The 121,896-nt window shown below is 37.4% G+C and overlaps 1 protein-coding gene across 1 annotated transcript; it reads left to right on the top strand.

Moving 5' to 3' along the window:
- Positions 1 to 17,738: 17,738 nt before the first annotated feature.
- On the top strand, positions 17,739 to 88,245 carry si:dkey-215k6.1 (transmembrane protein 132C). Its single transcript, XM_039620351.1, has 12 exons — positions 17,739 to 17,930; positions 43,876 to 44,019; positions 70,270 to 70,475; positions 72,413 to 72,476; positions 72,687 to 72,818; positions 73,472 to 73,549; positions 76,294 to 76,356; positions 76,960 to 77,088; positions 81,978 to 82,106; positions 82,327 to 82,626; positions 83,624 to 83,898; positions 85,152 to 88,245. The coding sequence occupies exons 1-12, from the start codon at positions 17,760 to 17,762 to the stop codon at positions 85,762 to 85,764; spliced, it is 2,304 nt and encodes a 767-aa protein (XP_039476285.1). The 5' UTR covers positions 17,739 to 17,759; the 3' UTR covers positions 85,765 to 88,245.
- The last annotated feature ends 33,651 nt before the right edge of the window (positions 88,246 to 121,896 follow it).

Genomic DNA, 121,896 nt, shown 5'->3' with positions numbered 1-121,896 from the left:
GGAAAATTTGGGGAATCTGTAAGGCTTATTGTCATTATACAACTGTATAATGAAGTTTGTCCTCTGCATTTGACCCATTCTTCAATGTTGATAAGGCAGCAACCCGTCAAGAGAATGGGTTTTTGTAGATTGGCTGCAGGAGCCTGTACAGCAGGTTGCGACCTAGGCTTAACCTGGAAGGAGGATTAACCTGTTGTGCATATTTTGTAATTTTTCTTTCATAAAGATGATGAGCTTCATCTAACACCGTCCACTGGTTCACTCTTCTACTCTGGTCCTCCTCCTCTGACCGGGGCCGGAGTCCGGACCCGGGCTAACCCTGAACACGGTTTGGATGTGCTCACATCACACAATGGAACCGCGCGGTTTGGATGGACGAGGAAGATGCTAGAACCATTACGCATGAGCAGGGGTTAAGGCTGTGAGGGTTACAGCCTTAAAACATTTATAATAAATACTTTTCACTACTTTGCGGATTTCACTTATTGCGGGTTGTTTTTGGGACGTAACCCCCGCGGTAAACGAGGGTTCACTGTAGATTGAATTAGCGTGCACATTTGCGTAATGTAACATGCAACTATTTTTGCTTAAAGTTGAAATACAAAGATTTAACTCACCAGTTTGCGTGGAGGTTTGAGGAAAAGTACTCCCTATCGACTGTAGACTGAAACAAACATGTCCAATCCCAGGCAAAACCACCAAAAACGACTTGTCTTAATTTTTTCTGACAAACAAGTCCAGACGTGTCTTCGGTTCCAGTGCCGGGAAAAATATGGGAGGGGCAACAAAACTTAAAAATAGTGAAAGTGCTTTCAACTAAACATAATCAGTAAACATCAAATTTACTTTTATTATTTGAGTGTTGAGTTTAAAACTTATTCTCTTATAAAAAATTGAACTTAAACTATTTATTAGAATAAACTTAAAATAGAAAGGACCATGTTAAATGTATTCATTTTAGTGCATCACATGCAAAACAATATAGGTTAAGTGCAAAAAGCTTCCACCGATGAGTTCTGTCTGACACAGTTATATGATTTTAGTTTTACAAAGAAAATTAATTACCATCAGTGATTATAGCTAAACCATTTGAATGCAAATAACTTTTGGGATTACAGTGTGGGATATTGTTTTTTTATAACACGTGCCACTGTGTTAAAAACATAATCTTTTTTCTTGTTTGTTTCTACAAAAAATAGCAGGTACATGATGTGCTTTTCTGTCGAGCGAGCAAGAAGGAGTCCCTAAAGAGTTTTAAACAAGTAAATGCTATCTTATTGACATTTAATATTTTTTGTTGATCACCCAGGTGTCAAACAAAAATGCAAAACTGCCACAATGTGCACACAACCCATGTCCTCTTAATGTGGGTTAAATAAAAAGAAAGAGGTGTCATATCAAAGCGCAATACACTGAATCAGTAATATCAGGTTAAAAGTCTGCGGGTGCAGCAGTCTGGATCCTCTCTCATCCTGACTTGCATTAACTTTTTTCTCCAAAACAAATAAATTAAACAAAGACATTTTTATCTGTTTCTTGGTTGGGTCAAGAAGGCCTTATCTCAAAAGGCGTGTCTCCATTACACTGGACAGATATCACGAAAGCACAAAAATATCAGAGAAAATAGAGAAAGGCAGAGATGGATGTGATATCTGGTGCTGCATTAAATCAATATCTGATTACGGACACAGAGGAAAAGTTAGAGCGTGTATCTATGTGTGTAATGGCAAGAAAGAGAGAGGTTATCGGGTTGGGATGGAGGTTAGGTTGACAGCATTTAATACTACATCTGTGACTGTGCTTGCACACGTTTTTGATTTTAAAATGTGTGCTTTTGTTTGTTGCTAGCTGTCACTCTTCTTTTGCACCGGATTTTTCACTCACATAGCCCACAGATCGATAGTTTGTGATTGTGTATGTCTGTGTAAGTGTGGGATTGGGGAAAGGGGGTTTAAGTGCAATGGGAACCAATAAAGTGTAAATCAGAGCAGACACAGTGTACAGTCAGCTGAGCTGGTTTCTGTCTGCCTTTTTATAAGTGAGCTTGTTGGAAAAAAAATAAAATATTTGTTATAATAATAAAAAGTTGATGTATGCACTTAAAAAGTTTGCTACACATTTTGTTTTAAAAGACTTTATTGTTTAGCTGTTTTAGATGATTCGGGATGTGTTTTTTTTTGTCTACTTTACTTTGACAACTCAAGATAAATAACCAATATTTAATTACACAAACAAAGACACCTTCTCTGCATTTGTTCTTTCTTAAGCACTTACAGAATATTAGTGGTCACTCTCACAAGCCTATGATTACATGCTGGAAGAACACTGTAATTATCAACTTAAAATTAAAAAGCTATTAGAGTAGAGTAGTTGGGTAGTAGAATAGGTTTTATTCTGTTGCATGTTGCATCCATGAAAACGCATTGTTTTTTGCTATCTCCCTGCCTTAGCAAACCTCTCATTGCCATACATGTAGATGACTTTGGCCAATATTTTCAGGCTTTACATTTGCATAAGTCAAGAAAAATGAAACATAAACCATAATACTGAGTAGCCTCACTGAAAACTCAACAAGATTGCTTTGGATACAAATTTTTTGTTGTGTAAGGATGACCCATCTATCCATTTTCTTAACTATTTAACTAAACCTGGCCCAGTTTATCCCCAGGTATAGGGCAAAGGGCAGAGAATATCCTGGACAGGTCTCCAGTGAAAGGTTTTTTTCTTTTTTTTTAAAGATACTGAGTGACTACCTGTACTTTTATCACAGTTTAGGCTTAACTCACTTCATGAAAAAGGGTTATGTGAGGTAATTCTAAGCACAATGGGGTGCGTGATCTGAGATATTTAAAGAAATGTGAAAATTAATACAGAAAATTGACTTGTTAATGGCATCTGTATTTCCATCCATCCATTTTCTTCCACTTATCCGGGACAGGGTCACGGGGGGGAGTGGCCTAAGCAGAGAAGCCCGGACCTCCTCCTCCCCAGCCACCTCCTCCTTTCATCCAGATAATAATAAATATATTGCTATTTTGCAGTAATTAGACAACCAGAACAGTCAGAAATTCAGCATCTCAATCTGCTTATGTTTCCTTCACTACTTTTGGATCTGGATCGTGGTTGTTTTGTCTGTGTATGTTTCTAAGTCTGCCTTGCATCCCTCTGTCTTCCCCATGCCGTTGTATCTCTTGCTGTTTTTCATCTCTTTATGTTTCTCTCATTTTCCTCTTGTCTTCTCTGACTCACCAATTTTCTTCTATTTTTCCTCTTTCTCTCAGAGGCTTTCATGTATTTGAAAGTTTAAAATGCAACAAAGTGCAAAGTAGTGGTAGACACTGTAAATTATTCAGTATTGCCATCGCACAATCGCAGAAACAGCCACGGTACTTTTTATATTGTGATGGGCCTGCAATCACTCATTGCCATCTTGTAGTAGCAAAGGTAGATAAAGTACACTGTTTATTTACCAAAATAAAAATTTGGAAACCATTAGTGTGATTAAAAAGACTGCGTATTTAGGGAGTTGTCTTGTGATTCTTGTTCTTTTATTCAATGCACAATGATGTATTTCATCGCATATAATTAATTACACAGGCGAGTAAACCAAATACCAAGACTGATCTGACTAATTTGGCAAAAGAAACATTTGATCCGAAAATGTGAGTAATTAAAAGTAGAAGCTAACATCATTTAGAACGCTCTCTCTGTTATGTGCCCGAAAGAAAAGCATTAAATCCATTTAAAAAAGCAGAAAAAGTAAAAAAGACAAAACAATATGCCTCAGAGGCGATTTAAGTATGCAAACACATTCATACACAGGTGTAGACACACACTGTTGTCCCTTTGCTGGGCTTCTCTTAAAAGCATTTGCATGTTGCACATTGGTGTAGATCTGGGTTGGGGGTCTGTGTTTGTCCTGTATGTGATGGAAAGAGAGAGTGTGTTACTGTGGTTAAAATAAGGAAAGAGGGAGGTAGTATGAATGGCTTAAAAAATAGGTAAATGATAAAAGCAGACAATATTCAAGCAAACGTGTTCATCTGTGTATGTTAGAAAAACAGGGCACTATTTGCTTGTCCTGATAGGGGGTAGCTATGAGTAAGAAAGGGCAAACAAGAATAAGACGTGGCATAGGTCTGTATGTATGGGTCCAAGTGCTTGACAGGGGGTCTGTATATGTCAGAAAAGGGCCTATGTGCAATCAGAAAAGGATATAGCTGGCATAGCGGCTGTGAGAGGAAGACGGAGAGAGAGGAAATTTGTAGAAGATAGAAATAATACTGAGAAACAACTTCATCAGGGATAAAATCATGGAGGTATCTGCAGTACCACAAATTGGTAAGGATGGAAATATATAGAAATATATAGAAATGTTTACAATGAATACTGTAAGACAAAAAACTGGAATAGTCAGTCAAACTCTCTTCATTTTGCTTTCTCTATCTAGTGAGTGTTTAAAAAGAGCGAGTGGGATGAGTGTAAGTACAAAACATCCTTTAAAAAAAGGTTAAATTACCTATTATGTGCGAATGTTTGTATTTTATGGTTAGTGTACAACAATAATGCCTTAACAGCTGTTGCAAACATCAGACACCACAGACAAGGTTTGCATAATTGTATCTTATTTTAAAGACAATGTAGATTATTATACATTATTATTTTTAATGTTATGAAATTTTATGAAAAATTACCTTCCTATAAAATAAGTGTTAATGCAAATAAGGTGTGTATGATCGTATTTTTCAGAACTCTTATCGTCTTAACTTTTACTTGTGAACATCTGTTAGTAGCACAAATTTCAATAAGGAGCTTAGAAACATGGCATTTTTATCAAAATACAGTTTTCACTACAGCGTGATCTAGCAGACTGTATGTATTTACTTGTATGTGTATAGTATGCTTCAGTATGTACACTGGTTTGTGATGTGTTTTTGAGTCTGTGCATGTCCTTTGTTTCTGCAAGCTCATTCCCCCAGAGTCCCCTCTGTCCTCTCATTGACAACCTCACCGTATTCTGGACAGCTTGGACACTCACTCTCTTTGTCTTCCACACAGACACAAGCACTATAGATCTGCTTATCTTCTCTGTGTTTTATAGTCAGTGTTGACAAAAAAGCTCGAAGAGGAAAATTAGGCATGCTCTCTGAGGTTTGCTATTTACATTAACTTTATTTGTGGAACAGTGTCAAGTTTGAAATTATCAGTAAATAGAATAACCTTTTGTTAATATTTTTAAATTTTGTTTGAGCATATTTCTATGTGTAAGAATAAATTAGTCAGTGTGAAGGGAGAGAGGTTAAAAGAGGTCTGTTTGTCACTGATATGTCTGCTTTTTGGCTCCATTCATGCATTTTCTTAAATACTTACTTAACTCGGGGTCACGAAATGAGCTGGTGGCTTTCCTACTCCTTTCTAGAGGTGGCGTACACCGTAGACAGCTCAGTCTATCCCCGGGCTAACACGGAGAGAAAGACAACCATAGGAAACCATAGTAGGCAAACTTTATTTGCAATGTCTTACATGCAATAAAATTGGCCTCTCTATGTTTTAAGAAATTATTTACAATTTACAGTTGATTTAGGGGAAACAACATCATGTCTTTGTAAAAAATTGTTTTATCTGTTCAGAAATTAAATAAATAGATTTCTGTTCTGAGCAAACTTTAATCAAACGTAATGACAGCAAATGTCATATAGAACATAACAAACTTGGGGAACAGTGAAATTACACCACAGCTCACTAATCTGCACTAATGTAAATGAGGTAACATTCAAGTCATAAAATGGTAATGTTGTTTCATATTTTGCATTGCATGCAACGTTCTGTGTCTTTATTTAGTATTTTTGTCTCTTTCTTACTCGTAACCACCCTGTACCAGTGCAACCAAACAGTCCTCTCTTTTTCTGTGGGCAACTCCAAGGGTTGTCCTGCTGTAGATTTTAAAATAGCACCATATCCTGCTTTCTCTCTTTCTAACATTTCCCTTGACATTATAGGGTTTGATATCTGATGGCAACCCAGATCTGACAGCTGGTCAGTGGAGGCTAAAACATTTTAAAAAGACCCAGCATGTGTCTGTGTGTGTGGATGCATGGTTGCATGTGTGCATCCAAGTGCACAGTGAGGTGTTGAAATTAAGACTGAATGGATGATGGACTGCCAGGCTGGAATGAAATAAACTCACTAAAATGCACAAAATTATATGCACCTTTACCCACAAACACACTCACACACATGGTTTTGGTGTGTTTTAAACCAAACTGACAGGGGGTTGTCTGCGACAGTGCGCTGCATCTATGTGTCCAAACACTCACACACAAACAATAAAGGTGAAGGTGGTTGATGGCTATGACAGCGTGATATCATCCTGTGGTTCCGCCTGGCATCGCCTCCCCTATATTTCAGTTTTTGTCCGTCTTCCTTTAGCAAAAAATGTCTCTGACAGCTCCCTGTCAATGTGTGTGGATCTATCTGTCTGTCTATCTGTCTGTCTGTCTATCTGTCTATCTGTCTGTCTATCTGTCTGTCTGTCTTTACCTACCTACCTACAGTATCTGTTTCTTTTTGCATTAGTCTCATATCTCCCTCTGTTTCTCTCTGTGTAACAAATACACACACCTGCTGTCAGCCACTGGCTGTGCAGGTGCTGAGGGGAAATGCTGTAAGTGACAACTTCCTCTGAGCAAAAAGAGAAAAATTGTTCCTTCACCTTTTTTTTCTTGTTCTCCTCCAGTTTCCATCCTTTCTGTCCTGCCTTGTATTCTTCCAGGGGATGTTGCCTCTCTTCTTGCCAGCGGTGCATGTCTATTGGTGTGTGTGTGTGTGTGTGTGTGTGTGTGTTTGTTCTCTATTGTCCTTTGAATTTCCCCTGATACCACCACTTTCCTGTAGCACACTTTGATAAGACAACCTGTCCTCCCTGCACTTACTACATGGTGTGCATCAGTGTGTGTGTGTGCTTATGCGGATGTATATATATATAATTTTTTTTTTGCAACTTTGAGGGTGACTTAAAGGGAAAGATTTTTCTACAGCTACCTTCTGCTTCTCTTAAGGAGGACAGGCTAGCAAGGGGTCAGCAACAGGGTTGAATTACAGCAGAGCCACAAGGTACTGAACTCCTCTAACAAAAACAATGTAAGATTTCGGGGGGTACAGTTCTCAATAATCATCATGATCAAACACTACACTAACATTTAATTTAGTTGTAATTTATATTCGCTGATAAATATTTAAACATTTAATACATGAGTCACATACCTCGATTGAGGAATAAAACTCATCAGTTTCAAATCACATGCTGTGGTTCTAAAGTGGAATATATTGTATGCAACTGAAAACCTAGTGAACTTTCAAATCTAACTTCCTAACTCAATCACACTTGCTGTCTTTATTTTTTTATTTTTTTTAAAGCTGAGACTAAGAGATGTGTGGATCACCCTGAACAGTGTTTCTACTTCTATTGCAAGGCTAATGGAGGGTCCCCAAAATTGGTGTATTTGTATTTGCTTTCCTTCTTGGGTCAGTGTGCCAGATCTCCTCTTTTCACATTCAACAGCCCATTGCCACACACAGACACACACTCATGCTACGGGGCAGACTAAATAATATAATATGAATGCATATATAACACACAAACACAAAACGGGACGGTAAACAAACAGGTTCTCCAGGTGCTAAAGAATGAGGGATTAACAGAATCAATGAGACTGCAAACAAGATTTTTATCTCAACCATTCTAGAAGCTAAATTGCTTAATTGATAGCTAAATAGATAAACAGGGGGAAAAATGTCAATCATCTCCCCTAATCAGCTCTGAGACTCCAGATGTGCCAAACAAGTTACACACTAGTGTGAGTCCAGCAAGTGCGTCTCACAAGACACTGACTGCTGCCAAAGGAGTATCTTTATATCTGGGTTTATAGGCTAAGCTAGTCCAGTCTATACTACTGGCTACGCAGATAGATGTTCGGCTCTATGAAGTATTTAAAGGGTTGTTTTATAAGAGATTGTTATTGTTTCTGGGGTTTTTTTCTAAACATCTTTCCTCTTGTTATCAGGTTTACTTTTTTTATAGTACATTTAAAATATAATTAATTGGTTACATAAAAAACAATACGAAGTAGTATTACCTATAAACTCTGTATACAGTATAAGAATGCTGTGGCTGGATAATTGAAAGGAATGGGGTTTCAACATATTAATCAACCACCACTGACTAAGAACTGTGTATTACTAAGTGCAAGAAAATAACAGTTAGTTGAATAAATACATGAATTAATTAAGTTGTATTATTATTGTTATAGTTATTGTTGTAATAATGATATAATACAAGACACCACAGCAGTTTGCTAGTCAGTCATCTAATTAGATGAATATTCCGATGGATTTTAATGAGCACTGTCAATGAAATTGTAAAATTACGTATTTCTCATACAAATTAACCAACAGCCTTATTAAACCACAACTGAAGTAGTGACATTATGTAATGGCTAGCTTTTCAAGGGTGTTACATCAAAGGACTAACAGTCAGTGATGGTTTGATGGTTTGATGATTAATTACCCACTGAAGAAAGTAATTCATCATTTTACTTGTTAGCTTACTTTTTTGTTACTCCATAAAATGACCTGAAACACATTGTCACATAATTACCAGTTAACTACATAAACCTGAAGCTACAGTTCATTACACCAAAACATATTTCTATCACAATGACTGCACGCATACAATGTCTGTTTTAGTGTTTACATATGAACGAAAAGCCAACAACACAAAACGAAGATGAAAACCAGCCGATTTTGTGGCACAACTATCTCTAGGATTGTTGTCAGAGGTCAGAAGAGAATGGTGAGAAAGCTTCAAGCTAAGTTGGCAGCAATAACTCAGATGGCCATTTTTCTATCCTGGATAAGCAGAAGGGCATTCTGAACTTGTTGATCCTTGGAGAAGACCAGACCAGTTGCCGTTTCTGTAAGATAAAAACAGGAAACTGAGGCTATTTCCAAAGCCTCATCAAAATTGGACATTAGTAGATTCAGAAATTGTTGCCTGGTCTGACAATTCCCAATTGCTGTTGCAACATTCCAAAAGTCAGATCAGAATTTGGCATAAACTACCATTCTACCTTGTGTCAATGCTTAAGGTTGCTGATGGTGGTGTTGTGGGTGATATTTTCTTTCACATTTTGGACCTTTAATACCAGTGGAGCATCATTTAAATCAGCGGTCCCCAACCTTTTTTGCACCATGGACCGGTTTATGTCTGACAATATTTTCATGGACCGGCCTTTAAGGTGTCACAGATTAATACAGCAAAATACAACCAGTACCGGTACCAAAAAAGAAGATTTATTCATAACACATTGGAAAAGACCCATGGAAACAAAGTTAACGATAAAAACGATTAAAACAAACTAACGATAAAACCCCTGAAAACTATACATCTCACACCTGAGCCTCACCTCTCGTGCCCCAGTACCAAACAACTCCCGGACCAGCCCAGGGGTTGGGGACCGCTGATTTAAATGCAACAGACTACCTATGTATTGCTGTTGACCATGTCCTTCCCTTTATGACCACAGTATATCCTTTTTAAACTGCTACATTGTCATGAACTTTGTGGAAGACACCATGTTACCCCATCATCTTGAATACAGTGTCCAAGATGGCCATTTTGCCTAATTGTGTTTTATGTATGGCTAGAGACTGGCAACGTATGTCATGGGCAGAGGAGAAGACAACTTATATATAATGTTTGTCTGCTGTGGAGGTGAAATTTAATTTACATCTGCACCTTCAGACTTAAGATATAAAGGATTAGCCCTATGTTTTATCATCGGAAAAGGGGTCCGCTGCACTGAAAAGGTGAAAACACAAAGAAAAGAGAATAGTGTTGGAATAAAATATCATCCTCTTCATCCTTATTTCAAGCCTCATCGGAAGTCAGGGCAGTAAAAACAAGAAAATGTGCAAAAACATGCTTATTTATTCCAGATATTATTGCAAATATTTATTGTCATTAGATGAGATATGCAACTCTTCCATGTCTGGATAGCTGACAAGGAGGCAGCTAAACAAGAACTGCTCAGATACCCTCTGAGAAACAGTTTACATTCCCACATCAGGTGAGAGTTTATTTGCTAAGGGTCTGAGTCCAACAATATTAGATTAACTTCAAAGAAAGTTGTACTACCCAACACTAACAACAGCTAACAGAGGCTAACAGCAGCACCTGCTGACAGATAAGTTCAGGATATCCTCAACAACTCACCTGAGTATCATTGTCATTTGACAGAACTGAGTTTCACTGACTCATCTACTCATATCAGACTCATTTGACAATGTTTTACAGCCTCCTCCAGAGTAAAAAGACGTGGACACATATTGACAGCTGATGTAAACAGCGAACTGACAGCCTGCAATCGCAGTCAGAGTTGTTTGTCCTACAGTGGCCAGGGATGTGTACTTGAGTATGGAGGGGTAGGAAAACAGTCGAATGACTAATGATTATTACTATTATTATTGTAATTAAAGTTCAATTGCATTTTTTTAAACAAAAGTATTTTTTTGTCTTTTTTTCATACAACTTACACCTCCATCTATTCATCCATCCATCCAAGAAACTAATTCCCAACGCTTGTATCAATGAATCATTCTTCTGGTCACTACCCAGAGCTTATGACCATAGGTGAGGGTAGGAACCCGATGGGTAAATTATAAGCTTAGCTTTAATACTTGGCTTTTTACATGGCTCTTTTTGCCACAACAGGTTGGTACTATGGATTGTATACCAGTGAGCCCCTTGATACAATATGATACTTTAATTTAGGGCCCATGGCAAACAGTAAATGAATAAATAGTTCACTTTATGAAAAGTGTATAGGCAAAATTGAGTACTTTTTCATTTTCCTTTAGGGCAAGTTTGTATGTTTGAAAAGCAATACTAAAAGCGATGATGTGGCATCATTAGGAACAAACTGATTGAAAATGTCATAAAACTGCAATGATTAAAAAATGTGAGATATGACAAAAAAATCAATTAAATTAAAATCAGTTTTATTTATACAGCACCAAATCACAAGAACAGTTGCCTCATGGCACTATATTGCAAGGTAAAGACCCTACATAATACAGTGAAAACAGAGAAAACCCCCAAAAGTATATGACCACCTATAAGCAAGCACTTTGGCAACAGTGAGAAGGAAGAACTCCCTTTCGACAAAAACCTCCAGTAGAACCAGGCTCAGGGAGGGACAGCCATCTGTCATGACCGGTTGGAGTGAGGAAAGGAAGACAGGACAAAGACAAGAACCAGAACCAGAACCAGAGATTAAAAATAACTAATAATTTAATGCAAAGAGGTGTATAAACACATAGTTATTGAAAAAGGTGATTGAAGAAGAAACACTAAGTGCATCATGGGAATCTTGAACCTGCATATTTGTTTAACATGCACATTGAAGGACATATCCTGGTCAAAAATGACTCCAAGATTATCCTCACAGTGTTACTGGAGGCCAGAGTAGTCCCATCTAGAATAAGCATCTAGTTAGATACCATGTAACTAAGATTTTTAGACAGAGCGTCAAAAACCTCAGTTTTATCTGAATTTAGAAGCAGGAAATTAGAGGTCAACCACATCCTTATGTCTTTAACACATTCCTGTAGTTTAACTAATTTGTGTGTGTTATCTGGCTTCATGGATAGATAAAGTTGGGTGTCATCTGCAGAGCAGATGATACTATGTAAAGTATAGTATATTGGTAACACATGTATAATGTAAACAGAATTGGTCTTAGCACAGAACCCTGTGGAACGCCATAATTAGCCTTATTGTGTGAAGAGGACTCTAATCGCTGGAATAAGATATCGTCCACAATATGGAACGCTGCACTGAGGTCACGCAGGACAAGTCCACTGTCAGAGGTCATAAGAAGATCATTTACAACCTTCACTAAAGCTGTTTCTGTACTGTGATGGGCTCTGAAACCTGACTGATTAGCTCAAGAACAGTGCATAGACAGCTTCATGGAATGGGTTTCCTTGGCCGAGTAGCTGCATCCAAGCCTTATATCACCAAGCGCAACACAAAGTGTCAGATGCATTGGTGTATAGCATGCCGCCAATGGACTCTAGAGCAGCGCAGACATTCTCTGAAATGAAAAATCATGCTTCTCTATCTAGCAATCCAATGGAAAAGTCTCTGTTTGGCAGTTGCCAGGAGAATGGCACTGTTCAACTGCATTTTCCAAATGTAAAGTTTAGTGGAGGGGGAATAAATGCATTGGATTCTTTTTAAAGAGTTCAGCTCAGCCCTTTAGTTCCAGTGAAAGTAAGCATACCAAGACATTTTGGATATTTTCAGACTTTATGGGAACAGTTTGGGGATGCCCCCTTCCTGTTCTAATATAAGTGTGCATCAGTCCACAAAGCTCTCAAATGGACTTCTGAAAGAAAGGTCAAAGATTCCCATAAACACACTCCTAAACCTTGTGGAAGGCCTTACCAGAAGAACCGAAACTACTACCCCACCCCACTAGGGTAGGGTGACATTATATTAAACCCTGTGGATTAGGAATGGGATATCATTTGAGTTCACGTGTGTGAAATCAGATGAGCAAATACGTCTGGCAACACAGTGTACCTCTATAAACCAGCTACTGAAGCTATCTGTAGGATGGGAGCTAAAGCTGGCAAAATGAGCAAAAGCCCGTTTGTGGGGCTTTCATCTTGTGTAAATGCCACACTTAATTACATGTCTTTTAATTTCTGTTTTGCACAGAAGTACAGGTTCACCAAAGTCAAGCAGTTTGTAACCTGCGTGTGACCATGGTTGTAAGGCAGTTTGCAAATGAAGGTCAGATGACATATGTTGACCCATTCAGACCAACACTATAACCTTGACCCATTGTATCAGTAACAGGAATAACACCTGAAGGTCAGTACTGCCTGCAGGAAAGTGTGAACTCCTGCAGTGGTTTTTGTTTGGTTAGTTTTGAGTGTTGGAGAACAATGTACTGGTGTGTGTATGTGTGAAAGTGTCTGCGTATGCGTATGCACTAGAGGACAGTGTTATATTGTTTTGGAGCCTTGTGGTTGGGACGGAGCTAACACCTGAATGAACCTGTCACTGCAGACACATTGCTTTTTCAGCTCCAGCGATTACACTGCACCCAAACACACTGAACAATTTTTGGGTGGTGCTTTGTACATGTGTGTATGTGTAAGCGTGTGTGTGAAACAGGGAGAGGAGTGTGTTACTTGTGCACTGCCTGTGTGCAAGTGTCTGTGAGTGTGAGAGAGACAGGAACAGATAGCAAGAGTGACAGAGCGTTGTGTCTCAGAGTGTACATGTCTAAACTACTGCTGTGTTTTGGGTTTCACCCAGGAAAATATGAAATAGGGCTACTACTGTGTCCTTCGGGGTTTAATAATGAGTCATTTTGAGGAATATACACATGAACATGCATACATAGGGGATGGCAGTATTCAAAAAATTCAAAGATATCAAAACCTTAATTCAAGTGAAAAACAGAGGATTGCTCCTGAATTTTTCATATGCAGAGAACACTAATGGAATTGGACTTGATAGTTAAGAGGATGTTTCAAGTCCAAAGATATTGATACCATTACCTCATGCTGCATTTATATCATATTGGAGGAACAGTATTAGATTTACACATCAACATCTACCCATGCATCAGTCACTTCCTCAATGCTTGTCCAGGGTTGTAGGGATCAGTTCTCATAAGGTGAGAGGTGAGCTACACCAAGAAAGGTCTGTTGTATAAATCTAGTCAGTTAGTATTAATTTTTAGAAAGTATGTGGCATGGTGGTTAGCACTGGTATCTTACAGCAAAAAGGTTTTGGGAGGTTTTCTGTTCTTTGCTGTGTCTGCATGGGTTTTCTCCAGTACTCCAGCTTCCTCCTGTAGTCCAAAGACATGCAGTTGGTGGAATTGGTTAACTGGTGATTGTAAAGTGTCTGTAGTCTGGTTGTCTTTTTCTGCGTTAGCCATGCGACAAACTGGTGACCTGTCTAGTGTATACCCCACCTCTCCCATTATGTAAGCTTGGATAGGCTCCCTCAACAGTGAGTTGTATAAGTGGAAGATGATGCATAGACGGACTGTGGAAAACACCGACATCAATTTAGAGGAAAAGCATATAGCACTGTGCAAAAGTCTTTAGCCACTCCTCACTTCTTTATATATGCTAGGAAAATGAGAAATAGGTGCAGCAAGCTATTACAACTTCTGCAAAAATAAATAGGCTTCTGATGAGGCTTCAGTGAACAGTAGACAGATCAACTGAGGGGCCAGATGCATCTCTTAAATCCTGTGTCAGGTATAGCCTTGGACTGAAAATCAGTGAAAAAACAGCTAGTTTCCAGAAAAAGCCTTCAGAACACCTGAAGAACTAATACTCAAGACCATTTTAAACAATTACAAGAATGTCAGGCTTCTTGGAAGGAAAACACATGTAATGGGTTATAGTAGTACAGCATCGAAGGCTAAAAAAAAGTTTTAAAGTCAATATTTCAAATGAACGCTAGGCTTCTTGAAGGACATCCGGAGCTCTTCTTTGGATGTTCACTGCATTTTGTGCCGAGATAATCTGACACCGCTCCAGTAATGTTGAGGTCTAGACTGTGAGAATTATAATCCATGTTGGATAGTGTTCCATTTTGTGTTTTTTTGTTTTTTCTATCCAGGTATGCTTTCAGTGCATTGGTAATATATTTAGGATTATTGTCATGCTGAAAAATGAAACCATTACCAACCAGACGTTTTCCAGATGAAATCCCATGGTGGATTAAAATCTGACAGTACTTTTCTGCTTTCATAATTCCATCAGTTTTTACAAAATCCCCAACACCACTGGCTGAAATGCAACCTCAAACCATGCGGTTACATAAATACTAATATATACAAAAAAGGTGAGTAAAAGTAAATCAGAAATTCCAATTTTCATTCAACATTCCATATGGCCTGTTGTCACTGATTTTCTGTTCAGCTCTTCTGTAACTGGGCATACCTCAGCTTTTTCTCCGTGTTTCTCTTAATGGTTTAATTGAGAACTTTACTGATGAGGCTTCAGCAAGCAGTAGACAGATTAAGTGAAGGGATAGATGCATCTCTCAAGTCCTTGTGAGGCATAGCATTGGACTGAAAATCAGTGAAAAAGCAGCCAGTCTCCAGTGAAAGACCCTACAGAATGCCTAAAAGACTACTGCTCAAGACCATCAAGTCAGGCTTCTTGGAGGCAAATTTCATGTAATGACTTACACGTGGTTTGCATGCAGGATAAGTTTAAAGCAGGATGAGTAATAAATAAAATCATCCTGTTTCTAGACTATATTGTTCACTATATAACAACTGTACTGTACTGTACTGTACAGACTACTAAGAAAGAAACCATTTTAGCTGTACTGTGATGTTGTGTTAGGCTTGTTAAGAGACAAAGTAAAGCAGACAGATTTGCAGAGATAGATGAAACAAAAGCAGGTCAAGGGGAGCTGACACCCATCAGCTTTCTCTCCTTAATCTATCAGTGTAACACATCTCTTGCCCCATCTCCCTAGACACAATGACATGCCAGATATCACAGGCCCTCAGCAATTGGCTTTGTCATGGCCTTTAACCCATGCGGATCTGTGTGTGTGTGTGTGTGTGTGTGTGTGTGTGTGTGTGTGTGTGTGTGTGTGTGTGTGTGTGTGTGTGTGTGTGTGTGTGTGTGTGTGTGTGTGTGTGTGTGTGTAAATGTAGTAGATGGTGCTTTAAAACATAAGCTCAAAAATTACAGCTGCTCTTTCTTTGTGATGTTCCACTAGCCACTGAACACATGTAAATCTGTGCTTGTGTTTGTGTGTTTGGTGAGGCTGGGTGTTAATAAGGACGAGAAACAGAGAATCCTTAAAATAGAATCAGACATATAGCCACACAAAGATTTTTCAGTTACTAAAATGTAGATGAAATCTCAATTATTATCCTGTGAAATCGTTGGCTGTGGTGTGTTGAAAATGTTATCTCCAAAAAAATGCAACCCAGGAAACCTTTTCTGTTTGACTTGCTATGAACTGTAAAGTGGGTATCTGTGACTTCTATCTCGATGCAGAAATTTACACACATATTACAGGTAGCTTTTCTATTTAATACAGGATATGTTTTTTTTGCTCTGTGTGTGACAACTTAAAGTGGCAAAAACACAGCATTTCATGACACTTTTCAGACAATTTTGTTGTAGATTTTTTTGTCGTTCATTTTTCTCAACTCTGACCACAGTGTTCACTACTGACACTGACTTTCAGACACCACACTGTAACTATGTCAAAGCTGGCTGAAGTCTAGAAGAAGGAGATGCAAAGAATTTGTGTGGTGACAAATGATAGAATGGTCTGTAATTCACAGTAGCAGCAGGTAGAATCAGGATGTCTGACAGGCAAGGAAGCAAAGCAGGTAATGACAGTCTGAAAAGTTATAAGGGCATGATGTGCTGCAGGAATCCAAGTTGTCAAAATGACAGACACATTTCTGTGGATACAAATGAGGACATGAATCGGGATGTATGTGAAGAGAAGGTTTCTTTTAAGTTGCAGTAGTTTCCCAGGTAGAAAGTTTGAAGTGAATCAGTTACTGACGCGGGCAATACCAAAAGTTCATTAATGTTTAGGTTAATCCGGTAAACTTTTTACGTCAGTTTGTTCTCATCTCAATGAGCAACTTAATACTGCATTCTCAGATACCTAATGCTACACATTATTATGCAGTTGGGGCCCTGTGGCATTGGTACTGACATGCCTTCTATGGCAATATCAGCCACCAGGAGCCAAGGTATCTCTATTAGAGAGCCACAAATCTGTATTAGGAGGTTGAAGGAGTGTTAGTGGCATATACTGGGAGTACATTTTCTTGCTTCTTTTTTTTAAGCACTGCAAACTACTTGATGAGGTTTAGCACAACAACATATTTTAGGTTAAAACACACACTCCTCCGCAGCAATAACTGTGATGATTGACAAATAATGATTTAGGGGTTACAGACCCCTCCCTTAGCTCTGGGGCACATAAACCAAAGGACACCTTGTACATAAATGAGCCACACCAGCAGCTGTGATAAACAGTGCTAGGCGATATTGTGGGAATGAGAAAAGGCTTGTCCAGCAAGGCAGTTATCCAAAGGGTGTACATTAAATATGCAGTTTTACTTTAAACAGTAGGATCTCGAGCCAGCTTGTAAGACTTAATACCTGCTTAGCTAAGATATGTACCCCATAATGAGGTTCTGTTCTGTTATGATATGTAGTTTCTGATAATGACATTGCTTTGTATTAAACACTGTTTTTCTTTATTCCTTAAAACATTTGGTCTCTGTATTAGGGCTACAGTAGCATTAAATATTAGAGGAACTGAAATACCTCATTTGCTATAAACTGGTTCATCCACAGTACTAGTAGCATTTTACTTTCAACCTCCAATTATCTTTTTCATAAGTAGTGGTAGTAGTGTTTGGTCAGTGTCAGGAATTGTGACTGGCTCAAGGGTACCATTTCTGAATATTTTAAAGAACAAATAAATTATTCTACCATATAAAAATGATAACTGTAATCTATTATTGCTCTCCACTGCCTTTGTGTTAGTATGTTAGTGATGTCTAAATCCATAGAGCATCCTATAAAGACAGCAAATATTTCTAATATGTCTAACATCTCTAACCACTGTTTGTCTTTGTAGATTAGAAATTCCTTCCTACGAGGTGATGCAGCTCGACTTTGAGGTGGATAACGTGATTAACCTGGTGCCAACCCAGACTCTACACTGGAGCGTTGAATACCCAGCTGGCACACAGACAACTTCCAGGCAAACAGAGAAAGTTTCACACCTCTACATCAGCAGTGCCGACATACAGGGCATCGTACCACTGGCTGAGGTAAGGGATGATTTGATAGATGAGTACAGACATAGATATCTATGAGCATACATATTGACATGCCCAGCAGCACACACTTGTTACATTTGCTGGAATAGACTTAATTTTTCCCTCCATTTCCCTCCTCCTTCTAACCTTCTTGCTGACACCCCCAGCCACCTCCTTCCTCTAGGGTGATCAAAGCTGTAAAGGTCAACTTGTTTACCCCCTCCTGTTGCTACAAGCCTCCCGGTCTCTCTCTCTCTCTCTCCTTCTTAGACAGACACACAGCAGGTTTTTTCCTCACAGGTTTCAAAATAATAAGCAGCCTCACAAGCAGTCATGCAGATTGACAGGCTGACATAGACTCACTCACATAGACTTTGTAATAACAGTCATTGCCTAAAATTCACAGACGCCCTTACTTTCACTTCTCTATTGTATCCTGTAGGTGTCCTTCCTGGTAATAATCAAATACAAAGACTGCCCTTTATACATATGTAAATTCAGTTCATTTCAATTTTGTTTATATAACGCCAAATCACAACAACATTCACCTCAAGGCACTTTCTATTCTAAGGTGAAGACCCAATAATACAGAGAAAACTCTAAAAAATCTAACAGTCCTCTATGAGCAAGCACATGGCGACAGTGGGAAGGAAAAACTTCCCTTTAAAAGAAAAAAAAATATCTGGCAGAACCAGCGTTAGGGAGGGACAGGCATCTGCCATGACCGGTTGGAGTTGAGGGGAAAACCCTCCATGTTGTTAGACTTTGAAAAGCACTGACATTACCAACAAGTCTTCAGAACAAAACCAAAGGAATAAAAATAGGCATTTAGTTATTTATTATACACTTGGAAAATGAGAGGAAATAATCTAATGCTAATAACATATTGGCAATATAAATTAGCTGTAGTGGGCAGCAGGCCATACTAGGCAGCAAATGTGAAAGATCATGGCAAATGTTACACAAATACTTTAATTAAACCCTTAATTAAACCTTTTATGGGGTCCAGTCAAAAATGGACAAGCACTATTCCATCCATCCATCTTCTTTTGCTTATTTGCATATCTTTTGATATGCAAGCCTATCCCAGCTTGCATAGGGTGAGATGCAGGGTACAGCCTGGAGAGGTCGCCAGTTAATCTCAGGGCCAGCACTAATTCATGCATCCAGCCATTTTATTTTGCTAATCCAAATCAGGGTCGCGGGCCATGGAGCCTGTCCCAGCTGCTATGCAAGAGCCAGTGTGGGTCCAGCACTAACTCAAATTCTGTTAAATAATATGATACGTTTCATTTGCATTTGATTATATTTTTTAACCTTTCTTTTTTTTTTTGCATTATTTATTTGAGTCTTTGTTGAGTTCTTTGAGATTTATAAGTACAAGGAAATGAACAAAAATAGTTACAGTGTATAAAACTTACATATCTATTTGGTGAAGTAAAACAAATTTCACCTTGAATGAATAAAATGATCATTTACTGTTTATTACTGTAGATTTGGTGCATACAGAGAGAGAAAGAAAAAAAACTCATAAAGTTAAATTTAAAACTGTCTGCCTGCAACATTTCTATTAAGACAAAATATCCCTATTACAACATACATTGGAAAGCCCAAACAGCTCTGGCTAAAGCAACCAAGAACCCTTAGGCTAAAAAGCGAGGCGGGGAATGCTTTTCAAAATGCTCCTAGTTCCATTACCACTGAGGTAGAGCTAATCTGCCCTGATAGCCCTCCTTCAAACAGCAAAGCCCTAGTGACAAAACCCAATTTTGTTCAGGTCTCTGCACCCCCTGTCTTTTTCACACACTGCAAAAAGCAAGCTTGAAACCATCATTTCGAATAGCAGGGCTGTTGGGATTTTGCTTTGCTCAGTGTGAATGGAACGTCAGGATGAGCTACAGCTTCTGACACTCTACACTTTATAACATAACCGAAGATTTTTTATCACTGTTATTATTAGAGTGATGGGTAGTACTTATATTTAATTTACATTAAACATAAATTACATTACTTCATGTTTTATTACAAAAAGAGAGATGATGTACACCCGTCAATATTTCTACAAGGTACTGTGGATAATACGAGTCTTCCTTTTTGGGTTGGGATTTTTTGCCCCCGATTGTATCATAATAAATATATATAATTCATAATTCATTAATATATATATATAATTCATATATAATTCAGCTTTTGTGAACATATTGTGGGAATGAAAAGCAAAACTATTTTATGCCTTTATAAGGTGTTATAAGTGTATAACTGCACAAAAGTTGGTCATTTTAGTTGATTTCTGGGTGGTTGCTAGGCAACATAATGATGGCAAATGACTGACATGGATGTACAAATGTTTGGTTGAGTTCATTTAAAAAAAAACATCATTTGTATTTATAGCCATATTTTTTATGGTCAGCCTATTATTATTGTGAATATAAAAACTATACTGTATACTGCAGCCAAAAATGTAACATTTTTTAACTCCGGTAAATAAATGCTTTAAATGACTAAATTATTAGAGAATTCTGGGCTAAAGTTCAGCAGCTACATTAAAAAAAATCCTTGGAAGGTTATAAAATGGAAACACACAATTGTCTGGTGTTTAGTTAGGGTCATTTAATCTCAAATCAGCCAACTGAGCTCCGAACATTGAGCTCCTGAAAACAACCCGTTCTTTTACAAATGTTTGTACTACCAGTCTGCATGCCAAGGTTCTTGGTGCGTTTATACATCTGTGGTCATGGACGTGATTGGAACATCTGACTTTTGGCAAGATAGTGTATATTAAAATGGTTGTTAAATTCCAGCATCATACATTTAGCTCTTTGAGATATTCATGTTCAAAAACTGCCTCAGATTTCAATGTGCAAAAAAAAAAATCCCTTAAAGTGGACTGACCATTTTTGAAAAATATATATCTTTGTTTTGATACATGAAACTAAAATTTGACAACTTTGAAACATAAAAATGTTATGCAAATTGAAGATGGTCAAGTAGACGGCCTGTTTTGATTTGAGACACAACGACCTGTTGTTGTGATTAGAAGTTATCAACATGAGTAAGAATGATTATATGTAACTGAAGCAGTTTTCTAATTGCCTCCAGCATGACATGGATAGAAAAAATACATCTGTTGTCTCTGTCATTCCTAACTCCTAGTAACACACACAAAGAAATAAAAACACATGTATTTGTATCCACACATGGACATAGACATTTTTTCTCTCCCTCCCTCTATTTCTCTTTCGCCCCTCTCCTTAGGTAAAAGCATCAAAATGGCTGCTATTACGAGCCATTTGGGCCTCCAAATTTGTTTACCAGAACTCCTGACCAGGTCTTGATTGCTGGTTGGTTATTTAAGGTGACTTTCACTGAGAGGGGTCTTTGTGATAGATTACCAAGATGAAAGCTCCAACTTTTCTGGGTTTTCTTGGAGAGAAGGAATGATAAAAGAATAAAATTATGAGCAGCTAGTGAATCTTCAAAAAGAGCTGGATGAAAATGCTTTCACACTATCATCTATCCTTTTTTCTATACAATTCCACATCTGGGAAATATGAAATCCTTCTCACAGCTGTTTAAACAGCCTAAAAGCTAAATATGACGTAACATTTCATCACAAGCACTCTAGACTGACCTTAAAGCATAATTTCCTAGCCATCTGTTTGGTTGATTTAACTCCACTTTATCCATCCTCTACCAGCCTCCAAATCAAAAGTCAGCTTATCAACAGGTCTGATGTGATAGTGCACTGTATTCTATTTTACAAGGTAGCAATGAAAAACAGAGCCCTGGCTGTCATTACCAAAGCCCTCTCCGACATTTTCTTCCTAATTCCATATATCCATTACGGTTCTGGTCTGTTGCCTGAGCTGGAAAGAAAGAGGTCCTCTTCAGGAAACGATGGATTATTAGGAGTAATTTATCTCCTGTAGGGGTGGAAAAATTGGTTTCATCTTTTACAGAGAAGAGGTGAGTGGGGCAGAAACAGTTGTTAGGGAAAGAAGAGAGACAAAAGAGAGCTATATAGAAATAGAGACAGAATGGCAGAAATTAGCACCAAAAATTGGGATTCAATTTAAGACAGTTGGCATTTGTCTAGCAAAAGATTGGCATTGATTTCTGCCAACGGTTAGATCAAGAACAAAACACAGATTAATATTAACTAAGCAATTTACAATACCTTGTAACCCAATGCCAAAAAACGGGAACAAATCCAATTCCTGTCACTGACTTCTCAAACAAACCGTCCATCATAAAATTCACAGAGCATTTGCTGAATAGGAGAAAAGAGGACTTTGAATTCATTGCCTAAGGAGAACAGCAGGGTGGAGGAGAAGAACTGCAAAGAACCCTGAAAACTCTGAATAGTGAATATGTGAATTTCCTATTTTGAAAAGTGGGTTGTCATAGTTGAATGGACCCACAGTGACGGCCGATGGTGGCCTTTATTTGTCCCAGACAGTCCTCTCAAATCGGACTGTGAAAATGTTTCTAAAGAATATGGGCAATAAACCCGTTAAAGCTTAGATTAGGATGTAGTAACACACACAGCGTTCACATTTTAAGTCAGTCAATTCACCGCCTATTGCCTCATACAAGTAACTTTGGCAATTGTGCTGTTTGCATTTTTTGTTTTGTCCAACTATATGAATTTCAGACAATATTCACTTTAGGTGGTAATATCAAAGTGTGATAAGAACCATTGACGATGTCTGTATGTCATGACGTGGGTTTTAAGAAAAAAGCAAAAAATACGTTGTATCTGCTGTTTTATCTACAGTGTATTGGATGCATAACTTAACATACATAAATAAATAAATTACATAAACATAAATAAATTAAAAGATGGCACTGAAGACTTCAGTTATAAAATGTCCAAATGAAATAAGCCTTAAATACCTTTTTGAAACTTTTTGAAGTGTAAGTGAACATAAGTCTTAGTTTCTGCACTTGTTTTCTTGAGGATCACAGAGAAAGCATATCTGAAATGGCTGCAAAGTTTGACTGCACATTGTTATTGTTCCAACCAAAATGTCCTGGTCAAGGTGAAGAAAGGATATAAAATCACGGGAGAGATTTGAAACGGAGAAGTATTGTTTAAATTCTAACATACATAATGTATAAGGTGTAGCATGTTTATTATAGTCCATATAATGTCCATATATTATACAGATGTTCAGTACTTTTGTCCATATAGTGTATACGGATAAAACATTGTGATTATACACCATATGGGAAAAAGTACTGAACTATATACACATTATAGCATGGGTTGCCATAGCATGGAAACCCACGCCATGATGCTCCCACTGGACAGTCGTTATGCTGATGTTAATACCAGAGGAGGTTTGGGGCTCTGCAGTTATCGAGTTACTAGAGCATTGTGAACTTTTACGCATTATGCACTTCACAGGATTCAACGACTCCAATCTGTAACTTTGGACTGGTGACACCTCAATTAGATTAAGAAGTGTGAGCCAAAACATTTTGCCCATATTGTGTACAAACAGTGCAAATTAAAAACAGGGTGTAGCTGAGAGTGATGGGATGCCATTTATCTTGCAAGTGACTGGTCAAAAAGTACAGGGATATAACCACTGAACTGATGGTGCCACGAGTAAAAACCTCAGAGGATACTTATAGCAATTCTAATTCATTTTAAGAAGTGCACCAATACAAAAACCAAATATCATGGAAATACCTCCAATAGTTTTCAATATTTCTGTCAAAACCACGTCACTAAAACACAAATGTCACTAACAGGATAAACTGTCTCATGACATGAATGTCTTTACCATAGTGTTTGAAATGGCCAAGTTTCATTAACAATGACTGCATCGCATTGTATGGTTTTTGGATGAACTACTGTAAAAACATAGAGGTAAAGAGAAAAAAGGGGACAAAGAACCCTATTGCGTTACTTAGGAGAAAACAAAATGAAAAGGAATGTCAGAGTGGGCCTACTATACCTTCCTATAGAGTTATTTTATAAGCTAAAAATAATTGAACCATAATAATGTTGTTTTATGCTCTCTGCAGGTGTCATTACACACTTCAGCAGGGTGTTTTCAGAGGGAAAGAAATCTGCACATGCACCCTTTCGCAATAATGCTTTTATATCTGATGCTTTGTGCATACATTTATTTCTTTCTTATGTGAAGAAAAGGGTAGTGAATAAATGTTTTTTGTTCCCATTGTCTTCTTTTGGGATTAAGTAGTTTAAATTTCATCCACCCCTCTTTTCCCCTCTTTTTTCTCCTCCACCTCACCTCATTCCTTCATTTTATTCCCACCCTTCCTTCTGTTTCTGTGTCCCCCTATCTGGTCTTCATTGCTATCCTCTTTCTATTTCTCCACTGAGTTTCACTTCTCTCTGAGGCTTTGCTATGTAATTAATTCTTAATTAGAACACTTGTTTATCTTTGTTGCTTAAAGATGCATGCGTGTGTGTATGTGTGCATGTGCAGACCTCTTAGCAGAGCAGTTATGCTAAGTGGCTTCTTAATTTGCCTCCTCTTATTGGTTCTCTGTAAGAGGAAGTTAGTAAGTGGGAAGAAGACACTGAAAAGTCAATCTTTTGATGACATCTCGCACACACCACCACCACATAGTTTTCAAACTCAGTTTTACTATTTTCATGGTGTGGATGTTTATTAACAGCTGCATTTTCATGCCTATTTTCCAATTCCAGTGCTCTATATATTATATACAGTTTTTTGTCTGTTTATACTAATAGCAACACACAGTATAAGCACTCACATAGAGTAAGAGAAATAAAGATTTGATCCCTGCTGTAGTTCTACTGAACAGTCCCTGATTTTATATTAGTTTTGTTTTAATGAAGAAATGCAGAAACATATAACATGCACTTTACATAAAATGTATACGTTGATTTGCATGTCATTGCGTGAAACAAGTATTTGATCCCCTAAAGTATGACTTAATACTTGGTGGAGAAACCGTTGTTGATAAACATAGCAATGAGGTATTTTCTCATAGGTTTGCACACATCTCGGTAGGGATTTTGGTTCATTTCTCTTTACAGAAACTCTTGAAATACATTAGGTTTCATGGCTGCTACTTAGTAACTCGAAGCTTCGGCTCCCTCTAGAGATTTTCTATAGGATTGAGGTCTGGAAATTGACATGGCCATTCCATTACCTTAATGTGCTTCTTCTTTAGCCATTCCTTTGTTGTCTTGGCGGTATGTTTTGGACCGTTGGATGGTGGACGACCCATCTTCAGTGTATTAGCTTAGGGAATGAGGTTCTTATCCAAGATTTTTATAGTATATCACGGTGAAGTCGCTCTGTACCCTTAGCAAAAAAGAAAAAAGCCCCCAAGGATAATGTGTCCAGCTCCACTTGACTGTGCGGATGGTGTTCTTTGGGTCATACTCAGGATTTCTTTTCCTCTAAACATGATGGGTTGAGTTAATGCCAAAGAGCTCAATTTTGGTTTCATCTTACCACAGCACTTTCTCCCAAGCCTTCTCTGAATTATTTAGGTCCTCACTGGCAAACATAAAACGGGCCTGTACATGTGCTTGCTTGAACAGGGGGACTTTCCTCATTCCTGCATTATGACAGTGTGATACCAATTGTGTGCTTGGTGACTGTGGTCTAACCTGCCTTCAGATCATTTACAAGCTCCTCTCATGTAGTTTGCGGGTTGACCCACCACCTTTGTCATGTTCATCTTCACACATCATGAGATAAGATTATGTATGGAGCTCCAGGCCATAGGCAACTGGCGGTCATTTTATAATTCTTCGATTTTTGAATAACCACCTCAACAGTTGTCACTTTCTCACCAAGCTCCTTGCTGACAGTGTTGTAGCCCATTCCAGCATTGTACAGGTTTACAATCTAAAGTCTTTTGACATCTCTTTGGTTTGTGGAGTTGAGATCGGGAGTATCTATAATTGACTGACTGATCGATACATTTTTTTAAGAAAACTCTACTAATGGATAATTTAAATAAAAAAAATCTAATCTAAGAGATAAGGAGAGATAGATTCCCTCATTTTCATAAAATAATTTAATATGATTCGAAAATAGATATTTTAACTAATTAACCCAAATATTCTTGTTCTTAATCTCTTGTGTTGCTGTCTCTCAAGGTTGCAGAGAATCTAGCAAATCTTCATCGCCAACCCCAACACACCCTCACAAACTTGTCTTCAGTCACAGTATTTGCTTGTTAGCAGCCTTCAAACTCCCAATTAATCAACACATATGACACATTTTATGTGCGTGTGTGAATGTGTATGTATTTGGGTCACTGAGAACTTGCGTGTCCTGGGCTGCAGGTTCATTTCCATACCGAGCGGCTGTGGTTCAGTCCAATCAGTCAACAAGAAAAGCAGGAAGAGGGAGGTTGGGGAGACGGTGCGGACGTATGTGTGTGGGTGGTTTTGGTGTGTTTAAAGAGAGAAAAATAAGCAAGTTAGGAAATGACAAAAACTATAAGGCTTGAGGAGGGCCCACCCTTACTTTCTCACAAAATGTAAAAAGAAAAAGGAAGTAGATGCATGCAATGTCAATGAAACAAGCTTCGTGCAGACACTTTTGCTCCAGGCAGTATGTATTAAGAAGAAGAAGCATTTGCTCTTCTTTAAATTTTTTAGTTTACAAGACATTCACTTGATATAATGCAGCTACAAGAGAAACCCTTTCCACGCATTGTATGCTTTTGCAGTTATGTTGCAGAAAATTCTTTATAATCCTAAGAATGGTCTTTTCACAGACCTACAAAAAAGGACACTGGTGATAGTCATACTGGCATTTTTGGACAAGGTTAGTATGCCCGTACACAGACTTTAATTCTTTTGATGAATTACGACATCTTCAACCCTAATGAGTATGTAAGCAGTTGTTTGTACATGCAGCATTTCATTTCACATGAATACTCAGTCGTGTCCTTTTTGTTCTGGTTAAGAACATGAAAGGGCTCACTAGTTCAAAGTAAGCTGCTGGGCCAAACAGGAGTCATTCAAGTTCAAAAGAAGAAGCAAGGAAAGCAAAAGAATAATTTCACTATAGTTTCATCAAGTATTCCCGTAACACTTTTGTATTTTTCCTTCCTTATGGTGTATGTCACACATAATCTTAAGAGAGGAAAAAGTAGCATCATCCAGTGTAATCTGTGGATGGAATGAACACCTGGATGAAATCCACTGAAATGCACAAGGGTTGATATAATAATGAGCCTACTCCTGTTAGAGCAGGGAGACAAATTGGAGTAGACAAAAAGCTTTCAGTTTCTAACAAGATGTGATGATTTGACTTCTGCTTTCCGTTTTTTATGAACCAAATCAAAAGCTGAAGAACAACCTCCTTCATGCTCAGTTACATATAATCCCACCCGTGAGTTGCTCAGCCCAACCACATTATCCTAATGGGCCACTAAACCAGCTATACCAGAGCAATATGGGATGGGACGCTGTGCTCAAGTATACACGAGGACATCTGATGCCTAGCCAATTATTAAAGTTATAATAAATTGGGAATGAAACAACTTTGCAGGAGAGAAAACAATAAAAATGAGCTACATAAGAAATATCATTGCAATGGAGTAGTTATGTGGAAATCTCCCTCACATAAAATGAGCCTAGTTAGGTTTAAGCACAATTGATGGAAAGATGCAGTGGTAGGACTGCACAGACAGAGGAACAGAAGAAGAAGAAGTAGGAGGAGAGCTGTAAAATGGGTGGGGGAAAAAAAGGTGAGAGAGTGGTGACATAAACATGAAAGAGAATACGGGAAAATGGTTGAGGGTTTAAGTAATTGAAAGAAACAAAAAAGAAGTAGACAAAGAGAGAGAAGGAAAGGGGAGGAAAGAAGGATGTAGCAGGAGAGGAAATTACACACACTAATGGCAAAAACGAACACCAGAAGGAGTGAAAGTGAGAGTGTTGTGGCGGGGAAAAGATGGAGAAAAAGAAGAGGGCCCAGCGGAGGTGCAGAGCACCATGTAAGAGTCCCTTGGAAGTTATGGGTAGTACAAGAGGAAGAGAAGAATGAGTGAGAGGCACAGAGAAAGAAAGATAGAGAGAGAGGAGATGAGAGCAGGGCAGTTCTAATGCAATTAGGGGTCTGGAAATTGAAAGTACAATTCTCTCTGGGATCTTTGCAAGAGTGGTGTGTGTGTGTGTGTGTGTGTGTGTGTGTGTGTGTGTGTGTGTGTGTGTGTGTGTGTGTGTGTGTGTGTGTGTGTGTGTGTGTGTGTGTGTGTGTGTGTGTGAGAGAGGGAGAGGTTGAATGGGCTGTTAGCTTTCATATCTACCAAATGTCTTCATCCCTCCCCCCTCCTGCTCGATCTCTTCATCTCTCCCTCTCTTCCTCTGACTCCTCAAAATCACTCTTTTATTTTACAGTCCCCTCCCTCCATTTAATTTCTTTCGTTCCTTATCCCCCTCTTCTTTCCTGCTTCCACTCTCTCTGCCTCCATCCCTGGCTCCAACCATCTATTTCTGTACCTCTCTCTTTTCCTCTTCATCTCTCTCTCTGCGTTTTCATTTCATTAATTTGTGAAGAGGAAACGAAAATGTCAGCTGCTTTTTACATTTATATTTTGTATCTCAGACATTAAGCTGATGCGCTCCTCCATAACAACCTATCCTAAGCGCCAGAGTTGTAGAGCTTTAAATCTCAAGATCACAAAAACTTAAACTTCAAATTTAAGGAGCATTATGTTTTATGTTATTAAAACACACCAAAATATAATAATTGAATGATATAATACTATAAATTTTTTTATTGATTAGGCCTTTTTGAAAAAAATAAACTGTACAGTACATAGACACCTATATAGGGCTTTACAAAGTCTTAATGATACTCACCTGTGAAAAGGAAGAAACTGGCCATCTTTTGGGTTGATTTAATTCTATTATTCTTCACAGTTACTGTTTTGGGAAAGGCATAAACACAAACACCAATGTCTCCAGCTAATTACCTGGTCTAATTACCTGTGTGCATAATTACCACTGGCAAATATAAACACTATCCCCAAGAAGACTATTCGCCCCATTACCACTTGAGTCCTCCGCATAGGTGAACTCACTTTGGAGTGAGCGTTTTTGTAAGTGTTTGCCCATAGATTCAATTTTTGCTTACTATGCTTGCAGTGGGACAGGAAGAAAGTAGTTTAGGTGTGTGCTAATTGCCCCAGAAACAGAATGATTGACTCTCAGATAGTCTCATAGGCTTGTTAGTATCCAATTAGTAGCTGCAATTAGTGTCAGGTTGGTGAGACAGCCTGACACTGGCCACAGAGGTGAATAGGTTAAGATTCAGCTTGATTCACCAGAGAGAGGCATTATAAAACAGGGAACATGCAGTAATGAGTTACCAAGTACCTTGAATCTAATTGTCATAGCAGATTATCACCTGATGTTCTTGATTAGGCTGGCCCAAAGATAATCTTTTATACAACTTGGTCTAAATAGTAAAAGAAATAAACATCCGTGCACCAAACAACAAATATCTTACTATAATAACAGCATAGTATAGTAGCATGTGCACGTACAGTGGCTTGCAAAAGTATTCGGCTCCCTTGAACTTTCCCACATTTTGTCACTTTACAGCTACAAGCATGAATCAATTTTATTGGAATTCCAGGTGAAAGACCAATACAAAGTGGTGTACACGTGAGAAGTGGAATGAAAATCATACGTGATTCCAAACATTTTTTACAAATAAATAACTGAAAAGTGGGCTGTGTGTAATTATTCAGCCCCCTGAGTCAATACTTTGTAGAACCACCTTTTGCTGCAGTTACAGCTGCTAGTCTTTTAGGGTATGTCTCTACCAGCTTTGCACATCTACAGACTGAAATCCTTGCCCATTCTTCTTTGCAAAACAGCTCCAGCTCAGTCAGATTAGATGGACAGCGTTTGTGAACAGCAGTTTTCAGATCTTGCCACAGATTCTCGATTGGATTTAGATCTGGACTTTGACTGGGCCATTCTAACACATGGATATGTTTTGTTTTAAACCATTCCATTGTTGCCCTGGCTTTATGTTTAGGGTCGTTGTCCTGCTGGAAGGTGAACCTCTGCCCCAGTCTCAAGTCTTTTGCAGACTCCAAGAGGTTTTCTTCCAAGATTGCCCTGTATTTGGCTCCATCCATCTTCCCATCAACTCTGACCAGCTTCCCTGTCCCTGCTGAAGAGAAGCACCCCCAGAGCATGATGCTGCCACCACCATATTTGACAGTGGGGATGGTGTGTTCAGAGTGATGTGCAGTGTTAGTTTTCCGCCACACATAGCGTTTTGCATTTAGGCCAAAAAGTTCCATTTTGGTCTCATCTGACCAGAGCACCTTCTTCCACATGTTTGCTGTGTCCCCCACATGACTTGTGGCAAACTGCAAACGGGACTTCTTATGGTTTTCTGTTAACAATGGCTTTCTTCTTGCCACTCTTCCATAAAGGACAACTTTGTGCACTGCACGACTAATAGTTGTCCTATGGACAGATTCCCCCACCTGAGCTGTAGATCTCTGCAGCTTGTCCAGAGTCACCATGGGCCTCTTGGCTGCATTTCTGATCAGCGCTCTCCTTGTTCAGCCTGTGAGTTTAGGTGGACGGCCTTGTCTCGGTAGGTTTACAGTTGTGCCATACTCCTTCCATTTCTGAATGATCGCCTGAACAGTGCTCTGTGGGATGTTCAAGGCTTGGGAAATCTTTTTGTAGCCTAAGCCTGCTTTAAATTTCTCAATAACTTTATCCCTGACCTGTCTGGTGTGTTCTTTGGACTTCATGGTGTTGTTGCTCCCAATATTCTCTTAGACAACCTCTGAGGCCGTCACAGACTAGCTGTATTTGTACTGACATTAGATTACACACAGGTGCACTCTATTTAGTCATTAGCACTCATCAGGCAATGTCTATGGGCAACTGACTGCACTCAGACCAAAGGGGCTGAATAATTACGCACACCCCCTTTACTTGCAGTTATTTATTTGTAAAAATGTTTGGAATCATGTATGATTTTCATTCCACTTCTCACGTGTACACCACTTTGTGTTGGTCTTTCACGTGGAATTCCAATAAAATTGATTCATGTTTGTGGCTGTAATGTGACAAAATGTGGGAAAGTTCAAGGGGGCCGAATACTTTTGCAAGCCACTGTATGTCTGTTCCCCAACTTCTCCTAGACCTGGGAATCAATGTGGATGAGAGTTACTCTATAAACCTACTCGGGTACCAGGGTTATCATCTATACATCTTTTGGGAATTATTTTAAAGCACTCAATTCCTTGCAAATTATAAATGTTATACATATGGCTGATCTCAAAACAAACGGTGACATTAGATCTATGTTAATGTACATTGTTGACATTACATGTATGTTGTTTCTAAATACACTTCTCTAAACCAATTATATTGTCGTGGCACTTTGGGGGTCACTGGAATATGTTGTTATGCATAAGTGTTCATCACACACTGATGCTAATAGTGCCTGTAATTGATTACTTTGTCCTATTGTCACAAATCGGGCTGCAGGGTCATGACAAAAGAGGAAATGCACACAAATATCAATTAAAAGGGACTATTTATTTTAAATGAAAGAAGCAAAGAGAAAATTTGAACTAATCATGGTGTGTGCAGTCAGTACAATCAGTGGTGTAAATGGGTGAAGAAATGATGTATGCATTGTTGTTTGGTGCTGTCTGCAGATGAGATCTGCCACGCAAACAGGCCAAAAGGAAGGCAAGGTGGAGTGGGTCATCACACTATACAATGAACATGTAGCTCACAAAGAAGGAGAACAGTAAAAAATGTTTGTATTGCACATTTGTTGTTTATAAACAGCTGCTTTTATTCATCTCACCATATAAAGTGATATCAGCAAGCTGAAAAGTTAACATGTGTTTCTGTGTTTTCATATATTAGCAAAACAAATAAGTGCCACAGGCTGGTTTATTAAATGGAGGAAAAGAAAATTACAGATCATCATCAATGGACCTTCAGTTCAATCAGTTTTTAGCAGACTGTTGTTACGGTCTGTGATCTATAACCTGACACTATTTATTTGCTTATAAATCTAGTTTTCAACCAGTTTAAGGTCAATAATTTACTGTTTATTCTATAGTGTATCTAGAAATGTCTAGCATTGTTTTAATTATACAGGGTGGGCCATTTATATGGATACACCGTAATAAAATGGGAATGGTTGGTGATATGAAAGTCCTGTTTGTGGCACATTAGTATATGTGAGGGGGCAAACTCCTCAAGATGGGTGGTGACCATGGTGGCCATTTAGAAGTCGGCCATCTTGGATACAACTTTTGTTTTTTCAATATGTAACCCTCTTCTCCCACTCTTCACACACTGATAGCAACACCGCAGGAGAAATGCCAGCACAGGCATCCAGTATCCGTAGTTTCAGGTGCTGCACATCTCCTATCTTCACACCATAGACAATTGCCTTCAGATGACCCCAAAGATAAAAGTCTAAGGGGTCAGATCGAGACCTTGGGGCCATTCAACTGGCCCACGACAACCAATCCACTTTCCAAGAAACTGTTCATCTAGGAATGCTCGGACCTGGCACCCATAATGTGGTGGTGCACCATCTTGCTGGAAAAACTCAGGGAACGTGCCAGCTTCAGTGCATAAAGAGGGAAACACATCATCATGTAGCAATTTCAAATATCCAGTTGCCTTGAGGTTTCCATTGATGAAGAATGGACCCACTATCGTTGTACCCCATATACCACACCAAACCATCACTTTTGTTGTTCCAACAGTCTTGGAGGGATCCATCCAATGTGGGTTAGTGTCAGACCAATAGCGGTGGTTTTGTTTGTTAACTTCACCATTCACATAAAAGTTTGCCTCATCACTGAACAAAATCTTCTGCGTGAACTGAGGGTCCTGTTCCAATTTTTGTTTTGCCCATTCTGCAAATTCTGTGCGCTGATCTGGGTCATCCTCGTTGAGATGCTGCAGTAGCTGGAGTTTGTAAGGGTGCCATTTGTGAGTAGCTAATATCCGCCGAAGCGATGTTCGACTAATGCCACTCTCCAGTGACAGCGAGTACTACGCTGTGGGCTCTTGCTGAATGAGTGGGTGGTCTTGTAGGGTGTCTTGCATTGAAATCTGCTGTAATGACCCGGTTACTGCGTTCACCAGATATCAACACAATTTCGATCCGCTCCTCACGTGTTAACCTCTTCAACATGTCAATGGCTGTGAACAAAGAGAAACTTGTAAATAACTCATGAAAGAATAAAGTTACGTTGAAACTAAGCACACCATTGTTTTTCTTGTGACATTACCAATAAGTTTGATGTGTCACATGGCCCTCTTCCTATTGAAAAAACAAAAGTTGTATCCAAGATGGCCGACTTCTAAATGGCCACCATGGTCACCACCCATCTTGAGGAGTTTGCCCCCTCACATATACTAATGTCCCACAAAAAGGACTTTAATATCACGACCATTCCCATTTTATTACGGTGTATCCATATAAATGGCCCACCCTGTATATTAAAATGCTTATATTTTCTTTTTTTTGCAAAATATTGTCTCCTCAAATCTGAGGTGACTTCACTAACTGAATGTGATTTGATGATTAGCAGTGCCTGACCAATTACATAAACCCAAATTTGTCCTGTAAATAATAAAATAGGGATGTTAAGGCACAGAGATGAATAGCTTATATTCATGTTGTGCGCAATACCCGTTTTCTCATGTTTATGCCTTTATTTTTATTTTCAGCTGCTTTTAGGGAGACCAGAACTTCTGTGTACTTTTTAAATCATCATTTATACAGCAGCTTTCAACACACATTCCCACTTGGGAGCTACTTGATACAATCACAGCCTCATGCTGTTATCCACCCACCAGCTGGGCATTTATTACCTTGAAGTTATCAATTCGACATGTTTCATCATGCAGTGTGTGGTTGAATCAGTCACACAAGGATCAGCAGTACCTTCAAGAATGCTTTATCCACCTATTCTCCTACACAAATTAAAATGTAAATAGGGTTATGTTCAGCAAAACTGATGTACCAACTAGTTAGCTTAAGGGCTGGGAACTTAATGAATTGTTGTATTGGATAAAAAAAACTGGTGTTCAGAAAAAAAATGAGGGGAAAAAAGCTGTAGAATCCTGCTTCTTGTGACAGCACAGTCAACAAATCATCAAAAAACACATTTATTTCATGGTCACATTTCATTTTAAAATGACTGTTAGCTGTGTCTTTCATCAAATCCCCAAACGATTTAAGCATCCTATCCAGCAGTCATGACTTCCTATCATAGGTAGTTGTAAGTGCGACATCAAAATTCATGTTCGTAAAATGTATCTAATTTAAATTTAATCTAATTTTATAATTTCTAAATCTTTCAGACAAAGTAGTAATCTTCTTGTTCTTCTTTTGTATTATCTTGTGTTTCATATGTCTCTAATTCAACCCTACGAGCGCTGTCAGTTTTATCGGGGGTTTCGCTGTTGCTATATTATTATAAACATCCTAAAATAACTCCCAATGAAAGAGTAGAAATCTGGCTCATGCTCAGTTACTAATGATTAGCCTGACGTCTTACAGATCACAAGAAACATTTCAGCGTTTGGCCAGAGCTTGCCCTAAAGTAATTACTCTGTCTAACAAATAGATTTGATTTGCTATTGCACCCATATGCACACACAGTTGCACACACATACTTATACACATGTACAGAAAAGTGGCACAGACACACACTTGAACATGCACACATACACACACACACAACTGTGTTGCCGTCAAATAAATGTGGCGGCACTCCTCGGGCCTAATAGTCTGGCTGTAATTAACATTGTCATAGTGATAATAGCCATTTATCCCTGATGCACACATACACACACACACACACAGTCCAAACCTCTATCTTGTCTAGGCAGTTCGCCCAGCTGTCATCTTCCTCATCTGTTTTTCTCCCTCCCACCTTTCCTCCCCCTTCCCAACAGTATTTAGACCCCATGATCTTTCTTTTCCTGTTTTCACATTTCCTTTTTACTGAGCTATTCTCTTTCATTCTTCCCTTCTTCCAATTTCCTCTTCATTTTACTCCACATAGTTTTTCATTTCACATGTTTTGTTGTCTTTTATTACCTTAACACAGTCTAGCCAAATTACTTATGGATTTATGTTCATGCTGAAGTATAATATAGTCAGCCTTTCACTGAAGTTTATTTGCATGCTATTTTATTTTGAAAGTCACTCAAACTCATGCTTCCCATTTTGTTTTGCTCCCTGATTTCATTGGTTCTCCTGCCAGTTTGCCCACCACCTGTTACTTATTATCTGATCAGTTTTCCCAAAATACAATATATACTTCCTGCTGTTCCAACTTCGGTTGCCAGGTTGTTAATGCTCTGCTTTGTAGTCAACCATTCTTCATTGGTTTAAAGTCTTCTTGTTTTTTTCATATATGTGTGTGGTTCTTACACCTATAAAGCAAGCTATATATATACTTCTATACTTCTGGAATTGAGTTTAAATTAAAAAACAAACAAACAAAAAACAATGTGATAAATGAGGAAGACCGTATTACCTCTTGGGAGAAGCCATAGTTTTAAAGAAAAGAAATGATGGCATTACATCATGTTTGTTTACCTTGCAAATGCTTTTTAGCTTTCAGCTGTAAAAGGGTGATGGGATATTGTTGTCACCCTGCTGGGAGGGTGAGCTGGAGGTGATGTGGACACCCAGGCGACATAAGATTTATGTTAGACGCATCTACTAAAATTCCGGGATGTGTTTGAATTTCAGTGGTCACGTTTTCTGAAAATCTTATAAATGCAATAACTGGAGAACAATGTGATGCAAGGATTTAGAAATTCATAACTTCTACTAAAAATCTGGGATGTGTTTGAATCTCATTAACCGTAAGGTCTAGGCTAGAGGTCAAGTTTTACTGAAAATCTTGTTAATCCAATAACTCAAGAAGGAAGTCTCCTAGGATTTTCCAATTGATGCCATATGTGTATCTACTAAAAATCTCAGACAAGTGACAAGGTTCAGTGACCTTGAACCCAATGTCAAGGTGGCCATTTTTGAAATAACAAATTTTACAATTATAAAATCAGAGTCATCTCAGGCGATCGTGGCTCAAGAGTTGGTAGTTCGCCTTGTAATAGGAAGGTTACCGGTTCGAGCCCCGGCTCGGACAGTCTCGGTCGTTGTGTCCTTGGGCAAGACACTTCACCCGTTGCCTACTGGTGGTGGTCAGAGGGCCTGGTGGCGCCAGTGTCCGGCAGCCTCGCCTCTGTCAGTGCGCCCCAGGGTGGCTGTGGCTACAACGTAGCTTGCCATCACCAGTGTGTGAATGTGTGTGTGAATGGGTGAATGACTGGATATGTAAAGCGCTTTGGGGTCCTTAGGGACTAGAAAAGCGCTATATAAATACAGGCCATTTACCATTTACCATTTTACCTTCTGTTATTGTTTGATCACAGTTTTAAAAAAAATTAACTTCATGATGGGAAGTGGGACTTGCACTCTCCTCAATTTGCAGAGGAAGTCGAGGTGAGTTTGAGCCTTTTTAGCTGGTGATGAGGTATTTTTGGACCAGGAGAGGTCCTCATAGATGTGCGCCCCCTGGAACTTGGGGCTGCTCACTCTCGCCACAACAGCATTGTTTGTGGTCAGTGGGGGTGCTGTGAATGAAGTTTACCACAATATCTTTGGTCTTTTCTACCTTCAGCAAGAGATTGCTTTTTACATTAGTTTGCTTGCTGTAGTTTGCTTCATGATGAGTGATGAGGCACCCTACAGTTGTTGCCCACAAACTATATTATGTGATTGATGTGACTGGTGGAGTTTGATGGTTTTGGAGGTGTTACTGCCAACCAGAACAGTGTGTGGCCTCCCTATGAGAAAGTCTTGTACCCAATTACAGAGAGAGATCTTGAGTCCCAAGTGGCTGAGTCTATGTATTAGCTGCTTGGGAATGATTGTGTTGAATGTTGAACTGAAATCTAAGTACAGCATCCATGCATATTCATTCTCTGAGTCCAGGTGGGTGAGGGCAGGATGGAAAGCAGTGGAAATGGTGTCATCTTTTGACCTATAGGCAAACTGAAGCTGGTCCTGGGAGGGAGGCTGGATTTGATGTACTGCATAACCAGCCACTCGAAATACTTTGTGATGAAGGAAGTAAGTGTTACGGTCCAATAGTCATTTTAAATAGATGGGAAGGGCTTCTTTGGTTCTGGTATTATGGTTGTGGCGTTGAGACATGTGGGGACAACAGCTTGGCTTAGAGATATACTGAAGATGTCAGTGAAGACACCCTTGAGCTTCCCAGCACAGTCCTTCAAAACACAACCAGGTACATCATTTGGCCTGCCTCCCTTGCAGGAGTTGAAACTGGAGAGGGTCTTGTTAACAGACATTTTACATATAGCCTCATAAACCAAAATTGCCAGATCCACCACTGGCACCCTGCGCTTATCACGGATAAGAGCAGGTTCAACTTCAACACATGTGATTGTTGTGAAAGGGTCTGGAGAACATTATGTTGCAACAACGTTCACCATTGTCGTTCCTCCTAGTGCAAACAATGCTGGCCTTATGTGGCACGAGCATGCAAAGAGTTCCTGGAGCATGGATTGATACCATTGACTGGCCACTACGCTTGCCTGATCTAAATCCAATAAAGGACCTCTGGGATATTATGTTTCGGTCCATCCAACTCTGCCAGGTTGCACCTCAGACTGTCCAGGAGCTTAGTGATACCTTGGTCAAGATCTAGGAGGAGACTCCAAGGACGCTATCCATCGTCTTATTAGGAGCATGCCTTCACGTTGTCAGCCATGAATAAAAGCAGATGGGGGTGGGGGGGCATACAAACTTCTGAGTACCTTTTTGAATTGCTGCAATGACATTTTGGCAAAGTGGACTGGCCTCTTCGAATTAAGCTGAATTGTCTTAATACATATATCGATATCGATATAGATATATAGATACATAGATAGGTGTGTGTGTGTGTGTGTGTGTGTGTGTGTGTGTGTGTGTGTGTGTGTGTGTGTGTGTGTGTGTGTGTGTGTGTGTGTGTGTGTGTGTGTGTGTGTGTGTGTGTGTGTGTGTGTGTGCGCGCGCGCGCGCGCGTGTGTGTGTTAAACTATATATGTATATTATAACTGATTTCAATTAGTCGAATTAGTGTGAAAATAAAAAAAGTAGAAGTATCCTTAGTATATAATTAAATGTGAGTAAAGAATTTTGATACTATCCACATGTGAAAATCAATTCAAATAGTTACATGTAAAATACCCCATAAAGCAATACATACACAGACATGAAAACAAATAGAAATGAGCATGTACACACATGCGCAAAAAGACATACACATGCATGTACACACACACACACACAGAATGTCATACCGTTGATGTGTTTAATGGGTCTGTAGTAAATTGCAGCTAAGTGCCTTCAACAAATTTTCCTTCAGCAGCTGAGCCTTGACACACAGTGCATGTGTGTAAACTCATATTGTCATGCTGAAAATACTTGGCTGGTGGCAGGAATGACGTAATAAAGTGGAACAATATTAATGTGTATATATATATATATATATGTGTGTATATATATATATATATATATATATATATATATATATATATATATATATATATATATATATATATATATATATATATATATATATATATATATATATATATATATATATATATATATATATATATATATATATATATATATATATATATGTATATATATATATATATATATATATATATATATATATATATATATATATATATATATATATATATATATATATATATACATACGTATATAGTATAGGTAAATTTGTAGACACTTTGTCAAACACAGAGCAGAGATGTCAAATACCTTGTCATTCATATATGTGTGTGTGTGTGTCACCATTAAACCAAATTCCAGTGCAGCAAAACAACTTCAAAGAACCTCAATTAATGTACTAACCCTGTCTTGAAAATGGCATTGGAGCAGTAATATGTTAAACACTAGATTTGCACACATGGACGCCTTTAATGACTTTAATGCTTAATTAACGCCGTATATGTATATATGTATATATGTATTAAACAGTGTACAGGGTTGCATGACCTAAAATTTGTTTTACTAGCCTTCTGCTGTGGGATTTCGGTGTAGACGCATACATGCATGCAATATCAGCTTTCTGCCTTTCGGCCTTCTGAACTCTGGATGCATAAATATGTACAATAGCAAAAAAAATCTTTTCAGTCTTTCTCTGTTTTCTTTTGTACCACACTTTTTATATCACAGCAAATATCAAGATGAACAGCGTGAGACTTTTACAGTGACAAATAACTACTGAACATTGATCGTGATGGTCTTTGATGGTTAAGTGCAACTTCATTGCTCTGACTAAACCAATGCAATTGTTTCTCTGTTGCATTTGTGCAAATACATACATGGAGGAATGAAACTCAATGATTGTATAATGATTGCATAATGACATGGGAATAGGGTCTGGATCAAATAACATTTGTTAATGGGGATATTGGGTACCTTGCTGATTAAAAGGCCAATTACTCCATTAACTATTCGTCCTTTTAACTAAATGACTCATATGTCAATAAATGGGATGCCTTTAATGCATTTTTGGGCCATTTGGTGGTTTGCTTTTAACAAAGCATATGCTTGGTTTGGCCCAAATGTGTCAATATGTGCCTAGCTTTGTAAGTGTGTGCCATGTATTTAATCTAGCCAAAGGGCTATAGGCTGATTAAATGACTGCTTTGAATTTAAAACAGTGTCCTGTTGCTTTGGGTATAGAAGAAATTCTATCATGTCTTAGTGTGTTAACATCATTCAGTTTAATGTATTCAAACTCTGAAAGTCATGGATGGCTAGCCCTCATTTGCAATCATGTGACATGATTTAGTTTTTCCATTTGTACAGGTAAAGACACCAGACACAGTCTGTTTTCCTTACACTGATAAAATTGTTCCTTCAAAATAAAAGAACAAGTAGATTTGCTGCAGAACCCTTTCTTACCCTTCTAGTAAAATGGACTGTAGTATATGATGCATTTATTTCCCAAAAATAGAAATTTAAATTCTTTAAGGGCAGTAGCAGAAGGAACGGGGTGGGGGATGGGGGTGGCTGGGACTTATGCCAAAGAGTTTGGAAGACTGTGGTTAGAGGTCAAAAAAAGTGCAAACGGATGAAAAGAGTTGTATATGTTCCAAAAATGTCCCCCAAATAAGAATTTGACAATTTAAGAAATGATAGGGTAGATATGTTCTCATTTATATGTGTGTTTTTAAGCATGTGTTAATATCTTTGTGTTAATTGTTTGTCTGTATTTTCATTTTGATGGAAAGAAATTCCGGCATTTTATGTGCGAGTGTGTGTAAAAAGGAGAGAGATGGAAAGAGAGTGGGTGAAGATCAGCAGAGGAGAAGTAAGAGTCAGAAAGAGAAATGCTTACAAACCCATATTGTAAGTTGGAATTGAATTTATACAGAAGAGCAAAATGCTGAAATTTTTTACTGTGTCAACTATTTTGCTCTTTGTGTGTGTGTGTGTGTGTGTGTGTGTGTGTGTGTGTGCGTGTGTTACTGATGGGTGGTCTCGCTCTAGTTGCTTCACTTGAAGTTGCACATTCTCACACGCATGCATGCATGGCTAAACTTTGCTGAGGAGGGAGGCTGTTCCCTAGACTTTATTTTTTCTTTGTAACATGCACATACAAACATATTTGTCAGTGCATAGGTTTAAGTGTACACACACACAAACACACAGTCTCTTGCTCCCTCGTGCTAAATCTGTGTATATGTGTACATGAGTGAGACTCTTATGCATAAACAGACACACATACCCATGCACAGGTGTTGTCAGGGACCTACATGAACTCCCACAAAAATGCATTCATTCATACATACAAATACTTGACACATTTACCACCCATACACACACTTCCTCTGAGCTTATCTCAGTGCAGTGTGCAGCGGCCTTTGAAGGCAGTAGGGGAGCCAGTTGTTGACGAGCCACTTAATAATTCCCATGGACAGGCATGAAATTCTTTCCTTTTCTTTCTCTGGCTCTTTTTCTGTCTCCTTTACAGTTGCTCTAATATTCCTCTTCCTGTTATGATTTATCTGCTAATTTTCACATTCTCTATATTCTGAAATTTTGTTCTCATTTATTCATTTTTCTGTTTTCTCTATTTTTGCATCTTTTTGCTTTTTGTTCTGACAAAATTTCTTTTGCAAAATGTTGGCTCTATATTTTTGTTGTCAAAAACACAGTGTCCAACAGTGCTGTTTCATATTGCAGATTGCATAATGACCAGGTAAGGGTTGTTTTGTTTTTTTCAGTTCGAGGTCTTTCTTCCCCGTACACGCTCTGAAACGATACCTTCAATCTCTCCCTCTGTTTCTGCAGAGAGGAAATCCAATGAGTAAGGCTCTTTTTTTGCTGACACATTTTTAGGTTTAGTTTAAGTTTGGTGGTATGTAATGGTGACTATATATGTTATGACATGTCCTTATACTCTCAAAAAGAAGGAAAAGCTTTAACCTTATCCTGCCAATTCTATTTCCTTCAATAGCTTTCATACAGACCAAGAGGAATTTCACAAAACCTTATCACCCCAGTCAGTTTAAGACACTAATTGCAGATACAGCCGAAGCAGCAATAGTTTCCATGTCATAAAAACACATATTCATGAATAGAACAAAGACTATAAGATATTTGCATAATGCAGAGCTAGCTTAGCTCGCCCTCAAACAAAGAATGAGTATTCTCACTTTAACTCATAACTCATATGCTAAAAATACAGGTGAAAATTCAAACACCTCCACGTACACTGGAACTGAAGACTCGGTGGATTTGTTTCATTTATGATGGCAATAGGAAAATCCTTAGAATTAGCATATTGCACAGCCAGTGAGACTAAAGTTAGCATGAGCTTTAATTGTATAGATACAGGACAGAGGTTTGTCAAAATGTTAATGCTCAGGGAAAATCAAACCCAGGTCAGTTTGATACTGTATATACCAAAGTATTAAATCATTTCAAAAATCTTGAAATTTGAAAGTCACTAGTAAAATATAGTTAAATAAAAAGTAAAGCACTTTTCTTTCTCTGAAATAACATAATGCTTTATAAGGTATCAACTACCTAAAATACCCATTAAAATGTCTGTTTGGAAAGACTGGGAGTCAGCTATAGTTTTGGCCAACTTGTGCCAGATTTTCTGTGACTTCTTATTTCCCAAGATGTCAACTTCTTAACTATCCAAGTAAGGTAAAGTTTAAAAACATCAAATATTTTTGCAGGATAATGTGAATAACTGGCTTTACTTCTATACAATAGCTGGATATTCTTCTTGCACACCCTAGAAGATGCACAATAATCAAAGACATAATTGTGACTGTGCCACATCAAATAACTGTATCATCGCCTTGCTCTAAGTTTAACTGTTTCATCATCATTCAAATGTTGGCAAGTCCCATTTTTGTGCCTATAGAATAAAAAGCAGAGATATAAACGTAGTATTTATGGCACTACTGTGGTGAGTGCCTCAGGATACTGCACACATTTCATCATACATATATAGACATACAGAAAAACAGACACATTATCTACTGTTCTGGTTATTTTATAAAGCCCATCTGCTGCTTCTTCCACCTCAGGGCAGATAAAGAATATTATTGCTGGTTACCTGTGCGTAAACAGAGTGTTTTTATTAAATGGGATTGTGTGTGGATCAGAAGTCCTATTTGTGTGTGTGTGTGTCTGTGTGTGAGTTTGTGACATCTTATTCTACTTATTTAGTTGTACTTATTTTCGATACAGTACACAGAATTTGCCTCTGAGCTTGTAGCTGTTTCTGGGTAATGTTGTTCCTTTGTAGTGAATAAAATGGCCTAAACTAAATATCAGAGATTTATTCTCTGTTGCTTCTTCATCTTCTCTGGTGGCATCGTGTATGTTGAGCTTAATTCCACTGGTGTCAAATTACAGACACATATACATACTTCCCATCCAGACACAGGGGTACAGAACAGTACTCTGTAATCAGGCTTGTGTGTGTGTGTGTGTGTGTGTGTGTGTGTGTGTGTGTGTGTGTGTGTGTGTGTGTGTGTGTGTGTGTGTGTGTGTGTGTGTGTGTGTGTGTGTGTGTGTGTGTGTGTGTGTGTGTGTGTGTGTGTGTGTTGGCGGTGATAAATGCCCCCTTGGAAACTCAATGCCAAATAATCAAGATTGACACTGGCACGCAGTGTTCTGAGGTGTGCATGTATGCTGGTTTGTTTGTGCTATTTTTGTTCGAAGGATTTAATCAAATGTAATCATGCTGATTACAATAATCACAAGGTTTATAATCACCTTTTCCCCCTCTCTCTCTCTTCCTTTAAAAACCCTCCATGGTCTCTACCCAGTGGTTCTTCCTCTTTCTCCTCCTGCATCTTTCACCATCATCAGTAAAGTCTTACTTTTCATGTACTTTGAGTATAGCATGTCAAAGTGAAGCTCTGATAATGCCTGGTAGCTTATTATTAACACCGGCATAAATTTCAGGTTTCCCCAGCATATCATCTCAGTTGTCTAATTGAAAGACAGTGCTGTACTGTGTCTTATACTGTATATTAAAAGTAAATAAAAATAATATGGAAACACATGCACACATGTTAAATCCACACAGAAACCCCCAGATTCGAACCTTGGAGCTTCTTGCTGGGGACAGTGCTAGCTCTTTCATTTCAAGTTTCAACAAACTTATTTGAGAAAAATGACGGTTGACTTAATTTAAAATTTGTAAATTTTAAAGTGTCGAATGATTTAATCTATCTATTTATCTATATATATATATAGTATTTAATCTAAATAATATACTGATTTGAGTTTTATTCCTGTATGTACCAACCACCAACTATTTCGACCTTCAGGGCTCATGAATGTTTTTTTCCTTCTCTCTACAGGACACAGAGATTGTGAATACAGCCATTCTAACCGGTCGACGTGTTGCAGTGCCAATCAAAGTGGTTACTGTGGAAAGCGATGGGCAGGTGAGGGAGGTGGATGACTCCATTACCTGCAGCTCAACCGATGTGGATGTGGTTAAGGTAAGCATTCAAAATAAGCACAGTGAAATGCTCATTGCTCATGTGTAAATTATAGAAATAGTTTTATGTAATAAACTTCACAAAAGGTGACAACCTAATATACTCATGCATTTTAAGACACAAGGAACCAAGCATTTGTGTATTTGTGTGATATGGAATTGAACAAACACACATCTTGCTGCGTAAATTCTAGTATACCCATATACTCATATAAAACAGATAATACACAAGGAAAAAATCAAACTGTGAGGAGATAGATTGGAGATAATATATGCAAAGAAATCTATCTTCAATTATGACTGTAATCCAAAGTCTTTGAGGACTCGCGTTGTTCTTTTATAAAAGAGCACTACTGTGTTCAGCCTTTTCTTAAATCTTGTTTGATTGAATGGCAGTGATCAGATGCTGATACGGGATTCTTGCACTTATCTGCCTAAAATAATTTTTTTTTATTTAAAGGACAGTTTGATCATAAAAGGGAGCTGGCTAAACACATATGAGTTTCCTAGTTGTGCTGCAATTACTAAGCTATGGTTACATGTAAGCTGTATCGCAGGGATAAATGGTTTCGTATGGGTTTCCATTTTTTCACCTTCAAGACATCAGGAAAAATGGTTTGCTTGCAGGTCGCATACATATAAGTATTCCAGACCTTCACATCTGTTGATTAAAAATTGCCAGGCGGAACATTCTTATAAATAAGGTTTCCCTTCAGATTTGGTGTTATTTACCAAAGCACAATCTTAAAAAAAAGAAGGAAAAAACAAACACACCCATAGTTACTTGTTGGAATATTTCTTCTTTGCTGTTTCTGCATTGCTCTGATCTGAACTGTCCTATTTTCAGTGAAATAATTAAATTTTTTTAAAAACCACTCATTGAATATAATGCATCAGAATTAGAATACTTTATTGATCCCTAATGAAATTATTGTATAATTACATGTCTATCTTTTGTATGTGCACAAGGATTGAAAAAATGCCCTGACTCATTGAGGATATAGCATAAGGATATCTTGAACACCCAATTCACTTACTGCTTTCAATATTCACAAGACAACTAAAACTTTGATTAAATTACTATAACTTTCTTTAAAGAAATTCAGGCGGTTCTATAAGCACAAAAACCTATTTTTAGATTATATAGATTTTCTATTCAATTTCAGTTAAGTTCAGTTTTATTCATATAGCACCAAATCACAACAACAGTGACCTTGAGTGGCTTTATATTGTAAGGTAAAGACCCTACAGTTTCTGTCACACGTATCATGCTTTTTCTTTGACTCTGTAATAATTTAATACTTTCTGAGTAATGCCTTCCACAACAGGGTCCAGGTAATCTGGAGCAGCTGTTAGAATGATAGTATGAGCGGCGTCCGTCTATGGCAATCATAAGCGGAATCATGTTCCGTTACACTTGGAATTTAACCTGGGATGGAAGGGCCAGCTTAAGCCTTAAGTGGCTTTTCCATACAAGCTGGATACACAACCACCACACTAATTAATAAACAAGTATTTCCTTTACAAAAACAAGCCAGTACCAGGGAATAAGGATTGATTCCTCTGGCACTACACTCCCTGTGCCCTCGGGGCCTAAAATGAAACACATCCTCGCTGTGACAGTTTCAATATGAAGCCAATTTCCTGCTACAAGCCGACAGGAGTGGTGTTGTTTAACTACAATCAATAACAACACAGGGAAAATGGAAAGTACTCATTCAAATAGATGTAATGTTAGTGTTTTGCTGTATGTGTGTGGTGGGTAGGTAGACCACATCTAGATGTTTACAGACAACCATATAGTACAAGCACAAATAAATATTTAAACTGCTATTACTGAGAAAGAAACACAACTCTGCGTTTAAAAACAACAGACTGCTGTCCTATCTTGGTCTAGTTTCAGCTGGGGTCAAAGGGTTATCACTACAGCTTGACCACAGAAGGTCAAACTTCAAGGTCAAGATTAGTTTAATAATACTGTAACCATTTTACAAGATCTTATTACAGGGCTTACTAGAACCAGCCGAGTCATAAACCAGCATCTAACCACACATGAAAACACAATATTTCGTTTTTATACTCCTGCTTTTGTGTGAATAACACTATCTACCTAACGGCAGGTAGGGACTGTTACCTTTGAACAGAGCTGTGTTAGTTATTTGTGTTTCCTGTAAACAAACAGCAAACCAGAGGCTCATCTTTCCCACTGTCAGAGAGAAATAAAGAATGTTTCAGAAAATGTTGATCATCAAGGCATTTCTCACCCACATTCAATGGAACCTTCAAAATTAGACAGTTTTCTCTATCACTTATGATTTATCTTGAAATAAAGCCGATGGCCATGGCAGCTTTTTGAAATAGGGCACAGTGCATTAGCAATTGGAGCTATGCTTGTCATAGCACTCTGGGAGTTGCCGCACACAAACTGTATGATACACACTTCTGGTGAAGCTTTTAAAATTCTTTTATAGGTTTGAAGCTTCTGCAGTAATAAAAGTCAGTGTAGCACTACATCAAACTTCTCCACTTTAACTTTATTCTTAATTTAGAAGAATAAAGTATAAATTCTTAAGGGAGAAAATGTTTCTGTGTTTTTTTGGTCTTAGTTGGAGGCAATAAGCTCAGAAAGATTAGATTTCCATTTGGTTTTACATCAGATTCTATTAACTTACCTTTCTTATAATTACTTATTGTGGATAAATGTTTGCAGGGGGAATTGCACAGCACCCTTTACTGATTACCTGAATATATGGAAATGAATGTATGGGAATTACTTGGTGAACATATCCTGGCTGCAGTGTAATGCTGTTTCCCTTGAATTTAATGCATTTATCTTTGATAACAATAAAAAAAACCTGTGATGTACTACCTAGATAGTTTCCTCTTCAACCCTCCTCTTCCTTTCCCGCATTCTCTTTCAGTGTTAACTATCTTGTTAAGGTCTCTTCAGATGCCGTCACATATGATGTGTGTACGTGTATGAGCTGCTGTTGTTGATACAGCAGTATGTGTAGGTCGGTGGTGTCAAAGCTAGTAGGGGACAAATAGGGGACAAGCGCACGCATACACACAAATTAGTACCATTATCCTGACCTCACGCAAAACAAGGAGGGGAAAGGAGGAAAGATGGGATGAAGAGTGGTGAGAAGATGACAAATGGATCAATGAGGAGAGGAAAGGAGAGTAGAGGATGAATGTGAATGTAGAGACCACAAAAAAGGAAAGATGTTAGTAATGCAAAGGAAAGGAGAGGAAAAAATGATAGCGATGAGTGGAAAAAGAAAGAGGCTTACGGATTTAAAACTTAAAAATGAAGACAACATCTATATCCATAAGAACAACTGGCTGCTAAATCAGGATCTGACAGTTATGTAAGCCAGCTAAAAGCTCTAAAACCTGTTCTTTATATGATTAAGGCTTACACTATTTCCAGAGACAGCATCACAGTGACAGACTAACTTAAAACGAATTTGTTACACTTACATGTTTTGTCTTAGAAAGGATACTAGAATAAAGTAGCCTGTAATAAAATAAAAGCAAGACGCATCCTAATTGTGCATTTAGTACAAGTAGAGAGGCAGAAACAGAAGAAAACTATCAGACTTCCTTCCTGTATCCTTCCTATACTTCTCCTTGTTTTATATTCAGGTGCAGTGATAGCATTTAAGTTCACCTCCTTAAAAATTGTCCTTCTCTCTCTATTTTAAATTTGATGTGCACATCCATTGACAAGAATAGCTTTATGACCTTCAGAAAACAGTATCCAATTGATGCCTGGTTTCTCTAAACTGTAATGAAGGACTTAAACTACAGGCTCCACTATACATAAAAAACAGTAACACATCATGTTTTCCCAGGCTTTACCATACTGAGGTAATAAAATAATAAACAATAAGCCACAGTGCAAAAGAAGATCACAATTGCAGATAAAACCTTACATAGTTGCATACAACTAATTAATTAGCAATTAGTTTGTGGAACAATTTTATATAATGGCATTACGTTTCAGATACATGCTAACTACAATGTGATGTGATCTACATGAAGAGTGAATGTAAATGTGAAATGATCGCTATTTTTGTTTCCAATGTTATATACAGAAACAGTGTGTCAGCAATCTTTTAATGGCCTAACAAAAATGTACATACAGCACTCTTCCACAGACAGATGAATATATATGTATATGTGTGCACAGATGTGGGATCACGCAGATACATGTCAAAGTGTCCAGCTGGTTCATTAAACAGCACACAGATCAAGTCTTAATTTGCTTTGTATCCATACTAATACATGCACCAACACACACACCCTAAATCTCCCTAAAACATGCGTGCAAATATACGCACAAACACTCACACACAAACACACACACCTCCATCACTTCAGAGATTTGTCTTCAATCTCCATACGAACTAAATATTGTTCAAACCCACTAAGTTTGTTTGTGAGATTATTTCTGTGTGGACTGTTTGGGTTTTTTCCCCCTTATTTATGTATTTTTGTTTTGTTTTTTTATGCAACATGCGTATTCGTTCCTCAAATCATAATGTCATATTAAAGGCACATAGGTTGTTGGTGGCCTGGAGCACTGTTCACGTTAATAGTCGATCAAATTAAACCTGTACACTGAAAAATGACGCTTTAGTCACTGCAGGCATGGCCGGTGTTCCAGATTAACTGGTGTTGGATTGATTAGTGATGGTGAAAACAATGTGTTGTAGGAGTAGCTTTGCAGAAGTTGCTACTGACAGATGGGGAAATCAACATTGTGAATGTTTCATCTTTAAAATGCATTTCTTTTTAAACTTGACAAAACTGTTATTGCATTGATCAAAAACAAAAACAAAAAAAAGTATTCACACTGCTTCAATTGTTCCACATTTTGTCATTTTACAGCCTTATTCCTAAATGGATTACCATATAGCCACTCTGCCACTCATGCCTGCTGGGTTGTCCTTCTTGAAGGTTCTCCTCTCATTACAGAGCAATGCTGGAGCTCTGTCAGAGTGATAATCAGGTTCTTGATCACCTCCCTGACTAAGGCCCTTCTACCCCAGTTGCTTAGATCGGCCGGGCAGCAAGCTGCAGGAAGAGTCCTCGTGATTCCAAACTTCTTCTATTTATGACTGATAGAGGTCACTGTGCTAATTGTGACCTTTAGTTTTTTCTGTGCCCTTCCCCAGATCTGAGCCTTGATACAATTCTGCCTTGAAGGTCTACAGACAATTCCTTGTCTGGCTCATGTTCATGGCTTTGTATATGCTCAAAAATGCACAGTCAACTTAGGAACCTGATATAATCATGTCCAATCATGTCAGTGTACTACAGGTGAACTCCAGTCCAGTTGTAGAAACATTTGACAGCTGATCTGTGGAAACAGGATGCCCCTGAGCTCAATTTTGATTGTCATGGCAAAGGCTGTGAATACTTGTCATATTTATATTTTTTATTTTTGATACATTTTTCAAGAATTTCAAGCAAATGTTTTTAGGTGAAAAATGAATTTAATCTCTTTTGGAATAACATGACAAAATGTGGAACGAGTGAAGCGCTGTGAATACTTTCTAGATGCACTAGATGCAGATGACTGAGATGATGCCTGTTTATAATTTCACCAAAGTTAATAAACTCTATGGTAAATCTTCTTGTTGCCATTATTATTCTTCCCACACATTTATATATGATTTGCAGATTGTCAGCCCTACAGCCAAAGCACACACTTTAGATTATTTGCACTTAGATGAAATAGATGCTAGTCAGCTCATGCTACACTGTAGGGGAAGTGTGGATGTGCCACACTGTATACAAAATATTAGAAACCTCTGCAAATGTTTTATATCTTGATCCTTTACAAATACACTCTAAAATAATTAAATATATCACCATGTGTTTATTTTCAGTTTACTACATTTACAATGTTATTTTAGTGCTAATAGTTTAAGCTGGAGTGCGCTTTAACTGGGAGAAAAGTAAGATTATATAAATAAAGTTTATTGTATTAAAATTATATTAAAATGCTAAAAGATGAACTTCCAGATGCTGTTGAACATAGGCAGTATAAAAGATGGACGTAGCTACAATGACATCATCTGTTGGTTTGTCCCATTTTGAAGCCTTGAGATCAGTGTTCCTGCATCACCATCTTGGTTGCAAGAAACCAGATGTGACGAGGAAGAGTGGGCCAGACTGTGAAATTGGTTGCTCACTGGCTGACCACTTGTGACTGACAAGTCAGCGAGCAACGAGCAATGCAAAATACCACACCCAGTCCTCCTTTTTGAAACAGGATATTCGAAATAGATTTTATTTTCTTTATTCAATGTGAACCAAAAAGATTAACTAAGGTTTTGAACTCGGCAGGAAAGTGTTTACAGGGGTCCTAAAGGAGTCTGTTTTCACAAACATTTAGGACCACACTGGCTTCAGTTTTCTTACCAGGACACTATCTCAATGTTTTACACTGCTGTTAATAGATAAGTGTAAAGTTACACACCTTCTTTCCACAAGCAGAATTACAGATGCCTGTATTTAATACTGGTAAAAGGTGAAGCATTCAACATTCTTACGCATGTCGAAATAAAACTGATGATAAAACGTTGCATGATGTGGTCAAAAAAGTACAGGCTTTGAAGTGTACTAAAGATATAAAGTGAGAAGCAGGTCTTTGAAGGACATTTCTAACAGCTGTTTTGTCCAAAGCTAACTGAAACGCATTTCATATTAATATAATAGTAAAAAAAAATAATAATACATTGAAAAAGGAAATTTATTTTAACTTCTATTAATCATTCTAATGAATATACTCAGCTTGAACACTTGGGTGACTTTGTCCTCATGACCGAACATAAAAATGAATATTATGCTAAAATTGAGACATAAATTATATGTTTATGGCTCTTTCATGTCTACATCTTTTACATCTGTTTATGTAATAAGCACTGGTGATGAATTTACCCATAGGATTCCCTTTGTTGTACATGTTATGTTGTTCCCTCTATTTATGTTGAAATCAGTTTGATGTTGGGAAGCTGTGTAGTGAAATAGGAAATGGTCAGTGTGAAGTGTGTTAAACCCAATGAGACCATTGTAAGAAGTAGGAAGTAGAAATATTAGTGTTAAAGGTACCTGAAAACTCAACTTGCATATAATAACAAAGTTTTGTGCTTCATCACTTCCAACCTCTGTCTCTCAATCTAGGAAAAAGTGGAATGATGATATTCCATGGACAAGACAGACTTGTCTGTTAGGTGTCTGTCATCACATTTAGCACTCTGTTATCAATTGTTTTTCTCCCCATGCAGTGCATTCACTGTTTGTTTGCACTATTAATCAAACCTGTGAAATTATACACACAGAGTTTCAACAAAGCACAGTTCCTATTTAGGATTTATTGCATAGCAAAGCAATACTTCTTCATAAGAAATAATAGATTTTTAATATCGTGCTTCTGTTAAAAACATCACATATTGTTAAAAAATGTCATTTTGTTTTGTGACTACTTTTATAAAATCATCCTGAATATATTAAACTGATAATAAATCTGTCATGGCATTTTATTAATTGCATAATGATAGAGCGGTTGTGTCTGAAGAATTCTTCAGCTCAAATCTAGTCATAATGAAGGCAGGTGCAGATGTGTCACTGGCTGATCAGTCGGCCACAACAGTACCCTAGCATCGTGCAGAAAAAGTGCATGCTTTGGTTTTACGGTTGAGAATCCTCAAATCACATTAAATAAATGGGAAGAATAATAATGGCAATAGAAACTTTTGCCAAACTTTTTTTTTTTTTTTTTTTAAATTTGGTGGGATTACGAATAAGCATCAGTGCTGTTACCTATACTGTCTTTTAGAAGTCTTATACTTCATTTGTGATAGTGTGATTATGTCTGTATGCATATATATTTGCCTATTTGGAAAGCCTGTGGAGAAAGTTTTTCAACCAAATGTGTGCGAATGTGCTGCCATACAGTCTTCCAACTAAACGTTGCATGATGTATGGTGGTCAAACATTGACTGGTTGACAAGTGGACAGAAAAGGGAGCGGCAGTGGAGTTCATCAGGAATGGGTGTAGTGCCAAAAAACAAAAAAAGATCAAACTAATTATAACAATAATTACAGTCTGAAAATTATAGAGGATGGCTGGACACTTTAAATTGCTTATAACTTCACTGTTCTCCACAGCTGTCCAATGGACCAACAGCAGCACAAATAATTGTAATCCACAGACCAGTGTAGCATGTTTTTGACATTGCCCCAATCTGACAACAGATGTTCTGTGCATATAGGCAGGCAGTCCATAGCTACCCACATACTGCCAATGTGCTACCACCATTTAAGCATAATTTCCCCACCATGCATGGAATAATCTAAATTTGAAAGCTCTTTTATTTCACAAACAGGAATCTGTTGTGTCATGTTAAAATGTATTTTTTAACATGAAATAGTCACAGTGTTTATATCCTGGTCACTAGTGGCTCCCGAAAGGTTCTCCTACAACACATGTCACCCTCACCAATTAATCTAACACCTGTTAATCTGGTGCACCGCTATGTTTACTGTTGCCTATGTATAAAAACACCTTTTTACACTTTTTAAAACATATATAATTAATGTTAACATGTAGCAATTAATGACAAATAAAATATACCAGTTAGATATTTTATGAACTTTTTTGTTTGTAAGTCCTGCGCTTTGTGCTAGTGTTGCCTGCCATTAGCCGGTACATCTGAAACTTTTTTTTTTTTTTTGCAGTAGACAGAGCATCAGGCTCAGGCCATTAGCAAATAAACTTGCTCTCTCTAAACCTTATGATTAGGAAGTGTAATCAAACTGTTTATCACAGGGAAAGTGCGATTTTTAGGACACTCAATCCTAACTTTACCTTGCATAACATTAGCTTATAACACATGTTGTCATTATAGCCTCTTTTTTGTGTTCCTTGGATTTCCCTTTATAGAATTTTCAAAAATCTTATTATATTCCTGAATAATCAGAAATATTTTGATAGATTTCTTTTGTTTTTTTTATTTTTTTATTTCTTTTGGGAAATACAGGAAAATAGAGGATTAAAATATATTGTCGTTTTCATTTCAGATGGGTTGGACATGAAACAATTTTCACTAATTTTGACCAAGCTGCTAACTTGGTCAAAGGCTCTAAGTACTTCAGTAGCCATTGACATTTTGCCATCACTGGCATGAAAAGAAAACCAGAATGAGGCATTCGACGAGACAGTCAGAATAAAATCTTTCAGCAATAGAATTGTAACAATAACATCAGGAGATCTTAGATACTGAACTATACAAATCAGACAAAATGTAACTAATAAATTGTAACTTGAGAAACTGGACTTCTATATGTTATTTGTCCATGACTGTCTAAAACTGTGAGGTTTTCTCCTTCTACAATCAACTAATGTATACAAAAAATGTATGCATAATATATTTTGGTACATCATATTACATATCCAACAGAACCTGAAAAATGTGTACTGTTGTGTATTTCACTGCAGGTTTCATCGAGGGTCTGTGTACATAATTGAACCGAGTAAATACAACAATTTTTTTTAATGCTTTCACAGAGTTACAGGTTTAAATTGCTGCAAAAAAAAGAAAAGAAAAATCTGTTTACAAATAAATCAGACCTGGACTGTTTGAATCTGCTGGACGTATATAAATTTCAATTATCTTGTAGATCGTTTTAATCTCATCAGTGGATATAATTAAAGAATGATTACAGTCACTTGAGGCTATTGTGTTATTACTGCATTTCAAGCTGGTAATCTAGTAATTCTGTGTTAAGTAAAAAGGTTTTGCCAAGATCTTGAGAAAAAAAACAATAATTAGTATCAATAAAGGTATCATATTAGTTGTGTATTTAATGATTTAAAATGACCAAACAAATTAAGTAAATCAGATTTGCCTTTATTAAATCATTAGCCGCTCGTCACTACCAGCTAACCACTTCTTATCTATAACACTCCGTCAAACCTCTTTTGCTATAAGCAACAAAATGTAAATTACATATAACAACATGTTTGAAGAAATGAGGTGTGTGTGTGTGTGTGTGTGTGTGTGTGTGTGTGTGTGTGTGTGTGTGTGTGTGTGTGTGTGTGTGTGTGTGTGTGTGTGTGTGTGTGTGTGTGTGTGTGTGTGTGTGAGAGAGAGAGAGAGAGAGACCAAAAACAGGAGATAAAAGAGGGAGAAAAGAGGGCTTCAATCTAGGTGCCCTTGGTCATTTGAGAGCCTAGAAAGGAAATGAAAGGTAAAGTGGATTAAAGGCAGAGGTCACACGCACATGCACACAAACACACACACATGCACAGACACACACACACACTATAATCTAAACTCACACATTTTCCATTTAGCAGTAACAGGCTTAGGCAATAGCCAGCGATTTGAAGTGCACAACATCAGACCAGACCATTAGCAACACTCAAAGACATATATCTGTGGGAGTTGCGACCTTGAGGGGGTCTAAAACTATTTTTTAAACCTCCAGAGATTCAGTTCTTACAGAGCAGAAAGAGATTTTCGTGTTAAATCAGCAAAGCTATGAATGCTCCCCAGCGCCCCACGCCCCCACCCCTACATAAAATGTTCAATAGATTGTCTGGTGACAAAACTTTCAGGGAGTGAAAACTGGTTCATTTGAGGGTTTATATTACATATAATGCCTTATGAGATATATTCATTTTTATGATCATTTTGGCATCAGAATGGACTTCAGTTTTGAATTTAATCACAGTAATATATTCATAACTCAGTGGTTCATCTAGAGAAAGTTGTTAAGTCAGACACTTTTTACCTGAATATAACTTTTACAGTATATATTAGGGTATAAGCGTGTATTGCAAATATCACAATTGTAAGTTGGTGCATGTATTTTTATATATTACATAATTTGAACACCCCAAAAATGATAAATATACTAAATATTAATTATACCCATCCATCCATTCATCTGTCTTCTGACACTTGTCCAGCTCTGGGTCGTGGGGGCAGCAGTCTCAGCAGATATGGCCAGACCTCCTTCTCCTGGCCCACCTCCTCCAACTCCTCTGTGGGGGACACTAACATCATCACTACTGATACCTCACCAGTCCGTCTGTTACGCTCCTGCCTTACTCTCCCCTCACTCGTCAACAAAACCCTGACATACTTACACTCCACTAGGCAGCAGCTCATTCCCAACCCAGACGGACACCTCACCCTTTTTTATATTATTGTTAATAACATTCATGGGAATTATTGCATCTGCATTAGTATAATACTACAGTTTTAGCTCTTAGTTGGCATGGGGTAGGTATATTCACAGGTTAGTTTATTTATAAATGTAATTATAACAGACTAGTCTGACATTAACTATCATTAGCTAATAATGCATACATAAACAAATACAAAAACTATTAAGGATAATAATGAATAAATTACTTGTCATAGTCAACGTTATAACCGGGGGAGGGAAAGTGACATGCAGATGTCTACATTGTTTGTGCAGGTGTTTGGCTGTGTATTTGTGCAGTAGAGGGTGAATTATGGCTGAGCTGTTATACTGTGCCCCATGTCACACATATCCTCTCACCTCCATAAAATATACTGACCTTAATCAATAACTAATTAGCTGCTAATTACCATGCTAAAGTACACAGCACCAATTGCATGAACACACAAACATCCACTTATTGAGAAGTTAAGTAGGGTGGTGCCTACTTATACAAGGTCCCACCAGCCTTGTGTTAAACACAGTTTCTCAGCACAGCCACATATATTGGCCATTGTAGAACACTATTTGTCTACCAAATACTGCGTAAAATAAGATAAAAACAATTTAAATAAAACCTTGTATTGATCCACTAATCCTTTAAAGTTCTCTTTAGTGTTTTTCAGTATATAGTGATTGTTTGCACTTGTGCACTGCCCATAAAGTGCTCAAACATACCCACTTCCCCACCAGCCTCTCACCCTGACATATTGGCAGCAGTTACCGTACCTCCATTTTGTGTTCCCTCAGGAAGCCATGTTATTTCCCGCTGGTCCATTAGCACCCCATCACTGCAACACATGAACAGTTCAGATAGGACAGGACTGCTGCTGTAGCTGTCCATGCGAGTTTCAGTCTGCGATGCCCTGTGCTTGACCCGTCTTAGCAATGACAAAGTGTTATTGGTAAAGACGATGAGTAGCAACTATGTGCGGCTGTGTGTGGGGGGGTGTGAGGACATACTGATTCATTTGTTGTCTGATGTTGCTATTGCATGCTCTGTGATACATACATACTCAAATAAGGATAGGGCTGAATTCATGATTATTTGTAATATCTTCATTTTCATTGGATTACTCAAGTAATAACACTATCATAGAGATCTACTCCAAGGTAAAGTCCTGACATCTAGTCTACAAAAAGCAAAGGCTATCCTTAAAAAAATAAAAAAGATAAAATGGCCAACCTTTCCTCATAGGTGGTCTCCTTGGGAAGTCCTGGAGGATTTCAGCATGGTTGTGATTTCTTTTCCTTCTGCCCAGAAGCAGACAAGGACTGATGGGAAATAAAGGTGCCATTGAACTTTGCAGTTGCAGTATTTTTCATAGAGAACGTATTTTCCTACGTATTGGAACAAACAACAAGTGGGTGCATTATAAAGTAATTCGATTGCCTCTAACATATACAGTGATAATGCTTTTGTACCGCTTATAATCTTCAATCGTACTAACAAAGCAATGCCTTCCTCTGACACACGTGTCATCACATTTGTTTATTCTTGTGCTCTCACACATAAAGCGACAAAAGAACTGCACAAAGTGTTAGTAAATGTGACAGGTGAGAGTGAAAGAAAGAGGGTGCAAGATGATGAAAAACAGTGAAAGGGCAAAAAAAATAATGTGGCCTTGTGAAAATATAATACCAGAAAAAAGGCAGAGACACTATGTGAAGAATAATGATTGTTTACATGCTTAAACAAAAATATAATATGAGCTCAAATTCATTTCAAAATGCTTTGTTTATGGCTCTTGGTCAATAAATCATCACAACTTAAATTTAGACACAAGAAATCTTCTTAATAAAGCTTGTCTTTGTTTCTCCACACCGTCCAGTGAAACGAAATTTCATTATGATGTTGTCTTTGTTTTGTTTTTTTGTTTTTCCCACAACCTTGTCCTCCAACCCCTCCTGGGGCATCCTGAGGCTGCCTCATGCTGGTCAGGATATATAATCTCTCGAGTGGATTCTTCATCTCCCCGGGGTCTCCCTGGGGTCAAATATGACCTGATCAGATGTTTTAACAATTTTTTTATCACTATTTCTTCACTCTGTGATTTCTTTTAGTGTTCGCCTTTGCCATGAATACTCACTCCTTTCACTTACATCATATTTAAAAACTAAGAAATATACATAAATGCAAGGAAAAAAAGAGGGTGTAATAAAGGTGAGAGGAACTGTTTAAATCTGACATTCCTTTCTGTATTCATATCAACACATAGCAGCTGGATTACACCTCAAGCTGTTAAAAAGCTATGAAAGAGGTGAGGCTTCTGGTCTGTTCAGCTTGGCACCACTAATATTTACATCCATTTCAGATTCACTCACTAAATGTTATTAAACCATGTGGTGTAAAATTGAGAGCAAAAGCTGGCACAGTACAAGCAGGTAATCACCAGCATGATTAGTGTCATGTTGTCCAAATAAGCTGGAAAGAGTTCACTAGCAAGTTCATCCCAACCTGTTCTGGGATAACAGCCTCTGGGATGAACCCAGATAAGGTTCGGTTCAGAAAAGTCGACACAAATTAAAATTTGGTCCGTTTTCTTTTGAACATCATCATCTTAAACATGTCCAGACAGACTCCAGTGCAGCTGCCATTTTTATATGACTGCAAGTCATGTTATGACCACACTGAATGTGCACCTGTGATTTTATCCACATGAATGTCATATCAGCTACTTATTCAAACTGATATGACATTCATGTGGAGAATCACTATTTGTTGACCAGACCCCTCTCTTAACCCAATCCCTACATCCCCACCCCACTGATTGTTTCCTGTGAATTTGTGGGGCTAGACCAGGGGTGGGCAACTCTAGGCCTTGAGTGCTGGTGTCTGACAGGTTTTAGATGTGTCCTTGATCCAACACAGATGATTTAAATGGCTAAATTACCTCCTCGACATGTCTTGAAGTTCTCCAGAGGCCTGGAGTTGCCTACCCTTGGTCTAGACCAGGGGTGGGCAATCTCAGTCCACGAGGGCTGGTGTCCCTGCAGGTTTTAGATCTCACCTTGGGTCAACACACCTGAATCACATGATTAGTTCGTTACCAGGCCTCTGGAGGACTTCAGGACATGTTGAGGAGCTAATTTAGCCATTTAAATCAGCTGTGTTGGTTCGAGGACCCATCTAAAACCTGCAGGGACACCGGCCCTCGTGGACTGAGATTGCCCACCCCTGGTCTAGACTGTCCATGAGGATTCTGCTGTACCATCCTAATGCATCTGATGGAGGATATTCATTGGAAATGTAAACAAAAGCAAAAAAACAGAAGCAGAAAGACTGGCGACCTGTCCGGGGTATACTCTGCCTCACACCCTACGATAGGTGGGATAAGCTGAAGCTCCCCTGCAACCCTGAATTACATAAGCAGAAGTGAATGGATAGATAAAGGGAAAAATATGGATGAACGGATAGATACCTAAGTAAAGCTATCGAAACAAATCCTAGTTTTTTACTTTTCTATTGATATCATTTAGAACACACTAAGTGAAAAAATAGTGTCTGCCCTTATTAAAGGGTAAACATGTTATTTTTGCTTAAAGAATGAGGGAATTCCCTGTTTGTTCCTCATACCTATTGTTATTTCAATTATTTTTCTACTAAGATTTCTAACATTTTTTTTTCTCACCGCTAACAAAGCTCTTTATCAAATACTGTATAGAAAATATTTTTTCCTATTAATTAACCTATGTAATTTAATTATTGTTTAATTTAAGGTTAATTTGAATCTATAAAAATACATTCATATATGTAGTATATTGTGGTAAATTTTCCACCTTTCTTTAATTATGATTTTAAAAATAAAAATAAATAAGATTAAATAAACACCTAGCTTAGTCTTGCGTGCACACACAAACACACACACACACACACACACACACACACACACACACACACACACACACACACACCAAGGCCACAATCAGGCCATATGAACAGACATATTCAGGGCAGTGTTGACCTATATCCCTATGCTAATAAGAGTATTAATTCACATGGGGTCTGCAAACATTCCCGGAGAACAGAAAAAAAAAGAGAAAATGAAAACACCCATATTCAGACGGATATGAAAACCACAAAACACAGAATGTGACAACCCACATGTCCTTTTTAAGCCCTTTAACATCTACCAAAAAGATGAAAGTGGGTAAGAAAGTTTTAAAGCAAAAAGACATTTTACTATATAGTACATAAAAGTAGTTTAGTTAAATTGGAGCCTCACAGTGGATGAATGCACTAACAAACTATAAACATTTAAAAACTGAGGTAATTGTTCTCTACCGGTTTCCTTTACAAATTCCAGTAATTAGATTACAACTTTTGTGTTTATGTGTATTTTCTCACCTTTAATTTGCTTTCTCAATCAGCTGTCTAACATCCAAGCCAAAGCTTAATAATATCGACCTATATGTTAATGGGTGCACTCACCTCCTTGTACGCATGCATGCATGTGTAGAAAACAGAGCCCTGTGCCTTAATGACAACTATATGAAACTATGTGAAGAGGCGATTGGCCTAGTGTGGGTTTTCTAAAGTGATGGACAGGTGGGATGTCTAATCCCATCAGAGAGTTGGTTAGTTTGTCCCTCAGGGCCCGCCTCTGTCTACCGAGTGGGCCCTGATTGGATGAGCTGATTCTTAAAGTCAGATGGATTGAATTGCTTGGGGCAGAGAACAATAGAAATGGGTAGAAAAAAGGGGGAGAGTGTGAAACACACAGAGAAAATGATTGCAAGATGAAATCTGAGAGTGAGAGAGATGGATGAACGGGGTTTCAGAGAGAAAATATACATTTGAGAGAGAATAATAGAGAAAATCTTACATAGTAAGAGATAGACAGAAGACAGAGAGAGCACTAACTGTAAATTCAGACAGATCACTTTGCTTGGAGGAAAATGAATATGGATTTAAATAAATGACTTAGCCTGGGGAGAATGCTGGTAAATTGGGGTGAGTGGGTGGTTGAGATTTGGGATTCCTAAGTAGGTTTTCGAGAAAGGAAAAAAGTCAAGTGGAAGAGGGTTATAATAAGCTAGAATCTCAGTCCATTTCTGTGTATTCATTTATGTTCACCTCAAAAAAAAACAATTTTTTTTCTGTTGCTGGGTTCAAGTTTCCAAAATACTTGATTATAACCCAAAAAAACGCAGCTTTGGAGTTTGTAGGATGCCAGAAAAGGTACACCTTACAGCAGGTCATTAAAACTTGTAATTATCCCTCCAGACCTGTGCTCTAGACCTTATCATTGCAGTTGATTTTTTTTTAATTAAGTCTATCCAGCTACCCTTTTGAGCTCCAACTTGGAATCAGTTAATATATAAATGACTGCAAAAATGTCTTTCCTATTTAAAAAGCATGGTCACTGATAAAAGTTTGATACATTTAGAAAATGCGAAATGTATTACATCTGAGTTATGCCATGTTTGAATGTCTCATAGAGCACTAATTGAAATACTTTCAAATTTCAAATTTCAACCCTAGAGGATATTATAAGACTTTTGTGACTTTTTTCTCCAAAGACATTTTGTTTTTATGTTATAAATCAAAATGACCTTTTATGGCTCCACACCTAATCAAGGCTGTTGGACTTTCCTATCTAAGAAGTGTGTGAACTTTTATTTCCTAATCACAATTTTTCACAATTACAGTTTTCAGTAGCAGAAATCAGTCAATTTAACATCTGTTAAAATCCAGGTAACACATTAGCAGAAAGTTAGCTTAATCATAGTCATGAATAGATTTGTCATGTCCTTGAGTAATAAAAATAACCTCAAAAAACTTATGATGATGAAGTGGGTGAATGTTTGAATGTAATGAATTAATCAGTTGAGATTCAAACTGAAAACAAAAATGCAAAAAATAAATCAATAAAGAAATAATTTACATAATTAAAAGTCAAATTAATATTTTTTTTATAACAAAAATTTATTTCAAGGAATGAAGCGTAATGACAAATGTCTAGTGTTAACAGTCAGTAAATGAATGTGATGCAAGAAAAAAAGCCACAGGTGGCTCTTAACCTATAAGAGAAGTCCTACCATTTAAAAAATAAATACATTAAAAATCAATTATTTCTTTGGGGGATGGTGCCAAATCAGCAGCAGGTGATTTGGCAAGTGCACAGTAAGTGAAACTGTTACAAAAGCATGCATATTACATTGACATGACCATCAATTAACCTCTATACAAAAGCCAAGATAAAACATGTCATTTTCTTTGAAACAAGTCTGAGGTCTGCAGGTCAGAGGCTCCTGCATGCATAATGTCCCACTTTAACTGTAGGCAGATCATTGTTAGTCAAAGGATGTACATGTAGTAAGATACATTTTCAGAGAACTAGGTTTTGTGTGTGTGTGTGTGTGTGTGTGTGTGTGTGTGTGTGTGTGTGTGTGTGTGTGTGTGTGTGTGTGTGTGTGTGTGTGTGTGTGTGTGTGTGTGTGTGTGTGTGTGTGTGTGTGTGTGTCAACATGTTTGTGTCTATCATTCCCATTAAATCGTAAAGATATGAATAGGTTTCAGTCACATCTGCTTCTCAAACTTACTTTGAACAGTTAAACTCTATGCTTTTGTTTGAACTGCTGCTGAGAACTTAGAAAAGTTTTCAGGAGGTGTCTTTGGAAATTTGTACGGTTAATGTGGTATTGTTTGTGGCATTTGATGAAGGTGAAAATGTTTTTTTTTTTTCCTGTCCTGTGTTTTCAGCATCTCCTAACTGCTGAGGTATACAGTTTACTTTCTGTGAGATATATTTTCTTCAGTTTTGTCTTTGCTCTCTTTTAACACTCTGCTTTTCAAAAAGAAAAAAATTCTCACTTTGCTCTTCTTCTCATTCCTACTCTGATTCATCCTGTGCTATCTATGAGTTTTTCCCAGAAACAGAAAGATTAAATCCATTCTTCAGTGTCCTTAAACCTCCAACTCAGCTGTTTACTTGCAAAAACACCAATACACTTGTTCTAAGTCTGTCAAATGTTTGTATCTTTTTGTGTTTGTGGTCAGCTTTGTGTGTGTGGGGGGGTGTGTGTGTGTGTGTGTGTGTGTGTGGGTGTGGGTGTGGGTGTGTATTCGGGCGTGTGTGTCTGTGCATGCATCCTTGATATCAGCAGTCTTTACTAGATCCAACACGAGACTGAATTTAAAAATAAAAATAACTACTTTCCCCACCTTAAGCTATTAAAAAATAAGAATTGAAATGGTGCAGACTCTGTATTGTGTTTATTCAAAAGCAAACTTAAGTGTTTCAACAATGACACATTTTTATAATTCTACCTCTATACATCACCACTGTGGATTATAAATTAAACAAACAACAACATGTGATTAAAGTGCAGACTTTCAGCTTTAATTTAGTGGGTCAAAAAATAATTAAGGACTGATAGCCATTTTTACACATAGAAAACCATTATCAGATGCTCAAAAGTTAATTAACTGTCAAGCATTTTCTCAGACAAGTGATGCATGTTCCCTTATTATTCTGTGACAAATTAAGCAGATAAAATATATGGAGTTGATATCAAATGTCGAACTTGCATTTCATATAGTTTCACTGAAATTCTCAATGTGAAGTAAAAGTGCAAGTAAAGCAAGCTGCCATTAGATGGAAAAACCAAAATAAACCTATCAGAGGGGTAGGGAACATTTTGGAAATGGACAGTTCAATAATCTGGTGCTATTGAACTGGAGACGGCCAGTGCATTCACTGGTCAGCCCAACACTAAAAGAACTGAAAGACCATAGAAGATAAATAAAGTGGATGTTTTTCCTTTCACAACACTAGCCAACTCAAGTACACTCATCAGGGTGTAGACACTGTCAAAGTTTATTTTGAAGAAACAATTAAAAACATTTCACATTATCCAAAAACTATACTGGAGGCAATGTTACTACATGGGCATCTATGGCTGCTAGTGGAACTGATGTGATGTGACTGCTTATAGAGGTAAGAGGATGAACTTTGAAATCTACATGGCTCTATACTCTTTGCCTAGATTTAAATAAATGCTTCAAAACTGTTAAGACAGGGTTTTATAGTACAAGTGGATAATGGCCCAAAGCATATTGAAAACATTTTTCAAGGCAGAGAAATGGAATATTCTTTAATGGCCAAATCAGTAACCTGATCTCAGCTTAAGAGTGCATGTTTTTCAGTTACTGAAGGCAGAGAGACCCACAAACAATCAGCAACTAAAGGCAGTTTGAGTAAAGGCATGGCAGAGTAGCCCAAGGGAGCAAATGCAGTATTTTGTGAAATCCATTAGTTTCTAAACTTCTGACAGTTACTGACTACAAAGGATTTTCATCCAAAACATTATATTAGTTTATATTTTAAATTATGTTAGTTTGTCCAAATACAAAAAAAAGAGAATGCATATAAATACAGCTGTAATTCATTAACAGTTAATGCAGACTTCATGTAAAACCCTTTAAATTTAAAGTGTAAGTCTGCACTCTAATCACATATTCACTTATTCACAATTTAAAATTCAGTGTTGTAGTGTTCAGAGGCAAAGTTACAAAAATGTGTTACTGTCCAAAACAACTATGAACCCAACTGTGCTGGAAACACAGATATCTCTTTCATGACTGAAAGGTCAAATATGAAGTTTCCTCTGGTTACCACACCAAAAATAACCAACTGCACTTTTTCACTATATGTGGTAAGTATTGATGATCCTATCAAGCTCTTGGAAAATAAGCAGTAAAGCAGATTGCCCAAAGCATCAGGCAGAACACAGGAAGAAAAAAAATGAACATTTTATTTTTGAAAAGGACTTTTTTGTGATGTTCAAGTAATTCAGTTTTGATTTTTATAAATCACACATTTATTGATTAACCTCTTATAAAGGTAAAGATTTATAAATTATAACAGTTCCTTGAATTCTCTCAGCCTCTATGAGCAATGACAAGTCATCTCCAGAAATGTTTTTAAATTAAGTTGAGTGTTGCAAGTAATTGCAGTACTATTATGGATATTACACTATGTGTGTTTCGTGCTGTAGAAAATTAAAAAAATTCAATTACACTGTGCCCTGGAGTTGCAGTAGAAGAAACACAAACTAGAAAAAAATATAAATTTTCTAGGTGACTCAAACAGGTAATGTGAAGGAATGTCACTGAGCGTGGAGAACAGGGTAGCTAATATTTATCTGAGGTAAATGCCAACACATGTAATTTAAAGTTGGGATGGTCTTCTGGAATATAAGTATTTTGGCACTATATTGGTGGTCAACTGTCCCTCCTCTAATTTTTCCACTACACTTGATTGTTTTTCTATTTTTCATTGATTGGGTAACACCTGACTTTAGGGTCTTAAGTTGTCATCAATAACAAAGCAGTATTTTTTTCTGGCTGTAATAAAAGCAAAATTAAACATTTCTAGTTTCTCAGATTAATTTGATCAAAATCAGTTACATCTTGATTGTTTGATTTAAAATTCATTAAAATAGATGGGAATAGTGCAAGCTAGAACTGAACATGAGTTATTTTACAGACTGTGTGTGTGTGTGTGTGTGTGTGTGTGTGTGTGTGTGTGTGTGTGTGTGTGTGTGTGTGTGTGTGTTCCCTGATGTAATGTATATATCTGAGGGTTGTAAACACTCAGAATAGAACAGAAGAATACTCATACTAAAACGTAATACCAAAGGTACATTGGAAAGGCTAAGTTGGAAATCACTACACAAGGAAAGACAAAAGCTAAAACTGTTCAACAGAACAGGAATAAGGTAAAAACAGAAACCAGAGGCTTGAAAATGTTACAAAAGATTAAATTCATTGTTGAATATTGAGCAGTTAAAAACAGGAATCCAAGTCAGCCTACCAAAGCTACCAAAACAGTAAATCCTAAAAAGAAACCCAACCACAAACACAAAGAATTCAAAATCCTAGTCAGGCTAGGTTCCATTTTTTTTAGATTTCAGCAGAAATATTTTCCATTGCCAGGCTGTTGCAAATACTAAATGTTAACCAGGTCAGGGTTCTCTATCTTAAGTTTTTTTCTGATTGTGTCACACTCAAATTCTATAATTTTTTTTAACAATATGTTTGCAATACTCAGAGTCACAATCTGTTACTGTAAGAGAAAAAAATATCAAGTCTTTAAATAGTGGACATGTTCTTTACAACAACCACTTGTAGCAGACAGTTTTAATGGATTTCAGATACTGTTAAATTCATCAACTGTTATTAGAGAACTGACCAAGAACACCTGAGGAAAAACTGTCAATGATTTATACAGAAAAAGAACAAAAAGCAACATTAGCATTCATTTGGAGATGTTTGTGTGCCCTCATAATGCCACTGTTTTGCTTAGAGCTTAAAGTAATGAAAAAGAAATATATAATTAAGATATAATTAGAGAAGTAATTAAAGTTTAATTAATTCTTCTTACCTAATGTCATAGTATATAACATCCCTTTTGAAGAAAAGATTCTAGTTAATTTTTCTCTGTTCAAATAAGAAACAGTAAACTTGAAAACACCTCTGTTTCTCAGCCTAAAAGTTCAAGAGCTATATCTGGAAAACTTTTTCAATGGACTATAATTTGATTTTTCTTACGTATTCCCCCGGGGTATCCAGACTCTGCATAGATATAATTCAGCAAAACTAAGGTAGAAATAACAGACATGAACAATTACTTTAGTGGTAGCTCAAGAAGCACCATTGTGATGTCCCCTAACTTCTGATGTTTTATACCTTCATTGGAAACCAAACCCTGTCACAGCAACCGTGCAGTATTCACACTGATTTACACCTAGAAAATAAAAATGATTTGGAGAAATAGTTTGAGGCACCAACAGTCTAACATCCCTTTGATGTTAACAAGCGGTAAATCAGGTTTCAGAGAGAGAGGAAGATGAAGAGGGAGACGAGGTGCGATGAGGGGGGAGGATGAAGTGGAGACAAAAGAAAAAGAGCAGGTCAAGAGAGGGAAATGCTGGATGTTGAAAGAGATTTAAAGAAAGTTAAAGAGAGAGAAGAAAAATAGAAATTGAAAAGAGGAAGTGGAGAGGAGAGGGGTTGGGCAACTTTCCTTTTATGTTACAGGAGCAGAAGCATAGAGGAGAAAGTTAAATTGAAAGAAATTAAAAGGTGAGAGCAGATAGGGAAGAAATGGTTTAGCTCTGATGTACAAAATGTTAACCTCTTTTCAGATCAAAGTCTTTCGTAAGGAAGCCAAAAAATGGAACCATACAAAATTGTGTTTAGATCATATGTATTTTTCTTGTGTTTATCAGAAAAAAATGAAATGTTGTTCCAGGATTGCTCTATAATGAACTTGGAAATAATGAATCAAAGCTTAATGTAAAAACCTACACTAAAGCTGATAATTCTAAACATTGAAATATCGCTAACATGTTCCAAATTCAAGTGCCTAAAGTAATAAACATCCATCATCTAGCAAGAACTAGACCATTTTTCCGATGGGACTACTCATTTAATATATTATCATCTATAAGTACTCAGTAGTCATTGGTCAGAGCATTCTTCTTTGAACTGGCATTCAGTTAGAGCTTACATTACATTAGCTTACATTACATTATGCAAATTTATTAACATCTATCTATTTAGGCTAGACAGGGGCATTGTCCCAAACAGGCCCATGAGAGCTCAATGAGAAATTGAAATAACATAAACGTGCACTTCTAAGTGTTTATTTTTTTAAAGTCAGAATTAAAACAGTTTTCTTAGTTTGTAGAGAGCAGATTCATATGCTTATATTGTCCTCCATATGCTAAAGGGTCACAGTATGAATCACCATTATAAGAAAAAAACACCCATTGAGTAATAGATCAGGAAGGTAGATTTGCTAGCAAAGCTACAAAAGCAACAAAAACCTTTTATGAAGCTTTACACATGGTTGGAGCAGTCAAAACCAGCTTTGTAATTTCCCACAAAATTGCAAAAAATAGTAAGCCATTGTCTGATGGGGACCTTATCAAAGAGTATTTGGTGCACTCTGCTGTGCTAATATACACTAAGAAAAAAGAAGCACTTGAGAATGCGCCCCTCTCCAGGCGAACCATAACAAAATGGATCGAGGACATTTTCAAAGATCTGGCGCTTGAAAAACAAAACAGACAATTTTGATATTTTTTTTTCTCCTTGGCTGTGGACAAAAGCTGTGATGTCTGTGACACAGCCTAGTTACTCATCTTTGTACATGGGATAATGAAAGAGTTTGAGATTACGGAGGAGCTGGCAGCAATGTGCTGAATGAAAAGGACCACGACAGGGAGTGAATTGTTCACGGAGGTAACTGCATGCTTTGATAGGCTTGGGCTGAAATGGGACAAACTGGCAGGTGTTACAACCGATGGCTGTCCAAATCTGACAGTGAAAAATGTCTGACTTTTGTAGCGGATGGAAGATAAAGTGAATTAAATAAACCCAGAACTGAATCTGGTATTTTTGCACTGTATTATGCATCAGAAAGTGTTGTGTACAGTAAGTCAGTACTAAAAATGAACCATGTTTTTGATGTTATAACTAAAATAGTTAACTTCATCACCAGGCACTGAATCACAGACAGTTTGTTGCACTTTTGAGTAACTGCTGGAAGAAGTCAGTATCCCTTTTTTATTCTTCTCACTAAGAGGAGAACTTGCCTTACATGAGGAGATATGCTCAGATGATGGTTCTCTTTGGATTTTAATTTAATCTTCAATTCAGTTTCATTTATATAACACCACATAAGAAAAGCAGTCACCTCAAGGCGCAGGTAAAGAGCATAAAAATAAATATAAAACCCCAACAATCAAACAACCATCTTTGAGCAAACACTTAGCAACAGTGGGAATGAAAAACTCAATTTTACTGGGAAGAAACCCCTCACAGAACCAGGCTCAGGGAGGGGTAGCCATCTGCCGCAACCAGTTTGGTGTGAGGGGAGAGAAACGGGACAAAAAAAAAACAAAAAAAAACACTGTCTGGAAACGGTACTCAAAACAGACTAGATTTAACTTCCTGAAAAACCCAAATAGCAGTTTGTATAAAAAAAGTTTTCGAGTGAGCTTTTAAATAAGTCATCTGTAAGTGGTGATGTCTGATACACACATTTCTACAACATGGGGACTGAATGTGAGGTGCAGCTAAGTGGAAAACCTAATAAACAGAAGTTGGCAGCTTTAGAAAAGGAAGACTGGGGTGTAAAAACAAAAAAGGGTGAAGAAGTCAGATAACAGGAAATGAATGTTCATATGTTTTAGGGTTAAATAGGAATGGGTGGAGAGCACAGAACATTTGAGGCACTGGGAGATGAAAGAAAGGGTGGGTGGAGGGACGAGAAGTGTAGTGTAGAGAAAGAGAGGGTGGAGAAGTTATAAACTTCTGAGGAATGGATTAATGGCCATAGAATTATATAAAGATGCAGAAATAAGAATAGGTGGGGCAGGAAAAAATAGTGAGAAAGTCTATTTAACACAGTTTTGCACCAACTGATGATTAAATATTTACACATATTACATTTTCTGAATATTGCAATTTTCTCGATATATTTTTTTCTAAAGCAGTCATAAATAAATAATATTAAACTGACTTTATGCCAGTTTGGAAATTGTAACTGCCCTTGCTTTTATTTCATAGCTGCTGAACTTTTGTTCCAATTTTTAAGATACTTGAAAACATAATTCTCTGCTGTCACCAGGAAAAGAATTGCTTTCTTTGTTTCCCTTTTCTCACCTAATAACTCTATTTGGTTCCTTTGTTGGATATCCATGCACAGTTGCACTATGTTATACAGATCCCTAGTTTAGGTATTATATAAAGAGCTATAAATATGCAACTACAGCCAATGCAGTATTTCAACAAACTGTAACTTACTGTTCAGATCTGACTGATTATTTCTATCTTTTGACAAAGACATTGCTGGTAAAAAATGCACATTGATTAATCACAACACTGAAAAAGATTAAAATTAAACAGAATACAATCTAGGATTTTCCGTTGCCTTATGTCCATTTCCAGTCACTTCATGTGGGGTCATATACTGGATGGTTTGCTAAAAGTGTATACCCCAACACTCGCCTAAAACAAGCATTTATCAGGACAACAACTGCTTTAGCATTAATGCAATAAGAAAGATGGTTGAACTGCATAATGTTGTCCTTTGGGAACAAATAAAAAAAGGTGTTTGCGTAAGTAAATGAAATAAAATCTATATTTAAAAATCGATTCTTCTTCAGAAATCCATAAACCTGTTTTATAAATGAAGTTGTTTCATTTTAAATATGTATAGAAACAAACGTTATTCCTACCAGTTGCTAGCGCTATGTCCCGTGCAGCTTTGGTTCCTAAAAAAAGACTGCTTCACCCAGAGGTCAAAGGTCAAACCCCCTTTCCACTCATTATCTTATTAGGTGTCATGCTGTAACATTAAAATTCAAAAATAAATAAATAATAAATTAACCAAATATGTACTATAGAGTGTTAAAAAGCTTTAGACAGGTTTTTTTAAAAACAAAAAAAAGAAATCATGCATTTTGCTAAACCCACAGGTATTCTGGTTCACAGTATTCTTGTTGGTCGTCTTATGTATTCAGTGAAATTGTGCTAATGTCTTAAAATGACTGCAATTTACTGATTCGAGGCTGTTAAATGTTAATATGTTGCTTCAGGTTGGCGGAGGGAACAAGAGAGAATTCGCAAACCTGAAATGCCACTAATGCAACAGGAAGAAGTACATTATTAACCTTTTCTTTCAGGCCACATTACAGAACAGTTTTGCAAAGTGCTTTACAAGATTAATAAACTTGTTATAAATCAGTGACAAATATCTTACTGGATGCAACACTATAATTATTGTGAAAACTTGCTTTAGGCTGTGCTTGAGCAATGCACAACAGAGGCTGCATTTGTTTCTGTGGAAAGCACTCAATGCAACTCATTTGATTTCTGTTTAAAATGTCACACATGCATGCACGTTTTTCCCAGTCTCAATCACACTGTTTTTTCCCTCTTTTTTATTTATATATTTATTTTTAGGTTTCTCCGAACTGTGACAAGGTTTTGGTGAATGGCAAAGAAATGCGTGGTCGGCAGTCTTTGACCATCAAGTTCTCATACCTGCACCTATCTGCTCAGCTTCAGCTCACCGTCTGGGTGCCCAAGCTACCGCTTCAGATAGATCTGTCAGATACTGAGCTCAGCCAGGTCAAGGGCTGGAGGGTGCCAATCATCACTAACAAGAGGTAATTTGCCTGTCTGACCTTGAGGGAATGAGGGAGTGTAACACACGGTAGAAGGTGTAGGCATTAGCATAATTTTGTCAAAATGTAGAGCATTTCACGTACACCATTTTCATTTATGCTACAAAGACTTTTTTTTCCTTTGGTAAGAAACACATTTTAAGACTGTTCAGAAGGGAAACACAAACACAAGCAATTGCTGTTAGAATCAAGCAGTGAACTGTGAGGAACTGCTAGTTTTTGAAGTCCCAGAAATTTATGGTACAGGCATTTGTTGAGTCGTATTTCCTACTCGTCTATGAGAAATGTGATTTTGTCTTTTTATTTTAGTATATACCCATGAGTCACTACAGCTCACAATGCCATATTTTCCAAATTCTCTCAAAGCTGAACCAAAGGTATATTACTTTTAAGTTGCAGACTGAAAATATTGTTTATTCCTACCAGTGTTACAAAGCACTTACCAGTATGTTAAAAATGGAAATTGAGTGTTTCTTGCCAAAGCTGACATTGGCATTAATGTATACATGGAAGTTTTCATCGTTTACATAGTTTTTAATGATTCTAAGTATCATTATACTTTTGTGCTTCTATCTTTGATTGTGTATTTGTATGACAGGTATGTGTGTTTGTGTGTTTTATTCCTATTTCTCATCTTGCCACCCTTCCATTTTGTTCTGCTGGGCCTATTTTTCAATTTTGGCAATTTCTGCTCACGCAGCCACCAAGCCGTGTGCACAAACACACCTCCATCTCCCCAAACCACTATCTGACAGAGTGAAACACAAGCACTATTAGGTAGACACATTCACACAGACACATGTGCAACTGGGGCACTGGGTAATGGAAAGAAAATTCCTGTAATATTACCTGGGTTTCATAGGTACTGTAAAGATATAAGACACAGATGCAGTCCTCTGTGTGTATATTCCTGTGTTGTTATATGATCCTGTGTGTGCCTGTATATGGTCAATGATAGATTTCACAGAGGCAGGCAAAAGAGAAAGAATGTGTATTTTTATGCGTCCTTCTGAGATAAAAATACATTCTCTTTTAGAGACTAATCGAGACAAGTTGCCTTCCTGTTTTTTAGTATTAAAAATTAGTACATTCATAGTATATTTTATATTTCTTATGTTTTATTTCATTAGATTAGATCTGATTTAATTAATGACTACTGTATTTTTCTATATTCTGCAAAAGAAATAAATAATTAAGAAGAAAGACATGCAGCTGTCTTAGAGGTGCTGCAAGTCTATTTATTAGTAGATTGCTGCTTACTACATTAACAATACAAAATACAAAAATAAATAAATTCTTGTTCCATTGACCAGTATTTTTAAATACAAATGTAATAATTTAGTTTAACTTTTTGATACCATACCAAAGCAGTAGAATGTGAAGTTTAAAGAATCCAAGTTAAACTGAGTCGAACAATAATCCTGTTTTAACTCAATAGTGTTGCAAATTTAGTTCTGCTCAAGACTCTATTGAATCCCCCAGTTATAGTGACTTTTACATATGTTGTTCCATTTCATTTTTTTTGCATCAAGACCCTCTTATGATGTAAAAGATTTTTGGTGTTGTTGATAACGTCACAAAGAATCATTTCTATTGTTTGGATCTACTGCTTAGGAGAAAAATGCCCAACAGATAGTATTACACAAGAATAGAAAATTGACCAGCTACGTTTAAAATATTTTGACCATTCTAGTCTTATTATAAGTGCTTAATGTTCAAGTAAAGTGTTTAAATGTGTTAAATGTAGATTAGAGACTCAAGTGTCCTTTATTTGGCTTAAAGTGTAACCTGAGGATGAGATTATTCAGTACATCAGCTGGAGCTGAGAGGAGAGAGGAAAGGGGACATTTAATTACTGGATAATCTCACCATCCCTTCATTTTATTTATTTCTTCCTTATTTATCTCTTTTCTTTTCAGACCTACCAGGGACAGTGAAGATGATGAGGACGATGACAGAAAGGGCAAAGGCTGCACCCTACAGGTATCATTTGATTGTAAATCAGGATTGTTTATGAGTGATCACAACTCTTTTAAAGGCAGTTTCATCTGAATAACATTTGCCTAAACACTGAGTTATTGATACTGAGTTGTACTTCTGTGCCATGTTTTTGTCTAATCACAACAGTGAAGTAAGAGTCTGTTGTGCACTTTAGCATCAGAGTCTGAATTTGGCCTTGTTCTAACCTTTCAGTACCAGTATGCTCTGGTGCGGGTCCTCACTCATTTTGTCGCAGAACCGTCTGACCCAGGTGGAGAGATGGTTTACATGCTGGGTGCTGACTGGCAAGTTGATATCACTCATTTGGTCTTGGACCAATTAAAGGTGGGTATACACAAATGCTCACAAACAGTACCATTCTATTCACTAGCAGATCATGGCTTCTTCATAAAGGAATAGTTTAACATTTTGGGATATAACTTATTTGCTCACAGCTATGGGCAATGACACTTTCTAATAAGTACTTGTAAGGTGGCTTAATATATAGACAGGGCAAAACATGTCCTGATTTTTTGCATTTACAGATGAACTATGTGAACAACTGTGGCACCTACACATTACACCTACAGGAGCTCCTGTGCCATGGAAACCCATGGCATGAAGCTCCCAACACACACTTTTTGTGCTGATGTTAAGAAGTTTGGGACCTCTGCAGTTACTGAGTCAGCAGAGCTTTTACACACTATGCATCTCAGCACTCAGCAGCCCTACTCTGTAATTTTACATGGTCTGCCACTTTGTACCTGAGCTGCCACTTGGTAATAATATCACTTACAGTTGATTGTGGTATATCTAGGAGGACAGAAATTTCACAAATTGACTTGGTACAGCAGTGAAATTGTATCACACTGGAATGGGACTGAAAACACCTGAACTCAAAAATTAAGAGATGCACCCAATAGTATATTAATATTGTAATTCTTTCTAAACAATAAATAATGTATCCTTTGACTGCCTCCTGTTTCTGTATTCTGCAGATAGAAGAGCCTCGCATTGCCAGATTAATAGATGGACGAATCGTGATCGGGCGGGATCTGGGACACACCAATATACAGGTATTCTTTGCTCGCTTCATCACTAAAAGTGCAACCCATCTCTTCCCCTTTAATTGTAACTAAGCTGATTGATATTATAAGCTCTAACACCAAAAGAACCCTTTCTGCTTACTGAAGTCTATATTCATCCCTATAGTAAAGTTAAGAAACTGACTGCAGTGGGTCATTTCCTCATCATACAGTATTCGAAGTATATATAGAAAAAAAAAGAAATTCCACGAGCAATGTATTCAATGCTTTTTACAAAGTCCAGAAAAATACAGTTGAAAAAACTCATTATGTCAAGCGCAGAGTAATTTGGCACTTCACATTACAGCCATAAGTACTCCGGTGATGTAAACACTATCCCCGTTCCTCATATATAAGCCTCCCCTGCTAGCTTGTTATACAATTAGCCACAATTAACTGTTGAATTTGGCCCTGACATCTCAGTGTGATGTTCACAAATTATACACATATACACACTGAACACAGTTGTGCACTTTCTGCATTCCAATGAGCCTGGCCATTGTAACTCAGTGTGACAGTGGAGGATAGTTCTGTGGCTTATTCTGTTATTTACTTATGCACGGTTATGTAGCAGAACTAAAGCAAAACCACCAAATGTTTTGCAGCCATCATCAGTGTCGTCTTATATTGTTTTCTGTTCTCTGGTTTGCATGCATCACATATACAGAAATTATGTATTTTTATGGTCGCATTCATTACTGTGTTGAAGAGTATGTTTCACATTTAATAAAATAAATAAATAAAAAATGGTTGGACTGAAGTTAGTGCACAAGTGGCATGATTTTTGGTAACAGCTGAGTGTATGTTAGCAGGGGACTTCTGCATTAATGTATGCACGCGCACACACACAAACACACACATATACAGCTGTGGACCGTTTGGGAGCCAGGAGAGAGAATTTGCCGAGAATTCCCACTGAGATGCCAGAGTCGACAGGCGTCATTTGATAGTTTGACATTTCAATTTTAGCCCCCAGCTCTGTCTTCCTGAGTATCGCTTCTTCCTCTTTTTCCTGTCTCTCTTTCCTTTCTATCCCCAGTCTCTCTTTCTCACCCTATTATTCTCTGCCGGTCTTGAGGAGCAATCCCAGAGCCGTCAGTCATTGCATTTTGTTACCTTGCTGAGGGTGGGATTAAGTTTGACGCCCTGACACATTTGCTGCGAGATTGTCTTTGTACACCAATCAGATCTGCCTGTCCTCCTGTCGCTGGGCGAAGTAGTACACTACAACATGGGCCCCCCTAATCTCTATCAGTGTCTGTCTGCTGTTCCCCCTCTTCATCTGTACCCCAATCTTTTTCATGCTCCTTCTTTCTGCCCCTTTCACTTACTGTCCTCCTCTATTTGTCATTGTCCCTCTCCTTCTGACACCTACTCTATTTATTTTTCTCTTGCTTGCTTGCCATCTTACTTACACTGTCCCTTTTTCTTTTCATCCACTCTGTTTTCATTTGAGTTGTCTTTAGTTCAGGCCTTGTTGTCTTAGTTGAATGCTGACACACTGGGGCACAGCTGGAATGCAGACGGGAACACAGTCTGTGCATTTGTGCGTAGATGTGTTTTCGTTACTTAGCGTGTCCTTCGCTGTGTGATGACAGCAGCAGAGTTTCCCTGTGTTTTCTTTACACATGCAATACCAGCACCATCAGCTTTTACAGATCCATGTTTGTCTGTATGCATTTGCATGTGTGTCTAAGACGTGCTGTGCAGATTGCAGAAATGAATCAATGACTCATTTGATCAGTCTGTGTGTGTTAACTTCCTAACTACTCAAAGTTTATGTGGCACAATGGTGGCTCTCACTGCTCTTGCACTGACAATGTTAAAATTTCACCTTAAGGAAATATTCACTCAGACAGCAAAAAAGCTATTTTATGCATTTCTATTGTACATTGCTTTTTACTGTTTGTTCTACAAAAACTGTACTTACTAATTTCCAATTACTTTCACAGCAAATCACAAAAAAAAAAAAAAATAGAAAAAGTATAATTTCCTTGGGGAAAAAAGAAGCTTTTCTTAAACCTCATTTATTCAGCAAACTTTTTAAAGTTAAAAAACGTTGGGGTTTTTTGGGGATTTGAGTTTTTAGAAATACCTTTCTTTTATCTCCTACTAACCAAAGAAATTAAATTCAGTTTAGCATTTAGTTAATGCTTCAAAATTGCTGCTGAATAAAGGCATTACCAAGATGACAGCTGAGTAGCAGGACTTATCAGCAAACATTTAAACAGCTGTAGTCTCACCATTTTCTTGACATTTAGACTTGGTTGAAAAAATATTTGGCATCTGTTGGATGTCCTTCAAGAATGTTGCTCCAACGTCCTTGGACTTTCTATTTACTTAACAGTTAAAAGAAATTAAATACTCTTGCTTTCAAGAAAAATAAGATGCTTCAAGTCGTTTGGTTTAGGAGAGACAATGGTTCAGTCCACACAAGAAATTTCCTCACAAAACAAATAAGAGAGAATGTCCAAAATGCCTTGAATGTGTTTTTTATATGTGAAAACAGATGTATGTCCAGAAATAGTAGTCTGTGTACATGAGTCTGTGTGTCTGAGTAAACCACTGTTTTACATTGAAACAGCAACATTTGTTCATTTATGGGGCACTTTTTGCCATTGACCACTTTTGACAAAATAAATAACATCATTTCTTGTAGAATGATTTTCCTATAAGCCACAAAATAACCTGCTTCCTGTTATTTAAATATGTTTTTGTATTGTCTTTTGTTGCAGGTTCTGTCCCCCCTGTCTGATTCGATACTGGCAGAGAAGACTGTAACTGTATTAGATGACAAGGTAAATATTGCTTTATTATATATATTTGTAATTTAGTTTAGTATGTTCTTGAGTCCAATTTAGCAGATTAAAGGTTGTACCAGAGGCCAATATTAAGATTAATTACATCTGAAAGCAAACAACAACCAAAGTTCCTCACAGAGTAAGTAAACACGTGTTTATTAGCGCTGCACCTGTACATAATGAACTCAAATTATGCATATTTATTGAATAATGCAGCATCAGACCATGGCACGGCATACAAAGAGTGTTGTGATTTACCTAAAGTGTAAACTGTATTCTTACTTATAGCATGTTGAATGTCTAAATAATGTCTGATACAAAAGTTATATGCTAATAAAAGAGTCACTTTTATTTTGTAATTATGCTATATTAATGTATCTGTCTTCCATTATTGACCTAAAGAGATCCACATGTGCTGAATCTCCCAGTTTTAAAGTGACTGACTTTACATTTTAGGATCATCATCAGAATAACAAACCTTTAAAAGGGGACAAAACTACAACTTGAACTTTATTTATATTTCTTCTGTGAATGACTAACACATACATTGTTTTTTTTCTTTTCTTTTTGTTTTTTGTTTTTGTTGTTTTTTACCTGAAGGTCACCATTTCAGACCTGGGAGTCCAGCTGGTTGCATCTTTGTCCCTTAGTTTGAGTCCAAGTCCTGTAAATTCTCAAGCCATACAATTAACAACCACAGCTGCTGACCTGCTACATACACCTAAACAGGTAGGAGATCACTTTACGTCAAGTCTACATCTGCTAAAATTTTGAGATCCTGTTATTCAGATTTACTTCTTGGCCCCAATAAGATGTAGCTAGATGAGTACCCATTTCAAGATTGCATGGTGAGGGGTGAGAGTACCCCAGCTTTCATAGAGCCAGAGGCAGACACACTGAACATGGATGGATGAATTATATAAAAAGATTTTTGTCCTTACGAATATCTGTGATTTTACTCACACATTAAAACATTTTTGCAAGCCATCACATCCTCTCACTTTATCTAGTTTGGACATGTGGCCATGTGATTCACATGCAGACAACTCTCTGCCTTTAGGTTTTTATTACACAAGTGAAATGATGGCCACCATCTTTGCCTGTTCCTCTCTTCACAGTAATTCCCTAAAGGTTGTAATCACAGCTCTTAAATAGTAATTCTGCACTGCGAACATTATCTAGATGCTATCTCTCCCATAATCAGTTTCAAATTAGGGAAATGTAACTTCAAGGCTATAGCAATTACAACAGCTACCGATTACAACAGCCATTTCTTTTTTTAAATGAAACTTCAGGCCCTAAATACAATCCAGTAAAAGAAATTAAATCGCAACAATGAATTTGTCACCTATGTTTACTAACACAGTGAAACTAAAATTATTATAACATTTTAAAATCTTTTTTAACCCGTCTTTGTCTCCACTTTGATCCATTATATCATCACACATACCCATTAACAGTTATTACATGCACATATTTGTACTGTACCGTATTGCCAAGGTACCATATTACTTATTATTCTTGACTTTTTGAATGACATTGCCAAAGGTTATTTTATACCAAATAAAGTTATATAGAATATGTTAAGCTCTTTTTATGCTTATTTTTGTTTGTTTGTTTTAAAATTGCCACAACATAAATACCACCCAAGGGCTAAGCAGCTCACCCCAATCAAAATATAGGTCCTGCAGTTTATTAAAAATTCAAAAAAGTACTGACTCTTACTCTACCTTTGTAAAATTATTTTACTAGGTTATATCAGTGTAGTAGTCTTTTTATTTTTATTAATAAGAATAACAAAGCTGTTTGTCAACGTAAATCTGTGAAGCAGGACCACTTAATGGCAAGTTTCCCACATGTGGGACTCATAAAGGCTTATCTTATCTTATCTTATTTTAAGAAAGAAGAAAAATCTTTGCTTTTCTTTTACATTTTGTGTGAAATTCAGAAAGTATTTTTCTTTTGTGGATTTTTTTCCTGTTGTAATTGAACAGGAAAAAGACAAATCAGAGAGAAAAAAAAGTGTTTCTGTTCACAAAACAGGTGTTTAGGTTTCAGTTGTCAATACTGTGTATGAAACGTGTTTGGGAAGTGCAGCATTGCAAACTAACAATTATAAAGTTGGAACAAAATTGCCAAAATCTAGTTTGGTTAACTTAAGCTACTTTGAAAATCTAGTTAAAATTTTGTGTAAAAAATGAACAAACTGAAAATTATGTGTGGTCAGCATTTGGACAAAATACATTTGCCATGGGTCTGCGGCGGCAGACCATGTGTTTCTTTTTAGCGGACCCAAATACAGACACTCAAAGCAGGGACAAGGTTGAACGAAAAACACGCCGTTTATTGAATGTGGAACACAAACCAAAACCAATAGCTAAAATAAACCGGGAAAAAACTCAACTAAAAGCAAAGCACAGGGATCATGGAAAAACTAGGGCCCGGAAACACGGGGGAAGACGAACAGACAGCCTCACACTGAACAAAGGGAGACAGAGGACTTAAATACACAGAAGGGCAATGAGGGAAGTGGAAACACATGGGAAACACAGCTGACACAAATGAACAAGATGCCACAGGGGAAGTGTAGAATATATATACGGGAAGGGCGGTGTATACGAGTCTGGCCTAAGTCTTCGGTCAGAAAGACTGCAGCAGTCCAGGAGTTTTTAGTTCACTGTCTTTAATGAAACTTCACAGAAGAACTGGTTACAGCAGGGCTTGCCATGATAAATCCAACTGTGGTACAGCCAGATATGCACTTATAATTGTGGCAGATGCAGTATTGGTGACTATAAGCATGGTTTTCTGGAAACAGAAACAGGCAATACTATAATTAGCAGGGTCAAAGATAACTAAGCAACAATCAGAACACATCATCTACTCTGACACAGCAATATTTTACCATGTCCACAAGGGGTCACTGTAAGACCAGAAGTTGGCTAAATAGCACATATCTTTCCAGTTGCTAGTACCAAGGCAAGAATGTGGCAAGCTAACAACAGTTAAACTAGTTCAGTTCAGTTCAGTTCATTTTTATTTCAAACATATACATTCACCAACATTTCATAAAATCATTCCATGCAGTTGTTTGAAAAGGAGTAGGCTGAAGTATATACTTATTTAGCCCTACCCCTCAGGTTTACATCCTCATCATCTAAATTTGAACAACAAAACGTTTAAATGCCTTCAACTTAGAACATAATAACATCACAAAAAAAAAAAAAAAAAAAAAAAAAAAATTGTCATGTTCAACAAGAAAAACTAAACAATAAACAACAGAAAAATCCTTTAACCGCGGGATGTAATCGTTGGAGGAGATTCTGGCCACTGGTATTAACTTAGTGCAAATTAACTAAATGATTAAATAATTAAATAAACCTACTAACGTGATATCAGTGTACCGAGGCATAACTTTAGCTTTAACATGCACAAACAACTATAACTATTATCGTACCAGTTAACCTGTCAAAGGTAATAACACTTACAGTTTCATTAACGCACACGGAATCACACAAACTGCGTTACAACTGCCGTGCTCTGTCGCTGCGTCTCTCACTCCCACTCTCCCTCTGCGTGATGTGCACATGATCAATGATGCGCTCATTTGGGTGCCCTTGATTCTTGCCTCTAGCCATCTTGAGGCTGAGTCAGCAGGGAATTTGCACAGGAAGCAAAACTAGACAGACTGAACATGCAACACGAGACTATCAAAATAAAACAGGAAACACTGAGACGTATACTGACACATGAGCTTGACACAGGAAGAATGGCAGATGAGAGAAGGAGCGAGGGAACACGAGAGAGAGGGGACGAGAGAGCACAAGAGAAAGAGACATGACAGGCTGGGGAAACATGGAATAAACATGACAGACAGGAAGGGCTGATGAGACATCCTGACAAGACAACATGAAAACTAAACATAGCAGCCCAAAAGATACTGAAAATATAAAACCAAAATATTACACACAAAGAAATCACAAAACACCATTAATTCTAAAAGGCTGGGACAAACGACCCAAGACTACGGCAACATTATGAAAATGCCATATAATAGTAAATAAGATTAAAAAGCTACGCAGTTGGGTCTTTGACAGTTTGTAATATCACTTTACAAGATATGTTTTGATATTTTTTGTCATTTTGTTATTAGCTTTCCAATGTTTTGTGCTTCTCCTGATAACATTTTTGAAATTACTGTGGTATTAGATCTGGATAACTACACTGGGCAAAACCTGCAGAAATATATGGAAGAAGTTCTTAAATGGTTAAATGTCAGAGAAACCTCATGCACTTGATTATTTTACACTGCCCTAAGGATTTAGCAGGAACATGCCACTGTCTTTTGAGCCTGTGAATGTGGACTTTGGGATTGGCCCACAATCACTCATCTTTTAGAAAATACTTTCAGAGTCGAAGAGAGGTGTTCCATCAAGTAGTTCTCAAGCTTCTACAATAGCATTTAACAATTTCAATGATGTTAAAGTGAACTAGAAAGCATATCTGTTTAGGTTCTAAATCATACACGTCATAGTACTCTAAGGAGCTTGGACTTCTTTAAGTTTCTTGAAGACATTTCACCTCTCATTCAAGAAGCTTCTTCAGTTCTAAAACCAAATGGTGGACAGTACCTAGTGGGAGTTGTCCCTTAAGAGCGTCGCTGACTCACTATTGAAACTTCACTGTAGGTGGCAGACAGTGGGTGTCGTAAGCCAGCGGTCCCCAAGCCCCGGGCCTCGGACCGGTACCGGTCCGTGAGTCACTTGGTACCGGGCCGCGAGAGTTGAGGCTCAGGTGTGAAATGTATGGTTTTCAGGGTTTTTATCAGTTTTCAGCATTATTTTGTTATCGTTTTTATCGTTAACTCGGTTTTCCTGCGTCTTTTCACGTGTGTTATGAATAAATCTTCTTTTTTTCGGTACCGGTACTAGTTTTATTTTGTTGTATTTATCCGCGACACCTTAAAGGCCGGTCCGTGAAAATATTGTCGGGCATAAACCGGTCCGTGGCGCAAAAAAGGTTGGGGACCACTGTCGTAAGCCACCTCTTCTGTTCAAAGATGGTCAATCACAGTGGACATAGATGGCCTCTTTCACTACTCACTTTGTTAAATAAAAAACTAAAATTCAGGCACGTTGCATGCATAAAATGTGAGCTTTACCAAGGAGCCAACTTGAAACTTACAAGAGTCCAGCAAATATAAAACTGTATGACAAGGTCCATGATAAGAATGTACTGTGATGAACAAAGGCAAGATTGGGCGTTAACAAGACCAAAAAAAAGACAAACATAGGAAACATAATAGGAAACAGATCAGAAATCACAGAGACAGGCGAGGAAGTAAAATAAAGCAAGGCACAAAAGAAGAAAGGGGGAACAGCCAATAAAAAGCAAAGACTCTTTGTTGATGTCAGTTATCTTAGCTTGAAATATCAGATGACAACATTCTTTCTATCTTGTGCAAAGAAAAAGTATCAGTGATAGATATTCTCTTTGATCTTCTTTCGTAAAAGGTCACAAGAGGTTCAACCAGTGTCATTAAAATACATTTTAATGATTGGATTAACTATTTAAAAGCTTCAGTTGTAATTGTGCAGGTTTTTTTCTCTCTTTTTCAGGAAGCTGGGATCAGTGCATGGATCCAGTACAGTGATGGTTCAGTGACACCACTCGATATATATGATCCAAAAGACTTCCTACTCTCAGCTGTCTCACTTGATGAGAATGTCATTTCTGTTACCAATCAGGTACTGGCATCTTCTTTTATATTGTCAGCAAGTAAAGGTAAAACTGCATAAAGAAGTGACAGTTTTATACATTTGTAGATCATGCTTTTCAGAGCAGAAAGCCCACATTCAATTCAGTTCAGTTCAAGGTTTATTTACAGTTTGGAAAATCATTACAAAAGCTGCCTAAATGCGTTTTAAGCTGTAAGGTATTAACTTCCACATTCTCTTTGTCATTTAGGAACAGCACTGGCCCATTGTAGTAGCAGAAGGTGATGGGCAGGGGGCATTGTTTCGAGTAGAGATGGTCATCTCTGAAACTTGCCAGAAGTCAAAAAGGAAGAGTGTGCTGGCATCTGGAGTTGGAAATGTTATAGTTAAGTTTGGAGCAAAAAATGACGAAAGAGGAGTGATGGGAAGAGGGGGGCAAGATGATGGTGGAGGGTTGGATAACAGCACCAGTGAACAACGGACAAAAGATGGAGGAGAGTGGAAATCTAACAGTGCAGCAGTGGACCGAGAGGAAGGAGCCATGAGGAAGGTATGGGAAAAAAAACAATAATAAAACAGTGAGGAAAGGATATTTTTAAGAGTATTTTCCTTAAACTGTAGTTTTAGAGTGTACTCACATTAGATAAACACATTTAATCATCAAAGTTTAGTTTGTTTAAGTAGTGTAATCACTGTGAGTGGTTGTTAACTACACCTTCTCGGTCCAGGGCATCTCAGTATGTCACACATATAGTCTGATTATTATCCGTGCCTAGCACAGAGCTCCCAATGTTTCCTGCCTCTGTGAAAATTGCTGTGTTAAATATAGTAAATAACATAACTGTAATGCAGAGAGGACAATATGTCGCTGCTTCCGCAATTAAGCCACAAAGGAATTAAATAATTAACCTGAATGTTGTGAAAGAGCAGAGCTGATGCTGAGGCAAACTCATGTATATAAGAGGGGTATACAACGTATGCAAATATGCTTGTGTGCAGTCCCCCCCCCCCAAAAAAAAAGCATGTAGTTCAACAATAAATGATGTTATGGTAGGATGATTGCTGACTGGTAGTATACTAGAGCAGGAAAGGAAGCAAGAGTGGAGTTCAACATGGATTGGTAAAGCATGAAAAAACATGAAAGACCATCAAAAACAACATGGAAAGCGCAGACAGTGGATACTTTTATTGTGGTTTCCCTTCAGTTCTATATATGTTATGACTTTATGCTCTTCTTTGTGACTGGCTGAAGGTCCAACAAGAGCACAAGAAAGAATAGCCTGCAGATTAACCATTCACGGCACTGCCCAAAAGTGACACTACAAAATGTAGACAACACTCTGCAAAACAGGCTGTAGACTCTTCATAGAAGCAATGCAAATGCATGAAAAAGTCATCAAGCACAGTGTGAGAGCAGGCCAGCAGGAGAATGGGGAGAGGGAGTCAATCTTCTGTAATAATGCCGTATTTACGTGAATCCAAATGAATATACAAAATCCACATAATTTAACCATTTACTATATCTGTGTTTTCATTTCCATTTTCAGGTTAGCTCAACAACCAAGAGTACAGTAACCCATCGTGCTTCAGGTGGCAAAGGTGCTGGTGGTGGCAGCAGCAGTAGTCGTGGCAGTGGTCCCAGCCAACCAGGCGACTACAGTAGCTACCCAGCACCAGTGGAGGTACCGGGGACTGGAAACAGTGAGCTAACACAGCCCACTAGAGGCCTGTCAGACCTGGAGATTGGGATGTATGCCCTTCTGGGGGTATTCTGCCTGGCAATACTGGTTTTCCTCATCAACTGTGTCAGCTTTGCTTTCAGGTAACCCCCCCCCCAAAAAAAAAACCTTAAACATGTTACTCAGCAACAAAACATGATGCACATTAAATACTAAGGCAGGTCCATTATGGTTAGTTAATATATGGGTGGAATATTATGTGAAACTGAAAGGATCTATGAACCAAAAAGCTGGTTTTGACAGGTAATCTGTATGGGCCTAATATGCCCATATTAGGTGACCATTGTCTATTGGAGGATTAAAATTTAAGCCAGATCAATGTCTTGTACATAGCCTTTAAGTTAAAACCTGCAAGAAAGCTTATTCATTCCAAACAATATTTAATGATGGGCATAAACAGCTTTGCTCAACCACATTCTCTTGTGAGAGAAACCTTTTGAGAGAAGTCAATTGAAAATAAAACAATTTCAAGTGTAGAGATTGTTGTCTGATTTTCAAGATCCCATTAATAGACTAATTCTTTACTTTTTAGAGAGGTAACTACTGCTCCAGTCGGGAGTAAAATATTCATATCAACAGGCTAGTTTATTAGAAACACGTATCACTGAGCCTAAACAATTATAAAAAAGAATAAATAAATCATGAATTACCCTTACAATAGCAGGAATGTTCAATGAGCTTATTTTACCTGTAATAAGACTGCATCCTTCTAGTCGTCCTTCCTCCCGCTTTTGCCTCTAAAATCAGCTGATCAATATTTTCACGACAAATGCAGTAATCAGTTATCTGTTCTTTTCTGATTGTGTCCTCTCCTTTTTGTTTCAAAATGGCAGAGAACATTAATTGCTCTGTGGCTTATTAAGTGATCAGTGGAAAGCAGCGGTGGTTGGCACAAAAATCCAGCATACCTCTCAGATAAATGTTTTTGTATTAAACTTTTTTTATGTTCTCATATCCTTTGTGTGCTGCTATTTTGTGTGGATATTAAGAGACAAATCACAAGTGACTCTCACCAAATGTAAGTTGATAGTTCCCAGCAACCCCGAACTGGTTAAGCGGTTGAGAAAATGGATGGATGGATAACAGACCTGTGATGCATCACTTATTGTTTTGCTAGTACCTTGAAAACCTAAAATTGGACTTAATTCTCCTTCAAATTTTCTTGAACTTTTTAGTGATATTTTGATATGGGTGAAATCCTCAACTTTTATCTGAGTAATGATTTTTGCAGTCATTCCTTATATTGTCTGATAATGCCTATAGATTATAGTCATGAAACTGCATTTGTTTAAATTTTCACCTCAATTGATGATTCATTATGAATTTTCCTCTGCAGATACCGTCACAAGCAAGTCCCAGTTCTAGAGGCAGGAGGCAACATGAACCATGCCCACGACTGGGTCTGGCTTGGCACTGAGGCTGACCTTTTAGCAGACCACTCTGACCAATGCCAGGGTGGCGTGCCGGATGAGTGCACCACCATAATTGACCGCAATGAAGGGGGCTACGAGGAGAACAAGTATCTACTGAATGGGGCTGGTAACACCTTGGTAATGGGCATGGGCACTATAAGTGGGAGCGGAGGCAGAGGTGGACATCGGGGTGTCACCCATGGACAAACCTTGCCTAGATCCGTTCCAGAATCGCATCAGTGCCTTTCAGCAATCACTACCGGTGGCAAAGATGCTACAGGTCAAAAGGAGCATCTGAATAATTCCCCCCAAGCCACAGCTGCAGCTGCTGTTGCAGCGGCCAAACGCAAACGCGTCAAATTCACATCTTTTGCCACTGTTCTGCCCAATGATAATTCAGGTGGTGGCCCATACACCAACTCATCAGTCCTGGTGACGAATGGGAGTGAAGATGATATCAAGTGGGTGTGCCAGGATATGGACCTAGGTCAGTCTGAAATCAGAACCTATATGGAGAGGCTACAAGACAATCTGTGACTGATGGGAAAGAAACTGAGAAATGGAGGGGCAGAGGATTAGTACAGTAAGGGGAGAATGGACAATGAGTACAATTCACCTATAATGCCTTTGCAATGGATATATGGAGGGAGAATGGGAGGGATATAAGAAGCGTGAAGGGAACATAAAGTGTGATGATGTGTCTGGAAGAGTATCTAAGAGACATTGTGTTGGGTTGGGGACGCTTACATTTAGCATCCCTTAGGCTATGAAAAGCATCACTAGCTCACACTAAAATTAATGGTAGCAAATAATAAATAACTTTATGAGTTTTTTTCTGTTTTATTTATTGTGAAAATATTAGTGTAAAAATCAATAATAAAGTCACTATTGTTTAAATGTTTACTTTCAGAAAATTAGTAAACCATTGTATAGATACATACAGTAAATTCAGGGTACGTTATTGGACAGACATTTGTAAGCCACTTTACATTTAAACAAGGATGGGAAGGACTTACATCATGTCCTGCCTTCAGAAGTCTTTTTTACTCGTGTGGTATATTGCCAACCTTTGCTGTGGCCGTTGACTAATCATTGATCTACTTTTGATATACAAACATTTACCTGCCGAGTCTGCAGAATGGTTACGTAACACGTTCTCTGACGAATATGTGTTGTTGGTTTATTATGTGACCCATTTCTTATGGCATTTCTCATAAGTAATATGTGAAATGTAATAAATATATATAGTCCAAGTACTCAACTAGAAATTCAGGCATTTTGCAGTTAGTAGTGGGAATTGCCATTCAGCTCTGTATTCAGGCAAATGTGCTCTTTCTTGAAACAACAGAGTGTCTTGAGAGTTGGAAAATGATATATCTTACAAAAGACTGTTTCTCCCTTGGATCCAAGACAGAGGCATTTATTCTTGCACAATTACAAACAGGAAAGGACATTAGCCATATTTGAGGCTGATTTTCTGTTTTCCCTGCAGCCAATGATGGCTTTCTCCCTCTATCCAGAATCACTCCTGTCATCCCCTGGCCCATCTCCTTGTCTGTGATTGGACGACAGTAGAACATTTGTGAAGTTCAAAAAAAAGAAAAATACACACACAGTGAAACACTGAGTGTAAGGGGACTGACTTAAGTGTCTCATATTTAAAAAAAGGAAGTGGTTGGGCTTTGCAAAGCCTGACTGAGCACCTAATAATGAAGATTATTAAAAAAAAAATGTACCACATAGGCAACCAGACAGACAGGAGTACCTACAGTGTTGAACATTGAGCTAACAGGATGTACTGAATGACATGTGAATGGATAATGGAATGGATACCTGACGAACAGATATGGATACGTACCAGCTTGTTGAACATTATTATGAATATATTGGGTTTTTTTTCCTTTTGTTTGTCCTTTTTGATAAATAGAAGGTTTTTACGTTTTTCTTTGTTATGTTTTTCCCTAATTTGGGAAGATATTAACTGTAGATTTTTATTTCAGAGATTTATTAAGATTTAAGAATATATGATCCTTTTTTTTCCTTCTAGATACCTATTTATTTGAAATTACGTTTGAGAGGGTGAGGAAGGAATGACAGGGCAAGGACAAAGACTGAAAGTAATAGGCCTGCTGGTGAATGATAGCACATAAAAGAATAAGTGGAAAGAAGGACTCAGAACAGGCAGAGGTTGCCTCACCTTCGTTAAGCTCAGGTGACGAGTCATGAAGAACCGACAATAAAAAAGGAGAACTGTACGATGTTAAGATTGCAATATTTATTTATAAATGTGTTACTGTTTCAGAGTACACTGTATGTTGTAAATAAATAAACATGCTTCAAAGTGCTTGTGAATAAGATTGCAGGCCACTAGCAAACAACTTGGTGATATTTTGTACATTTTACAGTGCAAATATGGTACACAATACTATCTACCACCACAATGTGAAAGTGATCTTATGGGTTCTTTTTTCTAAAGATGTTCCAGTCTTTACTTCAAGTATTGAATGAGTTCTTGTCTTTGTACAGGGTAGAAATCAGTTTACCTCCGTGAAATGTAAAAATGGAGGCCATTACACTCAAAATTGTTTGAGAACGGCGAGTCTCAGAGGTCCATTTAGGAAAGCAAACTAAACCAACTGTCACAATGGTTTTTTTAGTGGGCTCATTCAATTGAAAACAAGGGCATAATTTTGATTACTAAAAGCATCTCTATTTTCAATCATTTGTTAAACAAGAAACATTTGAAAAATACACGCTGGCATCAAAACACAAATTGGGTCTGAAATAGAAAGAATTGGGAATAAAAAGAAAATGCAGTTTAAACAGACACAGATAAGAGACCTGAGCTTATGCCAAATGGGGAATAAAATTTGCCGTATGGCCTCCACCAAAGCAATAGATATTCTGACTGATGATGACAACTATACTGTATGTTCTGGACACATTACTGTATCTATCCTACTCTGCTCTCCGATGTAGTTATAAGACTGCTGTGCTCCAAAGGAACAGTCAAATGGATCCTAGTTCAATAGTTGCTTAAGGTATAAGTGTAGCAATGTTCTCAGTTGAAAAACCTTTCTTAAATTGCTGTGAGTGTATTCATACTTTACAGCTTTGGAAATCCATTTTACCTACTTTTATTTTTTAAAAATATATGGATGTCAACTTAAAAAATACAAGGCTATTTTTGAGAGACTGCAGATTGGGTATTTCAGCTTGCACTGTATTTGATATCAAAGAAAATACACTGTAAAAAAAAAATATCAATGTCAGCAAAAACCACAATGTACAACACGCTTATTAAACTACTGCTAACTTTGGTACATGTCCTGAGAGAAATAGTTTTAACTTATTTGCCTTTACAAATATCTGAGATAACCTCTCTAATATTGTCTGGTCTTTACCTCATCGTAGCACCTTGAGATGGCTGTTATTGTGATTTTGCTATATAAACTGAATCCAGTTCAATTCAGTTGAAATGAAATAAATTAATTGCCACAGCTGGTAGCTTCTAGAGGGTAGAGTTAACTCATGTTTTGTGCCACCGGTAACATTGCACAGATTTAGACAGAATTAATTTCGTTCTTCTCAGAAGTCGTCTTTATTGGTAAATTAATGCCTTATATCATATGGCAATTAGTTTTCTACAGATTATTCATTTATTTTTTGTTTTGTTTCTCGTAGTTGCACATACTACTAAGATGATTAGGCGTCTTTTACAGTCAATATTCAACATGATGCTGCACAGGAAAAGTTGCCTTATTTTTCTGACAGAAAATGAGCACTGCTTTGTTTTCAGAAAAGTTGTCTAACTCTGCAGATGTCCCTTGCCATTTCAATTCTTGCTAGAACATTCTAACATAGTATCAGTCGTAGACAGTATAAAAGATGGTTGTAGCTTCTGGGTCGTGGAATATGAAGCCAATGCAGAAGTGCCTTAAACCTAAAGTATACTCTGTCACAAGGCCTGCAGATGACAATAGCTGTTCTTGCAGAGACTTTATTTTCTTATATAAGTCTACTGGAAAAATGGCTTTCTGTTTTGACCTGTTTTGATCTGTCTTGATCCGATGTCTTTATGAACTTAGTCGCTCATTTTGGATCACATTGAATGCAAAAAATAAGCCTATTTTATAAAATCTTGGTCATTTAAAAAAAAAAAAGAGAGTATTATCCATGGTATTCTGCCATCAGACTCACTGCCTAAAAGTCTATCAATCATAAGTCATTATTCAGTGAGGAAATCACATTTCTTTAAAACCAAGATGGCACAATAAAAGCACTAATTTTAAGGCTTCATAACCAGTGGATTACATCATAGTAACTACTTCCACCTTTTACACTGGCTGTGATAATAGTAGAGTTGTTTTCAGACCAGTGCACATGACTTCTAAAAATACGCATTTAAAAAAAACTATTTCTCTTTGATAAAGCCAGCTGATAGCAGTAGATCAAGCAAGCAAAAACATTCTTTTATAGCAGGTACATTTGACTGCTGAAAAATCCAAACTCACCGGAACAGGTTAGATTTGACAAAATCTATTAAATTGTTATATAGTCACACATGGGCAGCAGTTTAATATACTACAGAGTAGAGGAGGTACTAGCAGACATCAGCCCTAAAGTTGCTTTTTTTTCCTTTTAATTATTATTATTATTTTTTCTTTTTGCTATTGTCATTGTTTAAAATTGGTTAATGGAAGCTAATAAAATCCCATAACCAAAAAAACTGGCCGACTGCTCCTTGTTTTGTTTATTCTTCCATTTATCTATCCATTTATGCAAAATAAATCAATTAATTAATTACTTAAACTAAAAAAAATAAAAGCCTTTGGTTTTTTGCCACGATAATATCATGATTTTATTCATACTGCAAAAGGCATGCACATGCACAAAGAGAAACACACCAATAAAAAATGTTTTAATCCTGTATTTAAACCTCTCTTGGGGCAAAGAAAACAGGAATTTAGCCATTTATTCAAGCAATAAATGCTCATTTTCCTAAACACAGATTTGGTCTAAACTGAGATTTAGAGTAAGTTTTTTTTTGCACTTTATTGAATGTTTCTGCTTAGTTAGGGCTAGGCTTAAACCATGATTTGGGAAACTGTCTGTTAATGGGATTGTCTAAAATGTGATACGACACTCACAACACCAGACTAATTGAGTCTCATGCTCTTGGACTTAAAAGATTGTCTAAAACTCTTGCTTGTGCATGATTGTATAAAGTGGTGTAAAACAGCAAAAAAACAATTGATAGACAAAAAAACAAGTGAAAAGCACATTTGTTTTGGAAAATCTTTAGACAAGGTTTACAGCCCTACTCTTCTCATTTGTACTTGTGCAAAAGGTTAGTCAGCCGTTTCGTCTGAACAAATCAGATCAACAATATCCGTTATTTAATTAGGAATGAGCAGCTCCATCATAGAGGACTCAAAGCTACAAAAACAAAATTCACTGATTAGCATTCCTTGGATCAGAGATGGGAACAAATGAAAGCACATGGTAAAATCTTGAGACTTTTGTGATTATCCAGGTCAGAGCAGAATCAGTTCTGTTCTTTGTCTAATGGATTCAGTGTCTGGTAGCTTTTGATATGGATGGGAATTGATAAGAATTTAGCAATTCTGATTCCATTATCAGTATTGCTTATTGTACCAATTCCTTATCAATTTTTATTTGGTTCTCACTGGCTCCACTTTGACAGTGACCATCATTGCCGAGCAGCATATCAAAGGCATTACATTCATGCAATTAACTGCATGCTGTGTGGTTAAATGCTGGTGCATGTTGGAGGTATTTCCCTTCTTTGCTGTCATTAGTGATGGGGTCGTTACTCAAAAAACTAAAGTCATATAAGTTCTCTCTTAGTATTTAGGTATGAACACAAAGCCAAAAACAAAAAGCAAAAATGAAAACCAGCACAAAGGCACCGCAAAACAATCACCACAGTGATTCTGCTGTACAACAGGTAGAAATGGAGGCTGCAGCCTTACTGCTCATCAGTTTGTTACCTGTTGAAGTTCAACGTCTGACTGTTGGGTTGGAGTCCGCAAACACGCAGCTTTAACATCACTCTGAGTTCTTGGCTAGCTTAGCATTAGCATGCTGTCTGTGCAGATGCGTGCAAAGAGTCGAAGTTGTGTTAGCAGTATAATGCAGCTGTTTCTGTCCTAGATGCTGTTTCCACTTTACCATCACGCTCTCATCCTTTTGTGCAATAAAAACCAAAAGTCATTATGCTCGATTTGCAACAGCTGAATGCATCGAGAATGGGTTCTTATGAGTCAGTTAGGAATTACTCTGTGGAATTACTGAAATTATTTTCCTCTCTTTCTTTTCATGAAGCAGATAAGTGTCAGATGATCACATTTTTTTTAAGTGATGATTGTACCCAGAGGGCAACTGATTCTTTGAGAACCTTTAGTAACTTTAGTAGGGGGTCTAATCACATACGATTTCTATAAGCTGCCCTTGGGAGGACCAGCAGGAATTTTGATGATGGAGAGGCATTTACACCCAAAGTTAATTAAGATAAAGGTTTGTATAACAAATATATTTGAAATTAGAGCTGTATAATGAAATTTACATTTGATCTCAAATACTTATCATGTATTTATGATTTTATTGCCACTCTGCTGCTCTAATAATGGTTAGCACCGTTGCCTCAGAGCAAAAAAGGTTACTGGCTTTATTCCTTGTGGCTGTGTACGTTTCCTCAGGTACTCCAGTACTCAAAAACCATTCAGAAGAAGCATAGTCTGCCTGGAAATAATAAAATCCTGACTCACTCACACAGTTTCTGTACCTACCATGGTAGGTGTCTTGCTTTCGTCAGTTGTGCAACGTAATGATACCCATGGATAAGGAGGACTCATAAATTATTTTTCTACTAGCTTTTACCTGTAAGGCTTATTTTACTGACTTGAAAGAACTGTACTTGTGATTCTACACGACTTACAACTGTTTTAAAAAGTGTAAGTTGGTGGTAGATGGACATTTGTTTCAACTCATTGCTCTACACTATTTAAAAAAGTAGACCTGAAATGTGTCCAAAATATTACCACCATAAACTAAATTTCTAGGGTATCAAACCCTGCCAATTGTCAGTGACAGCAGCATCTCACTTCAGTGTGGAGGGTTAGTAATGTAAAGAAGGATATTTCAAGAATTTTTTTTCCCATACCTTAAACTAACCAAGTAGTTTTTGGTTCCTAAACCCAATCAGTGACCTGAATTTGTGAAGGCCAGTAAAAACAAAAAAAAAGTCAGAGGATAGAAAACAGTGTAAACATAGTGTAAAATACAACATTTCAAAATGAGACAAACCCTCTTGTCAAACAAACCTGTAAACACCTCCAACCACTGTTTTACTGATTGTCTTGCTCTTTAAATAGGACTGCTAACTTTCAGCATCCAGCATTGCTGCACATAGTGTCAGTAATTAAAAGCAAAAGACACCTCTGACATTAACTATGACTTTAATCTTTGGAAAAATATGGCATCTTTGATTGAAAAATCATGGGTCTGGTCTTTTAGTGAGAGACTTTGAGTTTTTAGTGTACAATGTGTAATAAGTAAAACATATTCTTAATGTTTTGTTGTCAGACTGCAATATCTGTGATGGATTTCATTTTCCAAATAGTCATAATTCCTTTGTTTTGTAGAGTAACATTTCTGCCTTTGAAAGTTGGATGTTGACAGCTTGGACATCCACATTCTCATCTACAGTGACAGGATTGCAACCCAGAGATAGAATTCTGATCACCAAAGAAAAAAAAGAGACCTGTATGGTGCGCCCGTCAGAAAAAGGATTGGCAATGATAAAAAAGAACCTCCTGCACATCAAAGACATCCAGAAGTGTAATTGAGGAATTAAAAGTCGGCACTGAAATACAACAAAATCGGAGCTAGAATGGATATGAAGAAAATCACCAATGCAAGAAATACTTTGGTGGAACAAAAAAGTTGATCTTTCTCACCCACACACACACATCAAAAAGGCCTGACTTTCGTACAATGTAAAGAAATTGTACTACTAAATGGAAGATCTTAAAAGAGAAAACTGGTGGACTTAAGTTTCAAGATCCCGAATTCACCAGATATTGTGTTATTTTAGATATAAGATGATATGTAATAGTGATGACTTCACAAACCGGTGGAGCTTAGCTGGCTTATCCACCATGCTTAAGAAACTGTATACAGTAGTTGCAACAGAGAAAAAACTGCTGGATGTAAGAGATATTGTATTTCCTCTATGTTCTGCTTGCTTGGTATATATTTTTAATAAAAATGCATTCAGAAAGGATTTGAATTACTATTGTTATCCTTGGTGCTTATTTAGTTAGGTAGATAATTTACTGGACAAAGGTGCATTTTAGCTAGTTTTGCCTCTGTGCATTGCCAAAGTGTATTTTAAATGAAACAATCAAGATATGACTGAGGTGACTTTGAGCTTTAATTCAAGTAGTTTTGCAAAAAACCAAAACCAAAAACCAAAAAAAACCATTAACCGTTTAGGAATTAGAGCCATTTTCATAGATAGTCTCCATTTTTCAACCATAATTGAGCAAAATATAATTTTAAATACACAGATTAGTTTTAATACTTACTCTGTGTTCCTCCCTTGAGATGCTCTGCTAGGCCCTTACTGCATCTACCTTCAGCTGATACTTATTTGTGGATGTTTCTGCATTCAGTTTTGTATTTAATAACTCAAAAGTATGCTCCACTGAGTTCAAATCAGGTGACTTGGCCATTGAAGAATGTCCAATTTCCTTTCCTCAAGAAACTCTTGAGTCATTTTCATAGTATGGTTTGGGTCATTATCCATTTGCACTGCTCAGTGCTGCCCGATCAGTTTGGCAGCATTTGGGTGAATCTGAGCAGAGAGTACAGCCCTGTATGCTTCAGGAATTATTAGTGGTTCAGTTAAATTGGCAGTCATGCTTGTCATTTTACAAAACTGCCTCTTCTATGTTTGACAGATAATATAACATGCTTTGTATCATGATACTTTCATGCTTTCATACTTTCTTCCCCTTTTCAGATGCAAGTTAATCTTAGTTTATCTGACCAAAGATTTTTTGTTTGATTGTTTGTTTGTTTGTTTATTAGTTTTCCCCAACTGGATAGGCTACATATTAATTGTTTTCTGGCAAACTCTAAGATTATATAGACCTTGAAAATGATATGCCTTGGTCTTTCTTGACTTTTGGTCTTGCTAAGTTGCCCAGTGCATTGATTCTTTTTAAGAATATACCACATTGTTGATTTAGTAACTTGTAAAGTTTTAGCAGTCCTTCCTTTGTTTTTTGTTTTTTGTTTTTCAAACTAATCAGGGCATCCCTTAGTTGCACTGACATCTCTTTGGGCATTTTTTTTTTCAAATTATAGCTATAAAATACAAATTTACAACAATTTGTGTAAAACCCCAATCACACACTGATTGCTTATTTAAAAATCCATTGTGGTGTTTTAAAAGAAGCTAAACTACAAAAATTGTGTCTTTGCTCAGCAAATTATGGACCTAGTTGAAACTATTGGCACTAATTCGCACTTGGGGAAAAGGGGGTTGTCAAAAATTCTTAAGCAGAGGAAAAGTGCAGGGGAGCAATTTAACTGCCCCATCACTACTATAGAACAAAATACCTTCTAAACTGGTAAACTGACCTACATGTGAAGAAATTCTGATTCTAAATGTAGAAACAAGTAGGGAAAAAAACTGACAAGCTAAATGTATGAATGAACTGTGAATTCATCTTTATATCAATGCTAAATCAACAGAATTCCTTTTTCTCAAGTGCTCTGTGGGGGCAGACAATAAATAGTTCTCTTTCTCTTTATCTTCAAAACTGCTCTCTCTGACTCACACACCTTTGCGTTAGCTATATAAATGCTTTTACATCAAACAAATGGACCTTCTCGTTTTTTTTGTTTTTTAAATGATTATTTTTAATAGAAATGTTCAGTGTACAGTGGTGTGTTTGTTTTCCACCCTGTTAATTGGTTAAGATTAACAGGACTGCTGTAATTAATGTTCAACTTCATTTTAAAAACATTATGCACGTCAGATATCTTCCTGTTCTTGATAGTGTTTTTGTAAGTGAAAGCTTTTTTCTTTTCTTTTTTAAATAACTATAAGCATGTGGTGTTTGGTAACTTTTATTTTAAATGTTTATATTATTTCTTAGAATAATAATAGTTACATTAAAAAGACATCATCCATTTTATTAACTTTAAATTTTGCACATTTTCAAAAATAAGAGCTACTTTTTGGTTGTCAAACACACAGAGCCATGAGGATGCAGCAGTGAAATGCATTTTGCACCCCAGTGAGAATAATCATAGGGGAAAACAAGAGCAGTAGTCCACATCCAGATGCTCTATTACTCTTTATGAGTAATAAGGGTCACATAAAGCCTCTCAGGCCATTTCTCCAAATATCACCCTATTTTCCTCTACTATCCCGATGAAGCTAAAATGGGCATGTGTTGCATTCTGTCTGTATTAGGACAGTTTTTTTCTTACAGCTGTAGAAAGTTGTTCGTTGTATTGTGTATTGTGTTGATTCAATTATCAAAAAATTACAGCTGACGTTGTGGTAATACATTTTATTTGTTAGCAGGATTATATTTATTTATCTTTGGAATTTATTTTTCATCTGTGTATTACTGTGTACTTCTGTGCATTTGTGCGTATGTGTGAGGAGGCATGTATGTTATGATGACACTATCTGCTGTTGTTCTAATAATGTAGAGTTATTTTACAGGGAGCACAGTAATAACAGTATTACCTTCACCTTGTCAAAATAGACCCATAGTGCTTTTGTCCATTAAGGTAAATACACCACACTATTTTATGCTTGCAGGGCGTATACACACACACACACACACACACACATATAAAAACACACACAAGGAATAATGCCACACAGACTATAATACATCCCTTTTATTGCCCTGGGAAGGCACATATCATCAGTACAGTTCAGATTCAACCTGGTATAGCCCAATGAAGTGATACATATATTATCTCCCTCTGAGTTATGTGTGTTTGCAAATGTGTCAGTGTGCAGCTACAACACATGTAAATCGCTATCTTTATTTTTTTTATAATGATGCGTAGTGAATCGAGTATTTTCTTTAGACTATTTCTCTGGGAGCAAAAATGTGTAACTTATCAGATTACTTTCTTTTACTCACTTTGCTTTGTAGGCTTATTTAGATTCCTGTAGTTTTGTTTTGTAATGCTTGAAATGTATTACACTCCATTAAAAGTAGGATTGTCATCAGTAAGCAACACTGTAAATTGTTCTGGAAATACTGGTTAACAACAAATACGGAAGCACAGGAAAAAAACATACTGACAGTTTATCACCCTTCCCTTTTAAAGAGAAGTTACAGCTTTGAGAATGCTTTAATATGTAGATGGTAATGCTGTGACATGTACAAATGCAAATCATGATAGTGTGGGGCTTTACTTCCTACGGGGTAGCCAGACAGGGCCACGGGAACAGCAGATAGGAGGGACCCCAGTCCACAGTACTATCAAATATCATTACACCGAATACATTTACTGTTTACTTACAGTTGGACAGGTTATAAAAGTTCCACTATATTTTTAAGTAATGGTTATAGCTTGTGAAACAAAACCGAAACTTTAGCATACATGTAGCGTACATGCTTTGAACTCAGTTTTGATTGCAACTGCAAGGATTTACTCAATCATTTTAAACTCCTTTCAAGAAGTGGCTTATTTGAAAAGTTTTGATTGTGGAAGCGAGGAGAGTATCCCTGATGTTGGTCTCTGTCATTTATGGCAAATGATTGCCCCTCAAAGTCAGTTAGGACCTGTGATTGGTGGACTGTTATTTGTCCCATTATTGAACACATTAAAATTGTCTTTATGTTACTAAAGCTTGGGCTTATGGTAGCCGAGTTGAAGAAGATTTTGTGAGTTTATTGTAAAAAGCTTAAATGTGTGAGTTCCTTACATTTAAATACAGTTGCTGTCCATGGTGCTGATCAAAAGCTAGAATAATGTTGTTGGTAGCATTGATTATTGCTATATAATATATTTGCACATACACAGTGTGTGTGTGTGTAACTCTTTATGTGTGTGTGCATGTGTGTGTGAGAGAGATAAAGAGAAGGAGCGAATGAATGTGAGACAGTTTGATTGCTTGGGTATAATGGCCAAGAAAAATATTTGCCCCAGAGTTTGTCACAGAGTTGGTACACTGATAGTGTTGAAGCCACCACTCATCTTTTGACTGCTTTTTTTCTGAAAGGCCCTTAATTAATTATAGGCAAATCATAATTAGTTTAAATCTAAAAAAAAAATACACATAATATATAATGTAATTGCAAGGAGGTATTTCTGTAGTCTATTGATTACTAGATAGTGGAAAAGGGGTGGGATTAAATAACCTTATGCTTCTTCCTGCTCCTTTTTGAACATGAAAGTTATTTGTAGTTGTGGTTGCTCGTTTTCCTTTTGTTTTGCTTTGTTTATTTGTCAATCAGTCAATCAATCAATTCTAATCTATTTTAGCAATGTAACACATTTAATGACCAAGCACTGCAAATGCTACCTAAACTGACTTTGCTTTTTGCTTCACAGTAAAAGCCATTAAAGCCATTTAAATCTTTTATATTAAAGCATCCACACAGGTACACACAAACTTATCCAGATTTTTTTTCTCCTCTCTCACATGACCTTTTTTTCATTCTGGTTCTCCATTTATTTGACCTCTATTTTAGTTGTCTGATACTCACTCTTTCCATCTTAGTTGTTCATGCACATAGAGTATCCCACTACACTTTAGAGCTTCTTTCCATTAACATGTGTTTTGTCTGTCCCTGCAGGCTCTGCTTTGCTACACTAGTTGATTTACAGCTCTTATCAAATACATATTGCCAAGCGAGTGAGACGTGCAACCTTTCATTTGCACGCCGCCGCCCTGCAAATTCGACACGCTACATTAACAAGAAAAATGACTGCTGCTATGCATGCCAAGTGTGTTTGTGTGTGTGTGTGTGTGTATGTGCGTGTGTGAGTGTGAGAGAGTGAAACAGAAAGATGGATAAAAAGTGCTACAGACAGAAAAACTGTACAGTAAGTGCGTGAGTTTTTAAGCTTTACCATCTGTATCGGTAAGACAGCAAAGTAAAGCATCTGCATTTAAAACTGTAGAGTGTATGTCCATCTAAGTTCAATTGTGTTGTACTGTGTTTTTGTGAAAGACAGAGTGAGGTCAAAATAGCCATATCTGCCAGCAGTCCCCAAAAAGTCCCCACTAATGACCAAATTGTTCCAGTGGGGTTACGGACGTACAAAGAGAGGAGTAACATTTATTGATCTTAAGTGATATGAGTACACTCTTGTACTTTTGTACACCAAACGAATCCCCCCCCCTTTTTTTAATGAAATGTGCACTTAAATGTTTAGGTCTTTTGTTTTCATCTCATATAAAAGTATTATATTCCTCAAAAATGTGATGAGTGACAATTAATGATTAAGCAAACTTGTAAAAATAAATCATCATTGATTTCCAATCAAATATATGACCTCAGCATACCAAGGTCCAGTTTCAGCAGTCATCAGTCAAGTGTCCTGGTAGCATATTTGCTACATATGCAAGTTTATCATTCTAAATGACTCATTGATCTATGAAGAATGACTCTTCAAATCATGGTAGCACAGCTGAAAACTGCTGTTCACTAAATTTGGCCAGTTGAGTGACTGTCTAAACAAATAAAGAGAACCAGAACACATACAAAAAGATTTGATTTTGAAAATACTGAGGTGTGTGCTACTCCCCTTACAGTAGAGCGCAAACTGATTTTAACGTAATAGAAGGGAAAGTGGGAGAACCAGATGCAAAACATGACACTCAACTCTTTCTTCATCACAACAGACTCTGCAGACTCCACCAATCCATTTGTCGATGTCCCACTCCAACTTAGAGTGGGAACTCCCCCCCGTTTCTAGGTGAAGACCTTAGTCTCTGACTTGGAGGTGCTATTTCTCATCCTACCTGTTTCACACTCACCTAAATGCAACTGGAAATCACAGTAGCAAACAGAACCACATCATCTGCAAACAGCAGAAATGAAATCCAGAGATTTCCAAAGCCTCCACATAAAGCATTATCTTTCCATAAATGAACAGTAAACGAAGAGAACTGATCACAAAGGGCAGCGCTGCCCTAGACCAGAATCCTCCACTACAGGCTGTTAAAGGACACACTGTCTCATGCTGTGTTCAATGGTATTTGAGTTTTTCTTCTTTAAAATGGCAGAGAACCCCTACCCCTATTGATATTGTGTGATACCTTAATTTAGGATCCATGGTAAATATTAACTGAATAAATGATTCCAATTATCAAAACGGTTTAGGCAGAACTGAATGTTTTTGACTGGGGTCACTGGGACATTAATCAAAGCAGAAATGGAAATCAATGATGTGACATCATTTGGGACAAACTGGCTGGGTTAAACTGAGGATTAAAAAATTCAACTTGGTGCAATATGCCTCATGGTAAAATATTAAATTTTTAGGATTCATTCTATATAACATCAACCAGATATCACGATAAAATGTGCAGGAGGAGATAATATATTTAAAGCCAAGAAGTCATTAGTGACCAAGGAAGGTATGAAGTACAGGTCCTTCTATGCCAGAAACAATTAAGTTAGGTGGGTAATATGTATTTACACATAAATGTGTTGATAATGTCTCTTTAAACGCTTTCCCATTATTATTTTCATGTTGGCTTGAAATAAAATATCACCCTCTGCCATTATTGCAGCTTACTGCAACTTGCTGCAACTTCTGCATTCGTGTTGATTTCGCGCTTTGGAGAGGCAAAACGTGAAATGGACATGGTGGACCAGCGTGACTTTTACATGCTTTACCATGATACTGGATTGACACTGCTCTGAGGGTTCCCCTTTTTTCTTAAAAAACAAACAAACAAACAAACAAAAAAAGAACAGAATAAAATATATACACATTTCCTCACGAGTTGTCTCTTACAGAATGACACTGCCTCATCTGTAGGGCATGAGAGATTGCTTTGACCTTTGCAGTAACCAGAGCTTAATCCCCGTTTAATACCTGTTGGAAGAATGGGCTAGGGAGCAGTTGCTGCCATTATCATTAAAATACCAAATAGTGAAATATCTTTTTATAAAAATGTCCCATTTCTCCAGGACACTTTTAGAATCAGTGTCAAAGTGCAATAAAACTCTTCCTACAATATGTGTTGGCCCGACACTTTATGTTGCCTTCCAGTCTATTTCTTTTTTCACTCACTGAATACGCGGGCAAGAAGAATAATAGGGTCATTTTTATTTAACCTTCCATCAAGGTATCACAAATAAGTTAGCAACTTACCTCAGACAATGCTCACAGTATGAAAAATACATTTTTTGTTGTACCATATATTTTCATATATCATACCGTATCAGTCAACCTTTATCCTAATACTGTTGTAATCTGTAAGAAGCCAACATTGTTATGTTTTTTATGATTGAGTAACTCTAAAAGCTGCATCAACAGATGTGGATTTTTATATGAGACTGATCGAGAATGATCTGAATTGCCTCGTGACCTTCTTGCTGTGTTTCATGTGCTGCAGCTTTTATTAAACATGCAGGCTAATAGATGTTATCCCACTCCTCTAACTCATGCATATATGGATTAGAGCCACTCAAAATGTTTACATATTATTGTTAATAGATTATATTATTCAAAATTTAAACACACATATTTCTACAAATAAAGAGACAGTATTTAACGGTATTGTGATATAGCCACAGTTTGTAATGATGGCATCAAACTTAGAATACCTGGCACTCACAAAAACAGTCACAATACTGAAGTCCTCTCAAGGTTTCTACACAATTACATCCATTGTCTCTCAAAATTGCATAAAGGCCAGAAAGAGAACCTGATGAATTTGCACACATGAACACAGTAAAACATCTCAGTGTTTATCACTAATTTGTTTCAAACTATCAAACTGATTGAAGAGAGTCACACACTCCACTCACTTTCTTTTGCCTTCTTTTTCTGAATGCACAGCCCACCCAACGACAGCATCTGTCTCACATCCCTTATTAAGACTCCAATAATAAGAAACTGGTTTTGTTAGATTTACTAATAATCAGAAAAAAAAACCTCTTTTGGTGTTAAAAATCAAGATGCTCAGTGAATTGTTACCTAATAACAATCATGGACGCAGTTACTTTTGCAGCTGTTTGTGTATCTCAGAAGTGTGCAGAGACAGCTGTCAGATGTCAAATGAACTTTCATGCCTTTTGTCTCTTTTTGGCTGCTTATCTCTTGTATTGTAGCTATACATTATTATATACATACATATTATTAATATATTTATACATATTATTTTCTGTCATAATTCAGGTGTTAAATACATATGTATCTGAATCTTACAAGAGTTGTTGTAAAGGTATCTCTGAATGTAACTGATGCCTTAAACTAGTTACAGTACCTTGATTAGTGGAGATCTGAGGCTAAATTATGTTCTATATTTTTTGACAAATCCTTTAAGTTAAATCACATATTATAGACTGAAGTATCTGTAATACAGCAACCTGTCTCTGGATAGGTGCTCAATCTGAATTGCTTGGAATCAGAGAATATCTGGGCCCAGCTCAAAAATCACACTCAGACTTTTTCTGACCAATAATCATGTCATTATGTCGCCATATTGAGGTTTTCTTCCACAGCCCCTCCCTGATTTAAATTGTTGTTTCCTGAGAGAAAGAAAAAAACACACCCATAAAACCTTGACTTAAACTATATTATTCTTTGTTCATTTACACAAAACAAGCTCTTCTTATCTGCAACACAGTAATTTGAGTTACTCTTGAAATAAATTAGTCAGCGGATTCACTATCAAAATGAAATGGCTTTGCTCATAAATCCACTCACATCTGTGATTTGATTTATTTATTTATTTTCAGTGTCCCAGTGATTTGCTCTGCTTAATCAATCTGGCCCTTGGGAATGTTAGGTCTGAAAATCAGCACATAATGATCTGAGTGCCTATGACAAAAGCCACAATGTAATGGATGAATGACAGACCTTTGTTGGGTACCTGTGGTAGCAGAGGGGGCAAAAGTACAGACATTCTGTACTTAAAAGTACAAATATTACTATTAAAAATACTCCAGTTAAAGTACTGATTCAACTTCTTTACTCAAGTAAAAGTAAAAAGAACGTACAGGCTCTGAAATTTATGCAAAGAAAGAAAGTAAAAAGTAGCTCTTTGGAGGGCATTTCTTCTAGAAACCTTTTTAGAATACTGTCAGTGTTGTGTTTCTGACTAAAACTAGAGGACCGAAGACCAGAAGATGAGACAGAAAGCTAAGGGGTTTCAGAGTTTTTTGTGCAGAATCAGAATGTGAAAGGAGATATAAAGTGGGTAAAGAGTGGCCAGGCAGGTGAGCTCCTTCACAGGTGAGTAATTCTTCAAATGAGATCATTTCCACACAGGATATTTGCTCCAGTGGCTGAGAGAAAGCAAGCTGGTACACCCAAGGGGATTTAAGGCAGATAAGGAGAAAATGGATAAGTATGTGAGGAAACATATACTAGGAAGGCTATCAGAGCCTCGATGAGTTATCGGTTCTAACGCTATAACAAGCTGGTAAAGAGGGGATAAAGAATCAGTCATTTTATATGCAGGTAATGAGTTAATGGAAGGCAAGTACGCCAACCTGTGGTTCAGCAAGAACCGGTGAGGAGACACTTCCTGCCCGCCCCCACAAGGAAGGAGCCATACACAGACATTCATGAGGGATAGAGAGGGAAAAGGGAGAAAAAGGAAAGCGAAGGAACGAAGGCACCCAGAGGCGAGGGACTGTGGGAATGTGTCAGTCAGGACACACAGGGCAAAACATTTGCTGCGTATGAGGCCGTGTAGCTGCAAACCAATCCACATTGGAAAGAAGGATAGCTGATGGATGTGCCCTGGTCAATGTTGCATTAGGTAACCTTGGCTGCTGGTACAGTATATGGTACCCATTTTACCACCCGCAATTGTGCAACCTGTACTCTTGTCAGGGTACTGTATTTCCAGATTACAATGGCTTTTTTGACGGGTTAAAGCTCTCTGTCATACTGCAAAAAATGTTTATGAATGGTTTCTCAATTGTTACATGAGAAAAAAGGTGTTGACTTGAAAGCTGAGCATTTTTGAAATGTGCTGGAAAAATCACATCAGAAAAAGTCAGATGCATGTATGTTCTACCTCAAAACTTATAGGGATTAAAGGATTTGATGCTGAGGTATTTGTGCCTGTAATAGTTCTGGTATTCTCTGGTCGATTGCTTCGAGATGCTATGTTTGTAGTTTTGCTTACAATTAGAAAATAACCCAGCAGTGTATAATACAAATTATACCGTGCTGGGGGGGTTCATTATGGAATAGAGCTTCATGTTGTCTTTATTCCTAACAAAGGAAAAATAAAAAAGACTTGAGTATGTAGGTCCCTGCGACAGACTGGCGACCTGTCCAGGGCGTACCCCGCCTCTCGCCCTATGACAGCTGGGATAGGCTCCAGCGCCCCCCGCGACCCTGAAAAGGATAAGCGGAAGCGAATGGATGGATGGATGGATGGAGTATGTAGGTTGAAAAACTTGCTAAAACTTCCCCAGCAATGCCAAGCAGTTTATTCTGTTAGTAACTGTACTATGTTTGTTAAATTAAAAAAAAAAAAAAAAAAAAAAAAACCCTTAAGAGGGAGACAGCGATAAACTAGTAATAAAGTATCAAGCAGACTTATTAAAATGTATTGATTGGTAACTATATCATTTACCACTGCTTTTTTCTTCTCTCTCAGACCATGTCATCAGTTTCTTTTATTTGTTTTTTAAACTTCTCCTTCACCTTCTGCTCACCTTCCTTGTACCTCTCCTACTTTGGGATTTCTTGTACTTCCATGGACTCCCCATTGTGGTTTTCTTTTGCCAATAAGGGTGCATGTGAGCAAGAAGTCTCTTCACACTTTCTTGTGTCTTTGCACTGACTAAATGATTCATCATTCTATCAATGTGTGGACGAATGTGTTTTGATAATATGAATACCTGAGAATGCAAACCTCTACTGAGGTTAACAGATTCTCTTGCGAGATGTGACACATGTCTGTGTGTGTGTGTGTGCGCGCGCATGTGTGTGTGTGTGTGTGTTAGAGTTGTACATGTTTGTAAATTTGTGCTGCAGTGGTGTAAGTGTGTTTATTTTGCATGTGCTAACTGTATCTCTCTGTGTATGTTTGTGTTAACCTGTATATCTCTGGTGGTTTTACAAATAGCCAATAGAAATGACACCTCAGCATCAGCCTTATATTTCTAAATGTGTGTGTGTGTGTGTGTGTGTGCGTGTGTGTGAGAGAGAGAGAGAGAGAGAGAGAGAGTGCCATCTCTACATGACCATTCTAGGTGAAAATTACTTTTCTTTGCTATGCTTGATGTTTCTCTATGCTCATTTTTTTTTTATCTTATCCTACCTCCAGGTTTGCTCTGTGCCTTGGTACTGTAAGACTTATTTACATTCACAGCCAGGCTGAATCCCCCAGGAGCCCACAGTCGTCCAGCGTGTTGCCTTGACAGAGACAAGCGATGCTTTGTGTGGTGAGCCTATCCCAGCTCTTTTAAGTTTTGGATCAGTTTGTCTTCTCTTTCCTCGGTTGCGGTCTCTTCTCTCTTTAACACAGACACGCGCACACACACGCACACACCAGCCATTCAGTTTTATTGTCAACTGTTAAAAACAAACAATGCTACTTGTTCACTCTTATCATTATTTTTAAATTCTCCAGAGAAAAAAACAATTTCCTTTCACACCCTGATACCGCCTATGTCTCCAGGTCATAGACAGTAGTAATGTAACAGTTTAGTCTACTAGAAACTGTGTTTATATAAACACACACAACTAAGCAGCGACAGCACCATCTGTGTAATGAGGAGATGTTAAATATTCCGGATTACCGAACAAAAAGAGACACATAACTTTGCACTCATTTTGGAATCATCTATATGACTGACTCATGCTCTTGTTCTCCACTAATGTCCACTCCACTGATGACAAAATAGAAAATAGAAAACAAAGTGGACACATAAGTTGCATAATGTCACCTAAAACTAGCTCGGGTTGTTTCATAAATTTATAGAAACACACATTTAAATTGCGACTGTTCTCAGCTTCAGCACTCTTCAGATTTTGCACCAACAAATTTTTATGAACGATTTTTAAAAACAGCCCCAGGTTATTCTGATTGCAAGAGCCTGGCACAATAATATTTTCAAAAACATTCATTAATCTCCTGTTGAAATGTCTTTATATTTCAGAAAACAATCTTGATGTAGTACAACGGTAAGGTTGATCATTTTGGCTAATACGTCTGTACAAAAGTGATGGATGTGGGATGTGGGAAATGCTCATTGATATTATGCAAATTGTCTCTGTCCTGGTACATTAAACTTAAGCAATCAAAAATGAAAAAAAATCTATAAAATTTAAAATTTATATTCTCAGTGGTAGGGCTCTGCAGCACTGTCCACTTTTCTGCTATGTGAAAGAGAAATGTTACTGTAGCACATTAACCGTAAATTCATTAACATTACCATTAAAAAAATAGCTTATAAAATGTTGTTTTCTATTTTCTGTATAAATACATATTTTCCTGTGTGAGAGGTGCTGGCCATCTGAGTGTGTATGTAGGTCTTTCTGTTTCTGACGTGTTTTATGTGCATTTGTTTAAAGAACATGCCACTGAGAAAATCTTTTTTCTTTTTTTTGAATGTCCATGAATATCCTATTCTGCTCAGTACTCATGCTCATACAGCTCGATCTCAGTTCTTGAAATAGTCATGAAAATATTAATTTATGTTCATGTACACAACATGTTTTGTTTTGTGTGTGTGCGTGCGTGTTTGTCAGTGAACCTGAATTTGCAAATAACGCATTTCAGCTGGAAAAATATTTAATGTAAGAAACACATTTTCAGTAGAAAAAGTGTCACCTTGGCAACCAATAAAACAAAGTACCATCCATTGTATTTCATCATCATATTTTTTTAAACTTAACCAAGTAGTTTTTAATACCTGGCCTTAACCAATTTGTTTTTAATGGATAAACCTACCCAAGTGACATATTTGTAATTAGTAATGTATTTTAAAGTTATACAAATGATATGTGAAAAACCGTTACATACATGGGTCAATCTTGGGCCTCAGGCGTAAAAAATCAAGCTTGCTCTTCTACCACCACTAAATCAGTACATATGAGAACAGATTGCTGAAAAATTGTGTTTGGGAACACAATTTGTGGTCGCTACTGAAAAAAATGAAAATCCTGATGTCATTACAGCAACTTGGACAACAAATGAAGGTTAGGCACTAATTTTTGATTTTCCAAAGTCACCCTCACCCTGTGAAATGTCTGCTCATAAAGCTGAACGTTGGCTTTGTGTGAGCTTTGCGACAACTTTTGTTGTTTCCGAAAATCTGAAAGCTTGTATTCATTCAGTTTTAAAAACATTTGCAAATGATTCCCATTTCTGCCAATAAAAGAAGCTTTAATTAGTAAAGTATCAAACTTTTAGGTTTAATAATTAATACAAGTTAATACAAATACAGGTTTAATCACGGATGTCAACAGCATGAACAAATGGGTCAGTGATTCAATGTGTAACAGAGCATTTTGTAAAGAAATAGAGTATACATGAACACGATTTATGTTAGGGAGTAGTAAGTGTAGTCTGTTCCCAAGGACAACTCCTCAGATGGTTATGGGTAATGAACCATTTGGCGGGTTAAGTTAGACCTGAGGCTGCTCTCTGATTTATTGTTTCAGATTTCTCAAAGGATGCAGCAGTTTACCCCCACTTTCGTAGGTTGGGGTTTCTGCTAGTATATTGAAAACCCACCATATCCAAACTGACCCTCTTACAGACTTGAGAATATCGAATTTCCTTTAAAAAGTGTTTATTTCAGCCATGAAACTACAAATGTTCAGTTAGCTAATGTGTCTATTTAGCCTGCTCATTTTGTTAACTGCTTTGAATAGTTATTAAGGTTTTTTCATTTCAGTTCAATTCAGTTGTATTTTATTCAGCTCCAAATAACAACAAGTTGCCTCAAGGTGCTTTATATTGTAAGGTAAAGGCCCTACACTAATAAAAAGAAAAAACTTCCAACGATTAGATGACCCTATAAGAGCGAGCGCTATTGCTAAACTATTGCTGCTATGCTTTAGGAGACTCTCGCTCATTTAGAATTGCTGAGTTTCTGGTTGATGCAGCCACTAAAATAAAATAGAATTCATTTGTATCTTTACAAAGCTAATACTTTAAACAACAACTCACATTAGATCCACACATAGAACAAATTTTGAACAAACTCTGCTGCTCTGCTGGTGATTCATGTTTATATTGCTTTGCTCTTGTGTTCCTGAATTGGTGAATGTGAATTTATGTTTTCCCCCAACACAAACAGTAATTGGAAGTTTATTTCTCAAAAATAAGTACACCCTCTCAAAGAGTACTTATACACAGTGCATTAAATTTCACTGCAATTTGCAGTTTCCACAGTTAAAACTTATTTTTAAAACCCTGTCTCCTATATTCCCTTATTAGCTGTTTGCTGGACTGGGCTTTTTTCTGTATTGGTGTCTTCTGTGTCCATCAGCGTCTACTCTCTTCCAAAACTGTAAGACCCAGCAGCACCAATGACAGTAAAATTACAGCTCAGTAATTGCAGTGGTGCTGAGTTTGGTCCTGGGATACCATCCATCTCCAGACAGCCAAACTACTTTTCAGGAAGCAACCACTGGAACTGATTTACCTTTGCATTTTTTGAGGTATCACTCTGCTTCTTTTCTTTTTTTCTATTTATTTCTTCTTCTTTTTTTCATTTCTTTATTTTAGCACAATTTTTATCATCAAGTTATCTTTTTCATTCTGGTGTTATTGGCAGTTCTTTTCTTTCAGTTTACTCTTTTGCACTGTGTATGTCCATTTTATATTTTATTAGCAGAATGTAGCTCTTTCCATTGAATAGGTGTTAGAGTTAGTTTATAGGTCAATTATCACTGCTATTTACCAATTAAGTTGAGATAGGTAGGCTTAGGTAGAGATAGCCTTCACTACTAATTATAAAATCACTTGGACATAAAAGCTATAAGTCTAAGGTGGTGATCTTGCATATGTGGAGAATAAAGTAACTTTAGGAATTTTGAATTACAGGTTGTGGAGTTTGCAAAGAATGTGTATATATCCATTTTTGTGCATGTGTGAGTTATTTGTCTTGTGTCTCTTATGTGTATGCGTTTGATTAAAAAGGTGGATTTGTGACTATCTAGTATGTGTTTGTGTTAGTAGTAAAAGCCACCTCCTTGGGAGAGGCTAATGGGATGTTAGGTTCCATTTTAAGAGGCAGCCATGCTTACAAATCACTTGATGTGGTTTTGCTGCAGCAGAAGGGAAATATGCACAAGAAAAGAAAAGTGTTTGGAAATGAAGAAAAAAAAACAGACAAAAGGTGAAAGTGAGCTTTGTTGAAAGAGGAAAAAAAAGTTGCTTTTGTTGCTTTCTCCCTGTCGCTCACCCTATTTCCCTACCTGAATGATTTTGGTTTGTTGGTGTTTTTAACTGTGCAAAGAAGCACATTTCTTTCTTGACCCAATCATCATCCCCCCCAAGTATAAAGGCTGGAGGTTTGATTTAGGTTCCATAGCAAAAAAAAAAAAAAAAAGAAGAAAAAAGAAAGAAAGAAAAAAAGGTGAAACTATCTGATTCACGCAAACTCTGTCTATGAATTGTATAGATTGAGAAACTGAAAGAAGGGAAAATAGCAATCAATATCAGTATCATTATGTTCATACTTGAGTGTTAAAAGAAATCCTCAGAATCATGAAATGAGATGGAACTATACAAGCAACAGCCTAAAACAGCAGCAATCTAAATTACTTAGTTAGTGGCCACTTCAAAGAAAAGGTGCTTTTACCACCGACATAGCAGTGGAATTAAGGTTACTTGATTGATTGGAAGGTATTAATAGGCCTAAAAATAGCACACGTAGAACACACTTAGGCAAAATGGCAATGTGTATCTTAGCAACTGTATATAAGATGATACGGCATACACAAACTGACAGCGGGTCCTATGTATTTTTGAAGGAATAATTTGGAATTTCTGACAATGCATCCAATAATATAAAAAAAATGACTCCGTATCTTTAATTTAATTAGCATAGTAATTGCAATCCATTAGATGTTCCCATGTCTTAAATATAGCACTGTGATAGAAAATGTGTTAAGCTACAAATCTTTTTTGGTTGCCTATCTCTTAACCTTCAAATACAAGAAATGTGAGTTGGCCGACTCATGAAGGTTTGAATTAGATGTTATAAATGGAATCAATAAAATATCTTCATGACCTGTTCAGCTTATCTATTATTTTATAGTTTTCAAATAACTCAAGATTATTTTTAGTATTAGGATTATATTATTATCCACTATCAATATTATATATGTGGTAATGTTTTCATCCATTGAGTAGCTGAACTAAACATACAGTGTAACTAAGAGTTACACCTCTGTGCATGATACTTTTGCCTGAGATCCAATTATATTTAATGCACATGCTGCTGTATGGGTCTTGAATTAAGCATTTTTGTACTTACTGTGAAAGATTTTCAGGTACACATAGCATTTTAACACTGGGTGTAAATGAGATATGATTGGCTGAATCTCCAGGGTTGCAAGATAACTACATTGTGGCGAATGGTTTCTGAATTTTGTCTACCGTGTAAAATTGTGTATTATGCACCACATTTATTCAGGTGTACAAAATAATATTGTGGCCTCTGCTCTAACAGACCACAATTAACTCTAACAGAACCTCTAACAGAACCGGGCAGGCAATGGACAGCCATTTGACTGGTTGGGGGTAAGGGGAGGAAGACAGGGCAAAGACATGTTGTGGAAGACAGCCCAGATATTAATAATAATTAATGATTAAATGCAGAGTGGTGAGTGAAGAAGAAACACTCAGCAGCTTATGTCTATTACAGAGTAACTAAGAAAGGATTCAGGGTCACCTGACCCAGCCCTAACCATACGCTTTGTCAAAAAGGAATATTTTAAGCCTAAAATTAAAAGTAGAGAGGGTGTCTATCTGCTGAATTCAAACAAGGAGCTGGTTCCACAGAAGAACAACCTGAAAACTGAAGGGTCTGCCTCACATTTTACTAAAAATAAGGAACCACAAGTAAGCCTGTAGTGTTTAACAGGGAGCCAGTGAAGAGAAGCCAGTATGGGAGAAATATGCTCCGCCTTTCTAGTCCCTGCCAGTACTCTTGTTGCAGCCTTTTGGATCAATTAAAGATCAATTAAAGCAATAAATCCATGAACTCGTTTTTCAGCATCACTCTGAGACAGGTTATTTCTAATATTAGAGACATGGTGCAAATGGAAAAAAGCAGTTTTACATATTTGTTTAATATACATATTGAAGAACATATCCTGGTCAAAAAAAAACTTCAAGATTCTTCACAGTGTTATTGGAGACCAATGTAATGCCATCCAGAGTAAAACAGGTACGGTATCTGTTTAGATACTATATTTCTAAGACTTTTAGGGCCCAGTACAGTAACCTCAGTTTTATCTTAATTTAGAAGCAGGAAATTAGAGGACGTCCAGATTATTTTGTCTTTAAGACATTCCTCCAGTTTAATTACTTGTTTTTGTTTTTGTTTTTTAGTTAAATTATTTCAATATGCTTTTGTCATACAACTTATTTTTCTCTTTTCCTCTTCCAAGACAGTGCATGTAAGAGGCTTTAGCTTTCTCAGCTGGAAACTTGGTCTGACAAAAGTTAACAATGATAAGCTGCTTCATTAATGTTACCTAATTTTGAAATCAGTTATTGGACAAGTTTTGGGCAAGTTCAGTTGTAACGGCGCCATTATTAGGTACAATAGGAAATGAATAACTTAACTGCTTTTAAGATGCAAACCAAAAAGAAAGCTGAAAGACTTATTTTGCTTAAACTGTTAGAAAACCTTGATGACACTCTGATCCAAAAATATCATGCTTTCTGTTTGAGTGTTTGTGTTGATGAATGGCTTGTATTGTGCCAGTTTTTACAACACTGAAAATATTTAGACATTAAATTTCAAAAGAAGAAGGATATATCAGTGATACATCAGTCATTCATGCAGAAAAAGCCACTTTCCTCCTTCTGTTTGGAATAATGCCGGTGTTTTATTACAAAGACAACAGCACAATGTTTCTTTTAAAAATATGTATGAAAAGTAGCAAGAGATGCACAAAAACACCTTTGTTTGGTGCTTGGAGTTCAGAACTTCACTAAGGAGAAAAGAAAATCGAGGAAAAAAAAAGTGGTGATGCCTGGTTTACCAGGCATGCGGAATACTGTACAATAGTTTGCCAGGTTGGCAAATAAAGATATTCTAAATGCAAAAGAAAATAAGCAGTTTATCAATGAGGTCATTCAGTTTTGTCAAAACCAAGGTAGTGTGTGTAAGTGAATATTGCACCAATTACACTGATCAAAATGAATACATAAAATCAAATAAAAATTATAGGACATACTGTAACATCAATCATAAGCTTTAAGAATACATTTGAAGTTGCAGTAACTTGATAAATATCTTTATTTTTAGCGATTAACTTTAAGATAGCTGTTGAGTTTAAATACATGTTCAGTCTAGGGGTGGGGCACATACCCATCAACTACAGTACACGGATTTCTTTTCAATTTATGAAATGCCCTTTATGCAGTTTGCCCTGTGGTCCAAAGACTGTATATGTATCTAGATACTTGCATTTCCATAGCATAAATTCCAGATCCCTTTGGCAGGGTCATAAGGAAAGCATGTGCAGTGTTGGGGAGTAACGGAATACATGTACCGCCGTTACGTATTCAGAATACAAAATATGAGTAACTGTATTCCGTTACAGTTACCGTTTAAAAAGGTGGTATTCAGAATACAGTTACTTTGTTGAAATAAATGGAATACACGGCGGTACTTCCTGTTTCATATTGTCGCGGGTCCGGACTGTTTGGGTTTGTTTGACAGCTACGTTCTGTTGTTCCAGGCGGGAGCATTACGGTTGCCATGGTTACAGGGTGACGCGCTCTCTCTGCGTGTTTCCTGGGTGAGAGAGCTTTTTTGTTGTTGTTGTTGTGCTAAGCTAATAGACAGAATGCTACAGGCATAGCTCTAAAGCATGTAGCCTGATGGGCAGTGTAGTCCGTGCTGCAGGGAGAATGGACTACCATACCCGTTATGTGTCTGTGAGCGAGGGAGGAGAGAAAGGAAAAGTCCGAGCTGTCACGGAGCAAAAACGGGAGCTGGAAGCATGTAAATATAATAATAACCACAGCAGCCAAGAAGAGTGCCTGAGGAGCCCATTTGTAAGTAAGCTATTAAGACTCAACTGTACACTGTGTTCGTGTTTTCCTCCGGAAAAATAAGTTCCGTTGGAGCAGCCTTTCAACGCCTCTCTGTCTCCCGCAAGCAAAGTTGACCCAGACAACAAAGTAAAGCTAGTTTTCGGCTACCAGCCCGACACGAACCCGACGTATTAGCATTTACTACGTTTCGAGTCATGGGACCTTCAGTAACAGTAATAAATCACAGCAATAGGACATTCATGTAGTTGTAAACAGCATGATAATATATTAAGTATTCAAAGTATTCAGAATACGTTACTCTCATTGAGTAACGTAACGGAATACGTTACAGAATACATTTTGGGGCATGTATTCAGTATTCTGTAGTGGAATACATTTTAAAAGTAACCTTCCCAACACTGAGCATGTGTTGGATTAGGATTAGCTAACTTTCATAAATTCTCTAGCATGGTTTCCATTGCCCTCAGAAAAGGAAAATTACTTTTGCTCAGTTACTGTTTATTTAATTGTTATGGATAATATAGCAGCCTTTCCATAAATTTTGATAGAACATACACAGTTAAATACTGCATTTATTTAACAGGCTCTGTTAAATAAATACAATTACTTTCAGTTCAGTTGTCTCAAGGCACAGCATTAGAGAGAAAACCCAAACAACCAGGCAATGCCCTATAAGCAAGCACTGGGCAACAATGGGAAGGAAGAACTCAACCTTTTTCTGTTTTTGTTTTTGTTTTTTTAATTTTGTTTATCAGTTAATGGTATTCTTCCCATAGACTAAAATTACTATAAACCATATAGCTTTACTTTTCTTTCAAAGTGGTCAGAATTTTGTGCCTGTTTTAGTCTTCTTCTTCTTCTTCCTCTTCTAAAATGTTTGTTCCCTGTTTTTAAGTTGTTGGCAGGCGGCTTTTTTCTTCTCTTGGTTACCTGTTAATGCTGCCTTAATGTTCACTTTGCTTAGTTTCATCTTCTGCCTTTCTTCCTTTTTATCCCAACGTTTGTCTTTCCCCTATTCTTTGGCCAGGTGAGTAATGTTATGTCAGAACAATAGTCTATTGTGTTTTATTGAGTTGCCTGCATCCTGCTTCCATCTCACTTTATTCCTTGCTCATTCAGTCTGCTTTACTTCATTCTCTCACTCTTTTTTTCTTTATTACTTTTCCTCTGATTTGTTTTTTTTATTTTGGTTTTTTTTTTAAACATCATTCCATGAGATCTCTAGAGAGTGGTTGGATGCACTTAGTAAATAAAAAGAAATGGGGATTAGTGGGAGTGTTCTGGTAGAACAGAAGAGGATAAAGGGATCAGAAAAATGGTTAATGCATAGTTGACTATAAAAGTATTAAAAGTAAGGAAATTGTAGTGGAATCCAGCATAAACCAGGAAAAGATTGAGGAATGTATTCATATTCAAACAAATACAATCACTGGTCACTTCATTAGGTACCCCTACTTTGCAGTTTGTTAATGCAAAGATCTAATCAGCCAAATACACAGCAACACTCCAGTGTATCTAGGCTTGTAGATGTGGTCAAGGTTGGGTGCTGAAGTTTAAAGGAAGTATCAGAATGGGGAAGGCATGTGTTTAAAAGGAACACAGTATGGTTATTTGTGCCAGACAGACTGGTCTCAGAAACTGTTGACCTACTGGGATTTTCCAGCACAATAGTCTCTAAGGATTTACAGTGAATGGTCTAAAAAAGAGAAAGAAAAATCCACTGAGCCTTGCCTTGCTGATGCCAGAGGTAAGACGAAAATGATCAGATTGCTTTGAGCATTTACGAAGCCAACGGTAACTCAAATGACCACTGCTTCCAAGAACACCAGACAAGGAGACCATCTCTGTATCCACCAGTCAAACTTTGAGGGAGATAAGCATAATGAGAACACGTCATGTGTCTCTCTTGTCAGGCAACTCGGGCTACAGTTTGGACAGACTCATAAAAACTGGACAACAGAAGACTGAAGAAAAAAAAATGTTTGAAAATGTGACTCTCAACTTCTGCTGCAACATTTAGATGGCTTAAAAGAAACAGGAACACATGGATCCATACCGCCTTGCTGGTGGTCATGGTAATGATGTGCTACTGGGCACACTTTGGACCCTTTAGCACCCACCTAGCGTCATTTAAATGCTACAGCACACATGAGTATTGGTATGCTGTAGCATTGGCCATGTCCATCCCTTTATGACCACAGTATACCTATTTTGTGATGGCTGCTTGCATCAGGATAAAGTGGAATGTCACAAAGGTTAATTCATGTGGGTTCACTGTGGTCAAATAGCCTCCACAGTTGCCATAAATACAGACAGACAGACAGACAGAAAGATAATTACTCGAATGTAGTAGAAAAGGTAGGGAAGTCGAGATGAAGACAGCCTCACAAATACATTAAGACAGAAAAAAGAAAGTAAAAGTGGGAAATTCAGAATGACAATCTGCTGGACGGAATGAGGACAGGGTCGAGAAATAGACAGAAAAGGATGAATAGAAGATAAGATGGTGTTGTGAATAATGGTCGGTCAGTGTTAAGGCCTTAATCAATGCTTGATTAATATTAATTCGTTTAGCTTTGGCAGAGGGGCGGGGCTAACTGAAGATTTCCTACTGAGATTGATTGGGGAGAGGGCACCAAGGACATGCTAGCATAGCAGCACACACATACATTCTTTTCCTTCATCCTCTCTCACTGTCTCTGTCTTTAACCGACACACTCTCACTCACTCATGCGTTCTTTGTGCTGACATTGTATATGAACTTTCAAGACCTCAGTTTGTGAGGCATCCAGAATTTTAACTTTACAAACAACTATACAGAGACTCAAACTTGATGTCTGATGTTTTTATTTCCAGTAATTTTAAGAAAATTATTATTAGTCACTTAAATGACTGTACTCACTAAAACTGCAAAATCTTTTTTAACATAAAAGGAGAGTAACATGTCACTTGTATAAAAATAACACTGTTGTGCTAGTGACTGGTAGTTTATGAATAATATTTTCCTCAGAATTTTCTAAAACATTACACTTTTATAGAAGTTTGTGTGCAAAAAAATGAAGTTGTTTCCCTACTTGTTATGTTCTAGTGTTTCCTTTATTATTGCCAGTGAAGCCACTATCTAATCACAAATTTAAACTAGCATCTACTGCATTTTGTCAAAATAGTGTATTGTAGTGTAATATAGCACAAGATAGTGTTTACTTGGAGTGAAGCCAATGAGGGACAAATAAAGTGAAAATGATATTCCAGGTTATCATAACAGATCAGATTTTTAACCCACAGGTCCAAAAGATTGGGGTCTTGTACTCCATTCTTTGCTTTGACTTTCACCTTTTTCTATCTTCCTTTTGCCACATCAATCCCTTCTAGTTTGCCTGATTAAGGACTAGTAGTGACCTTGGAGTAAAGTGTAAGAGCTCACCCATGCACACATGACATGCTTTTGTCACCTTGGTGGGCAGTGACAGACAACATTTGAAGATTTAGGGCTTTTTATCCTCTTGAGGCTGAATTTAATAGAGCTATTTTTATTGTGTGCAGTTCAAATTTATGGCTTATAGATTCTACAATGATGCAGAGAGAGAGAGAGAGAAAAGAAATGGACTGGCAAAATAGAAACTGTGGTACTGTGGAATAGTAAACAAAGCCTAAGCTAGCTGACCTAACCTGCTGACTGACATCTAATACACAGTGATTACAAGGGGAATGTACATATAAGCCCATTGAATATAATGTACTGTGCATAGATAGGCTGACAGAGCATGAGTGTTTTTATGAAGTCCTATATGAAGTCCTGTGTAGCTTAATAGGGCCATGCTTAAAGAGTAAAATTCAGGAAAGTCTTTCAGAAAGCAGGTGAAAATTGGTCTGATTATCATGTCATAATAATTCTTTGTTTACTCTAAATCTTTCAGAAACTGCAGAAACTGTTCCACTGAATGAAACTGAAACATACTAAATTTTCACCTGCACTTGTGTTAGGTATCGATTAAGTGTACTTAAGTGTTAGGTATCACAGAATGCATTTTCTGCACATGGGAAGTGGCTCACTTCATTTTAAAAATCAGTTTAAACCCTGTACATATCATCTATTGCTTGTATTCCTAATCATAAAGTTCCCTTAATGTCGTCTGTGATGATTATTATTGGAGCTGACTTAACAGGCTCTACCATGGGACCAGTAAGAGCCCATTACAGTACATATAATGTTACTGGTCCCATATATTATGGCGGTCTGCGGTTGATTGAATTCCATTTTAGCCTGTCCTGCCTTTTATGCTCAACTTTGTTTTTCATCTCAATTTATTTTCTTCTCTGTCCTTACACCTCAATCATTAGTCTTTCTCCCTCAGTATAGAAAATATATTGCATACCCAGAAGCTTTATGTAAACCGATTGCACAATTGGATATGTGGGTCAGTTAAAGACTGTAGGTTCCCTGAGGCGTTAATGGTACACACTAAACACAAGCACAAAATACAGATATAGAAAAATATGAGCAATTGAAAAAAGTCAAAGGACAATTACAGTGTTTATGCCATGAAAGGTAGGTTTCACAAATATTAATCCTTACAGCGTGTCATGGTTGTTATTTTCCTTAGTGATTACTTACTTCTCTAATAGAAGCCAGGAAAATGAAAAGACATGCAAGATTAGCATGCTCCATATTGGCACTGACACAAAACCTGATACCAGTACAAAAGTACTGTAGTTTTCTTTTCTTTTCTCTGGCTGTAGAAAAATGCCAGGATTGAATTGAATAGGTCAGGATTGTTTCTGTGCTTACAGTGTATGTATGTAGTGTATGTAAGTGTGTATTGCTGAATGTGTTTGCGATTTCTAGGCTGCACAAAGTGAGAAGGTGGAGGAACATGTCTGGTCCAATCAAGGCTGGTATTCCTCAGTGCACTGCCATTTTTTAAGCTAACTAATAGCAGCCGGTTGGCCCTATAAATCACCAGAACAGAGATAAAAATGAAACCATCACCAAGATGGAGAGGAGAGCACCATGCCAGGATATCATTTTAATATAGTTGTATAGTTGTGTATGTATGTAGGTTTAAAAGAAGCTATGGAGGGAGAAATATGGAAGACTTTCTCTCTTTATTGGTTTGTACTGTGTATGCGTTTAAAGTTTATAGGTTTGTGTGTGTATGCACGTGTTCATGTCTTAATATCCATGGCTAAGCCTCGCTCTGAGAGACTACCATTTTTAGACTTGTCTGTCTTTCTGCCAACACATGATCAAACCTGATGCCTCTTTTATTTGAACACCTGTTGGCTGTTCAGTTTTAGTCTTCCAGAGAGTAATATTCTCACCAGAGCTTCCTAAATCCATTTTTTCTTTGCGCTGTGTCTGAAACAGCAAGTAGGCAGTCTGACAAAATACTACCAAATGAGCTACAGGGGTGGTTATGAATTTCACAAGATTAGTATTCTGCTCAAACCTTGAGGATTTTGACACCAGATGGGCTGTTTTTTACTGTATAAGCCTTAAAAAAAAACTGCAGCTAGTTAATTGGGCATTCATTGTTTTAGATTTGTTCCACATATAAACTGTGAGGGGGGTACGAAGGTTGTCAGTCTGGATAATACGTGCACGTGGTCTAAGTGAAGCAAAGGAGTTTAGTCGCTTTCATCTCTTCAAATTGTAATGAAAAATATTTCCTTTTGATATTAGGTGTTGGTTTACAGATGGCAGGAGTTATCAGAAAGTTAATTATAATTGAAATAGGGGAATGTTGCTAAAATATCTACTCTTTATTACTGATTGATTTTTTTTTTATGTCAACAATAGTGGAAAAATCCTATCACAGTTTCTCAACAATTAGGTTACCTTCTGTAATCTTGTCTTGTATGAATCACAAGTCCAGAAAGCATTGAGTTCACTGTTTATGCTTTTATAAATGTCCTAATTGTCATTTTTTTCTACTCACACTTGTCACAATCAAACCACCAAATTGAGCATAGCAGTAGCTCAGGCAGGCCACAAAATGAAACTCCGCTGGTTAGATCAGCTGATTTCAGTGTCATTCCACTGTCTGCTGATGGCTCAGCTTATACATTAGCACACAAAATCTCAGGCACTCAGTTGTTCTGGCTTGTTCAGTTGTTCATGTCCACCACTGGTGCACATAAGGGAGTTGTTTTACAACAAGCTTCTTTTGTGTGGCCTCAGAAAGTCACATACGTTGCCATTAACCCTCTCTTATGAGCTTGGGTCTTGCTACTGCTTCTCCACCTCAGCCATGCCTCCCTTTGAAAAGTTCAAGTGCATGAAAAGCTTTTGGGCGCCTGGGGCCCTGGGCACTGTTGGCTTGTACCAGGGTGGCTGGCCTCTGGAGGGGGTCAGCCACACGTTGCCTCTGGTTCTCTGGGACTCTCACTTTTTTGTCTCCCTTTAGGAACTCTCACCGTTTTTCTGCTGGGCTGGGCACAAAGTTGTCATCGAGATGTGTGGCCACGGGTGTTTGGTACTCTTAGGGATGGTGGATTGTCTGGATCTCCAGGATCTTCGTCTGTCTGTCTCTGGGGTGTTATTGCACCTTCGCACCCTTACTTTGAAATAAATTTGTGACAAAGACGCACACACGCACACACATATACACATACACTGACATAGAAGATTGTTGATTTGTGTATCTTTGCTTATTACTTTTTTCTGTTCCAGGTACTGTTTTCTTTTTTTTGGTAATCTTGGCAATCTATTGCATTTTTCTATTTGTGCTCTGCCCTTTTATTCTATTTTCTCCAATTTTTCTCCCGTTCCTTTTTCTTTTCTTCTCTTGCCTTTTCTTTTGTTTCTCCTGCCTGTTACCTTAGACATTGTTAGGGTGACCATATTTTAATTTCCAAAAAAGAGGACACTTGGCTCAGTCATGAAGAACTTGCTTAATGAAACATAAAATCGGCCCCGGCATTTTGACTAGAGATTGGCCCACCAGGTATTATAGGAAAAACCATAAAGCCTTTGAATGAAAACAAACGCTGTTGTGACAGTGATGTACACTGTCTTGTTGGTATATGTATGATTTCTATACATTTTACATCAGATAAAAACTTTGGTTGTAAGATTCAGATAATTATTTATTAAAAGCTAGATATTTTAAATGAGGATAAGAAAGAAAAGTATTTCTTTGTGCCCCCCTTTCTCTGTTAATGCCCTACCTGGCCCCCTGGCAAAGCTTTGCTAGACCCGCCCCTGCACAGTTACCAGCTGTCAGCTACTTAGAAAAGGATCCTGGTGTTATTTGTCTCTCAGAAACAGCTCATAACTTCCCTTCAACTCATTCATGTCACCTAAAAGGTAAACCTGTTTCTCCATCACCTGTTCAGCTCTGATGATTCAGTAAGGACATCTCCTGGTTTCATCTTCATGTTTCCCTCTCACCAGATAACCAAACCGATATCATGACCAGCAGCTTTTACAGCTGTGGCTCCAACAAACATCAGCTGATACTAGAAATTAATATTAAATAAATTCTAACAACAGCTAGCGTCATCTGCTGGTTTCCTCTTTCTGGCGCAAAGTAGGAGATAAACAAACAAGCGAGAAAAGCCGATCAGCAGATCATTGTTCAGTTTCATGATTGAAGGAGCAACAGGAGAGGGAGGGGGAGAGAATGAGAGAAGAAGAGGCAGCTGCTCAATGTAAAGACGCAGAATAACTCCAGCTTTGTCTTTTTCCATTCTAGCTGAAGTACTAGACAAACTGTGTTCCTTTTCAGCTCAATACGAAATGCGTAATATTTTGAATACAGGACGATTCCGTTTTTTACGGGACGGTTGGCAACTCTAATAACTAACCTTATGAATAAAGTTCAACATCAGTAACATCATAGCACCCACCCAGCTGTATAGAAACTCTGTCAAGCTAGCTAGTACGCAGTACGAGATATTGTAACTGACTGTAAAAAGTCAGCACAGCGAAAATAAACTCCACCTAAACTTGGTTTATATCTGACCCAGATAGACTGCAGGTCATAACTTCTTACCTGAAGTTCAGTTCACCTGACACTCGGACCAGCGGCCGCCTCGGGTCTCTCCTCCTCATGCCTCCCCTTTCCCTCAGCCACCGGCTGGCCTCTGTGGAAGCTCCGCCATAGCCACCACCAAACAACTGAGTTATTTTTACACATCGGCCAGCATCTGGCCAATCCACCACCTTTCATTGTTTATACCGTTACAAAATAAACCCCCATCGGCCCATAAAAACGAAAAATCACCATCGGCCCACCGGACAAATGCCCGGCATGCCCGATGGCCAGTCCAACTATGGTCGGTACGAGGGAAATTTGTTTTGCAGTTCGTCTGAAAGATGGACTTGCGCTTTGGGATCTTTTAAACATGATTAGGCGCGTTGCTGCGCGCTGTCTGTCCTGTCTGTGAGCGCAGAACAAGCGCTCACCAAGCAGCAGTTTGGGGATGACGTCACACACAATGGTCCTCTGTCAGAATATAGGAAAACCCGGACATTTTTATCAATGTCGAAAATCCCCCCGGACGCCCCGGACAGAACGTGAAAAGAGGACATGTCCGGGGAAAAGAGGACGGTTGGTCACCCTCGACATTGTCATATTACACATATTCTGTAATAACAGTAATTTCACTAACAGACATGAATAAATAAACAGATACAGGAAACACACAACCAAAAAAAAAAAAATAAATAAAATAAACAAACAGGTCAGGTACATGGACTGAACTGAAAATTAGTGAAAAAGCAGCCACTGGCCAAAAAGAAGAACAAAACAAAACAAAATAAAACAAAAAAACAGGAAAATCTGGCTCCTCCAAAGCACAGTGAGGGGTGGCTATAAGATTTTTCCAAAGCACTGAAAATCACACAAATATTTACCAACACACAAAGGAGAATACCTCTGCAACACAACACCACTACAAGATTAAGTTGTGACATAACTAGAAAAATTACCCTTGAAGTGACAACCAGGTAAAAAGTCTTACTTTACTAGATTTTTTCATTTCTCTGCCTCTCGAAAACCCTCCAAAAGCTGTTACACCAGGCAGGTGGTCTTAGATTTCAAATCTGTGATGCCTGTTGTTATTTCATGTGACTGTCAAAGGAATCGACTTAGGACTGCCAATTGCACCAGACTCCCCACAATAGCAACATGTAGTGACAATTACCACAATCTGAAATTAACAAAGGATTGTGTCATATGGCGGGTAAT

Source organism: Oreochromis aureus, linkage group 12 (genome assembly GCF_013358895.1).
Source record: "Oreochromis aureus strain Israel breed Guangdong linkage group 12, ZZ_aureus, whole genome shotgun sequence".
In the NCBI taxonomy this organism is placed as follows: Eukaryota; Metazoa; Chordata; class Actinopteri; order Cichliformes; family Cichlidae; genus Oreochromis; species Oreochromis aureus.
The sequence above is the reverse complement of the archived record's forward strand: the minus strand, read 5'-3'. Positions and strand labels throughout refer to the sequence as shown.

What these genes read in the sequence shown, in the direction of transcription:
- si:dkey-215k6.1 (XM_039620351.1), top strand. Translation starts at nt 17,760, where the DNA reads ATGCAGCTCGACTTTGAGGTGGATAACGTGATTAACCTGGTGCCAACC. An exon ending in CCAATCATCACTAACAAGAG is followed by an intron (nt 70,476 to 72,412) that starts GTAATTTGCCTG and finishes TTTTCTTTTCAG; the next exon opens with ACCTACCAGGGACAGTGAAG. An exon ending in TGGTCTTGGACCAATTAAAG is followed by an intron (nt 72,819 to 73,471) that starts GTGGGTATACAC and finishes TGTATTCTGCAG; the next exon opens with ATAGAAGAGCCTCGCATTGC.